Here is a 141,321-nt window from a genome sequence, read left to right as displayed (position 1 = left end):
CCAACATGATCCATAGTGTTAAGTCCCACTGTCTGTTGTAAGCTCCCCCTCACCTCCCGTCTTGCCTGAGCCCATCTCTCCGCCCTTAAAGGAGCCACGCTCCTTTATTTCCCTGGCTCCTGTCTGATTGCTACTACACGTTAAGGCAGTTCATTAGCCACAGCATAATTCAAACGACTTGAGAATGTTTCTTTGAGGAAAAAAACATTTACTGTAGGCAGGGATATGACTGTGTGACAGGGTTTCATCTTGAAAACGGCAAATCTGTCACAACCTATATTCAGGGTTCTCAAGCCTGACGCATTGACCGTGAGACACACGCATTTCAGCCTGTTCACACGCTCTCACGCCACACCTAGACTTTACATTTAGTCATTTAGCAGACTCTCTTATCCAGAGTGACTTACAGTAAGTACAGGGACATTCCCCCCGAGGCAAGTAGGGTGAAGTGCCTTGCCCAAGGACACAACATCATTTGGCACGTCCGGGAATCGAACTCGCAACCTTCGGATTACTAGCCCGATTCCCTAACCGCTCAGCCACCTGACTCCCTTTTGTCACGAGGGGGGGGGGGGGGGGGGGGGGTTCTCTTTGTCCTGTGTTTTATTATGATCATAATCCTGATCAATTGATTAAAGGTTGAATCACAAAATCATTCAACGATCATGAACATTCACATTTTAAATTTTCATTCAAATTTGCATTTTGATGATGCATTCACTTAATAAATTATGGGGCATTGCTTTCCCCTAAACGAAAGTAGATAAGCTGATTTTCTAGGTAAAAAGTATCGGTATTGGTATTGGCAATACTGGCCCTGTATTTACTTGGTATCGGATCCGATACCAAATTCTGCAGTATTGCACACCCCTAGTTAGGGCTGGGCGATATATAAAACTATATATATACATATTTTACGATATATATCGATATGTTTGCATTTGCATTTAAATAATAAAAAAAACATGGATTTACTTTTGCCCCCATTAGAAAACAACAAAAACAATTTAGATAGAACAGCTATTGTTACAAAGTACAAAATGTCTAGTGCAAATTTAAGCAGTTGCCATAACTTGGTACTTGCAACTTGACAAAATGGACCTGACATGGAACAATTCATGCAGAGGTCCTTATGTGACAGGACATAAAGAGAGCAAAAAGAGAGTGCCTGTGCGCGTGCAATTTTCAGTTTGTGCGCATGTGCACAAACGGTGAGTGTGTGTCTATGTGTGTGTGTGTGTGTCTGTTTGTGTGTGTGTGTGTGTGTGTGTGTGTGAACACAGAGGAGCCAGACGGTGATCTTAAAACACAAGCAACACAAGGACCAGAATATTTTTGGGGTAAATATTTGATATTCACGATATTTTCAAATTTTACATTGTCGTCAAAATTATTGCAATATTATTGCTAATATTCGATATATCGCTGAGCCCTACCCCTAATGGATAATATACCGGTTTGAGAATGTCTATTGTGGTTTTATGTAAGCTATTACTGTAACATTGGGACTCAAGTTCCAAGTGTTGATGGGGGTTACGCAAGAGCAGTTGGGTATAAAACGAAAGTTGCATTTGAGGGTATTGCATAGTGGAAGGATTTATTTTGTTATTGTTTTTTGAGCTTTTAAGACGTGAAAAGTGATATCCCCCCAGTTGCAACCGACGCAAGTACACCTCACCCCACACCTCACCCCACACCCCACCCCACACCTCACCCCACACCTCACCCCATCCCTCACCCCACACCTCACCCCACACCTCACCCCATCCCTCACCCCACACCTCACCCCACACCCCACCCCACACCTCACCCCACACCTCACCCCATCCCTCACCCCACACCTCACCCCTCACCCCACCCCTCACCCCCACCCCTCACCCCCAACCTTCACCCCACCCCTCACCCCACACCTCTGCCCCACCCCTCACCCCCACCCCACCCCTCTGCCCCACCCCTCACCCCCAACCTTCACCCCACCCCTCACCCCACACCGCACCCCTCACCCCCACCCCTCTGCTCCACCCCTCACCCCTCACCCCACCCCTCACCCTCACCCCACTAACCGTTTAAACTGCCTCTCCCCCCTGGAGGAGGAGAGCAGAGAGCATGTTTCCCTGAGTCAGTAGCGTGCGTAGCATGACTGGGAGGCCCACTGAGGGCTCGTACTGCTGACTCAACCGCTCCATTGATATGGCAGGGCTGTAAGCAATCTCCTGAAAGGGCCTCCTCCTTGCCCCTCCTCCAGGGACGACAGGGGATGAATTTCAAGCACGCAGCACAGAAAGACCGGTTCAAAGCGGAACTGCTTACGGAAGATATTTAAACTGCGGTAAACACGCTATATTTTTTTACATCAAAATATAGAACACAACAGAACTGTCCCTGTTACAAAAAATCGATTAGACCTAGAGAGTGTTTTAAATTATTTACAAGCGGTGCGTTTGACGCTGCTTCACGGTTGACACTAGCTGGATTGATTTGCTGGCTTTGTGGGTAACACGAATCAAGCGAACCCAAGGACATCAGTGTTTTCAAACGTTAACTTGATCCAGTTCTTGGAACACACATATCGTGAATGGAAAGCGAAATTCCCACAGGATGTTTCTTCATAATGAGGCCGTACAGTGCTGCAGCGGGTGGCACTAATCTCTCATTGTATTTTTCTATCTCTGTAGTCACTTTAATGTCATTGTAGATAGACAGCAATTAAGTCTAATGATTTCACCGGGTTTCTAATTCGCAGGCTGTGCAGACATGGGTGAAACACAGGAGACAAACAAATCAACCACTCTTCAGATGTGTTCAAATTAAATTCCAAGAGAGACCTCATGTAAGTGCTGGGATGGATTATAGTCCTTTAACAGCCAGCTTCCTCAAAGTATCCCAAACACAAAACCTAATCCCTAACAGAGTACACAGCATTAAAAGATCGTGAAAGTGTCGGATCATCATCTTCCTCACAGTCCGGGATGGGGGAGGAGTAGTTTTCTTCACTGCAGTGAAGAAAACTACAGACAACAATGTTTACTGTAAGTGGTCCTTTTAACAGTACACCTGGCCCCAGCTTGGCTTCCCCTCTCCCAGTTGGAATAATCTAGAACAGTGGTTCTTAACCCTGTCCTCGTGGAACCCTGTCCTACATGTTTTAGATGTTTCCCTCCTCCAACACACCTGATTCAAATAAATGGGTCGTTATATAGCTCTGTAGAAGCCTGGTAACGAACATGCATTTGAATCAGGTGTGTTGGAGCAGGGAAACATCTAAAACATGCAGGACAGGGGTTCCCTGAGGGCAGGGATAAGAACCACTGGTCTAGAGAACCTTCACTGCAAGAGCCAGGACGCAGTACGTACCTCCATTCCACAGTCGTAATCTGACCCGTCCAGCAGGGTCACTCTGACGGGCACAGTCTTGGGTCTCCTGGTTGTCTTCTGAGGCGACTTGGAGGATTTGCTGGGCGTCTTGTCTGAGCTGTCATCCATGTCATCTGACACCTTAGTGACATCATCCTTTGGATAAAAGTGGCACAGTTTCAAATGTGATGGGGTTTTTTTTTACAGTTTGAATGTTGAATGAATTTTCTTCACTCATTGGATGTTGAGTGCGAGTTGCTCGAATGTATAAGAGAAACGTATAATGCATAACACCCCCAGGGAACCAAACAGGCTCAAGGATTATATCAATCTCTATGCCGGATACTCCCTTAATGATTGGATGTGAGGCTCGCAGAATGATGGATGCTCGTACCTGATTGGTTCTCCTGGAATCACCCTCCATGGCGCCCTTTATCTCGCCTGCCAAAACCTTCTCGGTCGTCATGGTGATGGCTCACAATCCTGAAACGATACACAAACACATGTTGACACACTTCTGACAGTCCTCACAGTATTATCAACAGACCACATCCCATTGGCTGTTTACTTACACACCTCACTCTACTCTGGACTGTCACACCTGTCCCCACCTCTGTAAAATACTGATTGTGCTAAATCACTGTCAAATTTTGTACAATTATTGGCCAGAAAACAGACACTGGTTAGTGTCAAATCCAATCAGCTACAAGACTGACAGCTATTGTGTAGTGGCTTCAATTAGTCTCAGCCGGCATTCGGTAAATGATTTTCACATGTGCAGCCAAGACATTCAGAGCAAGGTAGAAGGAGAGAGGGAAAGAGGTAGGTAGGGAGGAAGGAAGGAAGGAAGGAAGGGAGGGGCTGAGAGAGAAAACATGAGAGGAAAAGACAGAGAAAGAAAGAGAAAACCAGGGGAAACGAGAGAAAGAAAGTAAGAGGCAGAGAGAGAGAGAGAGAGAGAGAACTAAAAGAGAGAAAATGAGAAAGAGAGTGTGAGAGAGAAAACTAAAAGAGAGAAAATGAGAAAGAGAGTGTGAGAGAGAGAGCATGCCTATTGGTCCGGGGCTGTAATAGCAGGGCTCAGCCACCCACAGGACCACTCTGCATGAAGAGTTCTGGCTTCGGGAGCCTCTCTCTCACGCTCAGAGAAGAGATAGCATCAATTACAGCAGACAGAGACCATGCAGCACAGCACAAGACAGCAGATAGAGAGGGAGGGAGGGAGGGAGGGAGGGAGGGAGGGAGGGAGGGAGGGAGGGAGGGAGGGAGGGAGGGAGGGAGGGAGGGAGGGAGGGAGGGAGGGAGGGAGGGAGGGAGGGAGGGAGGGAGGGAGGGAGGGAGGGAGGGAGGGAGGGAGGGAGGGAGAAAGAGGGAGGGAGGCAGAAAGGGAGAGAGAGCGAGAGGGAAGTAGAGAAAGAGGGAGAGAGGTAGAGAGAGAAACAGGGATACAGGTAGAGAGGCAAAGAGAGAGAAGTGAATAGCCCAGGGAACATAATCTTCCAGATCAGAGAGGTAGAGAAAGAACGGTGGAAAGAAACAGAGGAACGTACAGTGACAGAAAAAGAGAGCGAGTGATTGAGAGAGAAAGAAAGTGTGAGGGAGAAAAGAGAGAGAGAAAAGAGGGAGAGAGAGACAGATGATGCCTGTCATTTGAAGGTGACCACTTCTTGCACTTTTTTTCGAGAAAAAAAAAGTGCTTCTCTTTCCTCCCTGATTAAAAAGACTTGATCTTCATATGTGACTATATAGTTCAGAAAGATGAATTCTCTCTGACTGATAAAGGTCCCAGTTACACTATGGCTTTATTATTAAGAGGGAAATAAGTGGTAGGCCTGCTGCTAGCCTTCCTATGCTTCAGCTGTTTAACTGTTGTACTGTGTCAAACTGATATATAAAATGCATGGAAAATTGTGCTTCGGTTCTGTCGCCGATTGAGCAGTTCTTTAATAGGTAAGAGTTTTACATGGGATCCAATGGTGTTCTTGGCGTGAATAACCGATTAGCGCTAATGAGAAGCCCCTGCAAGAGAACAGGGAGGAACAAGGGATGATGTGTCTAATGAGGATTGGGATTAGAGAAAAGGTACAAGTGCTGGGATGAAAGGATGAAAACGTTAACTGTGTAGGACAACTTTAATTGGAAAGGGAAGAAAGCTGTGTTTTAATTCAGCTCAATAATTACCAGCGCACTTGTAAACACACAATGGCCAACATGGTGGTGAGTCACCGCGAGCGTGAGCAGGAAACCAAGATTAACATTTTTCCTCCGCCAGCTGTCTGAATGTGTCTCTGGGTTAACAGTTCCGAGAGGTCTAGTCATCCCGCTATACTCTGCCCCCTCCCCCTCTACGATACCGCCTATATCTGCATAATGAGAGATGATCAAAGGCTGGTTTAAACCCGTTAAGGAGTAGCGTCACACATACGTGATCGTTCGAAAGCGGGCCCCACAGAGTACCGTCACACGTGTGATTCTGAACATTCCAACCGACTATTTTCCGATAGACAAAAACTATATGACAAACGCTATAGTATGGCTTCAAAATTTACAATTAGGAGGCTCACAAGTAACACTAGCAGGTAGTAGCATTGCTACGAGTATTATGCTATGTTGCTAGGTAACGGAAGCTAACTAAAGCTAGCTAGCTTCCGTTTTGGAAAAATAACTCACTCTGGTGGAAGCGTCGGTAATATTTAGAACTCACTCCTTAAAAAGGTTTAACAGGCTCTGGCAGCAGCTTCCCTCTCTTAGTGGTGCTGATGGGGGCTCTCACGGAGCTGGTCATTTTGAAAGATGAAATAGGTCGTATCACCTTACATTCATGTGGTTGAAGAAGCTCGACCAAACATTCTGGTAAACTGTTGTGTTTGTTATTATGAGCTCTGAAAGCCCAAAGGGGGATTTTTGATGCTGTTTCTTTGTCTCAGAGTGGCCTATTCAGATAGTTCTACACAGTACTACTATGTTTTATTTATACAATTGTCCCACCTCATGTTTATTCAATGGAAGTGTTAAATTCAGACAGAGCATGTAGCTTTTAAACAAAAAATATAGTTTACATTGGTAAAAGTAGTTCCATACTGAACAGATGTGTAGCTATACGTCAAACATTAAGGACGTTCTTTCACATTTCAACACCTTGTCACAAAGTGTGCTGGAGCCCCAGCCCAAGTGTCCTCCAACGTAATTAATCTCCCTAAAAAGTCAGTCACATCTTTCTAAAATCCATTCTCAGGCTTCATGTGGAACCCAGGGACAAAGCCAAGCCTGTAGTTATCATAAACGTCCACAGGAAGATCTGAAGTGGACTTGAGGAGGATAGGTGCTTATTTGAAACACGTCAGGAAGACTTGAAGGCTAATGGGTGTCTAATACGGGTCACGTTGCAACTGAATCAAATGACATCCGCGGCTGTTCTGGTCAGGGCGTACCTAATCATTGTCAGAGACAGATTCGTTTTCTCTTTCTGCTGAGGCTTCTCAAAGATCCGCTGACAGCTTGTCTTCAAAGAACCTCCTTGACATTAAACATCATCTCACTCTCTCTCTCTCCATCTTTGAAAACTTTCCGTTAACTCTAAATTATTTCTGTATAAAAAAGAAAAACGGTTGTAATTGGACATAGAAACTGTTGAAATGTGTACCAGAGTAGGAAATAATTTAGTTTCCTGCTGCATTATGGGAATTGTGTCAACATCCCAGTTCTACGATGTCCTGGAACAACAACAATCCAATCGTTTGAAGCATTTCTACAAACTTGATTGTGCTTCGCTGCAACAGATGTTCCTGTTAATTTACCCTTGTAAACAGGTTTCAAAAACATTAACAAAACTTCTCACCAAGGCGTTTTCAGTGCCTTAGGTGAAAGATCTGCTGTTTCATCTCGTATAGTCCACTGGAACTAGGTAAAAAATGGTGCTATGAGGTGCCACAAAATGGTGCCAACTTGGCATATTGGATAAACCCAAAACACATGTTGGCATTTTGAGTAATGCTGGTGAGATTATTATCAGGACTATATGAATATATAAGGACTTTGCTAAACACTCTTGTAGGACTGTGTGTGTGTGTACACGTTTCAAAATGAAAAGTGTAAACAGGGAACCAAACAAAAGGTTCTTATCATGCTAAAGGGTCTCCAGGTGATTATAATAAGATTAGACAGCGTCAACTGAAGGTCAATACCATATCAATAGAGACATCAAGAAGGCTTTGCAAGCCATCCTCATTGTTTATCCACAGCCATTCATTCACTGATGATTTGATAGGATTTGTGTTAAAACGCATTAGCACCTGCTACACACTTGCATTAGCCAACTAGCATCAAGGCCATGCCAGACACACACTTGCTACTGTTATCAGCTTTAATGCAAAAATTATTGGTGGTGTTATAATTTAACAATCTTTATTTCAGTAGTAATGAATTTGGTATGAGATACTGGCTGGACTGTGGCTCTGCATCTCTGAAGCTGCACATCAGTTTCAGCCTTGAAGGGGCCTTGTAATGTACTGCCACCAAAGATAAGAAAACAATTACATCCTTTTTTTCCCCTTTTCTTGAGATATGCTTTTGCCTATTGATGTTTATCACAAAGCACTTAACAAGATAAGAACCATTTTACTTCTGAATGGAAATCTTATAAAATGTCTCTGTAGCAAGCTTAAAAACACATTCAAAAGTCAGGAGATGTATTTTTGGCTGGGATATGCTGAATTCAGATCTAAGCCCTGCCGTCTTGACTGTTGCATAAACCCCCGCTATGAGTTTGCAGATCTAAGCCGCCATCACGGCTCCCAGCATCATCATGTCTGCCTTGTATCTCTGCAATGACCTTTCTTTCTGGTTTGTTCCAGAATCAAAGATGAGATAGCAGTCACTGCCCAGGCTCCAACTGGCACCCAGCACCAGCTGAATAGATATCTCAGTATCAATGACAGGCTGCAAAACCCTATCAGCAGACATCGACCCCAGCCACCTCAACTGTGGATACAGGGCACGGACACTAGCGCCACAATAGCAGCACTCATCGATGGCAGGTCGCGCAGATAAATGCCTATACGGTAACCGAAATGATGGGGATCATTCTGGGAGGAATTTAGGCTATGATTCAACATTCGTCATGGTCCTGGCCGGCCTCGTTTGTCTTCACCAGGCCCATCCTCACAGAGCCCCTGCCAATTTGCAGGTCTCCATAAATGGATGTGTTGCTAGGGCGGGTCTCCGTATCCCGGGGCCTATCCTTCATCTGCGCGGCGGGCAGGCAGGAGGCATCCATCAAACATGGGCCGCGCTGAAGCGTCGCACAGCAGAGCGAAGACGCAGGGAAGACAGGGGGTAGATCCGCCAGGTCGTCAAACACTGTTTGTCGTCGACTTTTCATCGGTAAAAAAAAAAAACTTTGGCTAAACGGTTTGTTGTTGTGACTATACAGAATTGCTCAGAAAGACTATGCCCGCAGTGTCACAGCAGTGCTGAAGCGTCGCACAGCAGAGCGAAGACGCTGGGAAGACGGGGTAGATCCGCCAGGTCGTCAAACACTGTTTGTCGTCGACTTTTCATCGGTAAAAAAAAAAAAAAACTTTGGCTAAACAGTTTGTTGTTGTGACTATACAGAATTGCTCAAAAAGACTATGCCCGCAGTGTCACAGCAGTGCTGGAGATAAACATTTCCTGGGGGTCTCGATATTCTGACCAACCAAATCACCCCTGGCTTATCCTTTCAATGCGATTCAATTTCCACCTGAAAGGAACTGAGATTCTGATGGAGGTGAAAGGAATCTATTGCTCTGGAAAAAAGGCTGCTCTCTCCACAGACAGCATCCCTTCAATTTACAGGGTACTTTGAGACACAATTTCAATCGATTGGCGTTGTGGACACCGCTCGAATCTGATGGCATCTCCTCCCTTCCCTTCTCAGTCCCTGTGTAAAACTATCCTCATAATGAGTATCTTTTGTCATTCTATAGTGGGCGTTTGAACAGAAATTGCTTTTTTCCCTCTTTTTTTTGTTGGTGCTTGTTAATCTCTATGGTGTCTTTGACAAGCAGTGACTAGCTCTTCACAGTGGCCATTGCACAGGGACTCCTGATTTACATTTAGCCATTTAGTCATTTAGCAGACGCTCTTATCCAGAGCGACTTACAGTAAGTACAGGGACATTCCCCCGAGGCAAGTAGTGTGAAGTGCTTTGCCCAACGACACAACGTCATTTTGCACGGCTGGGAATCGAACTGGCAACCTTCAGATTACTAGCCCGACTCCCTCACCGCTCAGCCATCTGACTCCCTGATCTGGCCCCTGATTGGCCAGCCATCCCTGGAGAGCAGCAGCATTTTGGCTAATGCGGTACAGAGACATGACTCATGCCTGATGCCATGGAGTGCCTTATTATAACAATGGCGCACCGGTACTTCTACCCAACTGCCGAAAGGTTTACTAGCATCACAGGCGCTACATACTTCAACACAATACAGTCTAGTAACACACAAACTGAAAACATTAATGGAATTTGTCATTTATAGTCCAACCACACCCTGTAATTTGAACATTGGCCAATCAAGGGAGCTGCCACAAAAAAAAAATGACATTCCCTGCTTAGTATGCCAGTCCATGCAGACTCAGAGCTTTATTAATCAGAACTTTTATTCTAATGGAGTTTACAGCCAGTCCATCAATCTGTGCTGAGTGGAGGTTGGCTTCGGCCCCTGTGGTTTAGGAGGCTGGGGGGGGCAGGGAAAGGAATGGTGAGACGTCCTTGTTGGAGGGAAAACCACATGCGCACACACACACGCATGCTGAAAACCTTTGGCGCTCAGCAGTCTTGGAGAGAGCAGAGTCTGTACAAGCACAAGCAGTCTGCTGGCTACGACTTGTGTCACGCCACAACAGGAGACAAATGATATCAGGGCCTAGCCAATGAGGCTGAGCGATCATCCCCTGAGCAGGGGAAATGGGTGGCAAGGAACAGCAGGCAGCCAGTACGAATAGGCAACAAATACAAGCAGGCAGTCATTAAACAGCAGACAGCAAATACAACCAGGCAGCCAGTTGAGAGCATGCCTGGTGGGACTGTGCTGTGTTGCCTGGTTCAGCACCCTACAAGCTGCCTCCCGTGAGAGGCAGGAGGACAGTGGAGGTTTGTGTATTTGTAACGATTTTATGTTCTCTCTGAGGGGGTTTCTGCTTCCTTACATGGTGCTCAGTGACCTGATGCAGACCGAGACAGGTACAGTTTGGAAGAGACCTCGTTTCAGCATGCCAACAGCTACCAGCTCTCTGACAGCAAACAAGGGAATTCAAAATAAGGCCAAACAATCCCGCACATCCAACAAAAGGTGAACACGGGGGGAATGGTTAAAAAGTTCTCACTCATATTACTCTTACATGATATTAAGGCATGGGTGGAAAGCTATTACACTCAAATAACCTCCTGGCACTGTATCCAGTGAAGGTTTGACACAAAGACCTGTCGACTTAAGGTGATGGCATTGGCAGTCAATAGCTGTGAAAATCTCAAGGACGGCTATGTGATAACCCTACCAATCATTCCAGCGCATCCCATCATTCTTCATGTTAATGAGCCCGTCACCCTGGGAAATGTAGTTCCAGGGAACTATACTGCATAGAACTAGGAAGGGCCGATCAATGTATCAGAGTAAAAGGTTATTTGCCTATGATCCACATATTGGACAACATCTCCCAGAGTGCATTGTTCTTGAACCCAATGGTTGTAGTCACGCTTCATGTACCCAAGGATGAGCACTCTCTCACAGATTGTGTGGTAGTAGTCAATGTCCTTGCTATATTGCCTCTCTCTCTCTCGCCTGCCTTCCATTTGGCACTCCCTCAGGTCCCCTATTGTCACTGTCTTGCCACTCAGATGAAGCAAATCGAAAAAATTCAGACGCCTCACAATGGCAGGCCTTCACTCGGAGAGTCAATCATTTGCACAAGAGCCCACAGGAACGAGAAAATAAAACATACTTTCACCCAAGAAAATGACAGCACACTGGCCCTGTAACTCAGTCTGGCTGAGGTTGGGAGGGAAGGAAGGAAGGCCAGGGAACGAGAGTTAACACAAAGAGGCAGCTCTTGTTAAGGATGCAGTTACCATGGTAACCCCAACCCTAACATGGTCTGTCAGGCGCATCAGAAAATTACTTGAGAAAACAGCCTGGAGACATTGTCGGAGGCTGACGCACATGTCTCCATCTCTCTCTCCCTCCCTGTTCCTCTATCCCTCCCTCTCTTCTTCTCTGTACCTCCCTACCTCTCCATCTCTCTCCCTCCCTGTTCCTCCATCCCTCCCTCTCTTCTTCTCTACCTCCCTCCCTCTCAATCCCTCTCTCTCTCCCTCTCTCTCCATCCCTCTCTCTCTCCCTCCATCCCTCTCTCTCTAGAAACTATCACTGGGTGCTGTCTGTGGCAGCTTCCATTCAGATGGTCACAGGGCACAAGGCAGGCCAGGCTGAGTCCGTCGCAGAGCGCTGTGACTCTCAGAACAGGACTGCAGCCACGGTGCCCCTTCACATCAAAGCCTTTTCCTAACGAAGAAGTAGATTACCCACTGAAAGGGTTGTTTCCTACAAATTGGGTTGACCTGGTGAGGGGCACGGTGGTGACTGGAGTCGTTTATTATCTGTTAACTGCTCAGGCTGTGGGTTCAGATAGAGGTCATCTGTTTCTGACGGCAAAGGCTCAAATGATGCACAGTATAGTACACAGTCCATCCTCTTTGCTTGTGGACTGCTGCTGCGCCGGTTGCGAAATGGATTGTTAGTCCTTGAAGCCATGTTTCTTGTTTTGAAGGGGGATTGCCTTGAACAGAATGTACATTTCGATAACAGGTCGTTGGAGAGAGCTATAAAGCAGACGCGTGTGTGTGTTTTACGCGGTCAAGTTAAGTGTTTAAGACACAGCTGTGTGAACGACCCATCTCAACGAAATGCTCTGGTGCTGCCTGTTGGCACAGGCTCAATGAACTAATACCAATCGATCATACAGGAGGAGGGATGGAAACGGGAGTCAGGGGAGGCATTGTTTGACTGTTACCATGGCAGGGCGTGCACATGCGCGCACACACACACACCAACAATATTGAGAGTTTTTTAGGAGTTTTTCCTTGTCTTCCTTGAGGGTTTAGGTTGGTTGAGGGGCAGTTCTATGGGCGTATGTGAAGCCCTCTGTGACATGCTTGCGTGTAAAAAGGGCTATACAAATAAATTTGATTTGATCAACAAACCCAGCAGTAGAGCTTGTTGTTGTTGTTGTACAAAATTCACAACTTAATCTTCCCCCTCAAGAGTTGTTTACAAATGACAGATTGCAGACAGCAGGTTACACATCAACTGCAGGCACACTCTGTACACATAATTGTTACCTTAATCCTGAAAAAACACCACTTCAATTCTTGAGTGATAGCATGTTACAGTTACCAGTGATAAAAGACGAACAAACACATTTACTCAACGTGACAAATACATATCAGTCCCATGATCACTGAAATACCGGACTGTCCACTTCTGATCCTTGATCACCCGCTATACCTTCTATTTGCACTGTCTGTATGTCTTTTGGGGTAAAAGCATCCATTGAATGAATTGAAGTGTAATGTCTAGCTAGAATGTCGTTTTCAGTACCTTAATACAACTGACTTGTTATGGTTTGATTTCCAGCTGACCAACTGTCCAATTGAAGTGTGAGGAGAGAGGGAGGACTTATGAGAAGTGCCTGGCTTGTTTAGCTTGGAGGGCTACGCACAGAATACAAAACACACATAAGGAAATCGAAACAGGAGGGAAGAGAAGAGAAGCAGGGAGATGGAGGAAAGAGGAGGGAGTCGAACAAGCTCCAATTAAAGACTAAAGAGATGAGGGTAAAGCCCCTAGTGCAGTTGTTGTGTCGGATGATTAGGATAGAAAAGCTGAAAGTCAACACACACACACACTTCCCCACCACTGACATTCTCCACTGACACACTGGCTAGCTACTACCATGATCCATGTACACAACAAGGGAAGGATGCTTGGTGGAATACATTGAGGAAGTCAGAAAAGCTGGGTATCCCATACAGAAGCAGGCACATCCCAGACAGACACACACACACACACCTTTACACACACCTTTAAACACACAAAGACACACAGAAAATAGGTTTTGGCCTGTGGGGATTGTGGAGGTGTGGAGAGCTACCCTAGATAGTAAACTCATGTGGATTTTTAGTTTCTTTAGCAGCAGGCTGTTAGTAACGATTATAATAGGATACTCGCTTGTCTGAAAATAATCTAGAAAGCGGAATTCGATAATGAGTTTCCTGATTTGAAATGAAATCACAACGATTCTGTATTGTTTGGGTAGGATCCAGTCTTAACTCACATTCATGCCCTGGGGTAATCAATAAGCTATACATTTTACAAACCCATATGAGGCAACATAATCAATACACGCTGAAAGAATTATGACCATAAACCTCAAACTAGAAGCACGCTGTAGGCAACTGTATGACTACATTAACTTCCTCGCATGACTGGAGGTAAAACGGCTAGGTGTAGGCTATTACATAATATTCTTATAGTCAGGCTAGTCATTGTTGCAGTGTGCCTGGTTGTCACACAATCTCACCTCATGAACGTAAGCAGCCCTTAGCGCGAGTTTGTGAAGTGCAACAATTTCCTCGGTAGCGTTTAGGTGCGCCCAGCAGGATTATTCATGCTCTACCTCCCGGCGCGCGCATGCCTGTCCCCTTTGCCACACCCGCACCAATTCTTTAGACTCCAATTAGCTCGTTACTGAGAGCGCCAGATGGGCGGTAAGAATAATGAATCCTCTAATAGGGACACAAAAGAAGGTCCTGACCCATGAACAGCATTTTCTAAACCATACAGTCATCTGGAAGTAGGACAATAGTAGCCTACTGTACAATTCATTCAAAATCGCCCACTGATAAACCCTGCACCTGCACCTGCACCTGCTTCGTTGGCAGCGCCTAAAAATCATGTCTGTGACTCAAGTCCATCGCCAAACGAAACCAAGATATAAAGAGATGCATCAACATACAATCACCAAACGAACAACGAAAGCTGCACAAATTCAAGCGATAAACACCTTCTATCCTAGTAACTGGCAGTGGCATACAAACTGTAAGCTATGCTACCGTATTTTTGGAAGGTGTCAGCTCACGGTTTAGAGCACAGCTTTTCATCTAAAAACGGAACAATTAAATGTAGTCCACAATGTCATGCCCATTATTTTTAGACCACAGCAGTCGTAAAACGGTGGCGTTGGCTCTACCTGTGCCGACCGTGCAGATTAACAAAGCGAAAATACACAATACACTGCGAGCTACCTGTCCTGTCAGGTCCGGATGTCAAGTCTTCAGTCCAGATTTGGACCATTGAGGTTACAGGCCAGCGAAGCAACGGAACACGGACGCCGCCACCGCCCCGGAGCTCCTTTTCTCCGTCACGGGAGATAACCCGGGAGTATTGCAGAGAAGATCAACCGGCGAGAATAGCAGAAGAGATAGGCGAGGGGCAGAGACGGAGGGCGTTTTTTTGCGGTTCAAGGGAACTCCCTGCGTCGTGCGTGGTTTGTGAACAGCTAGCTACCGGTTATGACATGAGCATCTTGGTCAGTCAGAGTGGGCTATCTGGCACCGGGTTACATGATGATCAATCACGCGTAAATTCAAAGTGCGTGTAAAAGAAGCAAAAAAGTGTAATTCGGAAAATATGCCGATGTCTTAATATTTTAGTTTACACGTCAGATTGACACCGGTCCTTAACTGGTAGTTGAGTAACCTAAATGGCACATTAGTGAATTGGAAAGATGAGTCTTTTCTCGCATTTTCACGATATAATTTAAAGACAAAAATGTAGATGGTACATTAACTGCCTAAATTGTGTTGATTAAGTGACATTGTTCAGATTTTTCTATGGCAACTTTTGTTTTCTGGCTTCTTTATTTATTAAGCAACCTTTTCACGTTCTGTTGACACATTCTCGATGTTTATTTATTTATCCTGCTACGGCACGGCCACAGGCTTTTACTCACATCCCGGTCTCTGAGAGCCACTCCCCCGCTTGTAACAAATTGACTTAGACTTGAGTCAACCCCTTCTGTGTGCTGAGTTCTGGGTTTTACATAATCACTCTGCCGGGGTGATTTAGCTCACCTAGCCCAGATGTCTTAGCCGGGCAATAAAGAACAATACAGCGGCCTGCCTCTGCCGATGCCAGTGCAGATCTCATCTGTGGCCCTGTCAGTGCAGCACAGCTACAAATCCACATGCAGGCTTTTGATGCATGGACACTTGACATCCCCTAATGGTGAATCAATCCTCATCACTCTGCATAAAGCTAACGGGTAATCTGATTGATATTCTCTGGAATGTATGGATAGATTTGCCAGTAGCTACTATTATTCTGGAAAAAGATTCAATGGATTACAAGACATCGAGGTCATGGTGGAACAAACATGAGATCTGTAAAGCTTATTAACCAATCCTGGTGTTAAAATGAGTGAAAATAACATCAAATCTGGCGTCTAGGTATAAAGGCAGATGTATTTGTGCTAGTTGAGTGACTAGTTATGAGTGCTATATACCGACCGGTTCTTTAAAATTACATGTTATTTTCTGGGCCTTCTATGTAGTCGACAGTGCTACAGTAAGTTACAGAAACCTAATAGGGGGATGCTGTGTGCTACAGTAGGTGACTCATAGGAAGCCTGGATAATGAATGTCTCTTCTTGGCCTCGGTGCTCTGGTGTTCTACTGTGTAAATGCAAAAATGCATAGATGAAATCAATTACAGTCACGGTTCGGTGGTTCTCCTCTAGTTGCTCCAAACATATGCACAGCTGAGCATCTAAGCACCGGAGCATCCGAGCTTTCAAGGGCATTATGGCATTTGGAGAAAGCTGTTGTGCAGGAAGAAGTGAGCAGTTCAACCAATGATTCCGTACGTCAAAAGTGGTTCCTGAGAGACAGATAATTGGATTTGTTTGGAACATGCATCTAAACTCAAATCTGTTTTTACTTTTCTATGTCCTTCGGTCTCAGTGGACAAGACTGCAGTGCAGCATGCTAAAAGTTTTTTTCATTAATTTGTGTGGAATTGTCTCTCCTTTTTTTCCACTCTCTTAACCCTCGTGCTGCCTTCGGGTCACATGACCCAAAGGTTCATAACGAACCATCGTTGTGTTTACCCAAATTTACCCAATACAAAAACAAATAAAAATAATTTTCTTTTAACCATTCCAATGTGGGGGGTCTGAGACAGCCCGACAGTTAAAAGAAAATGCTTCACTTTGTTTTTGTATGAGGTAAATTTGTCGCAATACGACGGTGGGTCACAATGACTGATGGGTCAGAATGACCCGAAGATAACACAAGGGTTAAAGATAGAAATATAATATATCCTCGTCCACAGAGGGGCGATGTTGTACCATCTGTAGCATTGCCACAGTCTGTTCTTTTTCTGACCACCAATGACAGTTGGTCTTGATGTTTTGAAAGTTCTAATTATTTGCCTTGGAAAACCATTATAATAATAGTATTTAACAGTAGAAAAACAACATGTAATCGGTGTCATCATATTACCTAATTGATTACCTTTGTAGGGATTCACTATGCAGAAATACAATACATTGACATTTGATTATACAAGAGCTGTAACACTGCTGCAAATAGTGCTCAGTTGCGAGTGAGGGTATTAATCATTGCCGTATTCAAGGGGATTTGTACACCATTGCTACATGTTGAACTAGTTTTAAATCTTCCTTTTCATCAGCATGGATTTTGTAAGTGACAATGCCTCAGTCCCAACGACACGGACAGATAAATAATGTACATAAAATGTAAAATAACGGTTTTAATTTCACCCTCAAGCTTCACAAACATCCCCTGAGGTGTTGTGTTGGTTGTTTTATTTTAGCACTCATCATACCCCTCAGGCTAATCTGCTGTGAGGTGTGAGTCCACATTCAGATGAGACATATTGCTACAGTTGATTTAACCTTCGACCTTTATCACACCAAGGCAGATCGCTCCTCATCTGAGAGGAAGCACAGGCAGGAAGAGGAATGGAGGTTTGGACACTGGGTGAGGAGTTCAGTGACAGTCGAGATGGACACCCAGGGAAGCAACCGATCCGCCTTGAAAGGGCAGCAGAGAAGTCACATGACAGGTCTGAGAAGATTCATTACGTGTGGGGTCGCAGGTCACAGAAACACGCCATGGTTAGTGATCAGGCTAGGGGTCGAAGGTCAGGTCAGAACAGGGAGAGAAGGGTATGGGATCAACAAGGAGATACCTCAAGGTAATGTTGCACCAGTGAAGTGGGAGGTGAGCTCATGCAGACAAATATTCACAGAGGTCAGGATTAAGGTGGAGGGAGATGGGAGTGTGACAGCACCACAAGGGGCTTTTATGCAACATCAATGCTGATGAGCTGTTTGCGGGCCAAAAACTGCTCTCCTCCCTTTCCTGGTTGTTTCCAGAACGAATCAGCCAGAACGCTTTTTCATCCTGCACAAGGGGAGTGAGAGTCAGAGGGAGTCTGATTGATTAGAAGATTGGTAGAACTTGGGTGCCACCATGGGCCACAGAGAATCTTCACAGATAGAAACACACAGAGAAATGTAAACACACGCACACACACTGCTCTTCACCCTTGACCCCATCTGACAGAATGTAGATTGTGGAGTTCCTTCTCATCCAGTCTGTCAACGGATCGTCTGTGTAGCCATCTTGTCTCCACTGAGGCCGCTGGACTCGGCAAGAACCAAGAACCGTGACCAGCATAAGTATTTCCCACTACATTTACTGCTGGTATTCTCTTCAACTGTGCTTTCTCACGCTTGATAAAAATTCAACTTTCAGACTTTTTAGGATTATTTACTTTCATACTATTTACATAAAATCCCATATTAAACACACGTTCCTTTGTTTTCAAGGCTATCCATGTGGCATTCAGAATGACTGTCTTACATTTACATTTAGTCATTTAGCAGACGCTCTTATCCAGAGCGACTTACAGTAAGTACAGGGACATTCCCCCGAGGTAAGTAGGGTGAAGTGCCTTGCCCAAGGACACAACGTCAGTTGGCATGACCGGGAATCGAACTGGCAAACTTCGGATTACTAGCCCGATTCCCTCACTGCTCAGCCATCTGACTCCCGTTGGTCTTCTGTTGGAACACATGCAAGACTCATTTTCTCTAGATTTATTTAATTCAGGTTTGTGGAGGTAAAAACACTGTAAACCTTCTCTAAAAAGCTTCTTCAATGGAATGACTAGTAATATCTGGATGAGGACAAGGATTAATCAACATTCCTCGTTAGAGGACTTACTGGTTCACTGAAGAGCAAAGTGAATCCTATTATCATGGTTGCTTTGGATGCAAAAAGGTTTGGAAAACAGAATAATTTCAAGACGTCTCACAATGAAAAGACACAACATCCTGAGCATTTCTAATCAAGGTGGAGTTCTTCCATCAACCTGGGGTAATACAGTGTGTTGTTCTGACATTTGACTGTCCCTGGCTGACTCATTTCACCGATCACAGCCCAGACACAAATTAATTGATCCGGACTCCAACCTGTGGACCTGCCTCTTATAAGCAGATTATTTGTCATTATGCAGATGGAGAGTGAGAGGAAATCTAATTGCTTCATGTGAATCAAATGTAATAGATGGGCCAATGCTGAAAGCAAGTTTGAGTTCTATTCTCTTAACATGAATGTTGAGACAAGTTAAGCTGTGAAAACAAGTCTCGGAATTACTGTTGTGTTCTGGCACCGTGGAGACAGCATGATAAATCACTGTTGATCAGAGAATTGAGTGTCAAAATCGGAAACGTTTTCCCAGCGTAACTTCAAACTTAGCACCACAGAGGGATAAATCAAATTGTGAGGTTACCGTCATGAATACCACAGTTAACAGTTCTTTTCATTCCAACAAATGAGCTTGGGCATTCCAAAGGAACTTTAGACCAACAGCTAAATCCTTTGAGCTTGTCATTTGGGGGTGGCAGTCACGCTCCCTGCTGCTGGAAGAGTCGAGTATAACAGCCTCAGGCGTGAAACTCGAGCTCAAAATTATTTACCCAGAATCCACCCCTAACAGTTGCTATAGCAACTATAACAACCAACTGAACTAAATCCTGCAGGTGGAAGATCAGGTGTAGTTTCAGAGGTGCGAGGTCAAAATATACTTTTGGCAGAGGTGGGAAATTCATCCGTCTCAATCCTGGCATTCCCTTTCAAAGACTGGATTGTTGGAAAGATCTGGATTGAACGTGGTTTTCAGCTGATTTTGGTGTCATCTGAGATGGAACTCCAGATGTCCTCCTCCTTTCTTTGACCTCTGTCATTGTCTCTGTATCAATCTTTGCGGTGACCTGTCATCCTCGCCTCAAGGAATTCTGGAAGCTTCTCCCTTGAAATATCTAACTCCCACAAGACCATACATTTATAATAGGAGTAAGTGGCTTGTTCAAGATGTCTACCACAGCAGCCAACTTCTGCCTGATCTTATTGGAAGTTCAGTTTTACACATTCCATGAGATAGATGTATTCCATGAATAACTGCAGCTTTGAGCTATGGTTCCAATTCAATGCAAAAATTCAGTTTCAAATAATCTTCCAGTATACCTTTATCCAAAAGGAAAATGTGATAAAATGTGCTTTTTGTTGTTATGAATTGGATATGTCTGATCATTTAATCCTTGTCATACTTTTTTGTTTGATATGTATTGTTAGGCATTTTTCATGCTTTCTTAGACAGATTTTAAGTGAAGTGTGACAGTAATGTCAGGGAGAGAGAGAGAGGAAGACATGCAGCAAAGGGCCAAGGTTGGATGTTATTCCAGGTCACTGAAATAAAGCCTCAGCCTACATGGCACACACACTTAGCTGGTGAGCCACACCCTTCTCCTTGTTGATAGTACTGTAATATGATATGTCCCTCCCTTATTACATCACAAGGCCTCAACTGAGGTTAAAGGTCAACAACAGGCCAGATTCAATGTGCTAATTTGAACATGTTGCATCACTTCTTTTAAAATGCATCATTTACCACAATTTACACACCCACAAGGGTCACGACTGTCCAAATATTGCTGGCTCCCATGACCTAATTCCGTCACCTCACCATTCATTGGAACTCAGTGTTAAAAACATGCGGTAGCGAAAACATTGGAAGGCAAATTCACACTAACTGAAAGGTTCTATTATTGCTACAGTGTTGGTAGAGAGATGATATGGCCCTTTCCCACAGTACAGTGAAACCTGCTTCATGGCATGGCTCGGCCCATGTTGATGTATGGATTGTAACTGAACCATCTTACCTTTCTGCAACAACAAGCCCTTAGTTACACTAAGTAATTATTATAATCATTACTGTAAGGGCTGCTTAATGAAGAGATAACACGTCACTCGAATTCCCGACCTAAATGTAAATAAACGTCTCATCGGCGTTCCACCAGCGGTTCAAAAACCTCCCTAGGCAGTATACCCTTTCTTCCTCTCCCTGCCACCCACCTTTAAAACAAACACAGTGGGTTTTGATGTAAATAACTCCACAGGCTGTGGCTCTGTGGTACAACTGCAGAAACCTGACTGGGGATGTATGGCTTGGCAAGCCAACAAAGCCTGAGAAGAGCCCACCTCCTCGGGTCCTTCTGGTTCTCAGCTGGAAATCTGCGTCCTTGATGGACAGCAAAGCGGTAGTCTGATGGAATATCCTGTCTGGAAACCAGTCTCTTCTTCTGCTGTGGCTAAGTACAAGACGAGGCAGAGGCACTAAAGGAGAAAGATCAAGCATGTTTTTCTACAGGCACAAAGCGGGTCTACGGTAGCACTCACTAAGGTTGAAACGTCAGTTGGCTGAGACGCGTAAACTGGTGTGTCAAAAAGCAATTAGCTTGATCATGCTAATCGTCTTGTCTAACTATCCCAACATCAGTTACTCGTCTCTTAATGAATGAGGTGTCCACTGGCACTCTGCCTGTTATGCCTGCAAATCGATCTCTGGGCCTCTGTTGCTCAGACAGCTTAGTGTAAATAAATGTACTTAATATAAAGTCATTCCATCTTAACCAATTTGTATAGATATGAACGGTCTCATGTGAAATAAAGGCAGATGTGCTATCTTTATGCTTGGTGTTGTGATAATATAAGATTAACAAGATTGATTCATAATGGTTAAACTCCTGGGTGGCATGTCTCGCTGAGGGAAACGGATATTGGGAGCGTGGGATATAGATTGTATTATACATAACAATTGCCAAGCAATTCCAGACCATGGGCCTACAGTACAAACACACAAAGCAAAGTATTGTTTTTTAATTTAAACTTTTATCCAAAGCAATGTAGAGCACAGGAGGATTTGAACTTGTGAGTTGCACAACCTACTGCAGTAGGGTTAGGGTTAGGTGTGGTTAGGGTTAGGTTTAAGTTAGGGTTAGGTTTAAGTTAGGGTTAGGGTTAGCTACACTCATCGCCGTGGGAACTAGGGGTGCTGAGGGTGCTGCATGATATGACTTGAAAATCCACCACCGCGGCACCACCCCGCAACATTAAGCCCCCCCCCAGCACCCCCCTGATAAAAGGGAGTCAGGTGGCTGAGCGGTGAGGGAATCGGGCTAGTAATCCTAAGGTTGCCAGTTTGATTCCCGGTCATACCAACTGACGTTGTGTCCTTGGGCAAGGCACTTCACCCTACTCGCCTCGGGGGGAATGTCCCTGTACTTACTGTAAGTCGCTCTGGATAAGAGCGTCTGCTAAATGACTAAATGTAAAATATGTTCCCGCGGCCATGACTACGCTAACCCACTGAGCAAGAACATCCCTTATAACCCTTTCATCTTGGCAGATATTGCGTTAACGTTTTCCCTGTCCCCCACACCTAACTCTAAATGGTGCCACGACGTCTTACAACGATAAAAGTACAAACGTTCTATATCATATCTGGACAAGTTTTGATTCTGAAAGGAGCTTTTCAGAATGTGGGATATGTGTTTTGGTTTACCACATTGTTGCCTGTTCATCAACATGATCCAGCCACATTGTTTGATTACCATACTCATTCTCCTTCACATGCACATGGGTGTCGAGATGCGGGGGTGGGATGAACACTCCCACCTACCCTCTCTTCAGCTCAGGGCCGAGCATCACAAAGCCAGGCCCACATGAGGACGTGCACTGAGGAGGTGCACTGGACAATTTTGCTCTTAAGAATCTGTTTTCTTTTCATCCCCCTCTCAAGAATTTAACGCTGGCTTTTTTTTTGAAAGCTTCAATAACTTGATAAGCCACAAAGATCTAGCAGAGATCTGTATTGCAACACATATTGTGGAACCTGACCAGATTTCTGGAGTTTGTGTAAAAGAGGATGCTTTTGGCTTGGCGGTCAATATTTCAGAGACTTACTGTTTACAATTGAATTCACCTATGATGCTATTTGTTGGTGAAAACTTTTGTTATTCACTATGTAAAACCCACATTGTAATTTCACATGGACTGGATTTTGTTTTCGTGTGATCTTGTTCAAACCTGCAACCATGGTTTTGCCTGGATTGCAATCCTAGATTTTGTTCCAACCAAAGCTGCCTGTCCTGTATCACAATATCCATCTACATCCAGAGTTTTCCCCGGGTGAGCCACTGTCGAGAACCCCATTTACAATGCTGTGTGGGTTTGGAGATGAATCCCAAAACCAGAGGAGTTTTATTTTATCGGCACTGTTCATTCCTCGGCAGATTGTGGTGATCAGGTTCTTAGGGTCATGCCCTGGTCAGGACACATTCTCTGGTGGTGATAACCCCCAGACCACAGACAAGGTCAGCAAATCCAGGCTTTGGCATTTTCTGTGCTACTTGTGAGCAAGGTTTTCATTTGAACTTGGACGTTTTACCTTTGACTCACATGGTGGCTTCAAAGACTCAGATATTCTCAATGCTTGTGTTGGATGTTTCTGTACTCTGAAGATATGGTTGATTCATGAGAGATAGTCTTTGGTTTGTTTTGTTGTAGTTGTTGTTATTATTAATGTGTAATTAATGTGTAACAAAATGCACTTCATTGAAGTGTATATATAAAAGACTGTTTAGATTATATGCCAATAGATTAAACTTTATTGTCATTGTTCGTGTACAAGTACAGAGTCAATGAAATGCATTTAACATCTAACCAGAAGTTTAATTGGTAACAGCTTAGGGTAGTGACACATTTTCTTAGAGTCAGCCAGATGATAGTCAGATGATATTCCTTAAGCATTAGGTGTCTCTTTGGAAAACCATTAAGTAAAGAGGGAACATTGCTATTCAGGTTGTTGTGTGAGGCATGCCATCTATGCAATGTGCCACGAACAGGAAACTAAGCAACAAACCTTGTGAGAGTGGACCCTGTCCACAGAAGGCCTGCTGTCAGGCTGTTCAACTGACGCCATTTTCATCTTGCTTCCCATCCACTGGTGTTGACATAGAAAGGACAGGTTTCACTGAACACTTCCTTTCGATGTGTAAACAACAGGAAGTATGGGAAGGAGATGTTTTTATCTGTCACAGGCCGCTTGGCAGTGTGGAGGAGACGATGTTGTTTGCTCTCATAAGTGTCTGGAAACGTTTGTAAGTTTTTTTTTCCAGATGAAATTATTAGAATTGAGGGATTTACTTTAAAGCATTTAAACTGTGTGTGTGTGTGCATGTGTCTGTTTGTGTGTGTGTTCTCATTCACAACTCATAAACGATGAAGCCTTTGATAAATCCCACCCAGCCCCAAAACAGTAAGTTGACGAATCCCTTGGTTTTGCCCTCCCAAAGTGTTCTCTATTAAAACAGCGGTCACAGCTAAAGAAAACAGCACATTTCCTAGTGAAATGAATTACATTCCATAAAATTCACGTCCCAGAGTAGAATAGGCTCCAAGCACAGTTTATCGCTGCAAGCCAGATACATGCCAGGAGGGCATAATTACACTGTGAAGTATTAAAAGCAGCGAGATCCAAAATTGACACGGAAGATGGTCTATTTTGCATGATAATCACAGGGTCATAAATTCTACATGAGTGATTTGGATGGGAAACATGCTGTATGCAGGTGTCAGACATGCTCCCTTGTGGCCTAAAAAGAAATGTCAGTTTTTTAATTTTCACATGGCAGAATTTTCCATGCATTGGTATTGAGTAAACATCATCATACACAGTAGTGCAGAAAAAGTTAGCAAAGTTCTCTCATGTAAAGAAATGCCACAGGAAGGGTGCACACACATGTCATTTTTAACCACTGAACCGCATTCACTTTCAGGGAACCAGTCTCTCCAGCAACTTTCTGTCTCCACAGCCATGGCCTGTGCAGTGAAAACCGAATATGGTCTTGATTTGTGAGGAATTTAGCTTGGTCCCAGAGCTGAAGTATGGCACAAAACCCCGGCCCAAGGGATTCTGGAAGGGATTCAGGGGGGTAATAATAGAGGACCAAATGTGTTTTTTTTATACCTCCGTGGCTGCATGTGCAAGACACTTCTGCACTTCAGATCAACATGGAAACAAGGTGTGTGGCTCGGCTTGGCTTCAAAATAAGAAAAAATCCTGAGAAAATAGCCTGACGTTTGTAAAACTTGATTTGATACATTTGACGGTCATGATGATGCATCTCCTCTGACAAAAGCACTTTAAATCTGGTATGGTATGTGCTATTTCCAATTTGCTCTGTGTAGGTGATATGTTTCTGTATCTACTATCTAGGCAGAAACATTTTGTCAGTTAGTCTGCACATTCACAGACCGTAGAGTGTGGCTGCTTACCCAGGCTTGCTTCTCAATGTGTGGGCTGCGATCCTATGGCACTCCAACCTACAGCTATTGTTTTCCCCTGTGGGCAAATACTCCAGTAACTATTAGCTGAAGAGCTGGACAGGAACAAGGAAAACAGAGGAGGTGGAAAAATGAAGAACAAATCACCACCATGCGTTAGAGACTTCAGACACAGAGACCTCACAAAAAAGACCAATGACCAATTTGTTTGAAGAATACATTAACCTGAACTCAAATTTCACAACCAGCTCATTGTCTCATTGATGAGACAAAACGATGCACATGGGACTCGTTTCTGTTATTTCAAGCCATATAACAGCCACCCCACAAACATAGTCCCTTTCTACATGTAATAAGAAAGCACACTCTGTCAGTCAAGAGTCTCATACTAAGTGAGCAGCCTCCCACTGAAAAGTATGCCACGCGAGAAAAAAAAACTTTGTTTGAGACGAATCAGATTTTTTTCTCCACAGAAGTAGTTTTCTTCTCTCTTTTCCTCTCTTATTACAAGTAGCATGCATTCAATTCATGATCAGACATCTCCAACGTGATTACTGACTGAGGAGTTGTGGGAAAAAATCACTCCCTTAATAATAGCACGGGAAATTGCCTCAATTACAATGTAAAAAAAACGTTAAATTGGAAAATCTCGACCTGTAATTACTTATTCTATGTCTGACCTTTGCAGTATTCTTAATCGTTAAATCGAGAACTTCTATATGAAAAAAATTTATAATGAATGAATAAATATAACGAATGCATTTACATATATTTTATTGTCAAACAGAAGGCTGTCACCCAGATGCGGAGTCCCTGTTCCATGCCTCCTACTCAGTGAGTTGGGGAAGGCTAGAGATGATGGGGAGGTGGGCGTGTCACAAGCAGGAGACCTAAACCAACACCGGAGCCGCGCAGGAAAACTGTGCGAGGAGTGAATTATTGACTCACTGGTGCGCTTGTCATCGTGAGAATTTAATAATATCACACTCCGACGAAGGAGTCACCCCTACATAAAGAAACAAGCTATTTTCATCTACAGCACTCTTACAGAACCTTCATCAGGACGTGGGTATGGATAGGACGTGGCTGACACCGGCTTCTTGTGGAGTTATCCTACCTGGACCGTATGAAATGGACTTCTGTTTATTCTGACAAATTTATGGATTTTTTATAATCGTTATCTGACTCCTTATAATAACTTTTAATTGGAATTATTGCGACATGGCAAGGATTTCTTTCATATCAGGATTTTTGCTAGTACTGGCATCTATTCTCTCAAAAGGTAAGTCACCATATAATAGGCCTGTAATAGGTTGATTTATTAATTTGACCGACAAGCTTAGCGACTTTCAACGAAATTGGATCCATTTACATCAACATGTATTTTAAATTAAAGTCCACTTATGCGTTTCCTATTTCATCTAAGGTACTTTGTCCTCTGGCGCAGCGATCAAGTCCGAGGCGCTACTGAAGGTCCCCCAGGCGAGTTCAGAAGAGGAGCCGAGTGGTGCTTTTGAAGGACGCATCGTGTGGCCACTCTCCACCCCGAACCCTAAGACAAGATCGAAACGCTGCACATGTTACTCCTACAAAGATAAGGAGTGCGTCTATTACTGCCATCTGGATATCATCTGGATTAACACTCCTGAGTAAGAGAAACATTTGTATTTATCATGATGCACGTTGGCGGATGGATATGCACAAAAAATCACGCAACTTCACAGCCAATAGCCTCTTAAATAGTTGATTCCTAACCAGCTTTAAGTGTCTCCATTAAAAGATAGGAATTACAATCAATACACAACTCAGTTAACATGCCATGGAAATGTCAGTTTAATAACCTGTCTAGCCTGGAATAAAAATGTGCTCCAGAATGTGCGGCTGGTTTAAATAACCTCACCACCGGTTACGGTTCACTGCTGAACCATAAGCAATCCATGTTCTGTAATTAGTTCCCCAAGGTACAGTGTAATTGTTGACTACATAGTTAAGGTCATCACAAGCCTATAATGCTGTAGAATAATGAGTCTACACAGCCAAAGTCAAGTAGAGTGGTATTCAGAGTTGGGTGTGTTACTGCTGGATGTACTGAAGTGAACACGCACGCACACACACACACACACACACACACACACACACACACACACACACAGCACAAAAACAAAAACTTGCATCTCACATTCTTTTCTCTATCCTCTACCTACCCCCTTTCTCTCTCAATTTTTCTTTCTCCCTCTTTCTCTCTTTTTTTCTCTCTTCCTCTTTCCCTCTGTCTTTCCAAACAAGTCTTCAAAAGCAGATATTTGTGTCTGCAGACTGTAGTGTCTCTACCCTGTACTGAACCCTGTGAAGAACATAGTTTCATGTTGGTTACTGTCCATGGTTCTGATACAACATATGGTTTCCTTGGGTACCATGCATGGCATACACTAAACTTCTAATCCATGCATGTGTGTCTGACAACCAAGGCAGTCTAGAGCAATAACTGTAAGCATGATGGAAACATGAGTGTTGTAAATGCACCAGCAAGATATTTCTCTTGATATCCCTGAGTATTTATATGTCTCTTCACACTATCTGGACCATTAGGATAGCCGAAAGCCTATTAATCATGCCTTGTGTAGAGTGGTTCTAAGATACGTGTCAAATTAGATTAGCATTGGGAAGCTCCTACTTGCTCAGTGTATGTCTGAAGCCATTCAAGTCCTAGAAGGGTTGTCATCGGCAGACATCTCTAATGGATCCCAGTGAGCTGGAATACCATGGGGTCTTAGCCCACAGATGCTTATAGGTTGAGTGGATGGAGATCAGAGAGAATGCTTCAGCTTGGTAATGCTAGACAGAGATACATCGCTGGCTAATACCAAACAGATGAGACAGCTGTAGACACTATAATGAACCAGACCGTAGAGGTCTGACCATTGTCACTGACAGAGTTTTATGAATGGCTAGTCAAGGCAGTCTGAAAGAGGTGAACTCTCGCAGGTAGTGAGAGACATTCGACTCAGTGGGTAACTACATTTACATTTAGTCATTTAGCAGACGCTCTTATCCAGTGCAACTTACAGTAAGTACAGGGACATTCCCCCGAGGCAAGTAGGGTGAAGTGCCTTGCCCAAGGACACAATGTCATTTGGCACAGCCGGGAATTGAACTGGCAACCTTATGATTACTGGCCCGATTCCCTCACCGCTCAGCCACCTGACTCCTTTACTAACAGTAGAAGCTCAATTCAATTACCTAGTTTGGTGCTCCTAGGGGCAGAGAGAGTCAGAAAGCATCGTGAAATTACGACCTGAACAAATAGAAAGGTCCAATGCAGGTCTTGACCTAGAAAAGGAGTGTGATGTGGCGTTAGGAATCGTCTTTATATCCCTGTTTAACCCAACATCTTAGTTCTCACCTGGTTAGCGAAATGTATGCATCTACGCATTTGCTGTGGCTGGATGGTTTGTTGGCATTGAACATCAATGTTGTTGGGTGAGCATTAGGGAAAAGCTGTTGGGATGTTCTTGGTCCCATCTATCACACCTTCTCGCCTGTCTGGGTGAGCATTTGGCACACCCCTTGATATATCTCCTCATCAAAACCACCCTGAGCACACATCAGGTCCTCCCTTGATTTACTGGATGTTTCTTTGTTCCACCACCTCACTGACAAAACAGCCTGGCAAGACCCAGAGAGAGCATTCCTTCCTACTCTTTCTTGTTTTGCCAAGACCCCCTACTGATATCTCCAGAAGGAGGTCCACACCGGGTACACTTGATCTCTGCCTGCTGGGCAACTTTATACACAAATTGTCTTTATTTATTTAGAAAGCCTAACTGATATAACCACAGCAATTCTCCAAACAATCAAGAGAGCAGGGTCTCGGAGCATGTGTGGTCAGGACCTGTTTATATTCTGTCCTAGTTCATGACAGAGTAACTACAGCACAGGAGCGTGATGATACCATATTGAAATAGCTAGCAAGTTCACTGGAGATTTTGCGAGAAATTTGATTATAAACAGAACTCCCTAATTTGATGCCGTAGCGCTTTAATACCCAGGGTTCTTCAGCAGTCGTAATTAGTGGCATATGCAAAAGCTTTTTAGAGATTTCAGTGTATATAAAAAAAGATGTTCTCTGTGTCTGAGTGTGTGCAGGCACTTCTCTTTAGCGTTGCAGTGTCCCTCTTGCCAAACATGTGGTCACCAAAGAGGAAAAGGAAAACGCTTAAGTCCTGGAGAGGCTTTAAGATGCGTGTCAGGGTTTTATTTTGGTGACGCGGAAAATTCTTCCACTCCATCAAGTCACTTGAAGAATTTTCAATAATAACAAAGCAAACTTTGTTTGTCCTTTAGCCTATGAATATGTGAGACCAAAATAATTCTTCATAGCTCATTCTATTGTTTGTTAACATCGCTAAACTGCTCGGCTACAAATTTAGAAGGAAATCTGTCTGTCTGTTCATTCACAGTCTAGGTAAACCGATCCATGTTAATAGTCTATTTGAGTGATGCAGACATGCCTAAACAGCTTCAGACAAGTGGATTTAGGAGAGATTAAGTGGTTTGTATGGCATTACAGAAGTTTATATGTTCTCCAACACACGTGGCTTAGGGTTATAAGGACTGACCTGTCTAAGCTTGTTAAAAAACACCACTGGAACGGAGTGTCTAATAACGTCGCCCAACATGTGGTAATCATAATCATACAGAACTTCTGAGTAATGGGTTTAATAAATCACGTTGCCTTGAGTTTTGGGGAGGAATTTTGACATTTCACAATTTAAATTGTGGTAATCCCTATACTTTTGAGGATCATTTATTCTAGGTACTTACTCGGAATATAAAGGGACATGAAAAACTGTGCCAATGGAGACAAATTGTTCTACTAAAAGCCTGTGGAATAGAAAAGATTCTCACATGGTTTGCATCTGAACTGTTTCTCTTCATCCCCAAACCTACAAACACTTTTTTTGTTTTTGAGTGAGAGGAGACCTTTGGGTCGAATCCCAAAGGATGTTGATAGGGAGGAGGGAGCGAGGATGGTTGGGTTAGATGGTTTTGATCAGGGGGTTAAAGTCTCAGAAGAAATGATTCAGCAGATGACAATGGGTATAGCATAATTTATTTCTTGATGTGGTAAGACTGTCTTCAAAGTCTTCGCATTGATTCATGTTTCTGTCATACAATGCCTGTCATCCCCATAAAACGCTCAGAGGCCAAAAGAAAACAATGTTTTCCTTTATTTTCTAAGCGCAATGCAAGCTATTGGAGGAAACAAACAAATCCTTTCACACATCCTTCAGCTTATCCCTGCTTAACATCAATTTCAAAAGTATGATGAAGTAAACAATTAAATGCCTGCAAATGGTCAAACTCATAACTGCCTCAGCATCATAACAAACTTGACTGTGGTTTATGGTGCAGTAAACAGCAGGAGTAGCAGCTTAGCACTGGTAACAAGATAGATTCATAGTGATGTTTAGACGAACAGAAAACCTCACTGCATCACTCAGTGAAAAAGTTCAGAAACTGTAGACCAGTAAACTACATCATAAGCTTCTTCTGAACTCTAAACTATTGACAGATGGGTTCCTTCATATAAAAATCGTTATGAGTCACTGAACTCCAATTCAAACACTTCCTATTCCAGGTAAACTACATATCTTCTTACTGAATGTAGTCAACCACATCTTATTTTTGCTGGATATTGGAGAGAAAAACATTTGTTTAAAAAGTCAACCACAATCAAATCTTGTGAAGTTTGGTTATAGCTGATCTTTAGTGATTAAATCATAGTCGGTGTCGGACAGATTGTGCTCTGGTGATTTTTTTTTTGTACTGCATGTTTTTCCATAGACGTACAGTGCCCTATGGGATGTCCAGCTACCGAGGACATCAGCGAATCAGGCGTACCGCTGATAGTTTGCCCTCTGACCCTGAAGAAGTGGAATATCTGCGTTGTGTTTGTGCCAATCCAAGGGTTGACCGTCATTGCAGTGACTTCTGCCAATCCAGGTATGGCACCGGTGTTCACAAATGAAGGATTGGAATCTGTCAGCACATTCCAACGATGTGTGGTTAGATGGTTTGATAAAAGATGAAAGGTTTTGTTTTAATGAAAGCTTCTCTATAGTCCAACTGGCTTTCATCTGAGGTAGATGCGTTGTGAAGCAAAACAGGTGTATGATCTAACTGTACTGTTAAAAAAACAGTTCTTGTGCTGATTTAATCTGTAACATGTTTTGCAGCAGTTCCCCACAGAGAGCACCAAACAGGACTACTTCCAGGGGCCAATGAGTTGAATGATCTCTTCGCCTTCATTCGTCTTCACCTCATCCACCCTCCCATCCCCTCCACCCTCCCATCCCCTCCCCTCCCCTCCACCCTCCCATCCCCTCCCCTCCACCCTCCCATCCCCTCCCATCCCCTCCCCTCCACCCTCCCATCCCCTCCACCCTCCCATCCCCTCCCCTCCCCTACACCCTCCCATCCCCTCCACCCTCCCATCCCCTCCACCCTCCACCCTCTTCTCCTTCTCTGTCCTTGGGTGCAAGCTGCTCTTCATGAACAGAACTTTCAAGGGGAGAAACAGATTTTTAGTTTCCTGGAACCCCATTCAGTACCATCTGGTTGAATGGTTACATCATTCACAAGTACAACATTTTAGGCAACTCGCACAGGCAAATTGAATCAAAACATGGAGACCAATGACCAAGCTCTAAATGAGCTTAATCACTTAATTATATATTCACTGGTGAGAGTTTTTGTGAGCACTATTGTTTTACCTGAATGAACTGTTGCTAAACCACAGGGAAGGGCTTTTTCTGTTAACCAAAACCCAATCAAAACATTCTGGAAAATCAAGGATGCAGAGACGTATAATTCAGCTCTTAAACTCTAACTTAAGGACAGGTGACAGTCAGTCCTTTACTCAGTTTCCTGGCAGATTACATTTTCCTGTAATTTGACAAAATGACACAAGGACATGGGGAAATGGACCTCAAGCTAATTTTTTTAAAACTTCAAAGCATCCAAAACGGTGGATAAAATATATCTACAGTACAGCTATATATCTGCAGTATATCAATGACCTGCGAAGGAATAAGATTTTTTTATGTTCAATTATTTGTTATGCATTTTTACAGACATTTGTATTGATATTGGGCAGCATGTGTTATAAGTTTAAAAAGGGATATGTATGTGAAATGGCAATGTACAGTATATCCATGTTGAATGGTCCAATATGTCAATTTGCGATATAAAATAAAGTAACCACAATATTTATATTCATATCCAGAGGAAATTCCCTTATAATTTACTGTAGTAGTATTTGCAGATTTTTGTTTTTTGTTGCTGAGTATGTTGGACTGGTCTTCCTGTTTCAGATGACTGATGATGATTATATTGGCAAATCCAGGAGAACTTGGCCACATCTACAAGTTGCATGTTAAATTATACACGTTAGGAAGTTATACTTGTCTGAGTAACTTGAGAGTGAAACCCTTAAAACACCTTGCTTAAGTTGCTAACCTCAAAAACAGAACTGAAGTGGTCTATACCTACCTTTTTCAACGTGACATAAACCATGTTAATCTACTTTGCATTACTATGTTGACATATTCCACATGCCTTTCCAAGATTGTATTTCCTCATGTTGTATGTTACCGTTTTAGACTATAAAGTTCCGAATTTACAGACTGTGCTCTGGTTTATGCTCATCCTTAATGCCACAGATGCTGCAAAAACTAAACTGAGAATGCATGGAGGTCTCATATTCTCAAAGTGTCCATTTTGACTGGCCAATTAAACCCTTGGCATACTGGGCAAGGAACACACATCCACACGAGGTCCCATTCTCCCATCCCCTCCACCCTCCCATCCCCTCCCCTCCACCCTTTCATCCCCTTCCCCCTCCCATCCCCTCCCCTCCACCCTCCCATCCCCTCCACCCTCCCATCCCCTCCCCTCCACCCTCCCATCCCTTCCACTCTCCCATCCCCTCCACCCTCCCATCCCCTCAACCCTCCCATCCCCTCCCCTCCACCCTCCCATCCCCTGCCCTCCACCCTCCCCTCCACCCTCCCATCCCCTCCCCTCCACCCTCCCATCCCCTCCACCCTCCCCTCCACCCTCCCATCCCCTCCACCCTCTTCTCCTTCTCTGTCCTTGGGTGCAAGCTGCTCTTCATGAACAAAACTTTCAAGGGGAGAAACAGATTTTTAGTTTCCTGGAACCCCATTCAGTACCACCTAGTTGAATGGTTACATCATTCACAAATACAACATTTTTGGCAACTCGCACAGGCAAATTGAATCAAAACATGTAGACCAATAACCTAGCTCTCACTGAGCTTAATCACTTAATTATATATTCACTGGTGAGAGTTTTTGTGAGCACTATTGTTTTACCTCAATGAACTGTTGCTAAACCACAGGGAAGGGCTTTTTCTGTTAACCAAAACCCAATCAGAACATTCTGGAAAATCAAGGATGGCATGTTAATCTACTTTGCATTACTATGTTGACATATTCCACATGCCTTTCCAAGATTGTATTTCCTCATATTGTATGTTACCGTTTTAGACTATAAAGTTCCGAATTTACAGACTGTGCTCTGGTTTATGCTCATCCATAATGCCACAGATGCTGCAAAAACTAAACTGAGAATGCATGGAGGTCTCATATTCTCAAAGTGTCCATTTTGACTGGCCAATTAAACCCTTGGCATACTGTGCAAGGAACACACATCCACACGAGGTCCCACTGAAAATGCTCACAGAAACAGAAAGTACCAGGCTCAAACATCGCTGATGTGCAGAGTTTTTTCAGATACATTTTTGGGCATTTGTGCATTATTTTGATAGTTACAGTATGTGGAGAGAACATGAAAGGCAGGGGGAGAGGTAGAGAGAGAGAGGGGATGAACTTGAGTCATTTCCCTGAGCTGGAAACAAACCCAAGCAGCTGCAGGTTTGTTTCTAGCCCGGGGAATTACTCCATTTCATCGATGTGGTATGTGTTCTACCAGGTCAACCACAGGGATAGCCCTAGAGTTGTTGTTTTTAGGTGACAGTTGGCCTTGGTACTGTGTGTGGTTGGGCTGAAATTTAGATGACTGAAAAATAAGGGAATGTGATTAAAAATGTGCCAGTTTTTTCCTTACTTGTGCATTGGCATAATCTGGCAATGAGTCATTAAGGTCCAACTGTGCAAAACGAGTTAAAGTAACTATTCAAAAGGAATAAACAAGGTATTCATAATCATATTGCCCACGCATCTTTGTGTTCTCTTGTTCCAATCTTGTTTACAGCTGACAATAAGACCAATGATTCTGAATTAGTATTCTTGTGAAATGTACTAAGCAAGTAATAACCTCATACACATTTACCGATCTGCCGTTTACCAGGGGAGCACTGAGCCTAGCTCAACAGGAATGAAACAAAAAGGATTTCTTTGGAAATTCTACCTTTTGTTTTGGAATGTCCCCCAAAGTCTCCAAAAGTACCCTGGGGTTTAAAGTCAAACTTTTGAAGTGAGCACCAGTAAAGCTGCTTGGGAAACAAGACCTCCTTCCCACAGCGCTTACAGAGAAACCTGTCAGTGAATATGTTTTAGGATGAACATCCATAAGTGCCTGTGGCCTACATCTGGACATACCTTTTGTACATTGTGTCCTAGTTCAAAAATCAGTCGCTTGTTTGAGAATTAATGGCTGTGATTGTCTGAAAACATTGAAGTCATTTGCTGCTCTAATTGTCAATTGCTGCATAATTGTAAGTCTCTATTGGCTCAAGGCTGATAGAGACTGACAATTATGTTTTCGTTCTGTCTACGTTTTGTCTGGAAAGATCTATTTCACTTCATTTCTATGTCACTGCTAAGGTCAAAAAGCTTTTTCTTTGGATGAGCCAAATGAATCATATTTATGGTTCCACCTAGTATTTTTCGAATGATCATTTTATATAGTATCTTTCGGTATTATGTCATGATAACTGGGTATATTTGTGTGTGTATGTGTGTGGAAGAGGGAAGAGGCAGTTAAGCACACACACACACACACTTTACTACACGCAGTGTGTCCACCTCCACCTGGGTTAGTCTCCACTGCCAGAGACACCACTTCCTGGTTCAAACAGACACTCTGCTGCGTTGTCAACGTGCTGTTCAGCCTTGCACTCTGAAAAGTCTACATTTATGCTTTGGAAAGGCATGACCTTTGCATTTAATGGTCATGTCAGTGTGCTTCCTGTGTGGCTGTTAATCAACTTCAAACCAAGCGCACAAGTCAAAACAGCAGTTCAGGCTACTCACACAGGGACTGTATTTTATATAACAAGTTCTCTTGATGGAGCCTCCCCATGATGAGGCAGCCATCTGCTTGTGCAAAAAAAAAAAAAAAACGCGAATCAATGAACTGATGAATGGCTTAATGGAGACCGTTGAGAAGATCTTTTATGGACTATTAAGATGTCCTGTGCCGTTGACAAAGCACAGGAATCTCACGAAACTCTGTTCTCTGCCAAGAACAAAGGTGTCACATTCCATGTGCTGTGCTGCATCCCCTGAGCCTTTGGATTAAGGTGAAGTGAGGTTGTCCTGAGGTCTGTCTGTGATTAAGGGCGACTGACACAGGAGACTTCTACTCCCCTGACAACCATTTATGACTCTTGTATCTTATGCAGTTATCAGAGTACCAATCACTGTGGTCCTGTGACGTGTCTCAGAATGTCTCTTTTGATTTTATTTTGTGAGGTATTTGTTCTGGAGTTACAATGTAAGGCCAACAAAAACTGTTTTTTTCGGAACACGGTTTAGAACTTAATTCGTAATGAAATTCAGTTTTGTTCAATTGTTAATAATGATAGGACCACCTTCTATTGTAAAGAGTAGATGGGACCCAAGTGCTTCAATTAAATAATTCAACATCTGGCTCTCATTCAAATAAAAAGGTTAAAAGTGTCACCTGCTAATGAAATACATCTGGGACTTAGTCGTGAGCTAACAAATTCCCGCCAGGATGTCAATTGAGCTCCACGGTTGACACCGGAGTAGTGTCCGCTTGCTACTATAAGATTGAGGCACCAAACGTCTTGAAAGTGCTGACAAGATGCACTGTAAAGCATCACAGGGACAGACATGTTATGGTAAACAAGGTAACAAAGGACAGCTTGGATTTGTCGCTACCCGATCTGTGAGGAACATCTTAGCCTCTTTGGCAGCTGTTCCAGTTTAGAGTTTGAAGATGTTGAAGATTAGACAGGCAGAGCTGCAACAACAGGTCTCCAATCCACCTCCTCCTCCCCTCAGTCGCTTGTGAGAATGGTGGGTGACCCCTCAAGATGACCTTTTAGTTTAGTAAAAACTGCAAATGTTGAGCGCTTTATTTGATAATCTGTGTCAAAGAGTGTACTCTTAACCACTGTGAGAATCTACAACCGTTAAAAGATACTCCATAGTTTATCATAGAGTTTATGCCATACACTTTATGGTATCTTAGTTTAGGCTAATAATGATAACAATTAAAAATTATGATAAAATAAAATAAATTGGATCATAGTTTCCAAGAAAACAAGCCTTGTTTTATGGACCCAATAACTTCTCACTCTAACCGCTTCACCACACCATGATATTTATGGAGTGTTTATTTTCAATTACTGTAAAGTTCCAGATCCAACACGCACACGCCTATTTCTTACACTCCATGCACACACATGCATGTGGTAGGTACCGCATACCACGATTGTGTCCCGTGAACACAAACCACTAACCGCAAACCTGGATAAGTCATGGGAAGGATATGTGCAGCCAGGATATTGCCCTGTTTGGCCTGTTATGCAGTCGGGATCAGGAAAGCACGCCATATCCCTAGGATACGGCTACCGTCCCAGTCAGAGACAATTACTCCCTGTCGGCATTCCAACTCATATCCAACAATACTTAGCGCAGATCTTCAGCTCAGGACGTTTGGTGAATGTCCAGAGAACGAGAATGTTTTCCAGTGCATTCTTCACATTGTGAGGGAAACCAATTGTCCAGCAGCCTCAAATTGTTAAAAGCAGTAGGTTTGACCAAGGCTAATACATTCCCTATGGAGAAACAGATTTAGCGCTGAGTCAGTTTTGTTCTCGAGGTTAGGCCTAATATTATGTAGATTAGCCCCATTTTGTAGACATACCCTTTCAATCCAACAGTTTGAAGAGCAGGAGTCTATGCGGCGGGCCTAATCAACACTATGTTCAAGACTTAATTCTCTGTCTCTTTCTCTCCCTCTTTCTCTCTCTCTCTCTCTCTCTCTCTCTCTCTCTCTCTCTCTCTCTCTCTCTCTCTACAGGGTCGGTTTGGAGGGGTGGGTTGCGTGGAGGTGGGGGGGTGCAGGAAGGGCCCCTGTGACAACAAGCCTGAAAATTCTTGTGTTCCCCTTAAATGTAGAGTCTGAGTAATTATAAACATGGTATTTTTCTTGTTAATTTCTGCAATGCAGTGAAGAAAACTTTATGACAACAATAATGTTTAATGTAAGTGGCCCCTCTAACAGTACAACTGTCCCCAGCTTGCCCCCCTCAGTTGAAATGGTCTAGAACCTCCCCTGTCTCTCCCTCTCTCTCTGAGCAGAAAATGTGACCAGGCTGACGTAGCTAAGCAACGGGTTTAGATAAGCGGCATGAGGCCCTTCTGAGACTTTACTGCTAACCTCAATAGAATGTTCGTTTGACGTGTCATATTTTTGGACATATACTAAATTTGCCTATTATTTGGTCGAACACGACAGTCGAAGGTCAGGACACTTAATATAATTTCCAGATTTTTTAAGCAGAATATAGCCAAGGCCTGTTACCCTATATGAATAAAACTGACAAGGCTAATTCAATTTAGATTTGTTGTCTTTTTCTGTGTCCAGGCCTGGACTGGTAATCTGGCATACCAGCAAATGCCCGGTGGGCCGATGCACTTGGGGCCGATATGATATTTAATATATATATATATATCTTTATAGATTTAGTTTTTTATAAACTTAAAATTGGCCAACGACTGGCCCATAAAGCAGGAACAGCGGCCCATTGGTTCATTTTCCATACTGACACTGGGCTGGCCCAATCACATCTGTTAACTCTTTTGGTGTACTGGTGGGTGGTGTCCCGCCGATTGTGGTGGGCTGGTCTGAGCAAAAATGCCAGGGCCATTTTTTTGTCCCAGTCCAGCCCTGTCTGTGTCCATTAGACATTGAAATGTATTGGATTTCCTTAGCGGTAGCTATGCTACAGAAAAGAAACTAAATGAGAAAACTAAAACAAGACCAATCTTGAAACCACATTTGAGTTTTGGAACAAAACAAAAAAAATGAAATTGGTTGTTTAAATGATGTGGTAAACTCTCAAGGACCTACTCCCAGTCCAATACCACCCCAGCCCCCCAAAAAGAATAAAACATCTTAGTTGGAAGAAATGTTTTTCTCACAAATATGAAATGGAATTCCATGACCTAAGTCATTGTAAATTGTCTCACATTATTGTGGAAATATTTCCCTCGGTTCTCTAATAGGAAGAGACATCTTGGTTTGTTAATTTAGGTCTAGGCCAAAAACAAGTGGTTAGATGTTGGCCGTACATGTGTTTGTGTGTGACAAAATTGCAATAAAAAGTTATCTTCCCTTCACATTCAGTTTATGTCACCACGAGGTACCAAATACATTCGCAGACCAAGAATAGGACCATGGGAAATGCTGCCCTCTTGCTGTATGGACCAACACATTGTAGAGAAATACTGTCTCCGTTCATGTTTAGGCGTTTGTTGCCACCCAGTGGTTCAGCGTAACGTTATGTGCATAAACCTGGAAATATTAACATGATGTTCCTCAATCTTGAATTGCCTTCTAACTATTTCGTGAACAGTGAGTTTTCAGTTCTCATGCCTTTATTAGGCTATCCCTCGTAAAATAAGCAGATGTAGCCTAGTGGGGCAAAAGCATATCCTGTGGAAAAGTCTCGAGGACTTGTTCGTTCAGAACAAGTGACTTCAGGTTGCTATGGCAACACATGTTGTCAAACTCAAGTTACCAAAGATGTGTAGCTAACGTAGCTGGCTGCTGTCTAGCTAGCCTATCTAAGCTATAATGCCATTATCTCAATTTAGCCACATTAATTAAAGCTGGCTGTGCATTGCAAACGGGTTTTTCTCAATTCAAGAAAGTATGTCAAAGACAAAGGTGAGTAAAAGTAGTTTAGTAGGTTACTTTGCTGTGTACTGTGCAGTGTCAATGAAGTTGGCTAGGTAGACTACTTCAGACTACGCACTATCCTAAAGTAAAGTATGTAGATAGGCTAGTTCTAACTGTCTTACGGTTTTTTTAAGACTGCTGGTTACAAAGGTCCCTATGGCTATCAGAAGAGAAAAGAGGGGTGAGTTTCTCCGTCTGCGGGATGGATTAGCTTGTTGTCACAATGCACTGTTACGTTATATCTATCAAAGATGAGATGGTTAATCTATGGAGGTTCCTCTATGGAAGCAAATCCGTGGCATAATGTTTTGAATTTTAAAAGGCATTGAATACTTAATATTGAAATTCAAACACCACCAAATTTGCTAGTTTTGAATTATTTGAAAAAGAAAATCTGTTCCAATAATTCAACGTTCAGATATTCAGGTATATAATTAATATCCCCCGCTAAATATATATTTTTTACTTTTTTTTCGGCTCCAATTTTTGGGGTTCGAATTTTTGGGATCTGAATTTCACCATTCGAATTCGAAATGTATTTAGTGTGATCCAGATTTTTTATGATGAAATGTTGGGGATCTGAATTGGAATTCGTCTATTTGAAATTCTGAAGCTTGAATTTTTTTGAGAGGGATCTTCATTTTACAGTTCTATTTTGAGCAACCTGAATTTCCGAACCTAGAATTTGGGGATCAGATGTTTGTTTACATTGAAATACATTCAAATTTCAATTTTAAAGAGGTGAATTCAAAACCAACACATTCGGTGGTGTTTTAATTTCAAAGTATTCAATGCCGTTTAAAATTCATTTTGTTGGGCTGTTGTCTTAACAGAGAAGGGAGAAGTTGTGTACGTTACAAATGCGGCCTTACAAACACCATCCAGGACGTCCTGCGACAAAGACCGGGCTGGGTCGAAGTCAAAGAGTGAGTTGTGTATCCAGTAACAATGAATTATTAACATTAGACATACAAATGTTGTGCAACATGGAACATTGTGTGTGTGTTGTACCAATGTATGTGCGTAACAAACTTCCATACATACAGTGATGGAGAATGGGATTTTAACTGGTGTGATGTTGGGTGGCTGAGAGAAAATTTCGACCACTCGTACATGGAAGAGCATGTGAGGATATGTCATTTTCGCAACCATTATGAGGTGAGTGAGTCTCTGGGCAAAATGGCTTCCTGCCATCAATCACAACAACAGAACCGCCCTGTTGTTATTCTAGTGTGACTGAGGTGTGTGCATTGTGTGAAGCATCACCTTATACTTCCTTTATTTCCTCTTCATGGAGCAGCTAACTCGTAAAAACCTAATGGTAAAGAACCTGAAAAGGTATCGCAAAACCCTGGAGAGAGAAGCTGGTCGTTTGGAAGCAGCCAAATGTGATTTTTTCCCCCGCACCTTTGAACTGCCCAGTGAATACCACCTCTTTGTAGAGGAGTTCAAAAGAAGCCCTGGCAGCACCTGGATCATGAAACCGGTGAGGTGGACTGCAGTAGAACTGGCTGTTCATTTCAGCTGAGTTTCATCCTTGGCTGCTCTGTAAAGGGTTGGACTGAAGGTGCCTTTTGTTATGACTGTGACTGATCTCAGGGCTTTTTTAAGACCTGTGTTCCTCCTTGGCCAATTTGTGTACAGGTAGCAAGATCCCAGGGGAAGGGCATTTTCCTGTTTCGAAAGCTGAAAGATATCATGGACTGGAAAAAGGTAACAATGTGCCAAACATTAGGCTGTTTGCGAGGCTTCTTTTGAACCCTAGACAGGAATACACCAGCTCGAATGTAAACATTCATGAGCGCACACACACAAACACACACACTGATAGTGTTGTTGTTGTGTTTGTACAGGATGGGAGCCGTTCAGAGGAGCAGAAAGATGAGACCCAAGTGGAGAACTATGTTGCACAGCGCTACATAGAAAATCCCTACCTGATTAGTGGTGCAGGACAATTATTACCTTATTTAACTCGTTCAGAACAACTGGTTGCATTACTATTAGTATATTAAATATGATGAATCATTTAACAGAAGCTTTTATTTAAAGAAATGTACAAATTGTGCATATTAGTGTATACTGTGTAACATAATGATATTCATAACATATTTAATATGTGTATTTAATTAGCCTTTGCAAATTGTTTCTTGTAGGCAGAAAATTTGATTTGAGAGTGTACGTGTTGGTGACTTCAGTAAGTATTAATGCATGAACAGAAACTATTTTATGCAGTCAGAAGAATGAGAAGTTAAAAGATTTTGTAAATGTATGTATATAGTATGTATGACTCATTATATGTGCACTAAACAAGAATGGTTTAAAAAACAGAACTCTGAACAGTTCACACGATTTGTGTTTTTCTTCTCAGTACATCCCACTCAAGGCCTGGTTATATCGAGATGGCTTTGCTCGTTTCTCCAGCACCAGATTCTCTCTCAGCAGTATTGATGACCAGTGTATCCTTCTCATCATCTCAACCAAGTCTTTTGTTGGTGTGCAGTTTGTTCCATTGTTACTTTTTGAAAATTGCATTCTTAGCTCTCTGCCTAAATAATCACAAATTGAAACCGATAAAAAAAAAAAACATATATCTATATATATTTCTATAATATAGATTTTTGTATTTGTGTTTGTTGCTGTACTAATAACCTGGACTGTATCTGAATGAGACCCAAATTGGCTCTGCTCTTTGTAGTCTTTAGTTCCGGAAGCTTCTCTTTGATCTCATTCCCCTGGAGAAGATAATGCAACGCCTACTCATGTTTCCCTAATTTTCCCTTAATCCTTCTTCTAAGATGTGCATCTCACTAACGTCGCTGTTCAGAAAACGGCACCAGATTACGACCCTGAGAAGGTGTGTAAGAGGCTCAGAATGTATCCAATGTTGCACATAATTTATGCATATATTAATATTATTAGCATTTTGAACTTTTGTCCTAACAAATGTAAGAAAACCCTCTCTATTCCACCGTCTTCCGTTTTTATCTTTGTGCCTCTCTTTCTCTCTCTTCCTCTCTCTCGCTGTCTCCCTCTCTCTCTCTCTCTCTCTCTCTTTCTTTCTGTCTCTCCCTCTCTCTCTCTCGCTGTCTCCCTCTCTTTCTCTCCCTCTCTCTCCCCACAGGGCTGTAAGTGGCAGATCCAGCAGCTGCGGAGGTACCTGACGGCCAAGCACGGAGCGGAGACGGTGGAGACTCTGTTCAAGGACGTCGATAACATCTTCGTCCGCAGCCTGCAGAGCGTTCAGAAGGTCATCATCAACGACAAGCACTGCTTCGAGCTCTACGGCTACGACATCCTGCTGGACCAGGACCTCAAACCGTGAGAAGATGCTCAACCCCACAACCTTTGGTGCCTCCGCGCTAGAGGCCCCGAGCGGTTCTAGCCCCCATCCCGTTATCCTCTGTGAAGTCTTCTGAGTGTGTGTCTGCAGGTGGCTGATCGAGGTGAACGCCTCCCCCTCTCTCACGGCCAGCAGTCAGGAAGATTACGAGATGAAGTGTTGTCTGCTGGAAGACACCTTACACATAGTGGACATGGAGAGCAGGTACATGGAGAGCAGGTACATGGAGAGCAGGTACATGGAGAGCAGGTACATGGAGAGCAGGTACATGGAGAGCAGGTAGGAGCCAGGACGGGGGTCCACTCAGTCAGCAGCCCTACAAGACTGTAGCTGCAAAGTACATTTAAAAATAAAAATACAAAAAGAGAGCCTGGTCCTGCCTGCAAACTGAGACCGGAGGAGAACAAGTTTAGGGTTACGAAAGGTCGAGAGGCCCGTATATGGAAACAAAATTGTAACATTTGTGTTAATGAGCCCTGAGACCTGTCAGGTGAAAGCGATACGGTGAAACTCTACCTGGTCCTTTCACCTAAGACCGGGGCACTGTGGAGATGAGACAAGGAGGGGCATTACTGTGAAGAGACTAACGAGCTGTGTGGTTTTCCTCGTTAGATTGACAGGCAGAGAGAAGAGGGTTGGTGGATATGACCTCATGTGGAACGATGGGCCGGTCTACAGGGAGGATGTAAACCTGGAGGCACTTGGTAGCTCCTCTTTCAGCGCCAACACACACTTGGGTAACTGTCAGGCCATATAATGAAGCTGAACTAGTGGTCGGTTACTTCTAGCTTTAACACACTGAACAAGGTTGGCTGTGGCTAGGTGGGGCCCACCTATACTATAAAAAATACAATAAAATAAGAAAAATGATTGACAGACCTTTAGTTTGTTTTCCCATCTATCAAAGATGTACATATACAAATGTGGGGGGTCAGATGGCTGAGCGGTTAGGGAGTCGGGCTATTAATCAGAAGGTTGTTGGTTCGATTCCTGTCCGTGCAAAAATGACGTTGTGTCATTGGGCAAGGCACTTCACCCTACTTGCCTTGGGGGGAATGTCCCTGTACTTACTGTAAGTCGCTCTGGATAAGAGCGTCTGCTAAATGACTAAAATGTAAATGTGTTTCTTTACCACAGGGTGCGTGAATGACAGAACGAAACAGCTCCGTCAGCTTCTGAAGCCTTTTCCAGGCCAGAAGAGGATATGATTGGAAGCCAGTATTCCTTTTGTGTGACTGACATTTTATACACGTGCAATAAATATTTATTTTATTTATGAGAGCCCTTGGTTTAAACATAACCTGTGCATGTTGAGGTTTTGTTTCAAAATGAAACACAAAAAAACACACGACATGTGTGCAAAACATATTTATTTCTATGCCTTACAAATAACCGCATTCAACATTGAGAAAATATGTACTACAATCATCCTGCGTGCGTGTTTCAATGTCCACTATTACACAGCCCCTGACCCTGATCTATGGCTTCGATGCATTACATGAAAATGTAATAAATATGAAATAACATGTGCAATTTGAACAAGCATCAGTTAACCAAATTATGATTTCAAAAGACATTCCACAGAGAAAACAAAGAATAATATGTGCAATGTTCCAGTATAAAGCACACTATCATTACAATGAGATATGTTAGGACATTTTGTCCTTTTCGTAATTATAAGACCAAAACAAGCACTACAATTAAGGCCCATTTTAATTTCCCCGTATTGTAATCGATCGATGGAGCAGCACGATAAACATGTACAATGTAAATTCAGCTTTGAAGCTAAACATTTCTTCTTACTCACAGAAATGTGAAACAAACAACTTTGATGACAAATACACATTTAACAGCGTGGAACACAATATCATAAATAGAACTATGGCATACAAAATCTGGAAAAATATGCATTTACATTCGTAGCAAACATTACCGTCTCTTTCAAACAAAAGGCTTAGCTCTATGCAAATACATCAGAACATACTCAGGAAAAGTATTTTCAAACAAGAGAAAAGCCCTTAGAATTCAAAACCACTGCACATATTCAGTACACCAAAACAAACACTACCAATCTGAACATACTACAATAGCACAATTTATTGTTTCCAATCCAGTTCAACTGATCCCAACTGATACCTTAAACCAAATACCAAGCACTTTTTGTAGGCACAAAAAACAAAAGCAATTAAAATTTCAAGCAACATCAAACTACCAACAGAGTGAACATTAAGTAACACGTTGTAACACCAAACAACAACTCCACTAATATACTATTAGTGACCCGTGTTTACAAGTGATCTTAAATGGAAGTGCTTTATGATGAATCCATTGTTGAAGAAGGCTTGAATAGATACTGTTACAATCTTACCAGTTATGTTTTAAACCTGTACGAACTGAAGTGGCTGTACAGTGCAAAGTGCCGTGAGCCAAGGTGTTCGGTGTGCCTATAAGCCTTGCCCGGTCAGCTCTAACTTGTTTCCTAACAGTTCACCAAAAGCTCTACAACCATATTGCTTGAGAACTACATTAATCTATGATGACTGTATCTTATGGAGGAATACGACTGAAATAAATAGAATAGCAGATGTCATTATTTTAACCTTTTTAAGGCTACACACGACTGATTTATACTGCTGTAAAACAGTTCTACAGGACATGTTAATAAAGCACTGATAATTACACATACAGCAAGCATAGCTTATAGCTCCACTATACCGACAAATAAGTGGTTTACTTTGCAACAAAGTTTTTTGCTTTGACATTCTGCTTGTCTCCTATGGGTGCCCTGGTGAGAGAGGACACTTCCTTTGATGTTTTTCTGATGCCGGTCTTGGCTGCCTGAGCTCCTCCCACTTCAGCACTCTTCTGACAGTCTCTCTCAGCCCTCTTAATGGTGTTGACCTCTCGTTTACTCCCGGAGTTGACACGTTTCTCCACGCCGACGACTCCTCTGACCCCGCTCGGCTCTTTCCTCCGCTCCGTTTCCGAGCTGGTTCGGACTCGACCCTTCCTCGTGCCCGCCTGACCTTTGCCGTTGCCATTGGCGCCAGGCTCTTGGGAGGGCTTTCGGGCATTGCCTGCCGCCTGAATGTGTTTCATGTGGCTCCTTCCTGCGGAGGGGCTTCCTGGGGTATGTGCTCCTCCCCCTCCTGCTTCTGCGCCTCCTTGGCTGCTTCCCGGGGCCCTGCCCTCGGAGGACGCAGCCCGGGTCTCGCTGCTGCTCCTCTTGGCGGGGGCCCCGGGTCGGGCCCTACGCTCCAGCAGGGGGCTTAGCCGGGAGTGGCGCTGGTAGGCATAGGCGGAGCAGCTCCCGTTGCAGAGCGGGTAGCGGATGTTACAGTGAGGGCAGACCGGCAGCCGGGAGAAGTGCTGCTGGGCGGAGGCCGGAGATGGGGGGTTGTTAACCGGGGCAAAAGGGAAGGTGCGGTGGGACTGCCGAGGGCCCTTTGGGGAGTTGAGGCGGGTGGGGGGTGCCGTGTGGGGCCGAGGCAGCTGGGTAGCGGTGGCCGAGGGGAAGCCTAAGGGCCGGGGATGAAGGCCAGAGGGCTTGCTGCCACTCTCCATCTGCAGAGTCTGGATCTGGAGCCACTCCAGCTGAAGCAGCCTCTCCAGGTACTTCTCCAGGGGGCCCACGGGCTTGGGCCTGGGGGCGCCTCGGCCCTCCGTGTGGAGGAAGACCGCCAGCTGCCGCAGGCTCCAGGTGTTGAAGGGCGGAGGCAGGAAGTCGGGGTAGCTGTAGCTGGGAGCGTCGCCACTGTCCTCTGCCGAGGCTCCACCAGGCCCCGGGAAGTCTGGGGGGAAGTCGTTGGAGTTGATGACCTCGGCGCGGAGGTTGAGGTGAGGAGGGGTGCAGGGCGTGCAGGGGGAGGGGAGGACGGGCAGTCGCTCGGAGTCCGAGAGATCGCTGGCGCTGTCGGTATCGTCTTCCTTAGACTCGTAGTGTCTGAGGGATTCCAGGGTGGAGCCTCCGATGTGGATGTGGGTGAGAGCCTGCGTCGGTCCCTGACGTAGCCCAGGTATGGGAGACGACAGGGGGAGAGAGAGAGCCCTTCGACTCCTGCTCATGGCCCCGCGGTTCTGGTCTAGCTCCGCGCAACATGGGGACGCTCGCTGCACCTCGCGCCTCTCGTCTTTCCTCGGGGCTAAAGAGAGCTTGTGTGGTTTGGGCTTCAAGACGCCTTCTTCTTGAGGGCTGAGTAGAAATGTGATGATCAGAAACTTGCCTGCCCTGATACGTAGTACAAAGTATGTACACACTTAAATACTATTTATGTTGTATGGATTCTACAGTCAACTTACCTTGAAAGTTTGGTTGTGTTTCGGGCAGTGTCAGACTTGACTCTGCTCCCTCTATATTGAGTGGTCTAATTACCAAAAAAAAAAACGTTATTCGTATTACATTTATCTCTGGCCCGCAGGTGCTTAATGTAATGAAATGACTAAGCAGGTTTTGACAGACGCTAGATGTCTCATTGACTCGCAAAGCAGCAGCAGGCAGAGGCATCACTCACCTTCTGGGCAGTTGGCACTGTGTCCTTATTGTGACCCGGAGATGGGAGCCCATTTTTCAGTTGGGATCCTGCCTTCTTCACCTTGTTAACTTTCTTTGAACTGTTGAAAAAGAGCTCGTCACGACGTTTGTACACTAAGAACTCACAGCAAAAATAAAATCAAATACAATACAATATTTTTACATTTAAAGTATTTCTCACTATACCTGGGGTTAATCGGCCCGTTATTTTCAGCATTTTTCACCCGAATTTTCTCTTTGGACGTCACTCTTTTCAGTGTCGTGGACGCTGTGCGTTCCTGCATGATGGGTCCCATGATGTTGATATAGCAGAGGGCTGATGCTTTCAGTCCAGCGCAGGGGAAAATATTCTAGCTATAGACACCAACCTACATCCCTTAAGGGGTACTCTACAAATAGAATGAAGGTAAAAGTGTCCATTTTTTCGAAAGTGCTGCAGTGCATCATTCGCTGACCTCGAGTGTCGATTCCCGACAGTGCGAATTACTGTAATAATAGAACTGCTATCTCAAAGGTATCGTGTCGTAGGCAATCTACCGCAGTTTAGCGTTTTGCCCTCATTTAACAACCAACGCCAGAAAAAATAGCATGTGTGGGTTGTGCTATTTTCGATGTCCTCATTGCGATACTAAAATGAGATCTAAATCTACGTAGACGTTTCTTGTTCGCGTTCCAGTCCCGTCTTGAAATGGGTTTGTTTACCAGCTGCTGTTTGTATAGCTCTCTGCGCTGTCAACTGCCTCCGCACAGTGGACAGCAGCATGATGGGAATTGTAGTACTCTGGTCTATTTCACTAAACCGTTCACTTAAAAATAGACAGCTTATAATTGTGTTCAAATGTTACCCTGTAAATATTCATATCGCTTTCAATCTCAGAGAAAGAAAACATGTGTAACCAAAGCTACCATGTAACACACACACGGCACTGCATTTTATACAACAACTACATTTCCCAATTCTTAGACATCCAACACCTGCGCGCATCAATGCTGATCTCTGACGAGGCATTTTCTTGACCGTGGGTCTGTGACTCTACTTAGGCTATGCCATATACAGTGTATATCATGTATGGTCTGTCTGCGCAATGACACACGGAAATGGGTCATTCTCGTAAAATTGTTGCTACAAATGGAAGCCCAGGCTTCGTCTTCAATCTAATCTCGTCTTCGTCTAATGTTGCTCGATAATATCGTTTTAGCCCGATGACTGTTGGTAAGCGTTAAATGTTGTAATTTCAGTTTATTCTACTAAACACAGGCGACAATTTAAATAGCCTGCTGTCAGTCTACCGATTCTGGTGGTGCAGACAGCGTGATGCACGACATAGGCTACTCAGACACTGGAAAAGTTACGCCCACTTTCACTAAAGTGAAATAAAGTTGCAATTTTAAGCAGGTATATCCATTCCTAGGATATAGGAATAGGTCTTAATTATTATGAGAGGGGACCGAATTCTGCTTCTTGAAAAATAAGCTGCAGGGTTGTTTCATTTCACACGCTATTCTTTGCTATGTATTTGACCATTGTGGTTTTTAAGTAGGCTTTGTCTAAACGTGCTGTGCATTAGCCTATTGGCTGCCACACAGTATAGTAACCAACGAAGAACCAGAATGTGTTTTCTTGATGACACCTACAAACGAAATACCAAAATGTACTGACCCCATAACATTGCATGTATTTTCCTGTCATTAGATTTGCAGGAGTGTCTTCATTAGAAAGCATGGCGGGAGCATGGTCCATCGGAGATAAAAGGATTCCCCCCAGGACAGTAGACCCTGGAATGCCACTATCCCCCAGCAATGCCTCTATGCCCAGCCTCACCATCAACGTTACCGAAATGCTTCGGTCCGGTTCTGGCGCAGAGAGGAAAGCGGTTGCAATCCGGCCCCCAGGCCCAAGGCCCCCAGGGGCCAGAGAACTGGAGTTCAGACGGGGGGTCTCCTGTGAACCAGCGCCCAAACCCATCATCCGGGGCCGCTCTCGCTCTCTGCCCTCCCCCAACGAGAGGAGGAGGCATTCCCGCAGTGCCCGGGTGCGTTTTGTGGACTCTCTGGGACTGGATCTGGAGGACGTGAAGGTTTTCAGAACCGGAGAAGACCCCTTCGTGCCACATCACGTCACCTTCAGGCTGTTGATGGGCGCGGAGTTGGCGGGGGGGAAAAACCTGGAGATTTCTTTGCCGTACCTGAAACCAGTGTTCCCTCATCAGCCGGGAGACGACCCTGAGTTCCTCAGGTGTCTGCAGAAGCGGAAGGTGTGCCTGGAGCGGGTTTTGTGCTTCGAGCTGGGCATCATTGGCATCACCCAGGTCGTCAACCTTGACTTTCAGAAAGAGGTCAGCGTGCGTTACTCTTTCACAGAATGGAAGAGCTTCACAGAAACCAAGGCTTCGTGGGTGTCCACTATCGCCACGCCCTGGGCGGGAGATGACGGCCAGCTCAGCTGTGACACGTTTCGTTTCCACTTGCCCGTGCCCCCTTTTCTGCAGGCCGGGGCAGGGCTTGAGTTTGCCATCCGTTACAAAGTGTGTGGCGCTGAGTTCTGGGACAACAACGATGGGAAGAACTATAAGTTGATCAACCATAGCTACAAGCTAACAGTACCCAAGGAGTGTGAGGACAGCATGGTGCACTTTATTTAGAAAAGCACATAACAAGGAATACGATGGGCACTTTTTGATTGTTTGTAGTCAGCATTAGAGAGCAGTTCAGTGCAGTTTAACATAGAAAGAAATACAACATACTTCACTGAGGCACAACGTTTGGTTGCCAAACATCAATGCCACAAAAACACAGCTTGAAGGCATGGGTTTGTATTTGTAAAGGGGCACATGGTTCCCTGTAGTGCATGTTGGCTTTAACAAATGCACTTTGAACTTAAAACTGAGCACTTTTTATTGTGAAATACTGTATGTGATTGTGATTTCTAACTGAATTATGCACTTTTACCAGTTTGTTTTCTACTGGTTGGAGGTGTTATTTTATTAGATTATATTTTAATCATGTTTTTAGGTGATTAATCGTAAAATAAACCTTGCTGATTTGTAGTACCTACAATGCTAAAACGAGATTCGTTGCCAAACATTCTATGCAAATAATTGATGATGGGCAAGTTTAACATCAGGCCTCTGAATTGTTAGACTAGCAAATACACTCTTATACTCCGATCCTCACCTGTACCAATGTAAAACACATACCTGAGAGTAAAACTGGATTGATGAATTTGACTGAAAGTTTTGAATATTTTTTGCGTTGGTGTTGGACACGCGCACTCTTATTGACGTGACATTTTCGCGCGCTCTCTTGACAGACTAGATTTGGCCGCAAGCCTATACACACGCTCGCTGAGGAAAATGTACAGGTTTGTTGAAACTTTATTCTTCATTAGTCGATGTAAAAATATATATATGAGCGTAACTTGTTATTAAAACTAGAGTAGTTAAACAACGTACCCTTGAAATATCGAAGAGTGCTGTTTAAAAGTTTACGCGGTGTTACAGTAGTGTACCTTGCTAGCTAACGTTAGTAGGACATCACTACTAGTCTAGTTGGCTAGCTGTAACTTGAGGCGGCTAGCAATCAGTTGAGGTTTAGCGTGTGTAACATATAATACGGTAGATTCTGTTGTCTCTGACAACAGATATTTCGATTGAAATAAAAGATCGGGGAAGGCTAGCTAGCTACAGCGTGAGGAAGATTCTGTGTGAAAAAGCGAGTGACGCTTATGATGACGCCTCGTCAGGACCAACAGGTGAGAACGCAGTCCTACTATCAGAACTGATGAAGACGTTAATAAACTTCCAGCTCAGCTAGCTGGCTAAATATTTTGTAAACAAAAGTCGGACCAAAGTTAATAGGTGAAAAGGCTTGAATCTGGTTTTGCATTTAGGTTGAGAGATTGTTGGATGAGGTGCTAAAGGGCAGCAATGTCAAAGCGTTGGAGGACTTTTTACAAGATGACATCGGCGAGGAAACGGCCCTGAAGTGCTCCAGACAGTTCGTCAGCAAGTTGGATAAATTAATCAGCAGAGTAAGAAATATCGCTAGGCTTACCATTCCCGGAGGTCTAAATAGCATGTCTAAGGCCGAGTAAAGTCCTTTTTCTATTTTTCTTTGTAGGAGTTAGATCAAAGGAACATCAAGAATGCCTGTTTGGGGCTTTGCATCCTGCACAAGTGTGGGAAAAACCTGGTTGCCCCTGGGGGTCATGGGTTATCAGGCATGGTCTCCCAGGGTCTGGTCAAGAAGATAAGTATTTTTTTTTTGACAGCACTAACTCATACAGCCTAATTCAGCAAGTCTTGTAGACAAATATAAACTAATCCTGACAAATGATATCGGTATTACACACGTATTTCTTGTTTGGTTGGATGGATTGATGGGAAATTGTCCGTGTGCACATGGTGCAGTGGTATGAGAAAGCCAGGCTATTGTGGGTGGAGACAGGGACACTGAGGACTGAGGCCCTCAACAACCTTGCAGAAGACTTCTTTGATGCTCTCTTGGTGAGTTAACACCAACCCACCAAGGGCAGAACAACTGCTCTTCTTAGACAGTTAACCTTTAGTAAGGAAATAATGGAGGTTCGTGTCTTACCGGTTTCTTTATTTAAACAATATACACAACTCCTATTTTACAGCGGTGGAATGATTTGTATTTATGGATTTGTTTATTTCTTTATTCCTCCATCTCTCGTAGGTTGTTCACGAAGCAAGCAAAGAGGGTATGTGTTAATTAACTAAGACCAAACACATTTTCACCCCTGATTCTTTAGAACTGTGCGCTTCTGGTCCTAGATTATCTGCTGTAGTGACCAAATTAACAGGTTGTATTATGGTTCAGATAGAGTTGCAAATGGATAATCTGTGAATATGAAGGAAGAAATGACTGTGCCCAACTGAGAACTCTGTATTCAAGTGTGCGGTCCACCTGACTCTTACAGGCACACATCAAATCACTGAGTCTCTGCTGTTTCCTATTGGCCAACTGGCCGCAGACCCACGGGTGAACATTATGATCCAGAAAGAGGTGAGGAGAACATCCTCTCCCAACTCCTTGAAGTTTAACCGTCTGTGCCAGAGAACATTGCTCTCCTGCTAAACATCTGTGTTGAATCACTGCAGGCGATTCGGAAACTGAACATCATTCTTGACAAGATGCCCGTGGATCTGAAGAAGGAGAAGAAGATCTTGTCGTCTCAGGATGCCTCTGACATCATGTATGCCACACGTGTTTGTGTCACGGGCCTTGTGACATTTAACATTATATTTCCACCACCGGTGTGTCGCGTTTGTTGATTTGTCGTTGATGTATGGTCATCTCCTCAGGACCAACCTGGCTGGCAGGATCTTGGTGGGTGGAGGTAGGTTTGATCCTGTCCCTCAGTGACCCTTTCACCCAGATGTAGTTTAAAACAACTGTGTGGATTCATTCAAAGACCACACTCACACACACACTTAAACTCACACTCTTACTGTACACACACATGTACACACATAGGATGGTAGGTTTGTTTTAAGATGTGGGTGGGACAGTTTTTTTTTTTTATAACTGAGGATGCGACCGTTAAATATGACCTTCTTAATAAAAAGGGGAGGGGGAAGGTTTGCTGCTTTCAAAATAATGTGTGTGTCTATAATTAAACCATCCGTCCCTGCCTGCTCCCTCGCTGTACGTTAGACTACGACCTGCAGATTGCCCTGATGGAGGCGCTGTGCCGGATGACCACCAGGGGGCAGCGGAGGGAGCTGGCGGATCGCTGGTTCACCATGGGCTTCGTAGCCAGCGCCTTCAACAAGATCCAGGACTCTGAGTTTGAGACGGTGACTCCGGGCCGTCAGAGAACATTCTCTGTGTTATAGACGGGGGCAGTAGGCCATTTGTCAGTATGGGATTGTTAATGTTTCTCTTGTTTGCACAGGACTGCCGCAAGTTTCTGAACCTGGTGAATGGGATGCAGGGAGATGGTAGAAGGTACTGACAGTCCCATGAAATCCCCTTTTATTTTATGCCATCCTCGGATTTGTCTAACATTTTTAGAGATGTATTAATTTTTTTCAGAACTTAATTAACTCTCCTTCATGTTTTTTTAGCATTGAATTTATTATTAAATTAGGGTATTATTAGGGTTCATCTGTCATTTCTCAGTTAGTGATTGGTCACCGTCCGTGCTCTCTTTTCCCTACAGAGTGTTCTCCTACCCCTGTCTGGAGGTTTTTCTAGACAAGCATGAGGTCAGTGCCCCCTGGGAACCCCTGGTTGTTAATCTGAAGGTTTTACAGTGCTGAGAAACCTAACATTTCGGAAGTTGACAATTAGGAAACCGAACAGTTTTGACAGTTGAGATTGAGAAACCTAACAGTTTTGACAGTTGACGAGGCCTAGTCACCAGCAGCAAGCTGCTGAAGGGAGAGGGCTACAGGTGGAGTGGATCCTGGTGGAGTGGATCCTGGTGGTTGTGTAGCAGGAGTTGATGTGAAGTGGATCCTGGTGGAGTGGATCCTGGTGGTTGGGTAGCAGGAGGTGATGTGGAGTTGATCCTGGTGGAGTGGATCTTGGTGGGGTTGATCTTGGTGGGGTTGATCTTGGTGGGGTTGATCTTGGTGTGGTTGATCCTGGTGGAGTGGATCCTGGTGGAGTGGATCCTGGTGGTTGGGTAGCAGGAGGTGATGTGGAGTTGATCCTGGTGGAGTTGATCTTGGTGGTTGGGTAGCAGGAGGTGATGTGGAGTGGATCCTGGTAATTGGGTAGCAGGAGGTGATGAGAATGTTGTTTGCTCCCAGCTGCTGATGCCCGCTGACGAGAAACTGGAGGAGTTCTGGATCGACTTCAACCTGGGAAGCCAGAGTATCTCCTTCTACTTCTCTCTGGCTGATGAAAACGCACAGGTACACACACACTGTCCCCAGCCACACTCACACTCGGCGTACATGCAACACACACACAACTTCTGTACACACGTGTTTTTTGATTGTGTGGTCTCACAGGAAGGCCAGTGGGACACTGTCTGCATCCCAGAGAATGAAGTCCACAGTTACGACATCAAAGGTAGCCAGTCAGCATTATAGTATTTACACTCCACTTATCACACAACCTATAGCTTGGCCTCACCAATAGTGTGTAACTGCCCCCTGGTGTGTGTGTCTCTGGGTGTATGTGTGTGTCTGTGTGTGTGTGTGTGTGCCTCCTCTCCCTCCCCAGAGGAAGGGCGGAGGTGTGTGCTGAGACTGAAGCTGTCTGAGCCGCTGTGTGTGAGCGGGCTGGAGGGCTCCTCCCTCTCCCTGCACTTCAGCTCCTCCCTGGACGTCCTGCAGGTGGCGCGCAGAGTCTACGGACACACCAAGAACAAGGTACACCTGGCCTGTCAGAGTTCTAGACCGTTACAAGAACAAGGTACACCTGGCCTGTAAGAGTTCTAGACCGTTACAAGAACAAGGTACACCTGGCCTGTAAGAGTTCTAGACCGTTGCAAGAACAAGGTACACCTGGCCTGTCAGAGTTCTAGACCGTTACAAGAACAAGGTACACCTGGCCTGTAAGAGTTCTAGACCGTTGCAAGAACAAGGTACACCTGGCCTGTAAGAGTTCTAGACCGTTGCAAGAACAAGGTACACCTGGCCTGTAAGAGTTCTAGACCGTTGCAAGAACAAGGTACACCTGGCCTGTGAGAGAGTTTCTAGACTTTTTGAAGAACAAGGTACACCTGGGCTGTCAGAGACAGTTCTAGACCGTTACAAAAACAAGGATGCTTTTAGTTTGTTTTCTTTAAGACACCTCAGCTTTCTAGTATTAATTAGATGGTTGAACATAGCAGACAACAAAATCATGGGTTCAGCAGTTGCCCTCTCTCTCTCTCTCTCTCTCTCTCTCTCTCTCTCTCTCTCTCTCTCTCTTTCTCTCTCTCTCTCTCTCTCTCCCTGCCTTTCCTGTCACACTTCACTCAAAACTGTCCATTAAAGCATTTCCACATTTATATATCCTAAAAATGAACGGGTTCACAAACCTCTTTCTCCCTGTCAGACTTTTGTGGGCAAGACCGGCACGTCTGTGGTGAAGACCACAGTCCAGATCATCCTGGATGAAAGCAACTCCCAGGTAAGACACAACCTCAACCACAGCTAATAATTGTCTCATATAATAATGTATTCACTGTTTTAATCCAAAGCAACACACAGGACAGGATGTGAACCTGTGACCTCACTGAGCTATATCCATTCCCTCTGAGCTATTTATGAATGCTAAATTTTCCTGGTTGCCATAGCATTGGATGCTAGGTGTTAATCAGTGAGGCTTGCTCTGGGCGTTGCTCCCCAAACAGACTGTGGCTCCTGAGAAGCATGCATCTCTGGACAGAGAGAAGAACAGCGCCCCCTGGCTGCAGCCCCCTCGCTCCACACCCCTAAAGGTGATCTGCCACAGGGATGGTTTGCGCAGTTGAAACATCAAGTTTATTTGCCATTTGTAACAAGGACAGGTAGGCCTACATTGGATGTCCTGCTCTTGTTGACAGTCCTAGAAATTCTGATTCTTAATAGAATCTTGGCGGTTCAGTTAGTATTCTGATGGGTGTTCTTAGATCAAACCTGCTACACATTTCAGGTATATTAAAATATATAGTCAATGTAACAGCTAAGTATTTTCACTATTTAAATATCATTAAAGGCTTATAAGTCTATAAACACGCACCACACACACACACACACACCACACACATTCACCACACACACACCACCACACACACCATCACCCTCCAGATGAAGGCTCCAGCCAGGAGGAGAACGTCTGAGTCCAGCAGCTTCATCAGCAGCAGCGGAGGAGGAGGCGGCCGTGGCGGCAGTCCTTTCACTGTCGTCATGGCAACGGGTAAGGACACACCTCCCAACTGCCTGACTTTCTATTTCTGTTGCTGGCAAATGTGGAGAAGTCTGGTTTTGTCTTGATTCTGTGTGCATTTTGAGTGAGTGTTTTTGTGTGTATGTCTGGACTTGCGTCTGTGTGTGTGTGTGTGTCGGTCTGAACTAGCATTCTGCCCTGCTCACCCTCCATCTTACGCCTCCTTCCCTGCCAGCCACTCCTAACAGCAGGGCCAGGATGAAACCAGCCCTGGAGCTGATGAGCTCCAGGGCTGGTGAGCAGCCGACCCGGCCCAGCCTGGCAGACCTGAGCAGGAGCGACACCCCTGGACGCTCCCCGCCTCTGGAGACGGCCAGCAGGGGCGCACAGGTACATTGCAGCTTCCCTCTCAGCACCAAGAGGTCTGGATGTCTGGTCCCTGAGACATACATCGCATCACCACAGGTACCATGGCTGCAGAGGTACAATGTGTAGTGATTATAGTGATCACATTCACCCATATCACCATAATCACAGTCCATCACAGCATCGAAACATCACGTCACCAGAGGTTCTAGCGATGATACTGGGAACATTAAAACTGATAACATTAATACTGGCAACATTCAGTCATACAGAAGCACAGAGATGGAGAGCTAGTTGCTGTGATTGATATGATGATCTATAATATATACATGTCTCTGTGTGTGTGAAACGGATGATCTGAAATCGAACACACAAAATTGAGACTCCTGTCTCCAGGCGGACGCTCCTCTGCCCCGGAGCACCTCCAAGCCAGACCGTCCGGCGCACCGGGCAGAGCAGTACCGCAGGGTGCGTCACAGCCTCATCCCGGCGCACCGGGCAGAGCAGTACCGCAGGGTGCGTCACAGCCTCATCCCGGCACACCGGGCAGAGCAGTACCGCAGGGTGCGTCACAGCCTCATCTACCACCCGGCCAACATTTAAAACTCGTCGGACCCGTTTCCCAGACATGGATTAAGCCTAGTCCTATACTAAACTAGCTCAATGGAGATTTTCATTGAGCTTAATTTAGGACTAGTCTTAGTATTGGAGCAGTGTGGACTGGTCTGGTGTGTTCATCCAGTTTGAGGTGTGCTCTGTGTTCCTGCTGTCTTGCAGAACATCCCAGTGGACAAAGTGGTGGAGATGGTTCAGGGTGACGAGGAGCTTCTTGGTAAAACACCCTCCTGAAACACCCTCATAAAACACCCTCCTAAATGTGTCCTTCCTGTGGTTTTCGCTGTCGTCAAACTCCTAGCCCTTAACCACACATTTCCAGTTAACCCTTGTGTTATCTTCGGGTCATTCTGACCCATCAGTCATTGTGACCCACCGTCGTATTGCGACAAATTTACCTCCTACAAAAACAAAGTGAAGCATTTTCTTTTAACTGTTGGGCTGTCTCAGACCCCCCACATTGCAATGGTTAAAAGAAAATTATTTTTATTTGTTTTTGTATTGGGTAAAATTGGGTAAACACCGGTGGTTCGTTATGAACCTTTGGGTCATGTGACCCGAAGGCAGCACGAGGGTTAAACACCTCTCGTAGACCAGGGCTCGTAACTACCTTTTTTCGTCACTGTCCCAGTACCGTCCCAAAGTGTAAAATGAACCGTCCCAAAATGTACATTCTTTTGTTTTTGCATTCTGACATGGGTCTAGGTTATTTTCAACACTTAAGTAATTTGTACAGTTGTTCTAATGTGTTTTTGTTTTGTTTTTTATTGGGGAAAAAAAGTTTCTAAAGGTTTGAAAATTTTTCCCCAAAAGGTTTTGAAAGGTTGAAAAAATATTTGCGATTTCTTTTCAAAAATAGGTTTGCATCATTGATGAGTACTTGATGAGGACTATACTAAACTTTGCTGTACTTTATTGTGCTCTGCTCTGCTTTACTCTTTAAGGCTTCTCTGTTCTCCTCTCCTTCTCTCCCCTCTCCTTCCACTGTGTGAAAAATAAATTCTATATTCCCCTTTTGCTCTCGTCTTCAGACCAAAGCTTTGTTCCGGACTCGCAGCCCTCCGCGACCACGGAGAGGTCGATGTAAGGACACGGCCGTGCGCTCGCAACACTGACACAAGGGTTACACACACAAGGATGGTGCAGTTGGTGTGAAGGACTGTGGGTCTGTGCTTGGCTCCACAGATTCACCCACTGGACCAAGGGATCGGTCTCTGACACGTTGCAGCCAGGACAGAGGAGGTTCAGCAGGGCTCTGCCCCAGCCCGGTACGTAAGACAAGGTCTCTTCTTATCTCTCAGCTGGGAGTCAGGTGGCTGAGCGGTTAGGGAATTGGGCTAGTAATCCGAAGGTTGCTGGTTTGATTCCTGGCTGTGCCAAATGACGTTGTGTCCTTGGGCAAGGCACTTCACCCTACTTGCCTCGGGGAGAATGTCCCTGTACTTACTGTAAGTCGCTCTGGATAAGAGCGTCTGCTAAAAAATGACTAAATGTAATCTCTTGGTTCATCTCTGAATAGTAGAGCTTGGATTAAAACACGTCTTTTTTAAAGGATCAACCTCGTTTAAATCCCTCTGTTCGGTTTGGGTCAGACCAACAAAATTTGCTGTGCTGTCGTCTCCCTTATTCTGTTATAATGGTGTGTAGTTCACAAACTTTACGGTACAGAGTTGAACATTATAGCAGTGTAAACGTTCCTGGTCCATCCTTCCTCCATGCAGAGCCAGCGTCTGTGCCAACTGTGGGCCAGCAGGATCGGCCGTCCTCAGCCCAGAGAGCCCAGGCTCTGAGCTCAGGCCCTGCCAGCCACAAGCAGCTCCATGCCCAGCTCACCCAGCGCCTGCAGGATGTCCTCCGGGAGAGGAAGCAGCAGGACGCAGGGCCTGTTGAGCGAGGTGGGCCTCAGGGACGAGGTGGGCCTCAGGGACAAGGTGGGCCCCAGGAGCGAGGTGGGCCCCAGGAGCGAGGTGGGCCCCAGGAGCGAGGTGGATCCCGGGAGAAAGGGCCTGAGAAGGGTGGAAGGTCTCAGAGCAGAGGTGGATCTGAAGGGCGTGGTGTCGGAGACTTCCAGCAGCTTACAGGGAGGCAGAGCCTGGGTAAAGGGAAGGCCAAGAGACAGAAGCCCCAGGACCCGGAGCCTGTCCTGGCCAAGGCTCCAGTAAAGCCCTCCCTCACCCAGAGCAAGAAAGGCCTGCAGGAGAGGCCGACCCCCAACCCCAAGGTGAAAGCCTCAAGACCAGACTCCAGAAGAGAGAAGGTAGGCACCTGCCTCTGGAGATGGAAACATGTTGATGTCCCTCTACTTCACACGTGAGTAAACAGTCTGGGTCCTGCTCACGTGTCGCCCCTGCTGTCTGCTGTTGTGTTGTCCAGAGGGATGCAGAAGTGGCAGACGGCATTGTGAAGCTCATCTCTAGCCGCTACGACTTCCCCACCCCCTCCATCTCTGCCTGCGAGGCCTTGGCACACACCACCTCTCCTCCCAAGAACCCTCCGGCCCCCAAAAGGTAGCAGAATGGTGGAACCCAGTTGAATAGTTTATTTCTGATAGAATCCCTCCTCGGTATGACCTTCCCCTGCTTTGCTGTTGTCCTGTCAGATCTCTGTTTGAGAAAAGCTGGCTGCCCCCGGCCAAGGTCAGTCCTGCCCCCTACAACCCCGTTCTCTTCTACTGAACTGCTCTTTTGTTTGTTTTAGTAAACATGAACCTTCTCCCCTGCATTTCACCCTTGAATATCCTCAGAAGCAAGCCTCCGGATTTCTCAAGTCCTACAGCAACAGCAGGAAAAGTGCCGTGGAGAAAAACGGGTAAGTGGTTCCCGCCAGGAGAACGTGAGCTGGACAGCTGATCCGACACGACTCCTGTGACATCACTTCCTTTCCTTCCCCTGCCCGCAGAGAGGACATCTTCGCATTCACTATGGACTCACCGCTAAGTATCGGGGTAAATAAAGCTGGTCTTTGTCATTACATACGCAACTGCACTGCACTCTGTTACTGAAAAGGACCATGTGCTGATGTATTCAAAAGATTGATTGATACAGCAGCACTGAATAGGAATACCAGTAGACACATCTATAGCAAAAAAAAATCTTGTTTCTAACAAAAAAGTCAAATTGTGAAAGTCCCTGTTCTGCTCTTCAGCGCAAGGTGAAGAGCAACGAGTCGTCTGCTGTTGACAGCAGGTAAGAATACACCTGGAAAGAGACCCCTCTGCTGTCTGAGGATCTGCGCCTGTGCTGTAAACTCCTTCTAATCTGTGTGTGACCTTCATGATAATGTCTCTCCAGTGCCCTGTATGACTCCTGGGCTCTGCCCAGCACTACCAAGAAAGGCCTGCTCTTAAAGGTATTACAGCTAAAGTGATTATTATCATAAGTGGTATTGACGGGTTACTTTCACTCCTCTCTGTGTTGATTACGTTACCTCGGTGTAAACTTAACATGGCTTTTGTGTTGTTTGTGTGTGCATATCTGTGTGTGTGTGTGTGTGTGTTCATGCCCCCCCCCCAGCCTCAGCCCCCCCCCAGGCGCCACGTGAAGAAGCACCTGTTCAGTGACACAGACACCAGTGGCGGGGCGGAGGTCAGCTGGCTGAGGGAGTCCAGCAGGAAGGCCAAGCCTAAAGTGACCGATTACAGCAGGCAGCCTGCAGCCAGACCCAGGGCCCCCGCACCGGACACCACACGTACGTAACCCTAAAGAGGCCCAAAGAGGTCAGCTTCACAAAGTAGATCCACCTGTTAACACGGTGATATTTGACTGTATTTTAGCCTGTATGTATTTTCGGGACAAGCAGGTTTCTTGTTTAAGCCCCTCTTTGTTTTAGTCGATTCTCCAGACCTCCTCCCTGCATCCTCCAAAGCTGAGAAGGAGAATGCCAAGCCCAAAAAGGTGAGACTAAGCACCAGGAACCCATCAGAGTTACAACTGCTCATCCAGCCTCATTTAAATACCAACTTCCGAGACGAGACGCTAGTTTTAGAACACTGGGTCCATGTGAGCCGTTTTCAGTATTTAACTGCCACTTTACAACACATCTGCTCGCCAAACGAAAAGTAACAAGCGAAAGGAAACATTTAGGTCTTAAAATCTTCCCCCCTAAACCGTCCCAGCTTCCAAAACATCCTCTACAACGACGACCACCCACAGTACTGTGCAGCGGTGTTGTGGTGCAGTACCCCAGTCAGCCACTAGGTGTCATGGCCGTGCCGTGTTTCAACAGAAGGGCTCCGCTGTGAGGGAGTCAGGTGGTCTGGGGGTCAGAGAGGAGCCTGCAGAGCGCAGTAGAGCCACCAGGAGGCCCCAGAGAGCTGCCGCCACCGCCAAGAGCTACAGGGAGCCTGACAGTGACGGCAGCGACAGCCAATCAGAGACGGAGCAGCCGTCCGTGCCTAAGGTCGGCACATCCCTCTTCACTGCTCATCTCTCAAACTCTCCCCCTCCACAGGCTCCTCTCCCCCTCCACATGCACCTCTCTCCCCCTCCACATGCACCTCTCTCCCCCTCCACATGCACCTCTCTCCCCCTCCACAGGCACCTCTCTCCCCCTCCACATGCACCTCTCTCCCCCTCCACAGGCACCTCTCTCCCCCTCCACATGCACCTCTCTCCCCCTCCACATGCACCTCTCTCCCCCTCCACATGCACCTCTCTCCCCCTCCACAGGCACCTCTCTCCCCCTCCACATGCACCTCTCTCTCCCTCCACAGGCACCTCTCTCCCCCTCCACATGCACCTCTCTCCCCCTCCACAGGCACCTCTCTCCCCCTCCACATGCACCTCTACCCCCTCCACATGCACCTCTCTCCCCCTCCACAGGCTCCTCTCCCCCTCCACATGCACCTCTCTCCCCCTCCACATGCACCTCTCTCCCCCTCCACAGGCACCTCTCTCCCCCTCCACATGCACCTCTCCCCCTCCACATGCACCTCTCCCCCCTCCACATGCACCTCTCTCCCCCTCCACAGGCTCCTCTCCCCCTCCACAGGCACCTCTCTCCCCCTCCACAGGCACCTCTCTCCCCCTCCACATGCACCTCTCTCCTCCTCCACATGCACCTCTCTCCCCCTCCACAGGCTCCTCTCCCCCCTCCACATGCGCCTCTCTCTCCCCCTCCACATGCACCTCTCTCCCCCTCCACAGGCTCCTCTCCCCCCTCCACAGGCTCCTCTCTCCCCCCTCCACATGCACCTCTCTCCCCCTCCACAGGCTCCTCTCCCCCCTCCACATGCGCCTCTCTCTCCCCCTCCACAGGCTCCTCTCCCCCCTCCACATGCTCCTCTCTCTCCCCCTCCACATGCTCCTCTCTCTCCCCCTCCACATGCTCCTCTCTCTCCCCCTCCACATGCACCTCTCTCCCCCTCCACATGCACCTCTCTCCCCCTCCACATGCACCTCTCTCCCCCTCCACAGGCTCCTCTCCCCCTCCACATGCACCTCTCTCCCCTGTCCATACCTCCCCCCACTGACCCTTTTATTCACCTTCATCCTCTCATTCGACCAGTTGTAAAGTCCGAGCGCATGTGTAATCCTTCTACATGATGATGCTGCTACCAGAAGGCTTCTCTGGAACAGGATCAGGAGCTGAAGAAGACGAAGACGATCAAGACCGCGGCCGCCACCAAGACTTTCAAAACGCCCGACGACAACGAAAGCCAATCAGAGACAGAGCAGCCGTCTCATCCTAAGGTGTGGTCTCCTCTCTCTTTCTCCCTCTCTTCCTTCTTTCTTCGCCCCCCCCCCACTCCTTCCCCCTGAGCGTTGGAAACACCCTGTTGATGCTACCACCACGTCCTCAACAACACAGCAAGTGTACCGTGTGCTGTCGTTACAATCACAAACCAGATCCACAAAACCACCCCATCTCTCTACTCACGCTCAACAGAAGCCATTCGGCGGAGAGGTGGAGAAAAAGAGCGCGAGAGTCGTCGAGGAGGTAAGGAAAAAGAGGACGACTCCCCCGGCCAGGGACCAGACGAGCGTGGTGAAGGACACGTGGGCGTCCCGACTGGCCTCCTTCTCTCTCTCTCCTCCCCCCATCGAGAGGATGAGAGGCACGGGTACGACACGGCACATATACGTCGACATCAGACCTTCAGCACACACATTCACCTCCACCACACGTAGCCAGCTGCTGCGAGAGATGCTGCCATGTCTGTCAGTTGGCGGGTGGGCTGCGTGTGTGTTTGGTTTGTGTGTTTGGAGGGTGCGGGGATGTAGAGCGAGGAATGTTCACACTGCTGGCCCTGGTAAACTCTTGTTCCATCTGGGGTCAGAGTTCCAGCTCTGTAGACAGGTCTTGGTGGTCTAGGAGACACACTGTGTCTGTTCCAGTTTTGTCCTTCTCATCGGATGTGAAGCTGGGAAGAGACCAGCTGTCCTGTCCTGACCGGTCTAAAGTCACTCTCGGGACTGGAAAGTGATCTGATGTGCGATGTAAAGCACCCCCCTCCTATCGACCTCTCCTCCAGGTCCAGCTGTCTCAACATCTGCGCCTGTCTCGACCCCCCCCCCCCCTCTCTCTCTTCCCCCCCACAGCTGCCGAGAGGTCGGTCGTCCTGCCCAGGTCCCCCCCCACCCCTCTGGGCTCCCTGTCCGGCTCTCCCATCTGCGGTGCCCCCCCCTCGCCTCTCCCAGACTTCCCTAAGCCCCCCCGCAGCGGTGACGGAGCCTCCAAACCCTCCACCTTCCACAGCGCCCGGAGTAGGAGCAACGGCAAGGCCGTGAAGATTCCCTCTCTCCATCCTCTCACCCCTCTCCCCTCCCTCACTCCCCTTCCCTCCCTCACCCCTCTCCCCTCCCTCACTCCCCTCCCCTCCCTCCCTTCTCTCTGCCCCCTCACCCCCCTCGGCCAGAGCCCGGTCCTTCGAGCCCCGAGGCCCAGTGTTGTGGAGGTGAGAGACAGGTGTTTCCCAGGGTCAGACTGTCAGGATGGTCTGGAGGATGCCCTCACGGTCGTTCTCATCAACAATTATAGTGATTAGGTCCTTGGGTAGATTAAAGATAGATTAATATCTCTCCTGTGCTTTTCTCTCCCTTGCTGTATCTCTCTCCCTGCTCTGTTTCTCTCCTCTCTCTTTTTCCTTTCTCTCTCCTGCTCTCTTCCGTGTCTCTCCTGTCTGTCTGTCTCCGCTCTGTCTCTTCTTTGTCTTTCTCACCTTCTCTCTGTGTCTCACCTCCTGTCTTTCCCTTGCTCTCTCTCCGTCTCCCTCCCTTCCCTCTGTCCCCCCACCAGCCCCAGCTGAGCCCCATTAAGCGGGCTCTCTCCCCTGCCCAGTCCCCTCTCTCCCAGTCCTCCCAGCCCCTCCTGACCTCCACAGCCCTGGAGAGGACCCCCCCTCTCTCCCCTCTCGACTCCCGCTTCGTGCCCGGAGACACTCTCAACCAGGGCATCCATTTCGGCTTCGACCAGGAGTCGCTGGTCTCCAGGGTAACGCTGAGCCAATCCTCGTCAAGGTCTGTGGTGTCGGTGTCGAGAGTGGAGATCAAGCCGGTAGCCATGGCTACCAAGCTGGAGGTAGGGATATTGTGGTCTAGCCGTTCCTGTATTTACAGTACTGGGGACTACGGGGTCCAGTGAGGGACAGAAGGCATGAACTGTGTTTATCTCATATGCAATAGCGCTTTTCCAGTCCTCAACTCAAAAGATGTGATATTGTTTGGTAGAGCCATATTTTCTAAATACAATAATGTACCAGAAGAGATCTACAGTAGATCCTCGATCATGACTATTTACTTCCTTTTCATGATTGTTCTAATCTTGAACAGGAATAGTGTTCCAGTAATGAACAATAAAGTTCATAATCGTTCGATACAAATATGTTCATTAGAAGATGAAGTCTGACTTGTGCAAACGTGTCCCTGTGTCTTGACAGAAAACACCATCTTCTGACCAGCAGCACAAGCCAGACCTACACCACTATCACATTTCAGGTGAACCCTCTGTTACTAAACTGGCTTCACACATATCTCCTCAGAGATACGCAGGGATACATGAAGATCATAGCTGGTTGTAAGTCATCTACTCAGATCTGGTCTGTGTGTGGTTTGGTTGTCCTCATAGGACCGAGCCGCAAGCGTTGCAACTCCAAGCCCCAGAACTCGGAGGAGGAGGTGAAAGGAGGAAAGAGGAGCAAGATGAGAGATCAAGCTGTCAAGATCAGGCCCAGGAAACTATTCAAGTCATGTGAGACGAGACGGTGTAAAAAAAAACAACAAAAAAACATACCTGTTTGTTCATCCTTTTACTTAACTAAATCTAAAACTATATTTGAACTCTCTAAAAGTCCTTGTAGGGTTTAGGTCCAGTTGTATGGATGCAGCCTATGTGAAGCCCTCTGTGACATTGACTTGTATCGCCCTTTTTTATAAGCAAATTGGATTTTGATTTAAGAATCGCAATAAATAAAATATTGAGGGTGGGGATCAAATAACACAAGTGTTCTGTGGTTTCCTATTCCGGTCTGTTCTCCCAGCGGCTAAGCCCCGCCTCCCAGCGGCTAAGCCCCGCCTCCCAGGCCAAGCCCAGAGCTGGGGAGAGCACAACAGCTCTGAGGAGGAGGATGGAGAAGAAGACCAGGATGGAAAAAACATGGAGGATGTGGTCCCCGTGGCAACCAAGACAAGCTTCCGCCACATCCAGAGCAAGAGGGCTCATGACACGGGTGAGACGTCGGGGAGGGGGGGGGGGGTCACGTTCTACAAGCAGGCCTAGACACTCCTTTGGTGAGGCTTCTAACATCCACAGGTGTTCAACTGTGCTTTGGCTAGTGGATATCATCGATTTAATGACCCTTCACCCATTCATTCTGTACCGTGTGTATCTGAAACAGCTGTGTGTGTGTATGTCTGTGTGTGTGTGTGTCTGAACAGTCATAAAGGTGTCTCCAGAGGGGGAGGGGGGCAGACAGGTATCCTCACGCACCGTGACGTCCAGATGTTGGGAGGCCAGTGTGGAGGAGGAGGAGGAGGAGGAGGAGGGGGGGGGGGGGGGAAGGGGAAATGGAGGTGGACCTGGCCCACAGCACTAGCCCCCTTGATATGGCTGGCATGTGTCGGCAGTTCAGCTCAGAGCTACAGAGGAAGTTCCAGGTTGGTAGACTACAGAATCAGAAAGGGGTTTTAATCGCCATGAAAGTTTGCACAGACAAGGAATTCAGTTTTGGCAGGAAGGTGCATACATTCAACATATAGGGATCATCTACAATAGTGGTGTACATGTCTAACTATACTAACGGTACAAAGTGTAACTACTACTAAGGGGCAAGTTTAGTAGCTATGATGTACAATAAAAAATTAAAATATATATGTACGAAAATGCAAAAAATACAGGAACATAGACCTGCTGCATGTAGACTACAGGACTAAGCAGCGTGTGTGTGTGTGTGTGTGTGTGTGTGTGTGTGTGTGTGTGTGTGTGTGTGTGTGTGTGTGTGTGTGTGTGTGTGTGTGTGTGTGTGTGTGTGTGTGTGTGTGTGTGTGTGTGTGTGTGTGTGTGTGTGTGTGTGTGTGTGTGTGTGTGTGTGTGTGTGTGTGTGTGTGTGTGTGTGTGTGTGTGTGTGTGTGTGTGTGTGTGTGTGTGTGTGTGTGTGTGTGTGTGTGTGTGTGTGTGTGTGTGTGTGTGTGTGTGTGTGTGTGTGTGTGTGTGTGTGTGTGTGTGTGTGTGTGTGTGTGTGTGTGTGTGTGTGTGTGTGTGTGTGTGTGTGTGTGTGTGTGTGTGTGTGTGTGTGTGTGTGTGTGTGTGTGTGTGTGTGTGTGTGTGTGTGTGTGTGTGTGTGTGTGTGTGTGTGTGTGTGTGTGTGTGTGTGTGTGTGTGTGTGTGTGTGTGTGTGTGTGTGTGTGTGTGTGTGTGTGTGTGTGTGTGTGTGTGTGTGTGTGTGTGTGTGTGTGTGTGTGTGTGTGTGTGTGTGTGTGTGTGTGTGTGTGTGTGTGTGTGTGTGTGTGTGTGTGTGTGTGTGTGTGTGTGTGTGTGTGTGTGTGTGTGTGTGTGTGTGTGTGTGTGTGTGTGTGTGTGTGTGTGTGTGTGTGTGTGTGTGTGTGTGTGTGTGTGTGTGTGTGTGTGTGTGTGTGTGTGTGTGTGTGTGTGTGTGTGTGTGTGTGTGTGTGTGTGTGTGTGTGTGTGTGTGTGTGTGTGTGTGTGTGTGTGTGTGTGTGTGTGTGTGTGTGTGTGTGTGTGTGTGTGTGTGTGTGTGTGTGTGTGTGTGTGTGTGTGTGTGTGTGTGTGTGTGTGTGTGTGTGTGTGTGTGTGTGTGTGTGTGTGTGTGTGTGTGTAGGGCCGGTCCAGGAGGATGGAGATGTACACCACACAGTCTCTGCAGACCGTGCAGCAACATGTCTCCTCTATCAGCCTGCAAGTCAGCGAGCACAGGTGGGGCTTCTTTTATTTATTTATTTATTTTTTTACTATTTCAAAAAAACTTTTCTAAAGGTTTTGGAAAAAAAGTTGCAAAGGTTGGATTTTTTATATATATAAAGTTTCTAATATATGTTAGCTGGTACCTAGCTAGTTTACTCTTGCGGCCACTTATTAGCAAAACACGACTACACTGTTAATAGTTTATGGAATTTTAAGCTAGAGATAAATGTGATGTTTCACCTGCCGTGTGTTTAAACGTGTTAAACATCTTTAACTGTGTGTGGTGCGTGCGTGTGTGGTGCGTGCGTGTGTGGTGCGTGTGTGTGTGGCGTGGTTGGTGTGCGTGTGTGTGTGTGGTTTATGTGTGTGTGTGCGTGCATGCGTGTGTGGTGCGTGCGTGTGTGTGTGTGGTGCGTGCGCGTGGTGTGTGTGCGTGCGCGCGTGTGTTTGTGTGTGTGTGTGTGACGTGTGTGGTGTGGTGCGGTGTGTGTGTGTGTTTGCTCCCAGGTCCCAGAATCTGGAGCAGGTACGGAATGTCCTGCTGGAGGAGATGGGCAACCTGGAGAAGGACAGCGTGACTCTGAAGAACATGGAGAAGGAGCTGACCGTAGGCCTTACCCCTGCCCCCTCACACCCACACTCACAACCCATCTACCAATCAGTATCAGTACAAGTACAGCAAGACAGGAGAACCACAGGGATGTCACTGGTGCTGCGTGCTGTAAAAAGCCTGGAAAAGTTCGGAGAGTTGGGCTTTCAAGGGTCAATCAGATTCCTGTTGATAAGGTTCCCCCAGACACGTGTGTTGCTGATTGAATCCCTGTTATCTGTTCTTTCCTCTGTCAGACGTACTGGAGGAAGCAGTCTGTAGCTTTCCACTGCTACCAGGAGAGAGAGACCCGAAGGTGAGGCATGCAGGGGTGTGTGTGTGTGTGCGTGTGTGTGTGCGCGCTCCCCAGAAGAAGCGCACACACACACACACACACAAGCTCTTTCCCAGTTTGTTCCCGTGAGTGTGGAAAGGATCACGTTGTTCCACTTATTCATACCGTCACACACGTAAACCTGACCCGACTGTCAAGTCATCCTCGACTCAGAGCCTCCCAGTCTTCAAAGAACCTCACTCTGCACTTTACATTTACATTTAGTCATTTAGCAGACGCTCTTATCCAGAGCGACTTACAATAAGTACAGGGACATTCCCCCGAGGCAAGTAGGGTGAAGTGTCTTGCCCAAGGACACAACGTCAGTTTGCATGACCGGGAATCGAACTGGCAACCTTCAGATTACTAGTCCGACTCCCTCACCGCTCAGCCACCTGACTCCCCACCTACTCACTTTGTCTAGTTTCACACTCGGGAGTGAGACCAAACAAACACAACTATCCTCTGAGCTGTGGTCATCTGCGCTTCCTGTTCTCTGGGATCTGATGCCTGTTTGGTCCTTTCACATTATTGTTGTCAGGCTGTTACAGCCCTCGCTTATCTAAACCGGGGGGTGGGGGGGGGTCAACGTTTCAGAGAAATCAGATTATGGAATGCATTGTTACCCAGATTAGATTAGGTAACAGTGGAGAGGGAGATGGCACTGCAGAATGTCCCTAATGCTCTGAAATAGGACAACTGTCTCAGGGCGGCTGATGTTGGTCTGTGGCCCTGTTGTGGACTAGTGACATGACACAGCATTTACTTGATTGTGTGAACAATCGGGTTTAATGACAATTCCTTTCCTTTTGTACAGGGCCTCCTTTTATCTTTTGATCAAATCAAACTCTCCGAAACCACAATAACTGTTACCTACTTAAAGGTTACTTGATTGTGTTTAGGGTCATCTAAATAACTTGTTGTGTAGACCTTTGTATTGGTTACTAGAACTAAATCATGGTTTCACAAACTATTTAGGCGTTTCAGCAACATCATCAAACGATAGTTCGATCAGCTTGTTTTTGTGTGTGTTCTTTTTTCTCCCATGACCTCGTTACGATTTCAGGCGACCCCACGTAGGGGTCACGACCCCTAGTTTGGGAACCGCTAAACTAAGTCCTGTCTGTCCTAATTCTCTCCTCTAAAACGTTTGTTTGTTCCCGCTTGCCTTCGACTCTACGCCTGACCTCCTCCCTGACCTCTTCCTCCCTGACCTCCTCCTCCCTGACCACCTCCTCCTCCCTGACCTCTTCCTCCCTGACCTCTTCCTCCCTGACCACCTCCTCCCTGACCTCCTCCTCCCTGACCTCCTCCTCCCTGACCTCCTCCTCCCTGACCTCTTCCTCACTGACCTCCTCTTCCCTGACCTCCTCCTCCCTGACCTCCTGCTCCCTGGCCTCCTCCTCCCTGACCACCTCCTCACTGACCTCCTCTTCCCTGGCCTCCTTCTCTCTGACTTCCTTCTCCTCCCTGACCTCCTTCTACTCCCTGACCTCCTTCTACCTGAACTCTTCCCTGACCTCCTTCTACTCCCTGACCTCTTCCTTCCTGGCCTCCTCCCTGACCTCCTCTTCCTTCCTGGCCTCCTACCTGACCTCCCTGACCTCCTTCTACTCCCTGACCTCCTCTTCCTTCCTGGCCTCCTCCCTGACCTCCTGTTCCCTGACCTCCTGTTCCCTGGCCTCCTCCTCGTCTTGGCCTGGCAGACTGCAGAGCCTGAAGACAGCTTTCCAGACCAAAACATCTCACAGCCTGGAGTACGAGGAACACATCTTCACCTCACAGGTGCAGACAGGAAAATGAAAAGTTTGAAACTGTTTTGGGTTGTAACAGTCCTAACAGCCTCATTATGTGGCTCAAGGGTTTAAATGAGATAAAGGAATAATAATATTAATATAGTTCATAGTTTATAAACTATGTTCTCTATATATACCATTGACTAGAGGTGGGTAGTTCAAATAAAAACAATCCATGTGATAAGTAACATATTTCCCTTCAGTGTAGACCATGAATAACAATGCAGTGTGAGATGATTTCAACTGCTTGCAAATGTACATTAGACCCCTTTTGGTTAAGATGAAATCAGACATGTTACATTTTAACTAATGACCGGTGTTGAAGGGGGGGGGGGACGGGGGGGGGGGGACTCAGTGTCTCCTGTGGAATGTTTGTCTGATGCTGCTGCGGTCCCGAGTCGTCCCGACCTTTAAACCCTTGTCATGTGTCCTCCCCTCCAGATGTGTCTGATGAGACAGGACATGAAGTCCGTCCAGGATCGCCTCGTCAAGGAGATGGTGAGTCGGCCTGACGGACACGAGCACAGGGCTGAGCCACCACCAACAATCAGGTCCATTTCGGCCTGCTTACCTGTTTCTTCTGGCCTCCTTCATTCGCTTGATGTCTAAACTGCTGTCCTAGTCCTAAAGGCTTAGACAAATCTCTCAGATACAGCCCTGAGGGTGTTGTGATGAAGGTTATAAAAGCTGTGTGTGTTTTTCCCCGGTCTGTGTCCTTGCAGCAGGAGGAGGAGATCCAGAATGTCCGGAGAGGACTGAAGGCTCTGTTCCTGCCTGAGGGGCACATGTTCTGACCCCGGACAACACATAGAAGGTCTCCTACTTCTCCTCACGCTACACCCTTAGCTCACACAGAATGAGGGTCATGAGAGGTTCATGTTCTGACAAGTTCGGTTGTTTTTGAGTTAGGTTAAAGTCAATTAAATATACATACATGGATAGACTCTATGTAATAATATATATATGTTAATTATTCAAATATTAGGAAATGTTTTATTTATTCATTTGTAAGTTACTAATTGGCCCCTGTTGGCTTGATGTTTTACAATACCTTTTGTACGTTTTTAACCATCTCTGGTAATGGAGTAATATTTTTAAATAAATAATGAATTTAATAACTATATTTTGAACAAATTTGTTCCTGTTAAAATGACCACGTTCCCGGTGCTTTTGAATTTCGAATAAATGAACGTTTTCTACACTGATGCACACAGTTCTTACCTGGTAACAGAAAACAATGAAAATTGTATAATATATAAAAAGTACATTACTTATAAAGAAACAGCTTCAAAATCCTGAATATCAAAAGAAGAGGAGGCGAGGAGTTTTAAAAAAGACCTTGTATTTTGAAGACAAGTAGCGCTTACAAAGGATTTCAATTAAGACATCGACAGTCCAGTTTAGATTGACATATTTACAGTTGATATGAAATTCTTCCCCCGAGCCCAGACCACGTGGGTCATAGTCCCACGTGACACATGATTCAAACAAGAAGGGTGAAACCGGTCACATGACCAATCACATGCACAACTTTCCTCCTGCCAAAGATGGATTCACCACCTTTTCCAAAAGGAGTCCGTTCATTAAACAAAAAAAAATTAAAAACAACACCAACTGACAAGATTGTTTTGTTTTCTTCGTCGTCTCCTCCGTGCAGCGCCTCTCTCAACCACAGAGGAAGAGTGTGATCATCCAGTCCGAGTCTTGCTCATTCAGGCACCTCTCACAGCAGAGACATGGCCTCTCAGATTCACCTCCAGACGCCCCCCTCTCCCCTCCGTCGCCCCTCTCCCTCGATGATGATCGGGGCTGATGGAAGATTTAAGGGTCCTCCGCACGCACGCACACACACACTCTCCCATCCTCACAAAGACAGCAGCTGTGGGTACTTGGAATATTCTCCTCCAGGCAGCTTCTAGCACCGCAGACACAGCCGGTACACCTCAGCGTTTCTTCACAGAAGAAGCTCCTTTTTTTATGGCCGGTGGAACCTGTAGACAAAGAGAAAAGGGAGGAGAGAAGGGAGGGGAGAAGAGGTGATGAGGACCGGTGTGCAGAAGGTGCCTTTGTAATCACAACCAGTTATGATTGCTGCTATTCATCAATGCTGCAAGGCTATTTTTAGCCACAGCCAGTTGAAGTGTGTTGGCAGGGGTGAAAAAGACTCCACTATCTGTGGGTTACCGTTACAAATCACCTTAAGGACCTTGCTAAGACCAATGACAACATGACTTTTATTACGTTTCGCTCCGGCAACGTCACGTCTCCCGGGGAGAAACCCTCCCCCGCCTTTTAGGAACGTCTATAAATAGCAGCCTGCTGGGCTCCTATGCCTGAACAAGGAGGGCTATAAATAGCATGCTGCAGCCGAGAATAGAAGCACGCATTCAAAACACGCACGTAGGCAAGCATGGGCACACCCCAAACACACACACGTTCTTCACGCACGTACACTTGGCCAAGACACTGACCTTGTTAGGTGCTTGCTCGAAGCGTGCACCTCCATCTCGGTGCTTTTGAACTCGTTCAGCTCTTTTCGGATCGCCGCCTACGGGAGAGAAAGGAAAGCGAGAGTTAGAGCATTAACTGTACAGTCCCCCTCGCATGCACGCACACAATCACCGTCCTTCAGACGGCAAGGTGACAACAGCAAGACACGAAGTAAACAGCCCCAGAGATTACATCAAGGTCTTATCCACCAAGATGAGAACACAAAGGACCAGATGTAGCTAAAGGGAGGATTTTCTGTGACCATTTATATTATGCTACTGAGGTGGGTGGTGATGGTAGTCTCTCTCAGCCCGCTATGGAATTTCCTGTGTTGCGTAAACAAAAACCATTTGTTTGGATGAAGCAATGCTAAGCTATGACTGAAGACAGGTTCTGATTTTAATTTGTGAGGAATGTGACATTTAGAAATCTGCTGCCCAAGGGTTTTCATTTAGGGGTGCTGCTCCACCCAGACATGAAAACCCCAGGAAGCACATTTCAACATTGCACATTCCAGGGTAAAACATGTATTTTGTATTTATTTTTTACTTCTAATGACAAACCTTCTTTGTCACTTTCTTGAACACACACACTATAGGAGTCACACACACACCTTGTCAGCTGCTGAGAGACGTGTCCATGGCTTGTCTGCTCTCCTGTCGTAGTCCTGGGCCTTAGCCACCTCCACGTAGTCACTGAAACGGATCAGAATCTTCCTGTCCCTCAGCTCGTCCACAGTCGGTCGCTGGTTGAGCTGGAAAGCACAGTGAACAGGGATAAGTACTTGTGTACCGACGTATTCATGTTTTAGGATCAAACAGGACCATAGATGCACAGCTGGGCCATGCTAGACAACACCAATGCAGTCATATTTGGGACAGGAGGTTTTTGGACCTTTTAATGTGAAATGTTTTTAATTAAATCAGGTAAGATGATGTACCTTTCTGTTTAGTCTCTGTTTGATCTCTCGTCTCTCCTCTTGCTCCAGCTGGTCATTTCTCTCTAAATAAAAAAAGAAGGAAACAATTAGTAAAAGAAAAAGATGAGCTTTCATTCATACCCTTTCAGTTGGTCCCCAGGATGCAGTCATAAATTATAAATTGACTTTAGCAATTTTACTGGGATATTTAATTATGTTTTAGAATAGTTTTTTTTTTTTGGTGGGGGGGGGGGGGGGGGTTATTGCTTGTCTAAGTATATCATCTGTATTGTTGACAGTCTCTCTGTTTTACAAAGCATTCGGTGAAGCAGGTCCCAGTTGGTTACGGGGCACAAGACAATGTTCGTTCATGTGTCTCTTCTGAATCTTAGACTAGATGAGAGTGGATCCACTCACCTAGTCTAAGATTCAGAAGAGACATAGGCTTCAGTAGGCTACCGTATGGCTATTATTTATGCATTATCTGTTGGACTGGTTTGGTAGCTGCACATACATCTCTCATGATTCAAGTAAAAATAAAGAATCTAGATCAGGATATTTCGGTTATGGAGACAACCGTATGAAGAGACAAAACTTACGTTTCAGGATATTCCGGCTTTCCAACTCCTCAACGTTCGGTCTTTGGCTAAGCCGCCTGCGAAAAAACACCAAAACTACGTTTTGGACCATTTTGGGATTCAAGTTGTTCTTGTACCCAGAGGACTGTTACAACGGCTGTATTCTCGTCACTTTGCTTGTTCTAGAAGGGAACCCCGAGTGTCTCCATCTCGCGTCCAAACCCCGACTATGATGCTTCGGTAGAGGCGCTCCACACATCTGGATGCCACTTAAAGTTACGAGTCTCGAATGTCCTTTCGTATAATATTCTCCTCGGAGAATACTTAGCCTACTAAATAATGTTCAATGTGAAAAATACCAGCGGTAGACTTCATAACATAGCATGTAAACAGAAGCCCGATACGTTGCCGGTTGCAGCGTCTGCGTTCTAGTCTGCTGTCCACTGTGCACTACACAGGCTTTTGAACAGTCGTGATTCCCAGCTTGGGCGCGCCTTCCTACAGCACTCCTGTATGCATAATTTATTAGGTGGGCGGTGCGTTTGTTTCCCAATAAGGCGCAGAAGGCATCCCCGACTTCGTTATGCTTCTGGCTACAAAGACAATAACATTTCTCACGTCGCATCATCACTTTTACATTTCAGACGATCGTTTACAAATCCAGTATGTTATCATTTTCTGTGAAAGCCTAGGCTACGGTATGTTCCTTGATAATTAGGTTTTCGAGAAAAACAAGGTACTTCGGAGAGTGTAATGAGGTTATTGTTGCAATGCTTCGCTTAATTCTTAGCAATTCTGTTCCCTGAACATCAAACCGTGTCTGAGAGGTACAGATAAATCAGATGCCGTTCACTTTAGGAGTTACGTGAGGAGGCTACGTGACCATTTCAAAGTCGTGATATCAATTATAAATGTCAGGCTCATCCTGGATCTTAACCGTAGGGTCCACACTGTGTTCTGCAACCGTCCGGGCAATAAGATAAAGGGAAATGTTGAAATGTACTATGCAACCTCACAGCACGCGTCCCTGTCCCACACCCCTACTTCAGAGTCCAGAGCTCACCCAGGAGTCTTTATAGATGGGATTAAAGTTAGGTCACAGACACCCAGACACTGAGGAGAGCTCAACTAAGCTCATCAGACACAAACGGTACGGCACATGTGACCAGCTTGGTCGGGCATGATGGGCAGTTCCACAACTGGGCAGTCAAGCAGTGCCAACCTTTTCTGAAATGTGATTTATTCATACGGCAAAGACCAAACGTCTATTTTAAGACACCGTTATCGATGATTGAAAAGCGCAAGAGTAGCATACACCGTTTTCGTCAACAGTTTGGTGTATGCTACTTAGAAAAGGTAGTTGGAAATAATTGTAATAAGAGTGATACATATATTAAATTACTTTATATTTAAATTATCCTGCTTTTTATGGATCATTACTAATAATGAGTGAATATCTTGTATAACAACGCCCACAGAAATGTAGTGAAACTTGGTAAATCCACTGAAAGACTTGTAGATCATTTCAACCCATAACAAACAGAGAGTAAACAAGGGACTGCAGTCAGCCCTGGCAAATTAGCACACAAGCTTGACTAGAACTAGCGTGGAATAATTCAACAGCTGGATGTCCCTAGAGGAATTTTACTCATAAATGAAACAAAGGGATAAAACACTGGACATGCAGCAACTGACGATACACTCCAGTATCGTCAGTTGCTGCATGTCCAGAACACATGACTTTACGATTTTTAAAAATTAAATAAGATTATTCTGCATTATGCAACAACAAAAAAATAGCCTACCCTTTAACTGAAATAATGTGATAGAATCTGGCATCTGATCAAAATCAGACATTTTGTGCCATTAGAGAATTAAATACTTCCCTGATAATGACCTACAACAAAATGACCCAAAACACGTAATTTTCCATTAAACATTTCCTTTACTCTAAACTGAGACAGGAGTTTTCCTACATATATGGTGTTTTGTTTTGAGCTGATTAAATTATAGAATCAGTCCCATGAATCGATGTTTTCGTCCACATTATTGACCTGGTCGCCAAGTTGCCTAGCAACAACAGTTCCTCCCCTGGAAAGACAATGGAATATTCCACGGGGTCCCTTACTACAGTACTCACCAGCCAATCAACAGCCAGTGTTGCAGATCACCAGTTGCTGTGTGAATGTGAGGGGCTAGCATGTTATTATTAACTTTAAAGGTTAGATTATATATCCCACACAGTCTCCACTGTCCAAAATTGTAACTGGAGAGCAGATGTAAACTGAACTACAATGTTGGCACGATCATTTTGTACTAATGTAATGTGCAGAAATGAATTTTCTTGTATTTAACAGTATTTCCTATAGTTTGAACACTGATGCACAGCATTGTCTGCAGACTTTCTCCTGTGTTCTCTCTCTATCTAAAATTATACCAGGATGAAGATAAAGCCGGACATTGTTATCCAACCCTTTCGAAGAAAGAGAGAGGCTCTTTTGGGCATCAGCGGGTGTTCCGTCGTTCTTCTTCTCCTCCGGCGAGCTGCAGCGCCACACAAAGAAGAAGAAAGAACACGCTGCCCCTAATGGTCACGATAACCCAGTAAGCTCCTCAGAGAAGCCTTCTATAGCCTTGTACCAACTCCCTACCTCTCTCCATCCCTCCCTTTATGCTTCCCTCCCACCTTCCTCTCTGCATCCTTGTCTCCCTCCATCCCTCCCCTCATTATCCTTCCATCCCTCCCTTCCTCTCTCCATCCTTTTCGCCCTCCATATCTCCATCCCTCACTCCCTCCTTTTCTACTTCCTTCCCTCCCTTCCTCTCTTCATCCTTTTCTCCCTTCCTCCAAATCTATATCCCTCTCTTAACTCTTCCCTCCATCCTTCTCTCTCCATCCATCCCTCCCTCCCTCTCTTGCCCCTCCTCTCCCTCTTTGCTCTCACACCCCCGCAACACATTGTGTGGAGGAGGGTAAACGAAGACCGAGAGAGAGAGAGAGAGAGAGAGGAGTGCACCAAAAATGTATTATTCAACAGTCTTTGTGGCTAAGAATAGCAATCGAATAACGCCCAGGCAGCATAAAGCTCTATAGATAGATAGGTCATTCTACACAGCGCTAACAACGGGCGGGCGAGGTGTCATTATCGGTGAACGGTCAGAGTGGCTTCTTCTGCTTGCTCTGCAGCAACACCAGCGATTTCACTCTGAGCCTGGACGAAGGGAAATTCGATCTTAAGCTTCGGAAAGGCTTCCTTGGGGAGGCGGGAGGAGGAGATGGACTGTGATTCAGTAAGGGTACCCAGGGGAAATGGGCTTCACTCCTCCGCTAAGCTGCCCTCCTACTCACCATCTTTCCAGGCTAAAAATAGCCAGGCTTTCCCTTTTCGCTAGAAACAGTGCAGTGTGTCACCAAAATGCAGAGCATGGGGAACAGGCTCGCACACTACCACTACTACTGTTGGCACTGTGAGACAGGAGTGCGTGTTCCCTTATTTGTTCACATCCGAGTGGAAATGTTGACGTCCATAACATCCCAGACAGTCTGGCGTTTGTCCGGAGATAACCGTGACTCGGAGAAGCTGCATCGGTTGGCATAAGGGCGAATAGCTCTCAGTTGTTTAATTGCCTATTGAGTGGGTTATTATTACTAAGCAACTGCCAATTTGTGCTCTGCATAATATAACAACAGGAACTAGGAAATATGAAGGGCGGATCAATTCTGCTGGGGTTTTTATCCATCCGGAACCACCAACTCCTCACAGTTACGCCAACTCAACAGAACCTATTATTAGCTTCTTCCAAGACTCCGAAGTTCAGGGGAACCAGTCATCTTGGTAGCTTCCTGACTGCTAGCTTCTGTAGCTCCTGATGAGGACTCAGATCTGTGCTAGGAGGAGATTCCCCTCCACATCGCTCTCCCCAGAACTCTCTTACACAAGCTGGAGTCAAGCTGTCTGCTCTGCTTTACATAAGATGTTTGTTTACAGGCGTCTGTAATTAATGGCCGCTTGTTGACGAACCACCAGGCTGGGCGCTGGGGGGGTGGTGGGGGGGGGGGGGTTGCCTCTCCTGAGTTCACAGCCGAACTGAGAATGTCCGGGCACGAAGTGATCATTCCTGGGAGTCTTTGACAGCCTCAGCCATAGATCTCTCTCCGGGATACGGGGCGGCTCTCACCCGTGAGTTACGACCCCGAGGGTTACGCAACACAATGGTGACCTCCAGCTCGACACGTCAATGTGAAGAGAGAACCCAGAATACTGTACGTTACAATGCAACAACGTGGCCGGAATATTTCAAAAAAGCAAGATGTTCCGTACTTGTCGTGGCCGAGGGAAGATTTTAGCGTGTAAACATTACCAGACCCTGGAGCCTGCCCCCAGTCCAGTTCATGTCTATTCCGGGAGCTTCTGTTTGTATTTCTAACCCTCCTGGTGAAAGTTTCAGCCATTTTTCCTCACGTACAGTGTCTTGGAGATAACCCCTCTGAGCATGTTGCCACAACAATGCGTTAGTGTGCAGAAGCTGTACGGCATTCTTTGCGTGATCTAGGGTGTTGGACCACTCAGGTCATCGAGTCGCTCCTCTAATAAGGGACTTATCAGGGAACTTGGTTAACCCTTGTGCTGCCTTCGGGTCACAATGACCCGAAGGTTCACAACGACCCATCGTTGTGCTGTGACGTTTACCCAATACAAAAACAAATAAAAAGCATTTTTCTTTTACCTTCGTGCTGTAGGGGGTGTGAGACAGCCCGACGGTTAAAAGAAAATGCTTCACTTTATTTTTGTATGAGGTAAAGTTGTCACAACACGTGGGGGGTCACAATGACCCGAAGATAACACAAGGGTAAAGTTATATCAGCTGCTTCAACTGCTGTGTGGAATAAAACACCCCCTACACACAAGGAACTGTGTGCACCCCCTCTATCCACCACATCACTCCTGTCCTTCAACAGCTCCACTGGCTCCTGGTCCAGTTTCGCATACAATTCAAGATCCTCCTGTTTACATTCAAGGCCATCCACAACCCCACCCCCCATATTTGTCTGATCTCCTCCAGGGTCCCACTACCTCCTGCTCCCTCAGATCCTCTTCCTCCATACACCTGTCTGTCCCCTTTGCCCGTCTCACCACCATGGGGAGTAGAGCATTCAGACACTCTGCTCCCCGTCTCTGGAACTCATTACCACCCCAAATTAGAAATATAGATTTATTTCCCCATTTCACATCACAGCTCAAAACACATCTCTTTACTACTGCTTATTCCACTTAATGTCATTTGCACTGCTTCCTTCTGTTGTTTTTAATGTTGTTGTATTGCTTATTTTTCAGCTGCTTTTAATGTTTTTTGTACCTCTGTACGGTGTCCTTGAGTGCCGAGAAAGGTGCCTTGGAAAATAAAATGTATTATTATTTATTATTAAGGAGCAGGATCGCTAGCCCAGCAAACTGGATATAGGCAACAAACCCAGCTCAACCATCACAAATCAGGCCAGTGTGATACAAGCGGATAATCCTGTTTACATGTGATTGTCTTTCTCCCCTCCTCTCTAATTCCACCAGCCTTACTAGTGCTGTCTATGTTATATAACCCCGGGACGGTTATCAACAGCTCTGATGCTGTTGGAAAGCCAGCTGTCTTCTCTCCCCAACCAATCACTCGAAATGAACCACATATCCTATCGATTAGCAGTACTGTACGTTCCCCAGAGCAACTATGGGAGTTTGTGTTCAAGGCTACTTTTTAGTACTTAAATCTACTACAGCACGTTGTTCTACAACTCACAATTTCAGGGTCGGTGAAAATTGTCAAAATATAAATAATAATATGGAAGTCGAAGCCCATTTATAACTTGTGAGAGGCTTAGTCATGACACAGCATTAGGGATGAGACTAACAGGTAGAGAGGAGAGGTAGTTGATTCATGAAAAGGTCAAGACTCACTTGGCCAGCTTCATCTCGATCTGCTGACGTATTTCCTGGCGCTCCTGGTCACTGCGAGCTGGGAAGATGTTTCTGTCTTCCAGTTCCTGCTTGCTGGGACGGTTTCTTAGTTTCACAGACAGCAGCTCCTTTCTTAACCTGCGAGGCAGCGTGCCTGCGTCCACACACCAACACAAGCGCACACAAGCGCACACAAGTACAAACCCACACACATGTTCTCACACATACATACACACAAACACACACAATTGTGTGTTTAATAATAATCAGTGATGGCAATCAAACAGGTATAATGGGAAAATATGTCAAAACTTTTGACTGGTACTGTATTTTCATGATAAAACTGGTTATCCCAATGGGCAACATGATTAAAGAAAACTATTATTTTAATGGCAAACAGATGTGCAAATTATCCAAAAAGATCTTATCTGTAACTTTGTTTGTGCACTGTACACAGCCAAAACAGCTGAACTGGTCACATGACTGGTCACATGACTAAAATTAATCAGTCGTACTCTGGGACCAATGGCGGAGCTCGGAGGGGACCCACCGGAGATGACGGAGTCGTTCCAGTCGTCCATGTCGTTGGGGAGGCCCGAGGTGTTGGAGAAGCACTGGTCCAGCCTCATGTTCTCCTTGTTTTCCTCCGCCTCCTTCTTCCTCTCCGCCAGCTGGGCCCAGTCCCCCGGCCCGGCCGCCGACGCCTCCCTCTCTGAGCTGCAGGAGCGAGAGAGACGCCCGTCAGAGCGCCTCCGGGGGAGCGAGCTTGGCTCCAACCCCTCATGCACGCTGGGGAAGGAGGGAGGGAGGAGTTGGAGGGGAGGAGAGGAGGAGAAGGGAAGGGCGTAGAAGGGGAGGATGTGGGAGGAGGAGGAGGGCGACATGGAGAGTTAACACTGTGAGGTAGGGGGGGTGGTGAAGGTCAGAATGTCTGTTGACATGGGAGTCAAGGGATGGGGTTAGACTGTAGTGTATGACGTTGTCTTAACCCCATTCACCAGGATGGATTGAAAACAGGACTGGAAGACGGAACACTGCAAGGGTTTGTAAGGACTTGAGGTAATGAGACAGGTTGAGTCCAGTTGACAGACAGTCAGGGGATGTTGGACTGGGGAACTGAATTGGGTTGGGTTGGGTGTGCAGTGGGTTGGATGGGATCACGGCTCTCACCTCTCCTGTCTGTTCATGGAGGCAAAGGCTCGTTGTAGTTCTTCCATGATGCAGCTAGGGGGCATGGGAGGGTGCATCATATTGCCTATGTGAGGGGATCCTGAGGGGGGCCCTCGCAGGGTCATGGGAGCCAGGCTGTCAGGGGGGCCCCTGGGGGGCTCCTTGGGCAGGAAGGAGGTGGGTAGGTGGTTGGGTACAGGTGCTGGACCTGTGTCTGATGGGGAGATGAATAGAAAAAAGGACAGTTTATTCTTTACTGGTGTGAATGTGGCTTTTGTATATGGTTTGATACAGCTAAGCATACTGGTGGTGTGGTGCTACCTCTATGGGCTGGGTTTGATTATGGGTGTGTGCGTGCGTAAGCATAATACAGGACAGTGTGGATCCCCATAAGCTTACTAAAATAAGTGTTTGCAAGTCTTCCTGGGGTCCACACAAAATAACAAAATAACAACTAACACTAATTAAAATCACACAATATCAATAAAACAAAACAGCAAAGCAAGCGAAATATGAGAACATCCGAAAATGTATGAGAAAATGCGTTTCAACACGCATGCGCATCCCAACCCACCTTCTCCACAGACCAGCTGAGGCAGCATTTTTCCAGGTCCAGGAGGAAGTGGAATCCCAGCCAGAGGCACTTCCTCTTCCTGTCCATCCTCGCCCTCGCCCCCGCCCTCTGGGACCCCCTCCGTCATGTCCCCCTCAGGGGGTGACACCTGCGCCTGCTCATCTGTCTCCTCGGGGTACTCTGCTCCATCCTCAACCACCTCACCTTCTTCTGCAGGTGACGTCACTGAGAAACATTTACATTTAGTCATTTAGCAGACGCTCTTATCCAGAGCGACTTACAGTAAGTACAGGGACATTCCCCCCCGAGGCAAGTAGGGTGAAGTGCCTTGCCCAAGGACACAACGTCATTTGACATGGCCGGGAATCGAACTGGCAACCTTCAGATTACTAGCCCGATTCCCTAACCGCTCAGCCACCTGAGAAACAAACTCCATGGTTCAGCTATAAGTATAGCTCAGCGGTTAGAGCATTTTTCCGTGGTTAAGTGGGGGTTCAAATCTTCCCCAGTACTTGTTTTGGATGAAAAACGCTAAACCAATACATTCATCAGATCTCATTGTGCCAACATGATTTATTTCAATGTAACAGTCATCAACAGCAACTCCTGGGCCTGTTTCAGTCAGTTGTTTCTTGGTGATTTCATGAAATAAGGTATTCTATCGGTTACATTTAGGGATTATGGGTTAGTATTATGGCAATTACTAATCCTGGTCCTGACTCTACTACCTCACCTGACCGTAACCTTGTTGTTGGTTTAGGATTAAGGTAAGCCGTTTCCCTAACCCTAACCCTAATTTTTGAATTTAGGGTTAGGGTTAGATTTAGGGATTGGGTTATGGCTCTAACTAATCGTGATCCTGACACTACTACTACACCTGACCATAACCATGTTGTTGGTGTAGGGTTAAGGTCAGCCGTTTCCCTAACCCTAACCCTAATTTTTGAATTGACGGTTAGGGTCATCCTAATCCAGGCTTTCTTTCTCGTAGCTGTCACTCTTTAAAATGTCACCCAGACAGGAGTTTATGAACACCTATATCGCCCTCTAGTGGATACTGCTTTGAATGCTTGAAATTGCTGTCAAAACACTACCTTCATATAGAAAACCAAATTCATTTTTAGCGAGCCCCTTGTAGATGTTCAATGTATTTGATTCTGGTGGAGATGATTTCACACATCATGTCCACATCAATGCAGGTCCCTTCCTCATCTTATACTGTCTATCAGTGTACATCATGTGCACTATTGATTGAATATTCATCTTATATAGCTCTTGACTAATCTATACAGTCAAATCAATGTAGAGAAAAACAAAATACAACATACATAGAAGCAGTCTATTATAGCCAAACAGACCATAATCAACTCTTCCATCCAATCCATCCCTTCTGTAGAGAGATCCAATGTTTCGTTGTTACAACCCTACTGATTGGTCATTTTGGAGTGGGAAGTACCATAGTCAAACTGTCTTACCTGTGGAGGGGTGTTCCTCCTCAGGGCCCAGGTACTCCACACTGCTGACTGTGAGGATGGGGTTGAGGGGACCCCCAAACCCCCCCAAAAGTAGGGTCCCATCCGAGGAGCCTCGTAGGGGGGAAGCGGGGTGGTGGCAGTAGAGGCTGCTGCACAGGGCGACGTCTGTGGAGGGAACAGACTCTCAGGACAACAGAGCGCTCAGATCATCTGGTCCTGTGAACTCAGTCTGTTCATGTGTTAATAATACTGTAACTTTAACCCTATGTTGTCTCCTGTTTTTCTGTTTTATGTAGCAACATGAAGGAAGGAGGAAGGTTGTTTTGTTTCATTGTGTATTGTAGCAGGTATATGATTGCAATCGGTGGCGAAAATCTGCTTTCAACTTTGGGGGGGACAATTATATGACATTTTCTCAAGAGCAATTCCTGAGGGGGACACCAAAATGACTGCTGTAACACACATAGCACATTAAAAAGCGCCATTGTGTCCATAATCAGCGAAGCGTTTTCATTGCGTATTATTAATATTATTGAAATTACATAGTTATGTTTACAGTGATTTTTCCCAGGATGAGGGGGTCGTGCCCCCCCTGTCCCCCCTGGGATTTCCGCCTATGATTGAAATGACAATAAAAGCCACTTGACTTGAGCTTTCTGTGACAAATCAGTTTTATATGAATTCACTCACACCCAATACTGTCTTTCTATGCAACCTGCAGAATGCTCATCATTCCGGTAAAAAGGGAGTCAGGAGGCTGAGCGGTTAGGGAGTCGGGCTAGTAATCTGAAGGTTGCCAGTTCGATTCCCGGCCATGCCAAATTACGTTGTGTCCTTGGGCAAGGCACTTCACCCTACTTGCCTTGGGGGGAATGTCCCTGTACTTACTGTAAGTCGCTCTGGATAAGAGCATCTGCTAAATGTAATGTAACTTCACAGTCTACTATTCACAGCTGGAATGTGTTCCATTACTAACCCTAACCCTCACCCTAACCCTACAATACGCACAATTCACACTGTGGCCTCTTCCATAAATGCCACAAAAGCACCTGGTACTCCTTGAAAGTCACTGGTGTTCAATAACCTGCTTCCATTATCTTAAAAGCCGTGCGGGATGCTTCTTGTTCGGCCCCATTATCAGAAAAACTCTGTTCGTAAACTCCATTACCACCAGGCTTCTCCACATAACCCTGCACTACACTTTCATTTAAGCACTCAATGCAATTTAACCCAGCTGGCTCCAATGGGAAAATTACACACAATTAAAAAAAAAGCATTTGTGTAAGTACGTGTGATGGGTTTACTTTACTTAGAGAAATGATGTCTCTCATCTTTACTGAATGGTTCGACCCTTACCAAAACTACTGACAGTGAAAGAAGTGTATTTGTGTGTGTGAAGGGGATGAGGAGGTATATTGTGTTATCTATTTGTAGTGCTCCCTCCCCCTACACCTCCTCCCCCTCCCTCCCTCCCTCCCTCCCTCCCTCCCTCCCTCCCTCCCTCCCTCCCTCCCTCCCTCCCTCCCTCCCTCCCTCCCTCCCTCCCTCCCTCCCTCCCTCCCTCCCTCCCTCTCTGTCTCCCTCCCTCCCTCCCTCTCTGTCTCCCTCTGTCTCTTTCTCTCCCTCTCTCCCTTTCTCTCTCGTCTCTTTCTCTTTCTCTCTCTCTCTTACCAGTGGAACTTTGCTTGAGCTTCTCGTTTTTCTTTTTCCTCCACTTCCAGGGTTTGAAGATGCGTCCCAGACTGGCCAGCTTGCTATTGCGGCGGATGGGAGGGGTGTGAACCCCCGACACCAAGCAGCCGGTGCGCAGCACCCTCTGCTGGTCCATCACCTCCACTGCAGCCACGCACACACACACAGACGCACGTACACACACGCACACACAGAAGAATGGAGGGAAGAGAAGGGGAGAGGAGGAGGGAGAGGAGAGTAAGAGTTTGAGGGAAGAGAAAGAGGAAGCGTTGGATAAAGGGAAGGAGGAGGAGAATTGGATAGAATAGCAGAGGGAGGTAGGGAAGGAGATGAGGAGAGGAGGAGAGGAAAGAAAAAAGGGAGAAATAATTAGGATAGCAAATATGCAAATATTACCATTGATTTTGGTCAACATTTCATATGATTAGCTTTGACTACAACATGCTGTAGTGATGAGGCACACACTGCGCATGTATGATTTGATTGAATTGAACTGATTTAACTATTCAATCAAATTGATTCAAAATGACATACAAGGAAGGGAAGGAGAGAGAGGCATAGGAGCAGAGAGAGAGATATAGGAGGAGAGAGAGATGATTTACAGTTATCCTAAATTCCTAAAGTCTTACAGGAGAAAGGAGCAGATATTCGGAGACGTTAAATGTGTAAGAGGTGTAAAAAAACTAATTTATTGTGGCTCTACCACTGAGCTGCACCTAAAGACGAAGACTGAGACTCGAAAGAATAAAAAGCAGAGCTCCCAGGAGACAAACAGGTGACTTTACCCGTCAGAGTCTCCCGGATGAGAACATTAGCATAGCCATCTCTGAACAACAGACCCTCTAATCTGTCATTGTTTAGACGTTTTCTTTTGATACTCTGTTAGTCAGCAAGATAGCAGCATAATGTCAGCGTTGGAGCCAAAAAAAAAGGCTTCTGTTTCAGGGACTTAACATCCCAACTTTGTGAATAGCCAACCGGACAAACAACTGAAACACCCTGTTTATCTTTCAATCGAGTTTGTGACATTTAATTGGTGTGCATGTTTGCAGATTTGCATGTGCGCGTGTGTGTGTCAGATAGAGTGAGAAAGATAGGGGATCAGGGGAGAACGGAACATGTGCTTTGTTTTCAACTCAACAACTTCATTGCAATTCTGAAAAGAGCATCTTCACCTCAGAAGAGATACACAGGTTCCACTGAACGACTCAGTGGTTGCAACCGTCCCAAACAACAGCTTCATCCTGCACACACACACAGCTACTCCACTGCTGTGTCTGTCCCACATAAATGGAGTCCTATGAATATAAAAGACCATAAACAGACTAAATAGAGTGGAAAGACGTCCCTGTGACTAAAGCCATGACTACTAGAGCATCCAGGAGGTGGGAGTTAACTGTTCAGATGTATTTAAAGGAGGCCAGGAGAAGGAAGCAGGGTTGAGATCTCTGCTTGCTGAGGTTATGGGTGTGTTGTGTTGGGGTGGAGTGGAGCAGAGCAAGGAGTAGGGGATGTGAATACTACAGCACAGGCTGTCTGTCTTTCTTCCTCCCAGTGCACATGGGCTGGGAGGAAGAGGGAGGGTGAAATAGACTGGGGGAGAGGAGGAGGAGGAGAGGGAGGGAGGGTGAAACAGACTGGGGGAGAGGAGGAGGAGGAGGAGAGGGAGGGAGGGTGAAACAGACTGGGGGAGAGGAGGAGGAGGAGGAGAGGGAGGGAGGGAGGGAGGGTGAAACAGACTGAGGGAGAGGAGGAGATGGAGGGAGGGTGGGTGAAACAGACTGGGGGAGAGGAGGAGGAGGAGATGGAGGGAGGGTGAAACAGACTGGGGGAGAGGAGGAGGAGGAGAGGGAGGGTGAAACAGACTGGGGGAGAGGAGGAGGAGGAGAGGGTGGGTGAAACAGACTGGGGGAGAGGAGGATGAGGAGATGGAGGGAGGGTGAAACAGACTGGGGGAGAGGAGGAGGAGGAGAGGGAGGGTGGGTGAAGCAGACTGGGGGAGAAGAGGAGGAGGATAGGGAGGGAGGGTGAAACAGACTGAGGGAGAGGAGGAGATGGAGGGAGGGTGGGTGAAACAGACTGGGGGAGAGGAGGAGGAGATGAAGGGAGGGTGAAACAGACTGGGGGAGAGGAGGAGTAGGAGAGGGAGGGTGAAACAGACTGGGGGAGAGGAGGAGTAGGAGAGGGAGGGTGAAACAGACTGGGGGAGAGGAAGAGGAGGAGATGGAGGGAGGGTGAAACAGACTGGGGGAGAGGAGGAGGAGTTTGATCCTGAATCAGGAGAAAAACAGGTCAGTTGACCGCGCGCATATCTGCCAGCGTCGCCATCACTAACAACCTCAGGCAGAACCACAACCTGAGCCGAAGCCAGAGCCAGGCAAGTTGAATTCAGGTCAGCCATGAAGACACAGCGACAGGCGCACAGAAACAGCGCAAGGCTTAGGAGAGCGGAGGGGGGGGGGGGGAAGGGGGAGTAGGGGAAGAGGGAGAAGGGGATGGGGGAGGAGAGGAAGGGGGAGGGTTCAGGCCCCACCGTAGTTGCCATGGCGACCACATCCAGATGCTGCGGCAGCAACCGTGGTGGATGGAGAGGAGGAGGAGGAGGAGGAGGAGGAGGAGGAGCCCGCTCGAAGGCTGAGCTCCCGCTGCCCCAGTGCATTCTGGGGAGGGGGTGAAGCAGGGGGGAGGTCTGTCTGAGCGGAGTAAAACAAGGGAGGGGGGGAGGGGGAAGGAGAGGAGAGGGGGGAGTGGAGGAGGGGGGCTGTTGCCACACGGAAGTGCTCGCAGCAGAATCTGAGCGGGCCAATAAGAGAGCAGCTATTCATAATGTATATCAAGTATTTCTCAATTTTTCAAAGAAGAGGAGGCGGTTTAAAATGTGGAGTCCGATTGAGAGGAAGAGGGTTTGGTGAAAGCTGAGCGTACTGGATGTATTTTGGGACGGGTGTGTAAATGTGTGTCAGATGACTGGGCTGCATGCCGCGTTGAACTGTATTATTCTAATTATTATGCTAATCATAATAGGATTAATCAAAGCCATGTATTTTATTTATGCTTCATTAGGCTGTTTGCAGTAACATCATAAATCTAACACCGACATAGATAGACTCAATGCTTCCATGATCCAATAGGGAAGCTCTAAGCATAAGAATATTGTTGGTTGGAAATATTATATTCTGTTGAGGGGTACATTTAAAAATCAAATTCAAATTACCCGGGGGATAACACTTAGTTAGATACACACTACATACAGATCCATTGTAGACCAAAACCTTTAAACAAACAGTTAAAAAGCGTCTCGTACAGTTTCAGTGAAACACTGAGAATGCAGCTCTCTCGACACACACACTGCCGTGTACAGTGTGTCCCCTGACGTTAGAGATGATGAGAGGCCCGTGGCTGGACGGAGGGCCGTTGTGAGCCTCGAGGGACCACACCCTGTCAGCACATCCACAAAGCCCCAACGTTTGAGTCCAGAACGTTCCGTTCAGCTACACCCCCTCAAGACTGAACCGGTGGGGTGGCAAGGCCAACGCACAATGCAACCGTAACTGCAGAGAGACCGTAAAATGTCAAGCTACAACAGTTTACATTTAGTCATTTAGCAGACGCTCTTATCCAGAGAGACTTACAGTAAGTACAGGGACATTCCCCTGAGGCAAGTAGGGTGAAGTGCCTTGCCCAAGGACACAACATCAGTTGGCATGACCGGGAATCAAACTGGCAACCCTCGGATTACTAGCCCGATTCTCTCACCGCTCAGCCACCTGACTCCCCACCTGACACTTCAGTTTGGGAAACCTTTACTGAGAACCCGCGGATGAACGTAGCAAAATAAGGATAATAGTCTTAACAAATGTGTGTCAGCGTGGCTCGGTGCTCCAAAAACATGTAAGCGTTTGAATCAAAGCCACCTTAACCTGGAGCTCAGATGCTTGACTAGAATCCACGCCTCAGTGACAACACCGAAAACCAAATGTGTTTGTGGTGTCACAGAAATAGCAGAAAAACATAAACATAAAAACAAACGAGTTATGATTCCTACTGCGCAGACATTTACGTTTTAAACCCAGCTTTCATCGCAGCTGGTTCAAGACTCTGTGTCCAAACCAAAAGAGCACTGTACAAAGCAGCGCTAATGACTTCTCTGACTGTGGTGGTTTTATAACACGGAGGCCTGGATGTGTGGTTGATTGGATGAGCCGGTGTTGTTACGGTTACGACCTGCTGCCTCATGGCCAAGGACGAGAGCAAGGACATGGCTGCTCCGTCCCTCCAGCACGTGCTGCTCCATCGTCCGCTGAGGTCTCCAACTACCACGCGAGACGTCGTGACGCGTAGGACAGCAACCAGCAGCCTCGGTCAAACATGTCACACAGACTCCCTCTTCCAGCGAATCGCTGAGCGATCCGCGCGTTCGGAACTTTGAAAAGATGGTGTGCTGGTTTGGTGATGCATTGTTTTGTTTAAGTAAGGCACCTACGTGATGTTTGCTGCCAGGCAACAACGATATGTGATGACGGAGGTTATGGAGTACAGAGATGTTACACGGCATCAGTATGCACTTACTTGGTAAATAACCGTTGATTGAGGGCAGTAAAAGTGTTATTGTACTGGATGATGCACGACTGCGAAACATGCTGCTGAAACAGCGCATTAAATTGTACTACTGTTTTGTAACTGTCTTCCGACAACACCATGAACGGAGTTTGTGGATCTCTGGGGTCTCATCTGTTCTATAAATATCACACACACACCATCCTGGCTCCATCCATCCCTCCATTCATCCACCCTCCCACCTATCCACCCACTCTCCCTCCCATCCATCCATCCACCCACCACTACTGAGACTGAGGTCAGTCTACATTTTACATTTTTACATTTTAGTCATTTAGCAGACGCTCTTATCCAGAGCCACTTACAGTAAGTACAGGGACATTCCCCCGAGGCAAGTAGGGTGAAGTGCCTTGCCCAAGGACACAACGTCAGTTGGCACGGCCGGGAATCGAACTGGCAACCTTCGGATTACTAGCCCGATTCCCTCACCGCTCAGCCACCTGACTCCCTCCCAGTCTAACCCCCCGAACCCCCCATCCCCCACCCCTCCATCTCCTCTGGTTCTGGGACCGACAGTGTGCCCTTGAACAGCCCACCTCGTCCTCGCTACCATGCCAGCTAACCTCCTCGCTTATCCCCCTGGCACAGCAACTGTGCTGCCATCTGTCCCGGCCCCACCGCCCATGGGCTTCCCAGTCTCAGCACACACAACTAACGAGCGTGGAAGACGCGAGAGGGAGGAAGAAAGATGGAAAAGACTGAATGGAAAAGTGACACTTCCCTGCTGTATGACTATGTTAAGCCTGTGTTTTGCTCCTCTCTTTCACCAACCGTCTCTGGAGGAGGGGATCCCTCACTGAATTGCTCCTCCCAAGGTTTCTTCAATTTTTTCTCCTGTATTGAGTTTTTCTGGGAGTTTTTCCTTGTCTTCCCTGAGGGTTTAGGTTGGTTGAGGGGCAGTTCTATGGGTGTATGTGAAGCCCTCTGTGACATGCTTGCGTGTAAAAAGGGCTATACAAATAAATGTTTATTTGATTTTGATTTGAAAAGGACCAAGAGAAAGAATAGAAAGGAAGGAGAGAAAGGAAGAGGAGAGGGAGAGTGAAAGAGAAAGTACTGTCCGTGCCTCCTGCTGGTCAGCCGCCCCGTGATTAAGGAGAAAGAGAGAAGAGGGCACCTGCAGCCTCTTCTGAGAGGCCCACTGTTTTAGAACGACCCCTTTCAGACCGGGAGAAGGGCTGTTCATCCTGCCTTGCAGACCGCCAAAACACACCGGACAAATAAACAACTGAAACCGAGTTAATTCAAATTGTAATTCCCAAGGCCCTTTTGTACGGATTTAAGAGAAATTATCGCAGTTTTGAGCACATCGATACTTCAGGGATTTTCTTTTCTTCTTCAGATTTCAGAGAAGCACACATCCTGTTGAGCCAGACTTCACTCAGTTCCTAAACAAATGAGAAGCATCGACCATTTTGCGAGCCATACCATCACACAAAATCAAGGACTGGCGATACTGGGGCTGTGCTAAACCATCTGAGTGTCTCTGAGGGTCAAACGTAGCTATGTTTACAGTATTCTACATCAATGATAAGGCTTTGATGCTCAAGTGTGTGGGCTTCTGGCATTAGGAGAGTGATGTCAGCAAGGACAGCAGCCAATAGGAAGAGCCAGAGGGCTTTGTTTGCTACCATATGTTGGTGTTAAGAATGAGAGCTGGTGGGCGGCCGTACAAATAGAGCACTTCTCTGAGGAGCCCACAGGGCCGGTTCAGTCTTACACCACTTCCTGTTTTAGAGGGTTAAGGGTTTCTACACTTCCTGTTTTAGAGGGTTAAGGGTTTCTACACTTCCTGTCTTAGAGGGTTAGGGTTTCTACACTTCCTGTCTTAGAGGGTTAGGGTTTCTACACTTCCTGTCTTAGAGGGTTAGGGTTTCTACACTTCCTGTCTTAGAGGGTTAGGGTTTCTACACTTCCTGTTTTAGAGGGTTAAGGTTTCTACACTTCCTGTCTTAGAGGGTTAGGGTTTCTACACTTCCTGTTTTAGAGGGTTAAGGTTTCTACACTTCCTGTCTTAGAGGGTTAGGGTTTCTACACTTCCTGTTTTAGAGGGTTAAGGTTTCTACACTTCCTGTTTTAGAGGGTTCCAGAGTTGTTGTTCACAGGACACAGAGACACGACTCCCTCCGGACCCCCTGCTGGGATCTCTCCAGACACAGAATGTGTGTGGGAGCCCTCTGTTCCCGAACCCCCCACTGCTGTCCGAGGAACACGGCTCATTTGAGAAAACACGTGGAGAGATAGGGAGTCAGGTGGCTGAGCGGTTAGGGAACCAGGCTATTAATCAGAAGGTTGTCGTTTCGATTCCCGGCCGTGCTAAAATGACGTTGTGTCCTGAGGCAAGGCACTTCACCCTACTTGCCTCGGGGGAATGTCCCTGTACTTACTGTAAGTCGCTCTGGATAAGAGCGTCTGCTAAATGACTAAATTTAAATGTTCAAGAACATAGTGTTTGAACACAGAAAAGCATATCGTAGCTTGTGCAGCGCTCTGCCTGGTAACGACCCCGCTGCCTTACGAGCGAGGCAGCCGGAGCAGGTGGGGGAGCACTCGAGCGGGATGTATCCCATATTTTCCACTGATTTAGTTCCATCGCTTGATTTCTATAAAAACACAAGTGTGTGTGTGTGTTCTCGTGAGCGTGAGCTCATACTCTACTGTATAGTATGTGTGTTTGAGTGAGAGAGGGATGGAGGGGCAATGAAAGGGCGAGGTGAAGAGGACAAGCGAGAGCTGGAGAGATGAGAGTTGGACAGGCCCCCTAAAGGCGGTCCTACTGGGAGTAGCTCCATCATACATGGTCGCTGGGCAGGATAGAGAGAGGGAGGGCACACAGAGGAGGGGAATGTAACCATAATGTCTTTGTTTAGCTGACGATTTTCTCCAAAGCGTCATACAGAACAGGGGGGGATTTGAACCTGCGACCTCTTGATCTGGAGTTAACCACATAGCTATACCTTACAGACTGTTAACAGCACACTGGCATTTATAGATCCCAAATCATCATGGCTCCTCCCAAGGTTTCCTCATTATATTCCTTCTTTTTCGGTAGGTTTTCTGGGAGGGTTATAAAAAGGGACAACAAACTTATGTGTCGCAACAGTGTGGTGATGATGTCACAACATTAACGGTGTGGAATGAGTGGGTGGAATGAATCAACTTTGCGACTGACTGTGCTTACTGTATGCAAACACAAACAAGTAACCAAGGTTACGAGGTATGTTTTTAGAAAACGACAGTCACGACCCAAGTCTTTCTGTTGAACATCCTTGGTCTGGAATCCATCTACACCTGCAGGGACCTGTGTGTGCTTGCGTGTGTGTGTTCACTGAACGCTCCCAGGAATGTATAAAATCCCACCACACTGGAGAGAGAGTAGCTGTCCATGGTGCTGAAGTTCCACAGACTGCCAGCCAGACATACAGTACTACTAAAAACCTCAAACACATGCATGGCTATGGACACACACACCACACAAACGCGCACACACACACATGGACGCAGACACACACAAACACACAGACCCAGACACACACACACACCATACAGTATCACAGAGACACAAACAGGTGCTCCTTGCGCTGCCACCCACACACACTCCTACACACACTCCAAACAGTCTGGCCAGACAATGAATAGGCCGATTCATTTCCCTTTACTACTGTATTCCTTCTATTAGCGTCATCTGATCTGGCCGTGTATTTAATTTACCATCTCTGGAGACGGACTGAGAAGAGCAGCCCTGCTGCTGAACTGTGAGTGCTGCTGAAGCTAGCAGTCACTCCGAGAGGAAGCCCTCTCTCTCTTTCTTCTCCTCTCCCCCTCTCCTCTCTCCCCCTCTCCTCTCTCCCCCTCTCCTCTCTCTCTCCCTCCCTCTCTCTGTAATGATTGCATCCAGACCTCCTCTGAGCGCTGAGGAGACAGTCTACCTCTGTCTCTACCTTGTTTGCCGTTGGCTGACTACCCTTTCCCCCGCTTCCCCATCCCCCTCTCCAGTCTCTCTCTCCCTCCTTACCTTTTTACGTTACTCCCTCTCTCCCTCCTCCCCCCCCTCTCTCTCATCCCTCCCTCCCTCCATCCCCATGCTCCTTTCCCAGACATTGTCAGGCCTTGGAGGCAGGCCTTGGAGGCAGGCCTTGGAGGCAGGCCTTGGAGGCAGGCCTTGGAGGCAGGTCTTGGAGGCAGGTCTTGGAGGCAGGCCTTGGAGGCAGGCCTTGGAGGCAGGCCTTGGAGGCAGGCCTTGGAGGCAGGCCTTGGAGGCAGGCCTTGGAGGCAGGTCTTGGAGGCAGGCCTTGGGAGTCTCCTCTCCCTTCATCCTCTCCCTCTGACAGCCCGTCTTTGTCTGCAGAGTGCCACGCTCTGACAGGAGGATAAGAGCAGGTGTGGAGAGGGCTGACGAGCTTTGGTGCTGTGACAATCCTCCTGGTCTCTTCTCCTCCTGCTCTACCGGAGGGGACAGGTGATGTCTGAGGTCAGAGAACAGAGTCGGGTGCTTCTTCTTTCTGTCAAACTATCAGAGGGAAGGTTTATGGAGTACGGTCAGTTGGGCTAGACGACAGTATCTTGAATTTCTCTTCGCCCCTCTCTCCTCCTCTCCTTTCCTCTAAGCCTGTTTCTCTCCCCTCTCCTCCTCTCTTATCTTCTTCTCTCTCCTCCTGTCCTTTCCTCTAAGCCTGTTTCTCTCCCCTCTCCTCCTCTCTTATCTTCTTCTCTCTCCTCCTCTCCTTTCCTCTAAGCCTGTTTCTCTCCCCTCTCCTCCTCTCTTATCTTCTTCTCTCTCCTCCTCTCCTTTCCTCTAAGCCTGTTTCTCTCCCTTCTCCTCCTCTCTTATCTTCTTCTCTCTCCTCCTCTCCTTTCCTCTAAGCCTGTTTCTCTCCCCTCTCCTCCTCTCTTATCTTCTTCTCTCTCCTCCTCTCCTTTCCTCTAAGCCTCGGTGTGTTTCTCTCTCTTCTGGTTCCTATCCTACCAGCCTGGCCTCCTGAACTCCTCTTAACCTTCTTCTTCAGCTCCATTACCTTGTCCCTGAAGAGCCGGCCTAGTGACAGCCAAGCCAGTTGTTTCAGCCTCTCAGTCTCCCAGGGCCAGTCTGCTCAACTGCCCCCCCCCCCCCCCCCCCCCCCCCCCGCCCAACCCATAACCCAGCTCAACACACAACTCTGCTTCCCTGCCAGTCCCCTAGCACGTAAACACAGAACACACACACGCACGAGTGCACAGGGCTGAACACGGACAAAAAACTGAGACCTCAGCCAGGCTGGCTGACAGAAATGCTTATGCAGTTTTACACACAGCATGCCGGCCTGCATACACACACACGGCACACGTGGTTCACACACACACACACACACACACAGTTTACACACTCAGGTTCACACAGTGTCGAGTGTGTAAGCCATCTGTAGAAACAGGCACAAGGCTTGTAGATGTTGTTCTATTATCACGCACGGTGGCAAACCTCGATCGTAAAGCCTGCTGATCCTAATCCACACACTCCAATCTCATTCATTCACTACTTGGATTTTAGCTGTGTTGCTACTGGAAACAGTACTATTATACTCCTAAGCCCTGTGTTTTCGTATATTCACTTTTGTTGGCGGTAGCCTTGACTTCACTCACCGTTAGAAAACAGTGTCTTCAAACCACAGCCACCAGACTCAATGCATACTGTTGCGGTTTAAGTGTTGTAATGGCCTTACAGCAGCGGCCTGGTTCGAGTCCGTCCCTTTACTGCATGTCTTCCCCTCTCTCTCTCTCTCTCTCTCTCTCTCTCTCTCTCTCTCTTTCTCTCTCTCTGCCTTTCCTGTCACACCTCACTTACAAACAAAATAAAATACTAGTTTAACATGACAATGCAATGTCTGGTTGGGGAGGTGAGCTCCGTCCAGGTTGTTTCTCCCAGTCCAAAGACCTGCAGAAGCTGCTCTCTCCTCCTCTCATAGGTGGACCTGCTGAAGCTGCTCTCTCCTCCTCTCATAGGTGGACCTGCAGAAGCTGCTCTCTCCTCCTCTCATAGGTGGACCTGCTGAAGCTGCTCTCTCCTCCTCTCATAGGTGGATCTGCTGAAGCTGCTCTCTCCTCCTCTCATAGGTGGACCTGCAGAAGCTGCTCTCTCCTCTCATAGGTGGACCTGCTGAAGCTGCTCTCTCCTCCTCTCATAGGTGGACCTGCTGAAGCTGCTCTCTCCTCCTGTCATAGGTGGACCTGCTGAAGCTGCTCTCTCCTTTTCTCATAGGTGGACCTGCAGAAGCTGCTCTCTCCTTTTCTCATAGGTGGACCTGCTGAAGCTGCTCTCTCCTCCTCTCATAGGTGGACCTGCTGAAGCTGCTCTCTCCTCCTCTCATAGGTGGACCTGCTGAAGCTGCTCTCTCCTCCTCTCACAGGTGGACCTGCTGAAGCTGCTCTCTCCTCTCATAGGTGGACCTGCTGAAGCTGCTCTCTCCTCCTCTCACAGGTGGACCTGCTGAAGCTGCTCTCTCCTCCTCTCACAGGTGGACCAGCCTGGCCAACATCCTGGTCACCGTGACGACAGAGTCGTGACCTGACAGCGCGGTGACGAACCACAGGTTCATGTCTGAATTAGCCCTAAACAGCTGCAGGATGACGGATGGATTTCACAGAGGGTTTTTTGTGCGGCTGTAGTAAGTTTATTCTGATGTGCTGAATGTATGAGTGGATTCTTATTTGATTGACTGTACAGATACACCTGTACCTCTCTCTCTCTCTGTCCCTCTCTTTCTCTTTTTCTCCATTCCTCTTTCTTTCTGTCTTTTTCTCTCTCTCATTCTGTTTCCTTTTTTCTCTTCCTGTCCCTCTCTCCTCCCTCTGTGCTGCTGGATCTAGATGAGGCGGAGGGAGTTGGCCAGGCTCTGCGGGCCCTCCCCCTCCGTCCCTGCGCTCTCTTCACCAGCCAGGGAAAGTGCCACTCAAGTGATGACTCACATCCTGCTAGGGGCTCATCAATTACCCTGACACGGCGAGGAGGAAGAGTGTGGGTCACCCTTCGCTGATGGGTGGTGAGGTGGGCGGAACGCCAAGTGACACACCGGACCTGCAGGCTACAACCAATGAGAGAGAGAGAAGGGACACGGCAACCAATGAGGGGAGAGAGGAGGGACATAGCAACCAATGAGGGGAGAGAGAAGGGATGCCAGAAGCAATAGGGATGACGCCAGTGTTGATGAATCAACCAATGAGAGAGAGAGAAAGAAAGAGAGAGTTTGTGTGTGAGAGAGAAAGAGAGAGCTCTGGTGAGTGGGGCAGTTTGGCATTGCTCACACAGCATTTTATGTTGCCAACCCAATTTGATTCTTGTAATATTGTAAAATGGCAGCACATACTTTATGCTTCAGAACAATCACCACAACCGGAACAGGCCCAGGACAGAAAGCTGTGCTGAGTTCAGTGTGTGTGACAGAGGTTATGAATGAGCGGAGAAGAGAGAGGAAAACGATGAAGGAAAACAGTAGCTGACAGAGAAACTGGTGTCACAGGGGGCCTCGAATGAACGTGAATTCTGTTTCACTTTCAGTGTGGTCTGTCAGATATTAATGGAGAACAAAGGTGTGTGCTCTGCACTCCGTTAGCAGACAGCTGGAGTGAGAGGAGAAACAGAGCACACAAACCCAGCCAGCGAGCCAGCCAGCCACCCACCCAGCGAGCCAGCGAGCCAGCCAGCCAGCCAGCCGCCCAGCCAGCCGCCCAGCCAGCCACCCACCCAGCCACCCAGCCAGCCAGCCAGCCACCCAGCCACCCAGCCAGCCAGCCAACCAGCCAGCCGCCCACCCAGCCACCCAGCCACCCAGCCAGGTACCTGCTGCTTGCATGAGGACGTCTGAAGTTCCACAGGTCTGCTTCATTACCATTTCACAAGCTTCCTTCAACATGCGGTATTCAAACGATCCATCGCAACCTCATTTCCAGCGTGTTTCGTTTCATCCTTGCACAAGTACCTAACGTCACACATCTCAGATGATTTGCCCTCGCTAGTATCCTACAAATCTTTTCCTTCTTCGCGTCTTTTAAATAGACCACCAAGCTCTCCTGCAAACACTGAGTTACTACTTTAACAGTCGCATGAACATCACTGATTAAAACCAGACGGCCACAACACTGGCTTCAACTCCGGGCATGAGGGGATGTGCATGGAGGTCAGATGGCTGAGCGGTTAGGGAGTCGAGCTATTAATCAGAAGGTTGTTGGTTCGATTCCCAGCCATGCAAAATTACATTGTGTCCTTGGGCAAGGCACTTCACCCCCCTTACCTCGGGGAGAATGTCCCTGTACTTACTGTAAGTCGCTCTGGAAAAGAGCGTCTGCTAAATGACTAAATGTAAATGCAAATGAGTCATAATCTCATGAATCGGCCTCTTTCACTTTACTTATCTCTTTCTAAATGATATCACTCTTTCTCTCGCCCCCACTCAGGGCAGCTCGTCTTCTCAAGGAGCTGATGGAAGCCTGAAAGCTGAGGAGCACAGGACAGAGTTGACTCCGTACAAATACTTGAGTCCTTCAACGCTGGACAATACAATGTAGGGTGTGTGCCAGAAGGTGAGGGAAGTGTGTGTGTATGTGAATGGATGTGCATGTACCTGTGTCTGTATGGGCGTACATACAGATTGTGCTGTAGATGTATGTGACTCAAACCTGCTACATTAGTCACTAAATAACTTGACGAGGAGAACATTCTGAGTCAGAACTTCCCCTTGCGATTCATCATGAACACAGTCGAGCTGACTGAAAAGAATACATTACCCAGAAGGCCTTGAGTAGACGTGAGTCATCAAACCCCATTAGTGGCTCTGACAGGATTTGAATTTAAATATAACACAGACACGCACTATATATCCTTCAAAAACTGTATTTCCAAAAGGAGTACCACGCACTCATTATCAACAGAATAGAAAACGGAGATAAAGTTGTTCGTTGATGCAGATCTAGAGTCAGCTAAGGAAGGCACTATTGAAGGTTATTATTTGGACTTGTGGATGAATACAGACCTGAGAACAGCTCATCATATCCCCCAGCAAGTTGGATAGATTGTTCCGGGGTTCCAACTGGTTTCAATGACTCCAGTCTCTCCAGTTCCAGGTGTACCGGGCTGTGTGTGTGTGACTGGTAGTAGGTGAGGGAGGGGGATTTGCCCTTCTCTAACCCCCTCTGTCCTCACAGGTAGGACAGGGAGGTGTCCTTCCCACAGCCCCATCACCTGAGCCAGACACTGGGGAGGAACCAACTAACACTTTTAGCTAAAGTGACATTGCATTAGCAGGAGTGGCTAGCGCTTCCTGCACAAATGAGCCGAACAGCAGGCGTCCAGCAAAGCCGCCATTATACATGTCACCATGCACTAACTTCTCAACGGCCACGTCAGCCAGCAAGAAACATGCACTAAGACGACATTAAGGTAGACGTAAAGGAAACCCTCCCCAGATAACAGTCAGGCTAGAAAGAAGACAGGGTCAGGATTCCATGTAGGCATATCAAATCAAGTCAAAATGTATTTGTATAGCCCTTTTTACACGCAAGCATGTCACAGAGGGCTTCACATACGCCCATAGAACTGCCCCTCAACCAACCTAAACCCTCAAGGAAGACAAGGTAAAACTCCCAGAAAAGGCAGATCCAGCGTCGGACCCAGGACAGGAAGCTCCGTCCAGAAGCAAGACCTTCTCGGGGAGGCTGAATGGCGAAGGCTGTCTCTCTTTGTCCTCCTGGCCTTAACTGAGTGGATGAACACAGTCAGACTGCACAGTTGTTTGGGCCTCTGTGGTATAAAAAGGCTTAGTAATCCCTTGGCAAAGACGGATGCCCCCCCCCCCCCCAACCCCCCCCCCCCCCCCCCACACACACACACACACACAGAGGGCCACGATGTGTACTTTGGGTTACCAGACACAGACGTTTACTGTTCTCCTGAAAAAGGCTCACAGTACACTGTGTCTTCAGCCAGAACGCTTTATCTTTGCTAGTGTTATGGCAATGGATTTTAACACCAGCACATGCAAGATGGATATGACGCGTGTATTCCTAGCACACTGCACATGACGGTAGATTCACAGCTGGATACACGTATCAATTTCCCATGGCATCAACCACAGTTGAAACTCCTCACCTCAAGCCTCCTACGCCTCTTGAATCCCTGCCTCTGAGATGTTTGACATTCATGTGCACGAGTGTCTGTGATCGCCTGGTACGTCAACGAGCCATTTCACTCCAGCGGCTGTGTGAAAGGGCCCTCTGTGGAAACGTCGGTCGATATGTACTGTATGTGTCAGTTCCTTCAGTCATTAGTGGAGACGGTCAATCTGATGTGCAGTGGGCAGTTGACGGGTCTGGACAGGAGGGAATGTGCAGATGGACTGCTTGGACAGCGATTACCCTACATGCTCATGTAGCATGTCTGCGCTATAGTCGTGTCTCAAAGTGACATTCAGGCTGATAAGGAGACACACTGTGCCATACAGGGCAGGGCACGAGTCACAAACACACAACAATAATAGTGTACATGGTCAGGAAGAACTACAAAGCTGATTCTGCGTGATTCTGTGAGATAATGTGTGATAAAAATAAGTTATATTTACAGAATTGTAGTGATATGTACAGTAAAGAATTGTGCTAGGAAGAAGATATGTCACTCAATCGATCTGGTGCACTTTAAAGAAATGTGGGAACAGATGATTCATGTCCAGGTCCACGTGAACACATGGCAACTGAGGAATGAATGGTCGGCAAGCAGGGTGTCCATGTTGGGTCCAGGGACTGTGCACCTGCGGGCTCCGTGCCAGGGTGAATCGACCCTCTGTGCGTCCGGGGCCTGCATGGAATTTGAGGACTAGGGCTCTTACATCACGTGGACCAAGGGGTCATTGATCATAGGACTGTTTGATCTGCACAGCATGAGAACCAATTAATGCTGTCGATACGCGTCGCCTGGGTCCGCAGCGATGGGCAAAGGTCTGTGGAATAAGCGCGGGCATACTTGCAACCGCAACCGTGCGAAGAACGCGAAGGATGAGTGCTCACGGAGGAGAATACGCCCGCTGAATGTTCGACAACAACACAGCGCGAGAAATCCGTCTAGACATTTACCCTGAAATGATGGACCCCACCACTCGCGCTCTCCGTATCAGTTGGAAGCGTATTTCATTTACATCATATGAAATATAATAACAGAGTGCAATGATATCGGACTATGCTCGATATTCAGCACTACATTAATTTCAAAATTACATTAAAATGTACTAATTGTCTAGTAGGAGGCTAAAAGGCGTACAAATTACGCGCACACATTTGGGGTTCGCATCCATTCATTAAAATGGCAGTGGAAAATTGCAAACGCGTCATCATTATTACAGTTCTCGTAATTCTTTACAAAATCTTAATTTTTAACAGTTTTGCTGGAAAAATGGCAGCATATGCTACTGGTCCACTAATTTTTCAGCGTGGATGTGCTTCATTGGGCAGTAAGGATGGATCAGAGAAACCGCTGCAGCCGAAATTAGATGCCAAAATACACAGACAATAAAATATTTCTCTTACCTGTGCTGGGCACTAGATCGATGCCAGACTCTGTGAGTATGTTCGGGTCACTTTGAGATCTGCCTCGTTGCAGGAGACAGGCGTCTATTCCATCTGATGTAGCCATGGATATAGAGCCCAGGAATTCTGAATAAAATATTAAAAGCCCTACCAGAAGTAGGCAAGGTCGGAAGTAAGCAGCAGTAGTGCAGATATAATTCGTTGTGACAACAACCGCTTTGAGCATCTAATAAAGCGCCATGGGTAAGCAGAATTCCTAGTATCTTTCACCGCGCGTGTGTCTGGGCTGTGCACGCGCGCGTATGTGAAGGTGGGAGGGGTGATACGGATGTGCCCGATGCCCGCGTCTATTTTGTCACTGTCCGCGTCTGTAATCAGTGGCATGGGTTCCTTACGGCACTGAATGTATGTCACACTAACAAATCATCAAAGCCCAGACTATAACGGTTTTCCCCCCTAATGAGAGACTGCTACAATAAATGCAACTTTGCGTCTAGTGACAGATTTTTGGCGAAATTATGAGGAAGGCCAATCTTATTATTAGAATGATACCAAAAATGTCTTCTGCTGGATGAATAATTGTTTCCTCTTTCTTATTTTTTTTTTATTGTATTGAGGTGCGCGCTAATCATGATTTGTTGTCTTTTTTTTTAACCTAAATTATGGCTAGTCTGAATTCCATCAAATTTAGTTGCAGTGATTTGGCAAAAATAAAAAACACTGAAAGCATGAAGTAAAAGAATATCTTGGTAAACATTTGTTTTTAACATGATCATCGCCTAATCAGACAAGCCCAGAAAAGATCAGTGATGTCTGCGCATAACTAGTGCAACAATGAATGTCCAGGAGGATTACAAATCTTACATACCATTGGTCAACATGGTGTATGACGCGTCAATGAGGAAGTTGTCATTGTAAAGCAGCAAAAATGGCGAGCAGGTGCAGTTTTACTGTGCTGGCGTTCATTATTTGTGTGCTAACTGCATTTGTGTTTGCAGACATTCAAGAAAAAATCCCAGTTAATGGTGATGATAGTGTCGTGATAGATGATGCACAAACCGAACATGAAGACTATACGCCTACAACCGTTGAAAGCGAGAACCAAATCCAGGAAGAGGCCGCGGGGGAACAGCAGTGGGAAGCTACAGTGATGGGAACGACTCAGTCGGATCCTCCAAGTGTCGATGAAGACGTCCCGGACACCAAAGAATCTCCTCCTCCACCTCCGCCTGATAAAGATACGTTTCAAGAAGAATTGGTGATAAGACCGCTTCATTCTGGTGACATTTATGCCAGTTTCCAGTTCGCAACTCTTTGGGATACAGACTTCGTGCAAGGAAGTAAAGGTATCTACGCGCACCTAACGCAACTGTACAGGCGAAGACATATCATCTAAAAGATACAAGTTTGCTTCTCTAGAAATCTCGTAAACGTATCGGTCCCTTCACACAGTGTGTCGGTAGAGTCAGTCTCTGTTGCTTTAAGTGTCAGTCCTCAGTAAAAACCGATCTGCCTATTTAGTTAGACCCTATCTAAAATTGTAATCTATGTGATGTGCCAGCTACACAAAGTACCACAGCGTTCATATGAAGTCTGTCAAAATCTGTCAATGTTTTTTCAGTGTCCCACTATCGCCTGTTCCCCAAGTCCCTGGGCCAGGTGATATCCAAGTTCTCAGTGCGGGAGCTGCACATCTCCTTCACGCAGGGCTACTGGAGGACCATGCAGTGGGGCCAGCCCTTCCTGCCAGCGCCCCCTGGTGCCCAGCTGTGGGTTTGGTTCCAGGACTCGGTCACCGAGTGAGTAGGGTGGCCCCTCCAGGCGTTCCCGCTGCCATGACAACTGTAGTTTTAATGCTGTTTTTCATCAGGGATCAACTATGTTTTGTCTCATCCACCCCTCCTCTCTCTCTCTCTCTCTCTCTCTCTCTCTCTCTCTCTCTCTCTTTCTCTCTACTGTCAATACTATGTTCTATCCATTAAAATGGTTTGTAAAATTCCTCTGGTCTGTTTTTCTTCCTTGTCTTCTAGTGTTGATGGAGCCTGGAAAGAGCTGACCAACGTCCTCTCAGGGATCTTCTGTGCTTCTCTCAACTTCATCGACTCTACCAACACTGTGCAGCCCAGTGCTTCGTTCAAACCTCTAGGAGTGGGCAACGGTAAACTCCCCCCCCCGCTGACAAACAAGCTAGCATCATACAGGGAGTCAGGTGGCTGAGCGGTTAGGGAATTGGACTAGTAATCCAAAGGTTGTTGGTGTGTTGTGAACTGTCTGTGTGTTGTTTGTGCAGTGACAGACCCCCGTTTTCTACGCTACGCTGTTTTGCCTCGGGAGATCGTCTGCACGGAGAATCTCACACCGTGGAAGAAGCTCCTGCCATGTGGATCAAAGGTGTGTGTGCGCTCCTGTGGGTTTGCCTGTGTGTGTGTTGTGTATCTGTGGGTTTTCCTGTGTGTGTGCGCCTGTGTGTGTGCCTGTGTGTGTGTGTGTGCCTGTGTTAAATGTTCCCTCCATAACCCCCATCTCTGTTGCCACTCCTTCTCTCCATGTGATGCAGGCGGGCCTTGCTGTCCTGATGAAGTCAGAGAAGCTGTTCCACAGCAGCTTCCACTCTCAGGCTCTGCACATCAGACCCGTGTGCCAGGTGAGTCGTCGTTCTGACGCTATGTCACACACAATTAACAAAAACAAGAGAAAACGTCTGTGTAGCTTTTCATCCAAGGAGGTAGACTCCGCAGAAAGATGGCGGAGTCAAACTACCAGTTTGACGTTCAGGTATTGATGTAGATCCCAGACGGGATCCAGTGTTGACGTGGTAGCTAGTGGTGACATGGCAACTAGTGTGAATGTGGGATCCAGTGTTGAAGTGGTAGCTAGTGTTGACATGGCAACTAGTGTGAATGTGGGATCCAGTGTTGACGTGGTAGCTATTATTGACATGGCAACTAGTGTGAATGTGGGATCCAGTGTTGACGTGGTAGCTAGTGTTGACATGGCAACTAGTGTGAATGTGGGATCCAGTGTTGATGTGGTAGCTAGTGTTGACATGGCAACTAGTGTGAATGTGGGATCCAGTGTTGACGTGGTAGCTAGTGTTGACATGGCAACTAGTGTGAATGTGGGATCCAGTGTTGACGTGGTAGCTAGTGTTGACATGGCAACTATTGTGAATGTGGGATCCAGTGTTGACGTGGTAGCTAGTGTTGACATGGCAACTAGTGTGAATGTGGGATCCAGTGTTGACGTGGTAGCTAGTGTTGACATGGCAACTAGTGTGAATGTGGGATCCAGTGTTGACGTGGTGTTTTGTGACGGCTGCCGTCTCTGCAGGACTGGAGGTGTACGTCCACAGCGTGGGAGCTGAGACAGACGCTGAGCGTGGTGTTTGACCTGCACACCTCCGGTCAGGGTAAACGAGGTGAGGACACATAGCCCTTCATCCCTTACATGTCTCCTATGCTAATTCTATTCGAGAGTGAGCCTTTCAAGCTAACTATGAATATACGTAAATATATAATTATTCCATCGTTAGTACTGTATTATGTAATGCGGGTACTCAAAATCTTGATATGAAATGTAGTTTGATTGCGTCAGGTTAAGTATGCTTTAATGTGTTCTGTTGAACGTGTTCCCCACAGATTGGTCGCTGTTTAAGATGTTCTCTCGCACGCTGACAGAAGCCTGCCCGCTTGCCTCCTCCAGTAAAGTCTATATTGACGTCACTGACAACCCTCAGGTCCACTTGTTTTTTTTTTACTTTTGTACTTAGCAGAAGCACCCAGACCAACCTAATTTCACTGCATAAAAAAGATAATCCTCTGAAATGATTAGATAACATAAACCACAACCAGTCAACCGTTATTAAAGCACATTTTAGAACCTCAATCATACGGAGCAGCCAACAGCTACGGCAACGACATACCTTATCTTTGAAACATTCTTCAGTTCTAGCTTGGACGCTAACCGCTGTTGCTCTGTGTGTCCTGCAGGGGGAGCTGTTTGAGCTGAGCCCAGCCACCCCCCTGCTGAGCCAGGCTGTGGTGCTGGGGGACCGGAGGACCTACGCCGTGTACGACCTCACCAGACAGGACACCTTCGGAACCCTCCGCTCGCTCAACATGTTGCTGCGCTGGAGGGGTTCAGACGGAGGTGACAGGGGCGGGGCTTGACTTTAATGAGATGGGGCGGGGCTTGACTTTAATGAGATGGGGCGGGGCTTGACTTGAATGAGATGGGGCGGGGCTTGACTTTAATGAGAGGGGCAGGGCTTGACTTTAATGAGAGGGGCAGGTCTTGACTTTAATGAGAGGGGCGGGGCTAGACTTTAATGAGAAGGGCGGGGCTTGACTTTAATGAGAGGGGCGGGTTTTCATATCTGTACTGGTTGTTACTTTGTAGTAGTTGACCACATTCTGTAACTCAAAACTCTGCCCCAGTAATGCTCCACATAACCACATCCCATTTACAAACACAAACACACTCAACACCGTTTTCCCTTAACTGACCGTATCGATCGTGTCGTCCAGGCGACATGCTGCGCCCCCTTCTCCACAGCGAGCGCTACGTGGCGGGCTACGGCCTGCAGACCGGGGAGATCCACACCCTCATGTACAACAACCACCCGTACCGGGCCTTCCCCGTGCTGCTGCTGGACACGGTGCCCTGGTACCTCCGTCTCTACATCCACACCCTGACCGTCACTAGCAAGGGACGCCCCAACAAGCCCAGTGAGTGCACCCTGAGTCCAGGCACGCACGGAGCCGCTAGCCCCTCCTGAGGGGGGGATGTGTGAGCCTCGGCGGGGGGGGAAGTGTGGGCCGGGGGTGGGGGGTGGAAGTGTCTGGCACAAGCATCCACCATGTGGATTTCGCCCAGTCTTGTCTTTTTATAATCTGTTGACTTGATTGAGCCACAAATAGACAGTTTCCTGGATACTTAATTGGCCTAGTATGGAAGTTAACCTCTCACCATGAAAACCTTCCCAGAGAGACCGTACTAAATGATGTAGTCCTCTTCAAGCCATTCCATCTCTGTCCACATGGGGGCACACATGAGCTTTTCAGTGTTCTGTTATTCTGATTCGAGCAATTTGTATATTACCCCAGTAGAGTTGGATTGATCTATGGTGAAATTCTAAATAACTCCCAATTCACTGCTCCCCCCACTACCCCTCCCCTACCCTCTCCTTCCTCCCTCTTCCCTACTCTCTCCACACACCCCCCCCCCCCCTCCTCTCTCACCCTCTCCCCTCTTTTCTCCCCTCCCTCCCCCTCTAGGCTACATCCACTACCAGCCCTCTAAGGACCGCCTGAGGCCCCACCTTCTGGAGATGCTGCTCCAGCTGCCCCCCAACTCGGTCACCGAGGTGACGGTGCAGTTCGAGAGGGCTCTGCTCAAGTGGACCGAGTACACCCCCGACCCCAACCACGGCTTCTACGTCGGGTAAGAGGCCTTCTTCGCTAATCCCCCGGACTTTTTCTGCTGAAGAGGCTTGCTACTGATGACACTGACGATAGCGATCAAAAATGTACAGCAGACACTATGCTAAATTACCAGGTGGGATTTGAACCCGGGACCTCTTGATGTGCAATCACTACCACTGTGCTATATATCCATCCTGACTGAAGTATACCCTTCCCCACTGAGCTATACCCATTCCTGATGATTAAACGCAAATTATTGCTCCCAGTAGCTTCGATCATGTAGCATTTTCACACTTGTTCTAATGTCGCCTTAGGACCTTGAGACTTAATCAGTATTCGCTTATTGGGAGTCAGGTGGCTGAGCGGTGAGGGAGTCGGGCTAGTAATCCGAAGGTTGCCAGTTCGATTCCCGGTCATGCCAACTGACGTTGTGTCCTTGGGCAAGGCACTTCACCCTACTTGCCTCGGGGGAATGTCCCTGTACTTACTGTAAGTCGCTCTGGATAAGAGCGTCTGCTAAATGACTAAATGTAAATGGAGACTGTTCTGTCCGTTTTGCTCAACAGGTCTTCTGTCATAAGCGCTCTGGTGCCCAGCGTCGTTGCCATGGATGCCAACGTTACACAGGAGCGTCCTCTGTTCAGTAGCTTGTGAGTAATGATGTAGCGGTCGCCCACGGAGATGGTGGATTCCAACCGAAAGAATGTTTTGAAAGTTAACGTTTGAAAGTCGTTACAAAAAATACATCCACCGTGATCAAAACGCTCGATGTTGATGTGGAAAATCGAATATGTGAAGTCTACTTATCTCAAAGTAAAAATATCTGTCAGGCTAACTTACTCCCCCATCCTCCCCCCCCCTTGCAGTTTCCCCTGTAAGGAAGAATCCAGCTACTTCATCAGAGTCTACACGGAGCCCCTACTGGTTAACTTGCCCACTCCAGACTTCAGCATGCCCTACAACGTCATCTGCCTCACCTGTACCGTGATCGCCGTGGGTTACGGATCTCTCTATAACCTCCTGACCCGAACCTTCCAGGTGGAGGAGCCCAGCCCAGGCCTGGCCAAGAAGCTAGCTAACGTCATACGCAGGCTCCGGGGAGTGCCACTGCTGTGAGGCACCATGCTAATGCTAACACGAACAAGCACTGGATTTATTTATGTTTTTGTTCTGGCCAAGGGAAAGACCACTGAAGAAATGTGACAGGGACTTTTAAGGGAAGTACTTGTGTGAAAACTTGTGGCATATTTTTTTTTTCTGGTACAGTTTTATATCAAGGAAGAGAACAAAGGAGTGAAACCAAGTCTTTTTTTAAAACACTGATGGACTTTCAAGGCATTTTTGTTTTGCCTGTGAAGATGGTCTTTCCTTCCTCCGTGCACTACTAATGTGGGTCTAGTGAGACCTAGAAGGGCTTTGCTAATGTCTGTGGATGGACCCAAAGTCTGTTGCCCGTGTTTCAGGGGGACTTGGTGGTTTGATCTATAAAATTATGACTGTAACAATAAAAATGACTAAAAGCCTATTTTACGTTATTGGCTGACATGCCTGCCAATGAATCCATATGGTTAGCCTATAGTCACCATCATTAACTGTAACTGATATAATTCAGTATGAACGATTGTTTATTTTCCTTCTACCTTCCTTCTCTGGTCTATACAATGAGTGGATTGTACCAAGAGGAAGGTGAATGTGTGAATATGTATGGGAGAACTGGGATATTTATTATTGTCTTTTCAATAAATACAGTATATGAAAAGCACACATATTTGTTGTTTGGTTTACACTCATCTCAATATCAAGATGTGTGCATATCATGTGTTGTGTGGGCGAGAATGACCTTGTATGTTATTTTTATCGGTCCAGTATGAGAACTTCATCACAGTTTCCTAAGAGTAGGATCAGTTCAATCCCTCTTGACTCAGCTGTAGTGTGTGTGTGTGTGTGTTAAGCCAAGGACACCCCAGGCTGAGTACCTACTTTTCTCAGTAAACAAACTTGACTCCTGCCAAATTTGGAAAGAAACAGAGGTTTCATTCTTTGGCGAGTCAGCAATCCCACCCTTTTTCTCTCACGTGTTTGGCACCGTACTGCGGAGCGAAAAGAAGAGAAAAAAAGATCCCTCTGCATTCCACATGAACGCTGGCCACGTCCGGACTAGCTAGCTTAACTGTCCATTTATAAAAGGATGTGGGAACAACTGCTGGCCTAAACATAACAGCTTTGCATGGAGTTGGGAGTGTGGGGGGGGGGGGGGGGGGGGAGAGTGGAGATCGGGGTGAGGCTGGGAGTGGAAATGAGGCTTGGAGTGGAGGTGAGGCTTGGAGTGGAGGTGAGGCTAGGAGTGGAGGTGAGGCTGGAAGTGGAGGTGAGGCTAGGAGTGGAGGTGAGGCTGGAAGTGGAGGTGAGGCTTGGAGTGGAGGTGAGGCTGGAAGTGGAGGTGAGGCTTGGGGTGGAGGTGAGGCTGGAAGTGGAGGTGCGGCTAGGAGTGGAGGTGAGGCTGGAAGTGGAGGTGAGGCTTGGAGTGGAGGTGAGGCTGGGGTGAGGCTGGGAGTGTGGGTGAGGTTAGGAGAGAGAGCAGTGGGACATTGTAGCCCTGCCTCAACCTGAGGCAGACAGACAGGGTCTGGGCCAGATCTCCAGGAGAACATGTACTTGAGCAGTTCTCATTCTTGGATTGTTTCATCATCTGTTTTTGCAGCAAAGCCGGACCATATAAGGTGCATCTCTGGAAGCACACCAGACAGGTTCTCTGGCAGCGCGCTCACGAACAAGAAGAGGAATGAAAGTTTTACGTAGAAATTTTTATTTTGGCGAGAACAGTACAAACAATAAAAAACATTCACTACCTCATAGCCTACAAAACACATAATCCTGCTTAATAAAATCAGGCACTCCTTTGCTTTCAGATGAACCAACGACATACAGTACTTTAAAAACCTCAAACTCAGAAAGTTTGACCTCCTTGACCTCCTAACCAATCAGCATGGCTCGCTGCAGGAGTGGCCACAAGTTGTCCGGCAACACTTCTGCTCTCCTGGACACTGGCCGTCGTGGTAACAGTACTCTGCACACATGGGGGTCCCCTTCGGCTGGGCACAGCGGCCTGGCTTCACTATGGCAACAGGGAGAAGATTGTAAGTTCCAGCAAAAGACTCTCTTACAAAAGATTATTTAAGGATTTTTTGGGGTTCAGATTCAGGGGAGAGTCAAAGGGGGGAAGACATGCAGAAAAGTTGCTAGCCGGATTCAAACCTGGGGAGCTGCTGTAAGGCCTCTCCCTACATGGTAAGCACACTTACCCAGTGTAGTTTACATAAAACCCCTCAGCCCCTGATGTTTACCTGTGTAGGGGGCGATGCATTGATGCCCACAGCCGTTAGAACAGCATTTCTCGTTGTTGGGACAGTTGCTGTCATCGGAGCAGAACTCTGCACACATCCCTGCTCCCCATCGCCTGGGAGGACACACTCCTGGCTTCTCTTTGGAAACACACAATGTGTCAGGTACATCACACTGTGAGCTCAGTGCTTTTGCACTGCACCATAACATGGTATCTTGTACATTTGTATTTTTTGTAATATTTGTATTTTTGTATTTTTATATTGTAATTTACGGCAACTTATATTTATCCCACTTAGTACTGCTAGTTTATGTACCCTTAGTATAGTTAGTCCACATATTTAAATTTTTGGTATATGTTTATTGTATGCACCTTCCTGCCAAAGCAAATTCCTTGTCTGTGCAAACTTTCATGGCGAATAAATCCCTTTCTGATTCTGATTCTGATTCTGATTCAGGTCATGAAGATTTAAACGCCTCATCTAGACTTTCAGAAAACGTAAAATTATACTAGAATTTTGAGAGCAATAATTGTTTAAACATTTTTAATTCAATGGCAGTTTTTTAATGGTCAATTATCTTAGGCATGTGGCCTCTGCACTAAAGCCCCAAATAACTTCATGCTCCATGCAGCAATTAAGTTAATGCTCCGTGTTTGTCTTTCTTACTGAAGACAGGAGGGACACAAACAGCTCCACAGTCAAAGACGCAACATTTGTGGTCTCCTGGACAATCCTCGTCACAGTCGCATGCCCTCTTAGATGGGACCACGTTCAGGCGCCGTGGACAGTGACCAGCCTTGGGGAGAGTCACTGACAGTGTGAGAGAGAGACAGAGAGTGAGAGAGGGGAATCTCTTTAGTGAACTCAGGCTAACTGAAATCATGTTAACAATCACAAATCTGAATCACAGAATGACAATAAAAAGAAAAAAGAAAAAAAATCACAAATCTGAATCACAGAATGACAATAAAAAGAAAAAACAAAAAATTGTTTGCAAGAAGCACTTGGTCTAAGAAACTAAGTCATTTTGTCCTATTTTAAGCATAGCTACGCTTAACAAGATCCAGAATTGATCGCTGGAGAAATTCAACACAAAATACATGAATAATTAGCCTTACCTCAAAGTTGATAATGATCAAGATAATAACATTCTTTCGTGTATAAAACATGTCCTAATTAGCTACAGCCTTTGCAAAACTCACCTGTAAAATTACTTTCGGATTCTGCGTTACAAACAGTACTGAAATCTACAAAAGCTAAAAACAAAACAATAACCCCACAAATCGCTGACGAATGCATCTCCATGCTGTCCTCGCGTCGGGCTCAAGACTGTACTTGTTTGGACAAATATTCCAATACAACGAGGGTGTGCGTGCACGCACTCACGCACGGGCCCATCTGCGCTTGCTGGGTCCCTGCGCCGCTCATTTTACTTTCCCTTTCACGCACCCCTCACGTCACATTCAGTAACTGTAATCAGGGCCTGCCAGTATAAGACTTCAGTATGAATATCTAAATCTGTGGGATTGTCTCTTTGCTCTACGTTGTTCCTTAATGTTGACAGTGAATGATCAGAATTATACCCAAGTGCTATTCAATAAGTTGTTTTACATTAAGTCCTATGGTAGTCTATAGTGCACATTTAAACAGTCAATAACGCAGAATATAACTTTTAACACACAAGCCCAATAAGACCAGATACGCACATAGTTTTTATTTTTTATTATGTCGTTTTCATTATTCAAATGTGTTTACAGAATAATAAGACTTTAGGTCAGCCAGACACCCATCCACTGCAATTTTCCAGTCCATAGAACTTGACCTTTCCAGTGATCAGCCATATATGGTAGACAAAAACAAAAACAGAAGAAAGAAAGAATGACAGGTTCTGATTTCATAACTAGAACGACAAAGGGTCTTCCATTTCACATTTGAATCTCAAATTGCTTACCAGATAATTTACCCCTAACACAAAATCCCATCCTGCAATTTACGTTTCCCCAAATAAAATTCAAATTGCCACTGTATGTGGGAGGAGCTGCTGAACAGCGTAAACATCCCTGTGGTGACATGTCCTCTCTGTGGAGAGAAATTCAACACAACTATAACATTTATACCCCTGTGAGAACCCCCTGCCCGACATAAAATGGAGGTCTGATGTCACTTCTCTGTGAGGGATTACACCAGGTTTGCATGATATTGGATTTCAGATGAGAGCGGTGCCCGGTAGTCTTAGCGGTGAGATTGGCCTGTCTCTCTGATTCACCCTCCTGATCTTGATTTAAAGTAGACCCTGCTGAGGCAATCTACTGCACTCTGTCATGGTGCCCCTCCCCGGAGCAGCCTCCATCTTAGCATCACATGCATGTGCTATGAAAACAGAGACCATATATCTTTTTTCAGTGCTGCAGAGAGAGAGAGAAAGAGAGAGAGAGAAAGAGAGAAGGATAGGGAGGGAAAGAGAGAGAAAGAAAGAGGGAGAGAAGGGGAGGGAGGGAGAGAGAGAGAGAAAGACAGAGGGAGAGAAGGAGAGGGAGGGAGAGAGAGAGAGAAAGAGAGAGGGAGAGAGAGGGAGGGATAGAGAGAGAGAAAGAGAGAGAGAAAGAGAGAAGGATAGGGAGGGAGGGAGAGAGAGAGAGAGAGAAAGAGGGAGAGAAGGAGAGGGAGGGAGAGAGAGAGAGAAAGAGAGAGGGAGGGAGGGATGGAGAGAGGGAAAGAGGGATAGAGAGAGAGCAATATTATCATTTGTCCCCCCTATCGAACAATGGGAATCAAACGGATTTCGAACAATGGGAATTATTTTTTGAACACCTAACCTTGTCATGAAGTTATTGTTAAAATGCCATGTTAGAATAAACACTGCGTGTTCAACTGACACTAAGATAAAATGGAGATGTGATTGTGCCATTAATCAAAACATGTTTGTACATAAAAAACAGATGGTTTCATTTTCCTTTAGGTCTGTCTGTGCATATTATGTAGTGTATGACACTCTTGATTGGATAGAAATATTAATCTAGAAGTGTGTTCATGCAGTGTAACTGTGAAACAGGTCCAGAACTGCGCTCAAACGCAAGACACACAGCATACTAAGAAGCAGAATCAATAATGTTAGCCAGAGTCTATTCCTCGCCTGTCTTGTATCAAATGTAACATTTCCATTTTGATAGAAATGCATAAATATATTGGAGGAAAATGTTGCATCTGGGCATGTAGTACCATGGCTCTCCTTCAGGGGGAGCTCTTTGCCTGAACATGGATCCCCATCAGGAACATAGAGGCTTCACCTTCTCCCACTACTCCTGGGAGTACTAAACTCATAACAATTAAGTAAACAAAAGCGCTCCTCCAAATAAGAACAACTCATGAAAAATTCTTATATCGAGGGTTTTCTTTTGAGAATCACACACTTCTTTTGTGTTTATTACGTTTTTGGGGGAAATAAGGATGCAGATGTCAAAGGAAACCCAATATGTCTGGATGTTGACTATGTAAATATATGCTGTCTGTGCTGAGTTTGATTGACACATATCCCCAGGTCCCCATAGAGAATCCAGGGCATTATTATACAGGGGGTTCTGGAAGGGATATTATTCAACCTCCAGGAAAGAAAAGACCATGTAATTTAAAAGGGACATGTAGGACTGCATTGTTGCTGAGCTCAATTAGTGACCAATGCAATGCTGGTGGCTTTCTGTTCAAGAAGAACCATATACATCCGTTGCCAGGAATCCTTGTCATGCATGTTGTCAGAATGGGTTCCTCTATTTCTTATGTCTATCAACCACACTGAAGTTTCAAGAATTAATATTTATTTTAACTGTGCAGTATGTATACCATGGTACTGGGGTCAGGTGGCTGAGCGGTTAGGGTGTCGGGCTAGTAATCTGAAGGTTACCGGTTCGATTCCCTGCTGTGCAAAGCGACGTTGTGTCCTTGGGGAAGGCACTTCACCCTACTTGCCTCGGGGGGAATGTCCCTGTACTTACTGTAAGTTGCTCTGGATAAGAGCGTCTGCTAAATGACTAAATGTAAATGTACTAGGTATCACAGTAACGTATGCATTTAATTTAATGCAAGTATTTCATGCCTCTTTCATTACCTTCAATATTATCACACTCACCTCTTTTCACTGTCCTTGGGAATTCAATCACAGGGTATCTCTGAGACTCCTTCTCCAGTGCATGTACAGTATGTACTGTAGCAGAGCAAGCCTAACTGGATGTCTGTCCTTGAAGTAAGATGATAGCTTTCTTACACTCAGCTTTTGGATGTACAGGACACGAGTGGAATGTTTAGTATTTTTTGCATAGCACAAGGACAAACGTTCGTTCCCCAGTGTGGTGGTCGACGTGAGGGCCAACGCCAATTACAATTCAGGCAGATTAATACGTAAAAGTTAAAAGGAGTTCGACAATGTAAAGATTGGCGGAGTTTAAGAGATCGTTATCTGCGATGAGAGCAATCAGGGTCTTTTCAGCCGCACGGTAGCTCTATCTCCACCGCCAGCCCTTAGAGACGCCAGAAAACAATAGAGGAGGGGTACGATAACCGCGCTATCAGAATGTGGTGGAAATATAGTTGATAAGACACAGCAATGAAAGAAAATATCTGCACGCTGAGATTAAATGCAAATTCGCATCTGAGGTTTGCAGCTTGATCTTCCCTGTTCTGCAGTTCCACCTAAAAAAAAAACCCTGTTATGAATGTACCATATGTAGGTACTGTGTATGCAGGATTTTCAACAGTCCTTCCACGTTGTAGGAAAGAATCCTTGACTCTTCTGATCGCATCAAGATGAATGCTCAAACCATCCTGGTTTTATAGGTTCCTTTATGGACCCATTGTGTCCAGACAAACCCCAAAACATGTCTGTCAATTTGACCTTTGAACTTTTAAAACAGACCCCACCCCCACCCCACTCCAAAGCATCCTAGCCAGTGATGGATGATACTGTACCTTGCCCCTGCACTGACCCCTCTATGCTAAACCCAATTGGGGTTTTATCTTCAGCCTGATGATCAGATCCTAGTCATCTTGCAGAGAAGGAATCCGATTTTGGAGTCGAGATCGCCTCGAGGCTTTTCCAAACGACTGTTAGGCACTTGAAAGGGTAAAGGCCTTGTCAGATAAATCTCCAGAAGCTGGGGAAGCAAGGAGGGAGAGAGCCAGGGAGAGAGCCAGGGAGAGAGCCAGGGAGAGAGCCAGGGAGAGAGCCAGGGAGAGAGCCAGGGAGAGAGCCACCTGGAAGGAGATGTTAAGGTTTGTTAATCCAGCTCTGGGGTTGTGAAGAACGGTGTTGTTGAGGAAGACTCGAGTGTGGGATTTAACGTAAGATGATGTTGTCGTGGTTTGGCCAAATATATTTGGGATGTGTTTACATTTCAATGTGTATCTCCTTACTTTTGGACAGTTGAACTTCCACTGTCGGTCACTGAGTCATTCTCCATTTGCTTTGCATTATTCCCAGCAGAATAGTTAAATTAACTCAATTCATCATGGAAGCAATTTTTCTTTAATGATGGTACAGTAATCACATATTAGGAAGGCCATAACGGTAGCATCTAATACTTTTTGAACAATTTCACGAGAAAAAAAAAAATCCCCCCCCATCATTCCTTTGTCTTCGACGGCTGATGGGGAGTCCAGAACCCTCCTGGGAAATCTCTAATGTATTCAGTCCAGGCCTTGGGAGTACAATGAAAACAAATGTGGTGTAATAAAGCTGAGAAGATGAAGCGATTCTGTGATGATGCTCTCCACCAGCCCTATAAATCAAAATAAAAGTGGAGCAGGTCATATGTGCCTTCTCCTCTTCCTCCTCCTCCTCCCCCTCTCTCTATGCATACAGATATGGGGTGTAGACACGAAGGGAGTTTTGGGGAAAGATTCTATCTATCCTACTACTATATCCGAGAGCATGCTCTCTGATGGCACAAAGATGTAAAAAAAAGAAAAAAAAGAAAAAAAGAAAAAAAAGTGGTTCCTTCCAAAACTGAAAAATGCTGGCTTAAAAAAAAAAGCGTTCTCCCTGTAGTACGATTCAAGTTCATGTTTTTTTAAATCAACATATGAATAAACCAATGGCTGAAAGGACGTGCAGACATTTAAATATTTTTTTAAACTTATGTCATTACCTTGATTTGCGCAGCAATAGTCTAAAATATGTCCGCATGTCTTCCCTCTGACCCTAAATTACAGCTAATGTAATGTGTATGAATGTGCTGTCCAAGGAGACCAGAGAAGCTTCATCATCTAAATGTTGCCCTGAGGATATCTCCGACTCGGTGTAAGATGTTGCCCTAAAGGCCTCATCAGCCATTACTATCTACAGACTGAGAGACCACAGATCCTCAGGAACATAAACAGAGACGGATGTGGCCAGGTTGGAGAGTCATTACCTCAGCAAACCACTAGGGGCTGATGTTGTGCTAATGTGACAATCACGACAGGCAATCCCAAACTGGAGAGTTGGAAGGCTTCACGCTGACAGTGAAGCTCGTTATCAAAGGATAGCCTTTATAAAGTATTTTGAAAAGCAGGTTAACTATATGGTATCCAACGTTAGGTTACAATTTAAAAACGATAGTTAGGGTTTTTGAGAATATTTTGAGATACAGAGAACAGGACTTCCCTGCTGCATAATAAGGGTAGAAAACTTATTTACAGAAATCTTACCTACACCAGAACTCGCCCGAGAACTCTCTCTCAGAATAGACTGTGCTTTCGTTTATACGTCGAATGGTGAATGGCACCTTCAAATCCTTTAACAGCTAGCTGACTTTGAAAATGGATGGGATATTTCACTGACACAGAGCCTACTTAACACACAGATAAAGAATAGCAGATCTGACGATAAATAATTGATAGCCAATAATTCGAAGGGGGCATGTCATAGGCTAGTCCTCCTTTTCAGGCCAGGAAGAGAAAAGCTCCTGACTTGTTTATCCCTCCTTTGTTTTCTTTTGTTTTCTTATCATGTCCCTCTCATTTTTTACAAGCCAAAAGTCAACACAGCACACGTAAATGATATTTTGACACAGAGGGACATGAATTATGCATTTGAATTTACTTTTATGCCGAAGTTAGACCCCTCTCAGCACCCTTTCTACTCTCCCTCCTCCTCCCTCCCTCCCCTCGTTCCTCCCCTGCCTGGTCCTGCTGAGCTATCTGAGATGTGGATCTGGTTCAGTGATGGACCCGAGACAGAGGGAGACTGTCTCTCTAACTGGAGGATCCATCGAAGGGGTTGTTTGTTGTTCCTCCCAGCTCACTCCTACAGCCGCCTATTCCTGTCAGCTATCAAGAAACCACATCTTATAAACAGAGAAACTCGGATTGAACAACATCCCACAAATACATACCGGGAAGATGATACAAATTAAGAGTTTTCCCTGTACAGTAATGGATCATCATTACCCAGCCAGAACCACAATCCCCACATCCCATTTACACCCCACCATCATTATCATGGCTTTGTATGAACCAACAGTTTTTCTCGGCAAGTCATGGGTGCCACTCTTACGAAGATTGATAAAGCAATCACAGTGTCACGTAAAGGGCTCCGAGATCTTCACATCATCATCAACGTCATTTTTTATCATCATCATTATTGCCCTCCGCCTTCCCTCCGCTGTCACCATCTCCATCACCACCTCCGTCACCGCCCTCTTTCTCCACGCATCCTGTCTCTTGTAGGACGAGCCCACAACCATAATCTGCTCATCTACCACTTGTGGCTAATTCTTCCCTCATCCACGGGTGTGAAATCCCTTTGCTCGTCCACCGGAGGATGAAGGCAGGCCAGAATAATCCTCGTCATCCTCGTCCTCGAGTGCTTCTCCATTCATAATTTACCGTTCCCATTACGTTGGATGAAAGCCACTGACCTAGAAACACCAGTGGAATCTTCTCTTTCAAGTAGCATTAGGACCTTGGATTCCAAAAGATGATGAAACACCCATCACAAGGGGTCTCAAACCGGAGTATCAATACTAGACAGTATTTTTATGGTACACTACGTCACCACTCCTCTCAACAGTTAAACACGTTCGAACCTTGAAAACATGTCTAGAAAGCGTGAGTTTGAGCCGAATTATAATTTGCAAAACACTAAATTATAACAGGCCTGTGTAAGAGGGAGTCAGGTGGCTAAGCGGTGAGGTAGTCGGGCTAGTAATCTGAAGGTTGCCAGTTCGATTCCTGGCCATGCCAAATGAAGTTGTGTCCTTGGGCAAGGCACTTCACCCTACTTGCCTCGGGGGAGAATGTCCCTGTACTTACTGTAAGTCGCTCTGGATAAGAGCATCTGCTAAAATGACTAAATGTAAATGTAAGAGCAGGAAGTAGCTCAGTGGCGGATTATTTGACGGCAGATCAAGAGGTCGCAGGTTCAAATCTCCCCATCTACGTCCCTTAGGATAAAAGGCTCTGCTGAACGAACACGTTAAACTCTGTCTATGTTCACATGGCATAACACTGGGTTTGTTGGACGCTCCAATGCACGTTAGGAAATATTCAGAGGAATGCATAGTTTCTCTGATGCAGTTAAAACAACCACAGCAAACCAGAAGTGGGAGCCTGAAGCGTTACACAACATGTGTGTCAGGGAGGCCTGTATCCAGAAACAGCCACCAAACTACATAAAAGCACCAGTTTACGTCCTTAAGCAGCCTGTGCCTTCCAAAGCAAATGTCTGCTACTGTCTATTGGTGACTAAAACGCATGACTTATTCATCAGAGGCTATGCATTTCCCTAGTCCCTGACCCAGAAAATGCACTTTCCCAAAGGTATTTCAAAAGTGCAAACATACACAATATGTGCGCTCATGTTATATGAAGTGAGATGTGTTCTCTCAGGTCAAACACAATTGAAAATGCAGCAGACAATTTTGTTGTGTTTCCTTTTCAGTCGTGTGTTTTCCCCCCAGCTCAAACACTTTCAATAGGTATGCCTTTGTTCTATAATTGGGTTGCGGGGAACAATAGAAATGCTTACCATAACAAGCAATCAGGACGTCAGTCCATCCTCTTCCCACAATGCACTGCAGCATAATGAAAAACAAGAACCGAATCCAAGTGTTGAGCTGGCTTGATGGTATGAGTCTTGCAATCACGAATGTTAGTTTTATCAATGCATATGCTTTTGAATGGCTGTTATAGTCAACATCAGGTAATATGTTGTTTTGCACATCTCGAGTATGAAGCTCTGCTCCTAGTTACAACAACACAGCCTAGTTTTCAAATTAGATTTTTGACTTTTTAATGTAGCCAAATGCATTAGTCAAAGTAAAGTGTTAGCTCCACAGAAAATTGAATTCTAATTCTATGGTTAGCTCAAGGCAAAGCCCACATCCAATGTACTTCATTGGCAATGATATGCACAGCTACAATATCCCTTTAGCCAGTTTCATAATGTATTTCAGTAAATGCATATTAAACATCCTCTCTTATTTCTGTGCCTGGGAGCCGAACCCTTTAAGTTCAGCATAGTCTCAGAACGCCACTGCTCCAAAGACCACGGAATGTTCAGGGCGAAAACAGACTCTAGAACTGAGCATTAGAACTACAATTCTTCTCTCACCTGTGGGAATCAGAACTTTGAACAATCTATACAACTTCAACCAGCCCCACATGAGTCATCTAGCCTCATGACTCATTCTGAACAGATATGAACGTTAATCTTGGCTAACCACACACCTACAGAGAGGGAAACTTTTTTCAAAACTGTGAAATGACAACCTCAGCAAGCCTTCACAAGTCACACCATACAGTAAAAACTGGGACACTTTCCCACAATGCAACAGGACATCTTATGTAAAACAGATGTGCCGACGAGAGAGAAAAAACACTTGACGAGGGAAAATCAAGCTCCTTGACAAGCAAATGGTGATTGAATTAAAGCAGCGGCTGATTGGTTGACCGGACCGTTGGAGCGACAGATGGTGGCGGCAGAAACCCAGGAGGAGGAGGAGTCATGTTTTGCCTTATAAATATGATACGTTGTGTTGCTAGCACATGTATACTAATTCGCATACACACATACACACACACACACCCATACACACATACACACATACAAACACACACAAACACACACACACACGCGTGCCTGCTCCACTTACGCTTAATCAAGTAAACTTCATCTGAAGTTGCAGCCTCTCTTTGAAATGGGTGCATCTGTGTCATCACAGGGAAATAATTGTGTCCACTTTCATCTCAGAGCAATTATAGTCTCTTCTCTGAAGTACTCCGTTGGGTAAAGGACAGGAACAAATGGAACCTTTTGTTACTTTAATCATGGGTCTTTTTTTTTTTTCATCCAAATGGGAAAGTAATACCTAACAGTTGAATGTCAACAACAGCAACAACATTGTCCTTCAGCTCTTTTAATAAAGTACTCCCGTGATGAGCCCCCACCACTGCAGCACAGGAAGTGACATAATCAATACTAACTACGTTTGTGGTGTTATTTCCACTGGCACCACAAACTGTGTGTACCAGGTCACACTGAGGCAGACGAGCTAGGAAAACAAGATGGCTGAACATGGCCACTGTTCTTACTGTACCGACAGCAACTCTGAGGACAGCCACCAACACGTTTCACTTCCACTAATAGACTTTATATCTTGTAGCATTCTCATGGTGCAAATTCACACGTTGGTTTAGCGTCTGGTTTTGGTTAAGGTTTTTTGATCGGAGGGCAAATTTGACTTGAGGCTCTGTGACGTATTTGGCATTGTGATACGTGAAGCATCCTGTGCTGTTTGATGTCATGGTAACATCTGATTGGCATGTTGAGTTAACTGCTCCGTCACGGATCAAAAGGCACGAGTCATTGTCCAACACAGCGTTGGAGTCGAGGAACCGAGCAAACCGTCGAGTCACCAAATTCACAACACCTCCTGATAAAAAGTTGTCTTGTTCTGCTCCGATTTGGCAAACACACAGTCAAGTCCTCTGAGTTCACTGATGAGGGCGAGAGATTCCTCAGAGTGTACAGTTAGACCTCAGTCCTGTCGCCCTACCTCAGACAAAACTGATTTGCTCTGGCATGTAATGTTTTGGAAAATAAATCAGTCGTCTCCTTCCACTTCATGCGCTCATGACATCATTTGTTTCCCCTCTTAACTCAATTATTGTCACTTAGTTCATCTGTGGGGCAACAATGACCTGTAACCACATCACACACACCCCTCCCCCCTCCACACAGCCTGGTAGAGAGCATGGATTGACCATAGTTACGCCTCAAGCCCTGAGTTCGTCCAAGTCAAATAAAGGGACTGATTCCTTTATCTTCTTTCTCCTCTGTCATCATCCACTTCCAGACACACACACACCTTACCTATAGTACCAATACGTTTTGAGGAAGTTACTTCATCCTGCACATTTAATCTGTTGTGTTTGTCATGGAGCAATGCTCGGAAAGTTGATGCCTGTTTGAAAAACTGACCAGTACATGAGGATATTATTAAGTTCTTTGATAATCTGTTGGCAGTCACCCAAGTAAAGTATAAAGGCTAGTCATGTTCGGACCACTCATGTTCATGGAATATAGGAGTTGATCCAGTGCTTTAGTACTGTAAAGTATTTACATCCTTTGCTTTTAAAAACATTGAAAAACGTTTTGCTAGCTTCAACTATATGTATGTAGTATAAGCATGGTATGTATAATTCTCTTGAATAATTAAGGATTACCACAAGAAGGCTGAGTGTTATTAAATTCTGCATTAAGCTTTAATTGAAAACACACATTAGAAAAGGTCTTTGTTGTGTCAATTAGTTGATTAAGTATCACAGACTCCTGTGGGGCTTGGCAAACTGATCTGTTTTTAAATGGTTTCGTATTACAATGTAACTCAGAGCAGAGAAAGGACGACATTTTCAATTCCATGTCACTGTGGTGACTGACAGTCAGGTACTATTTGATCAGGCTTTTACTTTAATTACTCGCATTTCATTAAGGGTAACATTTTATCATGGATATGAATCGGCTAGGACTCCACAATTTGCTCGGTTTTAGTTCAGGTACAGGCAGCTGTCATTAGAATACATTTAATTACTCTACATTAGATATTTAATCGGATTTTAGTCAGTCATCATGGTTGAACAGCAGATGAACAATTTGCGAGATGATTCTGGATGCCCTTTGTGAAAGAGTAAACATTGCTCAATTTGTGAAGGCTCAAATAAATAATTCTTGAAATGTTTGTTGTTGTTTTGTAGCCCGCATGAAGCCCAGAGGTTACTGCTGTTGATGATGTGTAAGACCACAATTACAGTTAACACCACTATCACACAAACACACTAGCTCTGTTTCCATGAGTTCAATAAATGTATCATCAGTGGACTCCTAGGGGTCAGGGCAATGGTAGAGGGACAGAGAGAGAGAAACAGAGATGGAAATGAGATGGAGAGAGAGTGAAAGTGAGAGCAATAGAGAGAAGCAGAAACAAGAGGAAAATAACTGACAGAGAACGAGAGACAAATAAGAGAGCCAGAGATCTAGAGACACACACACTGTATTGTACACACACACATCCAGACCCAGACATTCTGCAGCAGCTCCAGGACAGTGGGAGACCAGACACAGCAGCAAGCCTTCATCTTCCCCATCGTTCAGCACAGCGCCTGACCCTCAGCTGAGAGCCCAGACCTGGCCATATTAGGCAGGCAGCATCACAAGACCCTCACCACCACGCCATCCACCCCAGATCAGCACAAGAACCACATGCACCGCTACCTCAGGTTCAGGGACCTCCGCGGCCTCCCACAGATTGTCTAATCCTCAAGCCAACGTCTCCAGGGCCTGAGTGGTACACTGTGTTGTAGGGGGAACCAGGGACTGTGTTGTAGGGGGAACCAGGGACTGTGTTGTAGGGGGAACCAGGGACTGTGTTGTAGGGGGAACCAGGGACTGTGTTGTAGGGGGAACCAGGGACTGTGTTGTAGGGGGAACCAGGGACTGTGTTGTAGGGGGAACCAGGGACTGTGTTGTAGGGGGAACCAGGGACTGTGTTGTAGGGGGAACCAGGGACTGTGTTGTAGGGGGAACCAGGGAACCAGGGACTGTGTTGTATGGAGAACCAGGGAACCAGGAACTGTGTTGTATAGACAACCAGGGAACTGGGGGACTGTGTTGTATAGAGAACCAGGGAACCAGGGAACTGTGTTGTATGGAGAACCAGGGAACCAGGGACTGTGTTGTAGGGGGTACCAGGGAACCAGGGAACTGTGTTGTATGGAGAACCAGGGAACCTGGGAACTGTGTTGTAGGGGTAACCAGGGAACCAGGGAACTGTGTTGTATGGAGAACCAGGGAACTGTGTTGCAGGGACATAGCAGAACCTATCAAGATCAGTCTGGAGGAAGGCGTGCCACCTGGTGCTTCCCCCTCTCAGCGGTACCACAGCATCCTGGGCCTGTGCAGTGTTTTTGTTTGTTTGATGAAGCCTTTCAATGTGTGTTGCTGTTTCATCAGACACACTGCACACACTATCCATAACAAGGGGTTCTCTTGCACCAACACAAACCAAATGGATTGGACATGTTCCGGTTTGTTCTGAAACAATGTTCCACGGACCTCATGTCATTTTCCCCCAAAACGATTTCACCACAAATCCGTTCATTTTGGAAAGAAATCCCACGAACGAACATGAATATAAAACCCTGCTGCAAATACGAAGCAACGCAGCGTGTTGAGAGAGAGAAAGACAGAAACAAAAAAACCTTTTTGACTGTCTTCTCTGGTGTCGTGTTGGGTGGATGTCGGGAAAACGATGAGGTGGCACTATTATACGCTACGCTACACATGGTGCCATGAGTGGGAGTGTGCAAACAGATGGACGACCTGATCTAAATTATAATCTGGTTAGCCAATGAGAGGAGGGACGACTCTGTATTGATGGGCATGAAATCTGCATGAAAGCGCCCACTGCTGTGAAAATCCCATTGCTGAGACATAGGCTATGCCTTCACCCTGTCGGTGGAAGGAGGCAGACGAGACTGAAAGGCAGAAATCTCCTGCATTCATGGAAATGGAAAACATCTGTATCTCTTTGTGCCACGAGTTGTAACTTTCTATAGGTGGTTGTTGTTAGTAAGGCAGGGTGCGTTTGCGTCTCACAAAGAACAGTGATGTATGTGTTCACTCTGATGTAACTTGAAACTGAAGACTTATCGTACAGGAGAGTGCCTGGGAGACAATTAATTGGGGAGTTGAATGTGATGATGGAGATGCGAAGGTGGTTGGTAACAAGCCTTTGTGTTGTTTTAGCTCATTTCGCAGATCATTTGAAGTCTACTGTATTGATGCCCTTGCAAATTTCTTAAATCTGACGAGGACTTGAAAAGTTGTTCGAACTTAAAAACTTAACACGTCAATGATTATCGAAGAAGTCTGAAATATAAGTCCTATGGAAATGTTTTCTTTTTCTGGGGCTCAGAGCAAACTGCTGTGTGAAAGTCGTGCAATATTTGTCATTTCGTTTTTTCTTGGTCTCTGTATATTTCCTGTGTTTACTCTTTTGTATTATAAAGGCAGTATTTTCACAATGTTCTCCGCCATCTGTATGAACGTGATACCTTTCTGTACCACAGTGAACGGGGGGTGGAACTGGTGTTCTCTGTAATCCCAGAATCCCTCACATCGAATCATGCAAATTTGGTGCACTTTGAAGCGAATCCAGCTCCTACCATATGCAGAGTGAAAACAACAATCTATTATGCATGCATTGCACCAAGCTTATGGTAATGGTATTTCACTGCTATTCCCATAAACTAAAATTTGAGAATGCATACATATCTAAGTTACCTTTAAAATTGTATTTGTCTCTGATTGTGTTTGTGTGATTTCTGAATATCAAGTAATGTTTTCAGGATTCTGTGATGGAGTAAGTTGAATTAAGACACACAAAAATATTTTAAATGGAGGGTCATATTTAATTTAAATTGTATTATTATTATTATGTATTTGGGAGTTATAAAGTAGTTTTGGATAGGTACAAAAATAAACTTCTCTTAGTTAGCATTTGTTTCAGAGTTACATAAATACAACCGCTTACTTCATGGTATGTCATGGCTTTTTTCAACAAATCCCCTAGATACTTCAAACACATAATGATGCCATCATCGTGTCATTTGTAAGAAAATAAAAAATAGAATAGAATGTTGATTTACACTTAGGAAACCCTGCCCTGCCCCATGTAATCCCCCAGGCTCCCTACATCATGTAAACCACCAGGAAGCCCTGCTCATGTAGACCACCAGGAAGCCCTGCTCCATGTAGACCACCAGGAAGCCCTGCTCATGTAGAACACCAGGAAGCTATGCTCCATGTAGAACACCAGGAAGCCCTGCTCCATGTAGACCACCAGGAAGCCCTGCTCCATGTAGACCACCAGGAAGCCCTGCTCATGTAGAACACCAGGAAGCCCTGCTCCATGTAGACCACCAGGAAGCCCTGCTCATGTAGACCACCAGGAAGCCCTGCTCCATGTAGACCACCAGGAAGCTCTGCTCATGTAGACCACCAGGAAGCCCTGCTCATGTAGACCACCAGGAAGCCCTGCTCATGTAGACCACCAGGAAGCCCTGCTCCATGTAGACCACCAGGAAGCCCTGCTCATGTAGACCACCAGGAAGCCCTGCTCATGTAGACCACCAGGAAGCCCTGCTCATGTAGACCACCAGGAAGCTATGCTCCATGTAGACCACCAGGAAGCCCTGCTCATGTAGAACACCAGGAAGCTATGCTCCATGTAGACCACCAGGAAGCCCTGCTCATGTAGACCACCAGGAAGCTCTGCTCATGTAGACCACCAGGAAGTTCTGCTCATGTAGACCACCATGAAGCTCTGCTCATGTAGACCACCAGGAAGCTCTGCTCATGTAGACCACCATGAAGCTCTGCTCATGTAGAACACCAGGAAGCTCTGCTCATGTAGACCACCAGGAAGTTCTGCTCATGTAGACCACCATGAAGCTCTGCTCATGTAGACCACCAGGAAGCTCTGCTCATGTAGACCACCATGAAGCTCTGCTCATGTAGAACACCAGGAAGCTCTGCTCATGTAGACCACCAGGAAGTTCTGCTCATGTAGACCACCATGAAGCTCTGCTCATGTAGACCACCAGGAAGCTCTGCTCATGTAGACCACCAGGAAGCTCTGCTCATGTAGACCACCAGGAAGCTCTGCTCATGTAGACCACCAGGAAGCCTGGCCCAATGTCCACCTCCAGGGTCCCCACGTATTCCTCCATGAATCCTGCCTCATGTCGACCTTCAGGGGTCCCTATCCCATGTAGACCTCCAGGAATCCTTAATCCTTCTCCATGTACACCCCCAGCAGTTTCAGGACTATACCTTTAGATGTTTAAATTAGCGACGAAATGACCATGGAACCCGTGATGAAGCCGTCACCCAGGCTCCAGGATGCCCCCTCTGACAGCAGATCCTCCCACTCAAATAATAACTGTCACCTCGCTTCACTCCTGCCCGTCACAATGTGGATTAAGAACACAACATTAATTATATTTTCAACTTGTTCGAGGACTAATCAAGGCTCGCAACATGCCAAGAAGCGTTTTCCATCTCAGATAGCTCGTCCTAATTTCGAGGAGGGTTCATGGAGACTGTAATTGGCAGACAGAGATGGAGACGGGCTGATGATTCCCTGGCATTGCTCCTCTTTGTCATTACATGCGCTTCTTAATGAGGAGAGAAGCTGTTAGTTACGTTACCCTGAGTTCATTACTAGATCGCAGCTCTGCCCCAGCCCCGGCCCCAGCCCCGGCCCCAGCCTCAGCCTCAGCCCCTGCCTCGGCCCCAGCCCCAGCCCAGGCCCCAGCCCCAGGCCCAACCTCAGCCCCAGGCACAGCCTCAGCCCCAGGCCCAGCCTCAGCCCCAGCCCCAGGCCCCGGCCTCAGCCCCAGTCCCAGGCCCCAGCCTCAGCCCCAGCCCCAGCCCCCAGCCTCAGCCCCAGCCCCAGCCCCAGGCCCCGGCCTCAGCCCCAGTCCCAGGCCCCAGCCTCAGCCCCAGCCCAGCCCAGGCCCCAGCCCCAGGCCCCAGGCCCAGCCTCAGCCCCAGGCCCCAGCCTCAGCTTCAGCCCCAGGCCCCAGGCCCAGCCTCAGCCCCAGGCCCAGCCCCAGGCCCCAGCCCAGGCCCCAGCCTCAGCCCTAGCCCCAGCCCCAGCCCCAGCCCAAACCACAAACACAGTACATAATCTGTGTGTGTTTATGTTCATTCTCTGACAAGTGTTCATAGACTGACACCATAAAACAATTTTACTTTTATATTTAAATAGAAACTGCATGCTTAACAGACTTGGTCATACTTTAAAAGGAAATATATTGAAGCACACAGTGCCATAGAAACCTGCTGAAACAGATTGGGAGAAAGAAAAAAAATATGTATGGATGTGAAAGTGCTCTTTTTATGCTTCAGGTCAGAAGAAGAATATCGATATTCGTCACGTACTGAGAGCTGCTGCAGCTCATTCCGAGATGTCTGTGGGTCACATGGGTGTTGTGAAAGACAGGATGGCACACTGCTCAAAGGCTGTACACACACACACACACACACACACACTCTTTCAACAACTCTCTCTCTTTATTGGTGCTGTGACCATTAGAGTCTCATCTAAACACTTTAAAAAAAAACTAACCTAACCTATTCAAAGTTGGAGAAAGTCTGAAAATGTATTGTGGGAAGTGAGTATGTTTAATTTCATTTCATTCAACTGCTTTAAAAGGATTCACAACCTTGTGAATTGTCTGTTATATGACAAGTCGTGACAGATGTAAAAACAAAGAGGCTCCTTTGTATAATTTTTCTGTTCAAGTGAAGTACTGCATGGTCCATACATGATGAAGAAGTGCATGTACTGTACTATACACATACCTTATCATCAGACACCACACCCCCCCTCGCTCTCTCTTTCTCTCCCTCTATATTTCTCTCTTTCTCTCTCACACACACACCAGCGTACAAGCTGCAGACTGACTCGCGAAGCCACAGGACCGAAGTACCGAGTGGAGAGATGTTAACCCACTATTGAGAAAGCTGCCTGGCAGGACAGCCACTATCATGGGAAAATGAGAGAATGGATGCTGGGTGCCTTTCTCTCCCCAACAGGCCTTGTGCAGCCTGCCTCTCCCTGGCCGCCAGACTCACGGTTATTCTATGCCAGTGGAGCATTGATTTTCCACACTGTTAGCACACATTATTCCCCCTTTCCTCAGAGGAAAATTGCCGGGATGAAAAAAGAACTCCCCATGATCGATTGGACCACTGCGCTACAGAATTTAGGTTACAAGCCACAGAAAGAGAGAGATAGAGAAGTAGAGAGAGGAGGGAAAGAGAGAGATGGGGAGAGAGAGGGAGGGGGAAAGAGGTGGAGAGACAGAGGAGGGTAATTGCAAGAGCGAGATGGAGAGAGAGAGAAAAGGAGGGAAAGGAGGGGAGAGAGAGGGAGGGAGGGAGGTGTGGTGGATGGAAGGGGGAGAAAGGGGGGGAGGAGAGAGAGGGAGAGAGGTAGTGAAAGGAAGAAGATGCAGTGGAAGAGGAGGAGGAGGTGGAGGAGGAAGAGGGGGAGGAGGAGGAGGAGGAGGAGCTAGGGATTGAGACAATGCACAGTGGGGGGTTCCTGTGTTCTCCCCCTGAGTCTCCCAAAGAGACAGGCCATGCAAGGCTGGTTGAAGCGGATCTGATAGTATGAGACCAGACATGGATACATCATCAGGTTTAGGCACAGTTCTCTGGACGTACGCCAGCCCTCTGTGACAATTTGAAAAAAAAAGGGCTATACAAATTTTTCGATCATCAAACATGTCCCTTTATGCTATATCCCTCCGTGTACCAGGTGTAAACAGTCAACCAGATGGTAACAGAACTACGATTATTATCAAAGACACACCCAGAAGGTTTATTTTTTACATTTACAGTTATTTTCTTCTTTACTTTTGAAAAGTTAAATTTACTGATAACTTGTTGCCACGGTGAGCTCCTATCTCTCCTTAACTAGGTCAGTCTTTTATCTCTGCAGTCCCTTCAACAGAAGCGGTTCAACATTTCTAAAAAGTTCCCAGTTCTGTAACTGAATGTGATTAGAATGGAGGTGTTATTCAGACAGGCTACTGTATAACCTCCATTACATATTGCAGAATGAGCAGTTCAACACAAAACCCTGAAGGATGACATTGATGTGCTCCAGAGAAGCGCAGTAAGGAGGATGCCGGTGTATTTAATCGTTTCTTTGTTTCACCCTTCACAACCAAACATATTTTACTTCAAGGCAGAAAAAACGAAACAGAACTGAACAGAAATGGGATGAAAAATAGTCTGAAAATAGTCAGTATCAACAGCTAGTCACTTAAGCCGTACCTATGAATTAATAATTCCTCTTCCACTCTCTCCAGTTTCCCTGCTCCTTTCTGCTGTAATGTACATTTTCATTAACGACTCAGGAAATGTCCTCTGATGTGTCTTGTTGTGCAGTCTGTTGTGTGCGACAGTCCTGTGTGGCTACTGTGCTACTGTTCCTCCTGTACCAGACTATTACTTCAGCAGTGAAGCATACGAACTCTGCATCCTCATAATGGTGAGTGCACATGATGGAGAGCCGCTCTCAGAGCAGAATCCTCCACAGCTGACCAACCTGATGATGGTTACAGCACAGGTGAGGACTGCCTGGTCTGTAAACAAAACATTATATTCAACGCCAATCAGCAGTATTTATTTTTATGGGTACAGTGTGTACTTACACGAGGTAGATACAGGCAAAGCTTCAAAAGCTACACTGCAAAGCTGTTATTCACAACTGAGCGCTACTCTCCTCCAGTTACTCTGCACCGAGACCCAGACTATCATTATCTTTATTTCTTCCTGCCACTGCTATAACTGTGACTACTGTTCCACCAGTAGCTAGCTTTCTACTAACAGAATAATTATTATCATGCTGTTTGGGGCTGTGTCAAAACCAATGCCCAACCCACAGCCCAATCAACACTTAACTACTTTTTTTATTACATCATATTTATGTGACTAATTTTCACGATCACGGCAAAGGTAACAGCAATTGTAGCTGTGAAACACATTTGTATCAGCCACTTATCTAAATAACGACAGAACTGTCCATTTTTAGGAAGATAAACTTTGTCACTTTAATTACATCAGCTTCAATATTTCATATTGGGTAAATTAGATCTGTAGCTGAAACATTCTTGTAAATGGAATTTTATCTGTAGCTCAGTACCATTAGTGGCAGAGTTAGAGGGAGCCTAGAGGACTGTAATTAACTCCACTCAGCCGTGACTAAACATTTTTGACGTTTTTCCTAGTCCGGAATGAACTGTCACCGAAGAGAGAAAGTAACCATCTTGTCACATTGTGTTTATAGAAGAATAGCAGACAGACGGCACTGCGCTTCGTTCCAGACTCAAGACTTTCATATCACAGATTTTCTTTTTCTCTCTCGGCAAAACCATGGAAAAAGAGATGAGGAGAGTCAGAAGCAGATTTGTGTCTGCTTTTTCTGTGTTTGTATGTGTGGGTGAGTGTGTGCGTGTCTGTGTGCGATTGTGTGTGTGTGGGCGGTTGTGTGTGCTTGTGTCTGTGTGTGTTAGTGTCTGTGTTTTTGTGTCTCTGTCTGGTGTATGTGTGTGTTTCTGTGTGTATGTTTCTGTACTTCTGTGTGTGTATTTGTGTATTGCAGATACACATATCGGGTGTATCTGGGTCACATAAGCTTTACAAGACCATTATATTGTGATCTAGTGTACTATTTCAGTTTATATATGGTTATCATACCTGGGATGAAAACCTAGAATGGTTTCTGAACACCAGCCCAGACAGACATATTGGTGCTGCCTACAGAAACAAGCACCACAATACCTGTCATTCATTAGAACAATCATCGTGTGGCTGTTCTAACTTCTCTCTACAAAGTTGGCAAAACTTTGGAACATGTACTTATGCTAGCATATGACAGTACTGTGACTGTAAGTGTGTGCATGTTGCTGTGAGGTCTGTTAGGCTGCTTATCTGAGGTCCAGTTCTAAGCTATTCATGCTAACCGGTCATTCTGACACTGTTTCTGTTGACAGTTTCAACATTCAAGAACATCAGTACAGTATTGTATCATACATGTATGACTTTATCAAGTACAAGGAAACAGTGATACAGTATACAGTATCACACAATATGAATAATTATGTCAAGAAAAGGGGAATTTGCAGCACTCATACTACCACATCATTCAGTTTTCTCAAGGTTTTCAAAAGTTCTTTGATCTACTGTATTTCCGTTAACTGTGTTTTCGATATATCAATCAAAACAGTCACAAATGATTAATTATTTAAACACACTATGTATTATAATTCTGAATATTTTGTTAAGCTTTAACGCTACTCTGGTGACATAAATCTACTATAAATGTTTTCAAAATATATTTTCTCTGATTTCATTTTATATCAATCAACCAGTTTGTTGTGCATGCATGTTCAATTGTTTGTGAATATGTGTGTGTGTGTGAGTGAGTGACTGTGTGTGCGTGAGTGTGTGTGTGAGCTTCATATTGAAACTGTAGGCCCCTAGTCCTGTCTGTGTGTATTAGTCCTCTCCTCAGATATAATGAGAAAGCATGGTAAACAAAGCCAAGAGGGATAACAAGGTGACTTTGAATATCTCTGAAGATATTCCACAAGCGTTTTCAAAGAGGGGGGGGGGGGAAACATCCAATGCCTTAATGGCCATGCGTATCATCAACTTCAGTAAGCCTGAGAAAATGGAATATCTTGCTTTTGTCCCTGAGAATGCATCACATTGATTGAAAGAAGCAATTAAAGGTTTGCAGAGAAGTATTGATTACATAAAAGTAGGCTGTTTCTCTAATTGACAAAAATGATGTCTCTCTTAGTTTATGGTTATATACTATAGGTGACATCATGACAGATGTTGCATGTCCGTCTTCAATTCAATACAAACCCTTTGTCTGACGAAGCCTATAGATATATACATGATGGACAGATAAAATATACTATATATATATATATTATATACACACATATATATGTATACGTATATACTGCATGTATATATACACAGCACACACACATACACATATATATACACACATTTGTGTATACTGCACATACTGTTTTAACAGTACATTGCATACATTGAAAAAACGGCAAAAAGCAAAAGCACTGGTGTAGTCAAGCTTTAGATGTGTTTGCATACCATGTGACCTGACATGGAGACACACAGGGAGGGGGGAGAGAGATAAAGAGATAGAGAGAGAAATAAAGAGAGAGAGAGAGAGATAAAGAAATAGAGAGAAACAAAGAGAGAGAAAGGGTTGAGAGAGAGAAATAGAGAGAGAGAAAGAGAGAGAGAAAGAGAGAGAAATAGAGAGAGAAATAGAGAGAGAAATAGAGAGAGAAAAAGGGGTTGAGAGAGAGAAAGAGAGAGAAATAGAGAGAGAAATAGAGAGAGAGAAAGGGTTGAGAGAGAGAAAGAGAGAGAGAGTGAGAGAGAAACAGAGAGAGAAAGAGAGACAGAGAGAGATAGAGAGTGCCATACCCCCATACAACAAACCATCTCTGCTTTCAGTTCAAATAGGTCCTATCATCTCCATGACAACAGTCGTAATGGTAACATGGAAATATATTAATGTAAAACCATGGCAACCTTCTCCAATTGAATTAAGCAGCACCTGTGCACATTACAGAAGAAGACAAAAGACAAAAGGAGACAGCTTCAGCTTGCCAAGCAGCTGTGGCTTTCAGACCTTCACTCCATCTACATTTCCTGTACGTGAAGCATTTGTTTTCCTAGGTTTCCTGTGCGTCAAATCACCCCCCCCCCCCCCCCCCCCCAACACACATACATGCACACAGCAGTGTTGAATGGTTTAAAGGGTTTATTTTGCATGTTTGTGCAACAAATAGGATTACTGCGACAATATACCAGCCCTTTTCTAACTCTGTTTTGCGAGTCAGGTTGATGTTCATTCCATGAAGTGGTAATCAATAATTATTTGATGCTCGATATGTACATTTGTGCAAAGCAGCTGCATCAGACAAGCGAACGATGCTCATTGTGTTGCTTTGCATACAGAGAAAGAAAGAGAGACAGAGGGAGAGAGAGAGATGGAGGAGAGGGAGAGAGACAACTGACTTACAGACAGACAGACAGACAGACAGTTAGAAAGGGAAAAAGAGAGAAAGATGGAGAGAGAGGGAGGGTGGAGGAAGAGAGTGAGAGAGTGAGTGTGAGTGTGAGAGGGAGAGGGAGAGGGAGAGGGAGAGGGAGAGGGAGAGGGAGAGGGAGAGGGAGAGGGAGAGGGAGAGGGAGAGGGAGAGGGAGAGGGAGAGGGAGAGGGAGAGGGAGAGGGTGGGGGAAGAGAGGGAGAGGTAGTGATGTGGTTTCTTTTCTCTGGGCTGGGCTGCCTGGGAGAGAAAGAACATTAACTACATCACCATGCCATCAAATCTGATGGCTTTACCCCCTCCCCCTCCTTCTCCCCTTGCCTCTGTGTTCACTGGTAATGGCATTGTAACACTCTCACCCTTGAAAATGTGTGTGTGCGTGTGACGTGTGTGTGTGTGTGTGTGTGTGTGTGTGTGTGTGTGTGTGTGTGTGTGTGTGTGTGTGAAAGAGCTTGAGCAAGGGAGAGAGAGACAAGGGTAGAAGAGAGGAGAGAAGTAGGTACCTAAGTGAAATTACCCTTAAAAGGATACTGTTGTTCCTTGAGAGTGTTGAACAACACCTCTCTCTTATTGCTATATTTTATTCATGCATTTATTTTACTTGCATTGGTGTTAGCCATGAAAGCCGGTATTGAGAGCCAGCTTTTCAATACGAAAATCAATGTCCTGTTATGGATGTGGTGTAAGATTGCTTTAATTAAGTCAACTTAAGAAACTATTTTCCCCATATGGCTTGTGTGATGAAACTCTTACATGCTCCATATCAAGGGCTATGAATAGATAGTTCTACTTTTTCTTTTTCTTTTTTACCATTAAGTGATCTTACATAATGCACTCAGGCCTCATAGCTTTGCTTTAATGGGCCCAAATTACATAACCACCTCTATGAAATCTCTTAGCCAGTTTATGACAGGAAGAGATAGAACGAGTGATGGTAGAAAGGTGCACAAGGAATCATCAACAAGGGCAAATGTTGAGTACAAACTGTCTCAAGTATGCACTAGAGAGTTGATGTATGGAGAAGTGTTTATTGTTTAACACCCAATTCGTGGCGCATAGCTCCAGTTTAATCACTGCGTTTGTCCTTAATAGACTACTGTTAGAGGCAATGCATGTGGTTTAGAATATTTCATAGATCTCTTGGTAACAGTCTCGACAAATAATTGTTTTGACGTTGATATTTTCTATGTGAACACTTATGAACATATCCCATTTCACAACTGTGTCTAAAATGCCGACCCCACCCCCGACTCCAGCCTCCTGCATCCCCAGGCCTTCTCAGTGGTACTATGGGCCCTGTTGACATCACTTCATTTACAGGTCGAGTATCCATGACTAGGCCTCAGCTGGAGGAGATAATACCAGTTACGTTCACCTGGTGGCCTGTTCCACTCGCCACCTCTCAGATAAACATCACGCGTCTTTGGATTAAAACACATGTTTTATGGACCCAGTCGGTAGCGTAGCCTGCCACTGGAATAGCCCTAAGCTGCTGTACAGTACACTCCCTCCTGACCCTGACCTCAGTGGGGGGGGGGGGGGGGGGGGGGGGAGTGGAGGCAGGCCAGGGGAAGCCTCATCCTTCAGTCGAGATAGAGATCAAACACGCCTCGTTCAATCAAGGGCTGGAGCGTGTGATGGAAAACACTCCTCGCTCCAGCACCTCAGAGGTTCCTCAGGACGTGGGCTGTGGAACAGGACTAGAGGAGGAACATCAGCTGTTTGGGTTTTAGACGAGAGAGGAGTGTGGTTTTGTGGTTAGATAGGTACTGTTGTTTGTGCTTTTTACAAGTCCTTATTTTCTATTTGTGGTGGTTCCAATGACGGCATTGGAAAGATACCTGCATGGCTGTTTAAGATATATGTATCTTCATTCTTTTTTTTATCCAATGGTCCAACCCAACTTTGTCCTTAGGTGTAATAAAATATAATCTTAGACCCAAACAATTATCTGTAATTTCTAACTGAAAGTCCGAAGTTGAACTGAATCCAATTTAGTTAAGTTCACTAATGGAAAAAGAGAGCAGTTCAAGTTAACTGAAAACATATTTTGATCTATAAAGGTAATCTAATTGTATTCCATACATGATTCAATCACAATAGTTTTAAGTATAATGCAGTACAGTTGATTTCAGTCAAGCTGAAAAAACAGTGTTCATACAGTCTTATCTTAATTACTTTGCCTTGAAAAGGACATGACTGGATTTTCTGTATGTGCATGCTATTTCTGCTGCTAAGGTAACAGTGTTTTCAAAGGCATGTAGTGATGGTAGATTAGTCATTTCAATACATCACTGGAGTAAGTTCAGTTACATTCTATGAAAACAGAAAACAAGTTAGAGAATTTAAGATTAAACAAATGATAGCATTTTGTTGCTGTTTCTTAACATCAAAGCCCACAAAAACAGACCCTGCCTTTCACTCAGCATGCACGACAAGCTCCCCAAAAGTGGAAATTCAACTAACTTCATTAGCCATTCGTCTTAAAGTGCCAAAATAGGGATTTTAATATATGACAACATTCAGCTAAGCTTGAGACAAGTATTACACACTTTCCCAATGAGAGCTGGAATGCCACAAGCAATTAGAGAAGTCTCTTGAATTTCCTGGAAATGAAGTGGAAGATGAAACGTGTTTGAACTGCCTGATCCACTGTTTTTCATTAGCTCATCATGCATTCAGAAAAAGGCAGATATTGCACTCCTGCACTAGCCAATACAACGTAAGTGCACACAATACACAGTACTATGATTGTCCAAATTTTTTATGATGGCATTCTTTACTTTGAATTACTTAATGAGGTTGGACTTGGTTGGACTCCATAGCAATGACTTGTTCCCTGCCATTAATAATAAATGTCCAATACCACAGTTTTCAGTTGTATTTCTTGACAGGTACATGCAATATTTATATTGAAAAAGGTGATTTTAACCCTTGTGTACTCTTAACATTCTTTACACTCCCCTTGTCCTTAAGGGTAAAAAGAATTACTCAGGTTCACTAAACTCCTAAAGCAAAGCGGCTTGATTTATTTGTAATGTTATGCACAGTGTTCTTCACCTACACAGGAAAATGGAGGACATGATCTCTGATCAGGTGGCGATGCGCAGACGACTGACCTTCTATCAGGGTGTTCTGGAAAGATCCACTTGATCCGTCAGAGAAGGAGAGCGACCGGTATCTGTTTACGTTAAGGCATTGAAAACTCCCTATATGAGAATGTGACATTTTTTACCAGACCACAACAGACCACTTTAATAGTTTGATTGTTTGTTTGAGCGTATCTGCACTATGCAGTGCCTTTGTAGGTGAACAGAGATTGTGCATTCAAAACTCTAGCACAACTAAAGTAGGTAATCTTTTCAAGCAATTTGAAAGATGGATTGGACGCAAATTTGTTCCACGCCAGGACATGCAATTGCAGAAATATGAGCTATTTCAGCCATTGTTTATCCTCCACAACGAGAATGTTGACTCAATAAAGACTTACGATTGGTTCCCATGCCCTTGTAAAACACACAGGGCCACCAACGACCTCTAACAGAGGCAGGTCAAAGGTCAAATACACTGCTGTTCCCAAGATTCCCTCAGGTGTTGAAAAATAAAAAGGTTAGTGGGTGGTAAGTAAGAGGATTTCCATCAACAGCGCTTTATGTTCTGAATATTTAATTGTGTGTCACACAGTTTTGGGGTTTAGCAATGTTGCTTTTGAAGTAGATACTATCTTAAACTGTTTCAACATGTTTGTTCTGAACACTTCTGGTTTATTTGCAGTCTGGTTGAGCCATTTCAATATTAAGAGTAGGTTACGTACATGTTCCAGTCACTCAAGTCCTATTTAATCGATTTTCACTTTGAAAACAAGTTTGTTGTTGAATCCCTTTACAGATCGGACATTATTAGTATGTATAGACTTCAGTGGGACCTCAGTGGGTTTGGGACATTCTAGTCTCCTATACTCTTGTTCTAGGAGTGTGTTGTTCGGTATCTGCAAAATATATTCAGTTCAGTATAATGTTTAATGTTCTGACCAACTAACTGCTCTGCGAGAGATAAAATCACATTTCTGATTTACTAGTTTCAGCAATAGGTTTAACCGTAAAACATTTGCATATAAAGTACCTTATACAGAGTATCATTTGCATAGTTTTCCATCTATTGTGTATGTGTGTTTGTGTAGGTGTGTAGTTGGCAGGCTCAGTTATATACTCAAGAATACGTAAGAATATGATTTGTAAACACGTAGTTGCACACTGATAATGACGCAGACAATGCATACATGAGACCTAAGTGTGTTCTTAAGTCTTAGACTTGATAGTAATTCCTTCAACTCAATTTAATTATAATTTTGTCATTGAAAAAAATAATTACTTTTTCCATCTTTCATTTTATTTAAAAAATCTGCATCAAATTTTATTTAGCATTAAAGCAGGGTAGGCTTTCTTTTTGTTCCACTAATTGCCACAGAGCATCAGTAATTAAAGGACAATAAAGCTTTAGCAGTAATTAGTTTCTCTTGTTTGGTTGCTAGCCCATCAATTGTGCTTCAATAATACTGATCATTAGCATGCACTGGGCTGCAAAGCATGCTGGGTAGGCAGCCTTACGCATCCAGCAGCTCTTCACATTCCATTCCCATGAAGCCATGGCACAGAGCCATGTGTAACCCTTTGTGCATTGGGACTGGCAAAGCAGGCTCAGAGTCAGAGCCGGGCTATGTGCTGTACTGTCAAATGGACATGCATGTGTAAACATTTCCTCCATTCTCACTGAGAGGACCCAAAACTGAACCAACCTACTGTCTGTTCATTACTGGCAGGGACGCGTACTGTAAGAATGTATGTAGGTAACAGTAGGTAGTAGGTTTGTTTTTGAAAATGTGGTTGGGAGAGCATTTTTTTTATAATTGAGGATGCGGCCTTTAATATGATTTTCTTAATAAGAAGTGTGTGTGTGTGTGTGTGTGTGTGTGTGTGTGGGGGGGGGGTGACAGACACATATTTGCTGGTTTCAAAAAAGTAGGTGGGACATAAATAATGTAGCCTCTGCACAATAGTAATAACGTGTTCATTTTAGCAGACATTTTTACCCTAAGAGGCAAATGGGGGGATTTAAACCTGTGACCTCTCGATCTACAGTCTAATGCTTTACCACTGAGTTATACACACAAAGACATGCATCCATGTTAATGGTAAACCTATGGATGTGTTGTATGCTATAAGTGAACGGGAGTCAGGTGGCTGAGTGGTTAGGGAATCGGGCTAGTAATCAGAAGGTTGTTGGTTCAATTCCCGGCTGTGTCAAATGACGTTGTGTCCTTGGGCAAGGCACTTCACCCTACTTGCCTCGGGGAGAATGTCCCTGTACTTACTGTAAGTCGCTCTGGATAAGAGCGTCTGCTAAATGACTAAATGTAAATGTATGCTGACTGCACAGTGAACATCTGTCTAATGTGCAAACCCCCATGGTAGTTTGCCGTTGTGTAATAAAGCAAATCTTATTCAGAGTAATCATGACTGTCATGGTGTCAAAACATCAGTCTAAACACCACCACCTCCTAATGTTTGGTTGGTTATGAACATAAAGTATAGGGATTTAGTGATACTTTTCAGTGGGCAATGGAATATTTAGAATCGAATGATGCAGACCCATAATTTGTTTATTGATGGTAGAATCAAAGTGAACGATTTTATGCCCCCCTACTTTTTCTCCAGTTGAATCCAGCAACAAACTACTTCAGGATGAAACTGGAAACCTTAAACCTTAAACATGAGTAAAAGCCATCCGAGGTGAGAGTAAGGATTGTGCTACAGCCAGGGGTATGGTAATACCACATACTGCAGTGTTCTGTACTTTGCCTTGACATGATTGAAAGACAATGGGCCTATGGATAGGCCATTTCAACATCAGATGTGCATGCACATCACAGGGTAAGGAGGCACTATCCATCACATTCAAGGAGCTGTCAAAGACCTCTCTCAACTCCTGCCTGCACATTTGCAATCATTTGGCCATAGAAAATTGAACCCCTGTGTGCATATTTTACTCACTTTTGAGCAATTTAAACTGTGCAAATGCCTATTATCGTTGAACTGTAAAACCGCATTGGAAAATTGAATACTACGTTCAAATAGCAGTTATTTATATTATATATAATATAATTTTAATGCTTTTAGGTTCTGACCATTTGGTTATGAGTTTCTTTGTCTTCTAGTCATTAATGTGTCATGTGATCATAAGGATGAACTAGGCTACACTGGGGCATCTTCTGTGTTATTATAGAAAGAACTATGGTTAGAAAAGCTGGAGTTTTGAAGAAACATACATTCCATTTCCTTGACTCTCTGAAAAATGTCTAACACACTTGAGTACAATGTATTTTCTTGTCCCCATCAATAATTTTAAATCCGTCATAATTCAGTAGAGGTCATGGAATGCATTTGCATGTTGCATTTAGTTTGCAACGGTGTTTGTACAGCATTAACAGTACAGTATAAGTACAGTCAATGTTCTTATACATACACACAGTAGCTCAGTAGGTTCTCTGTGGTTTTGTTTCAATAGATCAGAGTGGGATATACATAATGTGGTATGCAACGTTCAGATCTACGGCAAAGTCATACAAAATAAATGAACGCATTAAAAATATGTTCTGGCTGCCGAATGTGTGCGTTACCGCGTCGCCTTCCATTCGGTGGGACACAATAACACAAACTCAACCGTCGAAGGCTCTGATGGAAGCACTTCGCTCCATAATGCACGGCCGTGCACACTACTACATTTCGAGCTAATCAGAACCGCGCAGTTGCAGAAAGGAGAGCGGTTGCCAAGGCAGCCACCAATCTCCCCTCCCCCTTTTCCTCCATTCCTTTTTTCCGTTTATTATCGGCAGAGGTCGCATGGCATATGGGGAAGAACGGTCCTACCACTTCTCTGTCCTGGAACCAATGCAAGAATATACACCTCCGCACACAAAGCCTATGGAGTCTGCGAACAGCGGGAAAATAGAAGCATATTTAAAGGAATTTTTTTGTGCTTTTAAAGAAACCAAATAAGAAAGGATTTAGCGGAGGTTTTATTTAACTGTTCTGGAAGAACGGACTAGTATTGCCATAAGTGCATTTCACTGTACATTGTTTTGTTGTAGTTGGAGTGTTTTGTTTCTCGAAAGTGGCTGCCTTTGGGTGCTGAAAAGGACTGCGCATCACTAAAACGAGTTGCTGCCGAAGTTCGACCGCGAACGGATGTGAGGGGAGAGTGCAGTGACAAACTCAACCCCCTTCTTTTTCTTTCTCTCCTATCTTTTTTTTTGTTAAACAATACTGAGTCTAAGACACTGAAACTGATTTCATGCCTTCAGTCTTGTGCACGCTGAAATGGACGTGAGATTTTATCCGGCGCCCCCGTCAAGTGTGGGTTCATGTACCTTGCCGACTGATCCAAGTTGTCTGGGCTCGCTGGACTATTACCACTCAAACAAGGTAAATACAAAAGAGTAGCAAGCGTGCGTTGGCGCGTATAGTTTTGAGCGCATATATTCTTTTTTTTCTCTTTCCTTCTGTCTCTCTCACCTGCCTACGGTTCTTGATCAGCAGCATGCACCATTTACGCAATGCACGTGCATGGAATGTGGGCTTGATGAACTGCAACTGGATAGCACACATATGTCCAACAGCGCACATTCGCTCCAGATATGATACAGCAAATGGCACGTCGTCTTGTAAGAAGTTTTTCTGTCAATCGTAACCATGTCGTAAAACCGATGTTTTCTTATCTAGGTTCAAGACACATCATGTAATCTACAGCACAATACGTTGAAACTGATAAGAACAACGCTACATATTGTAGTCCTATAAAATTTTATAGGGCCTATATCTTTTCAATTCAGTAGGAACTTTTTCTTCCTATAACCCGTGTACTGGATACAGTATTACACTCTGATGGTCTGGTGTAGCGGATCTGCGCAATGTGCCGCCAATGTTTCACTATAGGGTTCCTATGTGGAATACCATGGGCTGTATGGATTCCATAATGCTCCACGTCCCAAACACAATATCACGATTACGAACGTTGGGCTTTACATGGTGTGCCTGCTGTGATCTGAATGTTTAAATGGCTGAATGCCAATAATATACTGTTAATGACCTTTCTAATGAGCTACCACCGAGTCCGACAAGAAGGGGCATCCTTTTCTGCCACTATTTGAACAC

At 45.7% G+C, this 141,321-nt stretch overlaps 10 protein-coding genes across 11 annotated transcripts in view; 6 read left to right on the top strand and 4 right to left on the bottom strand.

Moving 5' to 3' along the window:
* The window catches only part of si:dkey-178k16.1 (band 4.1-like protein 1), a 32,274-nt gene extending 17,447 nt beyond the window's left edge, over positions 1-14,827 (bottom strand). Inside the window, 3 exon segments of the mRNA XM_067239159.1 lie at positions 3,355-3,495; positions 3,749-3,837; positions 14,699-14,827. Coding sequence (XP_067095260.1) covers positions 3,355-3,495; positions 3,749-3,820 — 213 coding nt within the window. The 5' untranslated portion in view covers positions 3,821-3,837; positions 14,699-14,827.
* Positions 14,828-26,389: 11,562 nt separating this feature from the next.
* Positions 26,390-31,461, top strand: edn3b (endothelin 3b). The gene is made up of 4 exons (XM_067239154.1): positions 26,390-26,450; positions 26,616-26,817; positions 31,016-31,121; positions 31,408-31,461. The coding sequence occupies exons 1-4, from the start codon at positions 26,390-26,392 to the stop codon at positions 31,459-31,461; spliced, it is 423 nt and encodes a 140-aa protein (XP_067095255.1).
* A 7,885-nt stretch (positions 31,462-39,346) lies between these two features.
* Positions 39,347-43,921, top strand: ttll9 (tubulin tyrosine ligase-like family, member 9). Its single transcript, XM_067240621.1, has 14 exons — positions 39,347-39,361; positions 39,508-39,554; positions 40,207-40,299; positions 40,420-40,531; positions 40,674-40,859; positions 41,018-41,086; positions 41,227-41,317; positions 41,527-41,567; positions 41,742-41,829; positions 42,169-42,227; positions 42,495-42,691; positions 42,804-42,917; positions 43,326-43,450; positions 43,851-43,921. Exons 1-14 carry the CDS (start codon positions 39,347-39,349, stop codon positions 43,919-43,921), a joined length of 1,308 nt encoding a protein of 435 aa, XP_067096722.1.
* A 156-nt stretch (positions 43,922-44,077) lies between these two features.
* Positions 44,078-47,912, bottom strand: fam217ba (family with sequence similarity 217 member Ba). The gene is made up of 4 exons (XM_067240088.1): positions 47,431-47,912; positions 47,225-47,324; positions 47,013-47,077; positions 44,078-46,905 (listed from the first exon to the last, which is right to left on the bottom strand). The coding sequence occupies exons 1-4, from the start codon at positions 47,538-47,540 to the stop codon at positions 45,444-45,446; spliced, it is 1,737 nt and encodes a 578-aa protein (XP_067096189.1). The 5' UTR covers positions 47,541-47,912; the 3' UTR covers positions 44,078-45,443.
* Positions 47,913-48,378: 466 nt separating this feature from the next.
* ppp1r3da (protein phosphatase 1, regulatory subunit 3Da) lies at positions 48,379-50,453 on the top strand. Its single transcript, XM_067240452.1, has 2 exons — positions 48,379-48,457; positions 48,938-50,453. The coding sequence occupies exon 2, from the start codon at positions 48,966-48,968 to the stop codon at positions 49,884-49,886; it is 921 nt and encodes a 306-aa protein (XP_067096553.1). The 5' UTR covers positions 48,379-48,457; positions 48,938-48,965; the 3' UTR covers positions 49,887-50,453.
* Positions 50,454-50,971: 518 nt separating this feature from the next.
* sycp2 (synaptonemal complex protein 2) lies at positions 50,972-71,333 on the top strand. Its single transcript, XM_067239153.1, has 47 exons — positions 50,972-50,995; positions 51,134-51,274; positions 51,364-51,492; positions 51,645-51,749; positions 51,943-51,967; positions 52,187-52,272; positions 52,368-52,462; positions 52,572-52,606; positions 52,924-53,066; positions 53,165-53,217; positions 53,432-53,477; positions 54,027-54,131; positions 54,231-54,291; positions 54,445-54,593; positions 55,264-55,338; positions 55,562-55,648; positions 55,998-56,106; positions 56,312-56,466; positions 56,839-57,006; positions 57,220-57,274; positions 58,089-58,140; positions 58,243-58,325; positions 58,779-59,314; positions 59,431-59,564; positions 59,657-59,693; positions 59,801-59,865; positions 59,956-60,001; positions 60,202-60,242; positions 60,348-60,405; positions 60,570-60,744; positions 60,886-60,950; positions 61,282-61,455; positions 62,616-62,747; positions 62,944-63,118; positions 63,597-63,952; positions 64,294-64,575; positions 64,934-64,991; positions 65,122-65,244; positions 65,534-65,722; positions 65,931-66,008; positions 66,043-66,149; positions 67,331-67,425; positions 67,921-68,020; positions 68,260-68,318; positions 70,043-70,121; positions 70,574-70,630; positions 70,855-71,333. Exons 1-47 carry the CDS (start codon positions 50,972-50,974, stop codon positions 70,924-70,926), a joined length of 5,274 nt encoding a protein of 1,757 aa, XP_067095254.1. The 3' UTR covers positions 70,927-71,333.
* A 593-nt stretch (positions 71,334-71,926) lies between these two features.
* Positions 71,927-101,242, bottom strand: phactr3a (phosphatase and actin regulator 3a). Its single transcript, XM_067240469.1, has 12 exons — positions 101,137-101,242; positions 84,958-85,122; positions 83,287-83,451; positions 81,812-82,036; positions 81,238-81,451; positions 80,618-80,856; positions 80,068-80,221; positions 74,141-74,196; positions 73,563-73,624; positions 73,236-73,376; positions 72,604-72,680; positions 71,927-72,123 (listed from the first exon to the last, which is right to left on the bottom strand). Exons 1-12 carry the CDS (start codon positions 101,240-101,242, stop codon positions 72,108-72,110), a joined length of 1,620 nt encoding a protein of 539 aa, XP_067096570.1. The 3' UTR covers positions 71,927-72,107.
* Positions 101,243-102,064: 822 nt separating this feature from the next.
* pigt (phosphatidylinositol glycan anchor biosynthesis, class T) lies at positions 102,065-108,193 on the top strand. Its single transcript, XM_067239821.1, has 12 exons — positions 102,065-102,482; positions 102,758-102,935; positions 103,167-103,294; positions 103,427-103,527; positions 103,694-103,780; positions 104,467-104,554; positions 104,775-104,872; positions 105,126-105,285; positions 105,663-105,863; positions 106,413-106,578; positions 107,126-107,209; positions 107,426-108,193. The coding sequence occupies exons 1-12, from the start codon at positions 102,065-102,067 to the stop codon at positions 107,673-107,675; spliced, it is 1,959 nt and encodes a 652-aa protein (XP_067095922.1). The 3' UTR covers positions 107,676-108,193.
* A 1,155-nt stretch (positions 108,194-109,348) lies between these two features.
* On the bottom strand, positions 109,349-111,237 carry wfdc2 (WAP four-disulfide core domain 2). Its single transcript, XM_067240239.1, has 4 exons — positions 111,106-111,237; positions 110,570-110,713; positions 109,904-110,041; positions 109,349-109,674 (listed from the first exon to the last, which is right to left on the bottom strand). The coding sequence occupies exons 1-4, from the start codon at positions 111,206-111,208 to the stop codon at positions 109,541-109,543; spliced, it is 519 nt and encodes a 172-aa protein (XP_067096340.1). The 5' UTR covers positions 111,209-111,237; the 3' UTR covers positions 109,349-109,540.
* Positions 111,238-140,031: 28,794 nt separating this feature from the next.
* Positions 140,032-141,321, top strand: part of LOC136945569 (TOX high mobility group box family member 2-like) — a 65,622-nt gene continuing 64,332 nt past the window's right edge. For both annotated transcript variants that reach the window (XM_067239469.1, XM_067239468.1), the window contains exon 1: positions 140,032-140,592. In XM_067239469.1, coding sequence (XP_067095570.1) covers positions 140,488-140,592 — 105 coding nt within the window. In that variant the 5' untranslated portion in view covers positions 140,032-140,487. The remainder of the gene's footprint in view (positions 140,593-141,321) is intronic.

Source organism: Osmerus mordax, chromosome 7 (assembly GCF_038355195.1).
Source record: "Osmerus mordax isolate fOsmMor3 chromosome 7, fOsmMor3.pri, whole genome shotgun sequence".
NCBI lineage: Eukaryota > Metazoa > Chordata > Actinopteri > Osmeriformes > Osmeridae > Osmerus > Osmerus mordax.
The sequence above is the reverse complement of the archived record's forward strand: the minus strand, read 5'-3'. Positions and strand labels throughout refer to the sequence as shown.

What these genes read in the sequence shown, in the direction of transcription:
- edn3b (XM_067239154.1), top strand. Translation starts at nt 26,390, where the DNA reads ATGGCAAGGATTTCTTTCATATCAGGATTTTTGCTAGTACTGGCATCT. An exon ending in ATCTGGATTAACACTCCTGA is followed by an intron (nt 26,818 to 31,015) that starts GTAAGAGAAACA and finishes GTTTTTCCATAG; the next exon opens with ACGTACAGTGCCCTATGGGA. An exon ending in AAGTGGAATATCTGCGTTGT is followed by an intron (nt 31,122 to 31,407) that starts GTTTGTGCCAAT and finishes CATGTTTTGCAG; the next exon opens with CAGTTCCCCACAGAGAGCAC.
- fam217ba (XM_067240088.1), bottom strand. Translation starts at nt 47,540, where the DNA reads ATGGGACCCATCATGCAGGAACGCACAGCGTCCACGACACTGAAAAGA. An exon ending in CAGTGCCAACTGCCCAGAAG is followed by an intron (nt 47,078 to 47,224) that starts GTGAGTGATGCC and finishes TTTGGTAATTAG; the next exon opens with ACCACTCAATATAGAGGGAG. An exon ending in AACACAACCAAACTTTCAAG is followed by an intron (nt 46,906 to 47,012) that starts GTAAGTTGACTG and finishes ATTTCTACTCAG; the next exon opens with CCCTCAAGAAGAAGGCGTCT.
- ttll9 (XM_067240621.1), top strand. An exon ending in GCACCTGGATCATGAAACCG is followed by an intron (nt 40,860 to 41,017) that starts GTGAGGTGGACT and finishes ATTTGTGTACAG; the next exon opens with GTAGCAAGATCCCAGGGGAA. An exon ending in CTGGACCAGGACCTCAAACC is followed by an intron (nt 42,692 to 42,803) that starts GTGAGAAGATGC and finishes GTGTGTCTGCAG; the next exon opens with GTGGCTGATCGAGGTGAACG.
- pigt (XM_067239821.1), top strand. Translation starts at nt 102,065, where the DNA reads ATGGCGAGCAGGTGCAGTTTTACTGTGCTGGCGTTCATTATTTGTGTG. An exon ending in ACATCAGACCCGTGTGCCAG is followed by an intron (nt 103,781 to 104,466) that starts GTGAGTCGTCGT and finishes CCGTCTCTGCAG; the next exon opens with GACTGGAGGTGTACGTCCAC. An exon ending in CTGGAGGGGTTCAGACGGAG is followed by an intron (nt 105,286 to 105,662) that starts GTGACAGGGGCG and finishes CGTGTCGTCCAG; the next exon opens with GCGACATGCTGCGCCCCCTT.
- wfdc2 (XM_067240239.1), bottom strand. Translation starts at nt 111,208, where the DNA reads ATGGAGATGCATTCGTCAGCGATTTGTGGGGTTATTGTTTTGTTTTTA. An exon ending in ATCCGAAAGTAATTTTACAG is followed by an intron (nt 110,714 to 111,105) that starts GTGAGTTTTGCA and finishes TCACACTGTCAG; the next exon opens with TGACTCTCCCCAAGGCTGGT. An exon ending in ATGCATCGCCCCCTACACAG is followed by an intron (nt 109,675 to 109,903) that starts GTAAACATCAGG and finishes CTGTTGCCATAG; the next exon opens with TGAAGCCAGGCCGCTGTGCC.
- sycp2 (XM_067239153.1), top strand. Translation starts at nt 50,972, where the DNA reads ATGACGCCTCGTCAGGACCAACAG. An exon ending in AGCTACAGAGGAAGTTCCAG is followed by an intron (nt 66,150 to 67,330) that starts GTTGGTAGACTA and finishes GTGTGTGTGTAG; the next exon opens with GGCCGGTCCAGGAGGATGGA. An exon ending in ATCGCCTCGTCAAGGAGATG is followed by an intron (nt 70,631 to 70,854) that starts GTGAGTCGGCCT and finishes GTGTCCTTGCAG; the next exon opens with CAGGAGGAGGAGATCCAGAA.
- ppp1r3da (XM_067240452.1), top strand. Translation starts at nt 48,966, where the DNA reads ATGGCGGGAGCATGGTCCATCGGAGATAAAAGGATTCCCCCCAGGACA.
- phactr3a (XM_067240469.1), bottom strand. Translation starts at nt 101,242, where the DNA reads ATGGCTACATCAGATGGAATAGACGCCTGTCTCCTGCAACGAGGCAGA. An exon ending in AACAGAGACTAAACAGAAAG is followed by an intron (nt 73,377 to 73,562) that starts GTACATCATCTT and finishes TGTGCTTTCCAG; the next exon opens with CTCAACCAGCGACCGACTGT. An exon ending in GTCTCTCAGCAGCTGACAAG is followed by an intron (nt 72,681 to 73,235) that starts GTGTGTGTGTGA and finishes TCTCTCCCGTAG; the next exon opens with GCGGCGATCCGAAAAGAGCT.